At 39.0% G+C, this 144179-nt stretch overlaps 3 protein-coding genes across 6 annotated transcripts; 1 reads left to right on the top strand and 2 right to left on the bottom strand.

Annotated features, from left to right (window-relative positions):
- Positions 1-6520: 6520 nt before the first annotated feature.
- Positions 6521-21345, bottom strand: NOM1 (nucleolar protein with MIF4G domain 1). Its single transcript, XM_041490067.1, has 11 exons — positions 20250-21345; positions 19361-19485; positions 18234-18429; positions 15892-16215; positions 15303-15413; positions 14317-14484; positions 13595-13716; positions 9728-9860; positions 9236-9367; positions 8417-8526; positions 6521-7540 (listed from the first exon to the last, which is right to left on the bottom strand). Exons 1-11 carry the CDS (start codon positions 21192-21194, stop codon positions 7363-7365), a joined length of 2544 nt encoding a protein of 847 aa, XP_041346001.1. The 5' UTR covers positions 21195-21345; the 3' UTR covers positions 6521-7362.
- A 19918-nt stretch (positions 21346-41263) lies between these two features.
- LMBR1 (limb development membrane protein 1) lies at positions 41264-109128 on the top strand. Of its 4 annotated transcripts, none has more exons than XM_041486115.1 (17): positions 41264-41611; positions 56403-56475; positions 58611-58650; positions 60463-60602; positions 65528-65631; positions 82675-82801; positions 83015-83083; positions 85456-85520; positions 86598-86670; positions 92258-92338; positions 93146-93222; positions 93460-93537; positions 94019-94092; positions 94322-94412; positions 95872-95938; positions 100142-100303; positions 102309-109128. In XM_041486115.1, exons 1-17 carry the CDS (start codon positions 41549-41551, stop codon positions 102389-102391), a joined length of 1467 nt encoding a protein of 488 aa, XP_041342049.1. In that variant the 5' UTR covers positions 41264-41548; the 3' UTR covers positions 102392-109128. The 4 variants fall into 4 exon arrangements, with proteins under 4 accessions (XP_041342049.1, XP_041342067.1, XP_041342059.1 ...); XM_041486133.1 differs by lacking the exons at positions 41264-41611; positions 60463-60602 and adding exons at positions 41619-42007; positions 42136-42355; XM_041486125.1 differs by lacking the exons at positions 41264-41611; positions 60463-60602 and adding an exon at positions 41619-42355.
- Positions 109129-114212: 5084 nt separating this feature from the next.
- On the bottom strand, positions 114213-122035 carry RNF32 (ring finger protein 32). The gene is given in 9 exon segments (XM_041488923.1): positions 114213-114404; positions 114629-114680; positions 114682-114717; positions 116918-116995; positions 116997-117049; positions 120296-120300; positions 121290-121355; positions 121358-121553; positions 122024-122035. Coding segments are annotated over 9 exon segments (690 nt in total).
- Between the last annotated feature and the right edge of the window lie 22144 nt (positions 122036-144179).

The following is a 144179-nucleotide window of genomic DNA, read 5'->3' as shown; positions in this document are numbered from 1 at the left end:
GAGACTTTTTGCTTTATTTTTCTTGCCTTAAGGGTTGTGTAATGTCTCTTCCAAGCAGTTCTCTACTAGGGCAGTGGATCCAGGAGGTATTTACTGTCTTCTCCCTACTCTGAGGACAGAAGAACTTTAATTTAACTAACTCTTGGATGGAAATGGAAGTGCCTATATGGAAATGGGATCACCTGCAACATGTAGGAAATCAGAGTGGGTTTTCTCTGATCACAAGCTACTATAAAATTTGGTTTTCCTCTTCCTTTTCGAAAAAACCCTGCATTTTGCTGAATTAGTCTAACTGGGACTGGTCTCTAAAATGGGTAAGGAACAAAGATGTTTTCCTCTAGTAAAACTCAGCAGAGGCAGTGGCTTGCAATGGATTTTGTAGCTGCAAGGCTTAGCTCCATTTTACTACCTGCAGGATATTTGCAAGCAGATCACAATTTCCTCTAATTAATCCACTATTTTAAATTATTATTCATTGGACTTCTGTTAATGTTCTTGGCCAATGGCACCCTTTGGCAGGTGGGACTCCTGTCTGAAGAGGGAGTATGGATGCACAATGCAGAAGTTCCTAATTCAGCTGCCTCCTCTCTTCCCGCACAGAGGAGATGGGGACAGAGAATTCCTGTCCCCATCCAGCCCTGCTTGGCTGTGGGTACCATTTCCATAAATAATAACAAAAAAAAGAGCAGTCAGCATGGATTTTGATGTAAGGCTGGGGCAGGGGAGTGATCTCAATTTAGAACACCTCAGGGGATGGGGCAGGTTGTCCATTGCTTGGTATCCCTGGATGGCCTTTCTGGAAAGGACGTGGAAGCCAAGCAGAAGCTGCCGAGCTGCCTCCGGGGCTGATTTCTGCAGTGTAATAGTGGCTGGCACAGTGCTGGGGCCTGCCTAGACCATCTAATGATTCTTTCTGGACTTCAAAATGATAGATCTATAAAGCATGTATTGCTGTAGCAGCTAGGTGCAATTTTAGAAATGTTAATGAGTAATTACATAAAGGTTGTCCACAGTCATCGATGTTAATCACTGTTCTTTTGCCAGGGATAATTAAGATGACACTTCAGCAGCATCAGCCAGTGGCTCCCGCTGTCTGTGCAGTCTCCTCCCCTCCCAGCTCCTGCTGCAGCTCTCACCCTCCTTCAGGGATCTCTTCTCTCCCTTCATTCCTCCCTGGCTTTTCTGAAGGGCCCAGTTCACCACAGCCTGAGGATTTTTAAGCTGTTCAATAGCGTTTCACATGGTATTGTGAGGGTGAGCTGGGGGTGCTGGGAGAAGCAGATTTGGGTGATGTGAGGCAGTGATCTGCTGCCCCTACACCCCTGCTCAGAGCATCAGGGCACTCAGCTGTTCTGCAGGTGACTTGCTTAGACATTGTGTGCAAGCTACTTCACCCTTCTTGAGCCTCCACCTCAGGAAATGGCTGGTCTTCACACTTTGTTTTGCCTATTTGTGCGTTTTGGAAACCTCAATAAATGACAGTGGAGGAGATGGACTAATAGCTATCTAAGTGTGTTTGCTGTAATAAAACCTGTGAATTTTATCCACATTTTCACTCTTCAGCCTGTGCTCAGATTCCACTCAGTGTAACACAGGTTTCAGATGATGGAAAGCCCATGGTGGAGGTTTTAGCAGAGGTGTGATGCCCTGTCTGTGCCTCTGAAATGTGCCACCCCTGCAGTAACCCAAAACCTCATGGGTTTCTCTGGCTTTAGGGTGGGAGGAAGAAATTTCTTTCATCAGCTACGGATGGCAAGGTACCTGAACCCCTCGCTCTTTTATTCCTCCAAATCTTAATCTCTAGGACTGATAATTACATCTACAGGTTAGATTAGAGGGGAGATTTTGGTAGCAGACGAAAAAGGAATAATGTTGAAAAGTCATAAATGTGCTCTTCTGCAAAACCTGTTACTTCTGTGCCTCTGACAGCCCCACGTCAGCCCTGGCTGCTCCCTGGAGGAGGCAATTTCGGGGAAGGTGTTACTCAGCTTCAGACAGTGAGGGTGTCAAAAACCTGTCCAAAACCTTTGCTTCTCCAGTTCCTAGCAGTCTAAAGGCTCCTTAAACTCACAACCCGGTGTGAGGCTTCCCAAGAGCCAGGCAGCCCAGAAGCATGGGTGGGTCTAGGGTCTCTCCAGATCTGATACTCACACGGGCTTCAGACCAGAGATAAGACAATTCAACCGATTCAAAACTCACAGCAGCTTTTGAGTTGATCTATTGTCTTCTGCTCAAGCTCTGAAGTGCTGGTGAAGAGCTCCCTAGAGCCTCCCTCCACAGCTTTTACCGTCACAGGAACAGTTCAGGATCCTCAGGTGCTGTCCCTGCCTTTTTCCTCATCCCTGACACACAGTACCTGCATAATCCCTGGCATAATAAATATCCCCAAGGGACCAACACACAGTTTCAAACCATTTAGGTAGGGAAATTTGTAAAGTAAACGCCATCTAGCCAATATTTTAAGGGTGAACTGAACTACAGAGTAAGGGAAAAAAATTCCATTCAGAATCTAAGGCTTTGGCTGAGGAGGAAAGATAATTTTTTGAAGATGCAAGCCTAGAAAATGCAATCAAGGTGACTTATTTTTCCTCAAGGTGACACCAAGCTTAACTTGGGTTATTGTCTCTGTATTAGAAAAACATATTGTTCTGTTCCCTGGCTGTAAACAGTGGCTGCTCCCCAGTGAACTTCAGGGCTTCCAACAATATTCCCTGCTGTTCCTCACCAGAGCCATGAGGGCCTGTGCACCCAGGAGAGATTTGAGGGTACTCTTATCATCTGAACCGTAAAAGGTCCATAATGGAGTTTTTAATGAAAAATGTGCACCACTTGGAAATCTTTCACTTATGAAAATGAAACAACCATTTCACTGTAACTGATAAAAGACTATTAAGGAACAATTCAAAAATGGTCTCTGCTTTAATTTTGCTCTATACCTCTCATTCTAGTTCCATTACTCAGTCATTTTTAACTCACTTTGAAATGAATTCCACTCAATTCACACAAGGTGAGCTGCTTTTGGTGTGTTAACAGTTTTGTCCTAGGACACAAGTTTTAAGGAATTTCTGGTGCCAGCTGGCTCTTCCTAAGCTTACCCTTGATAGATGCTCATTCATTTCCTTAAAGTGTTATTAGGGAAACCACGTGGTATCCAGTTTGGAATTGTGCATGCATCTAAATTAGGGGAAGGCTACTGTAATTAGCTTTAAAGCAAGGCTGCAGGTCAAACCAGAATCTGGGGATGGATAGCACAGCTGTTTCACACAGGCAGCCTTGCTGTCCATGCCTGCAAGCCTCATGCTAAACTATGCTTTACTGGAGGGTGAAGGAAAGTTCCTTCAGGAGATGAAATCACAAAAAGTGTCATAAAGTGAAAGAGTCATATCTCTACCTACAATCCCTGAAATCAGTCCAACCCAAAAAGTCTTGCGTAAAACGTAAACTCAGCCTTTTAAACGTGACCCTACGGATCAAATTGTCTCCTGAAAACAAAATTGCTTTATCAACTGCAGGAAAAAACCACATATTGACTCACACACACGGGATGTAACTGGGCACTAAGCTGCAATTACGATCAGTGCAACAAAAATTGGAGCATTAGAGTTGCCACTCACATATTTATTAAGCTGAAATCACTGTGGTGCAGCGGCTGCTGCTGCCGGGCTGTAGCTTTTCATGTGCAAAGTTCACCAGCAGAACAATGGGAATGAAACGATCCCAGATGTGCTCTGAGCACAGGATTGGGTTGCACACCTTCGCTAGCAGCAGGCAGGGCAGCCCCTGGGAGCACGACTGACATCAGCCCCTCATCCCCGGCGTGCAGGACAATGGAAAAATGTCAAGTGAAAAAAAGCCCTGCAGATACTTGGCTCGTTCAGGTGTGGTGTTAAAACCCTGCCAAAAGGACTTGTGTGTGATTTATCAGCGTAACACTCTGGCCAAAGCTAAAAACCAGACTTCACTGCCCTGTTAATTTTGATACAGAAAACAGAGAAAGTTTAAAACATTGCTGTCCAGCTCAAAAGAAAACAAAAAGCGAAGTGGCCATAATGGCTGTGAGCGGATCGTGCTGTTTAAAGGGGGAATTGAAATTTTCTGCTACACAGCTAAAAAAATCCAACATCCGGCTTTTTGTTAAATGCATCTAAAGCAAATCACACTGGGTTTTCCACTGGTCTGGTGGGAGTAAGGATTAGTGTTGCAACTGTAGCTGCTTGGCTTTCCAGCATATTGTATTTTTACCAATCCAAAGCCCTTTTCTTCTCATTAAGCAGCAACTCTCCCAAACCTGCTGTATGGAAGAATTTGGGACATTTTAAGTGGCATCTCGATTACTGGAACGATCAGGGACCATTTCTCACAGGGGTTTGATGTGGGCTGCCAGACTAATACTCAACAGGAAGGAACCTCAATGGGCTCTATTTTGTGTATGTTACTGAACACTTATTCTGTGCAGACAAAGCAAAATGTGTCCCAGCCAGGTGTAACTTCCCCAGCAGCCTCTGCTGGCAGGCAGTGCTTAATGTGCAGTCCTGCAGGAAGACAACTGCCAGCATTTGGTCTTGCAGCTCTTACAGAGACCTTACAGCCCTGCTAGAAGGAGGAGAGACTCTGGCATGGCCAGCTCTGCTGGGACAAGTTTTTTCTCCTGGGTTAGAAGTATGATTCCTGCAAAAAATTATACATTGTGCATAATATACGTTTAGACATGGAAGCATACACGTAGAATACTTACAAAATACACTATGCATATATATTTTAATATAAATGCACATATAAATAAGTACAAAATCCTCTCTACTTTCCTTTTCACATGTGCTTTATATCCTTGGAATGTAATGACCACTGAAGCAACAGCTTGCAGATGCTTACATACATCAGCAGTCAGCCAGCCTTCACCTCTGTCAAGCTGTGGCAGTCTGGCCAGTAGGACCATGGAAAAAGTTGTTAAATATGACAAGATCCAAGACTCAGGAATTCACAAGTATTTGGAATTGTCAGATTTCTGTCAGTTATTCCCTCACTGCATCACAGTGAGAGGATGTGACTTGTGCAGAATCATCCACAAAACCCATCATTGATGTGACTACAGCACTCTGGGCTGACAGAGTATTTCTGCTTTCCTTGAAAAGTGTTTTGTGTTTTTTTTAAATGATGTTTATACATAAATTGCTGAATGCAAAATCCCAGACAGGTAAGATCTGTTTTCTTTAGAAATAAAACAATGGCTCTGATAACACTAATTTTGAACAAAGCATATGAGCGCTTTGGGAGAAATAATAATTCATGCAAGTCTCAGTATGGGGAAAAAAAAAAAAAAAAGCAATTGTAATTCTCAACTGTAAGGTTAAAACCATCTCCTCTAATTGCACAGCAACACCTGCATTGCACCACCTCAGGCAGCTGCAGCAAGTGAATGCTCACACCCATAAAACACTTGGCAGTGCTGCCCCAGCAGCAAAGCTGGTCAGCTCCCATCGCCAAGCAAAGCCCTCACACCGGGCAGGGACAGGCAGCCTGGCACCTTTGGGCTAAGGAAGATGATTCAAAATTTATCTCCAGCAGAGCAGTTGCCTCAACCTCCCTGCTAGAGCAATGTGCTTCCATTTGTGTGTTATTAAACCACGATGTTGACATGCTGGGTCTACATAAACTCCAGCAAAAAGGGCAATTAAGTGGCTGTTACAGTGTAGGTGGAACAATTTTTACTCACAGAGTCCCATGTGCACCACAGCAGCTAATTATAGGGGCTTGAAAAGATTTTCTCCTGAGTCCATACTCCAAACTTTGTTTGGCATGGTTTGTTCTAAGGGGAGATGTTTAACACACCCCCTAAAGTTGTGACTTTTGTAAACACCAAAATAGCATCAATTCTGTTGCTGCCCACACTTTGTTAATTGGTATGAATTCTAGAAAACATTGCAATTAATTTTATCACAATTAATGTTTAAGTTTTGTACACTTAAAAGCTGCCAGTGGTATGAAACAGGCTGAAAAAAAAACCCCAAAAATCCCAGGCAGAAAAAAACAGGCTGAAAAAAAGCATCTTGCTTTGTTATTTTGATAAAAACCTCTTCTGTTGTTACTTTGCTAGTGTAACCCAGGGTTTTGAAAGCAGGTCTCTCTATTCCCAGGACACCTTTTTCCCTAAAGGTTGCCCTATCCTCTCAGAAAGGTGAGGAAGAACAGCTCCCTGGCTGCTGGGGGAAGCACTTCTCCACCTGGAAACAGTACACCTGAGTAAGCGGAATATACTACATTTAACAATTTGATTAAAAAATAAATTTTGCCAACAGGGACAGATAATTGGTATCAAAGGCAAACTGGGAGACATCATAAGTAAATGGCCCATTCCACATCAGAGGCAAGTCTGGCCACAGAAACAGGGCTAACAACTCCAACACAGGTAGATCACAGATGCACATTCCAGACAAGAAAGTACCTCCCTTCTCTACCCAATTTAAGGTCATTCCCTTCCTGGCAGGCCAGCCAGAGTAAAGCTAACACAAACACCAAAGCATTTAGAAAAATGGCAGTTTAATGTGTAGTGGTAAGGTGACAAAAGAAACAAAGCATTTACAGAGTGTTACAGAAAGAAATGTGCCTATTTTTTTTTTAAGCATCCAAATGAAAAATGTGAGCAAACTCTTAAGGGACATATTCTCTTCTTAAGACTCATACTGATGATATTGTTTATGTCTAGAAAAATCTGATTAACACAAGTGATTTGGCAACTCCAAGTCTAAAGTTGTGAAAAACAGGCTAAAAAAGCCATAAAAGTATGCTGTGATCTCTAAACCCAATATAATTGGGCAAAGATAGATCTTCAAGTTGCTTTGCTACAGCTTTGAATCCAACTGAAGATCTTTTCCTGACCCACAGTCAGGGAATCAATTCACAGAATTAGCAAATAACTTCCAACACTTGAAGAAAAAAGTCCATTTCTTCCCCAACTGACTCACCAGTGCTTGTGCCATCTAGTGGCTCCTTTCTTCAGGTGAGTACCAGGGTTCCTTATCAAAAACTGCTTCTTTGATTACTTTAAATTAAAGGTTACTGGTGTTCTGAATGCAGAACACCACTGCTGACAAAGTATCACAGAAGAGAAATTCACCCTCTTCTCCAGATACCAACTGTCAACATGAAGCACTTGTACCAAAAAGGGACATGACAACACTACATTTTTCAATAAGGCCTTGTATCCCCTTCAATTAAGCCTCTAACTAGAACACAGAGTGAAGTAACTGTTTACATAAAGAAAATTGATCCTTTAGAGTAAAACAGTTCTCCTCATTCTCAATTATTTAGGTCTGAAAGACCCCAGCTTGGTTTTTCTGTATGTTTTATTAGAAAAAAATATAACTATAGCTTCAATTTGGGTTCTTTTGCCTCTAAAGCCTTGGTTGCTAGTTCCACTCTCTCTTTTAAGAAGCTAGCTTCTTCAGCACTCTTTTGGGCTTGGGCATGTTTCAGTAAGAAGTGGGTAAGGAAGAGTTTCAACCCTTCCCGCAGCATTCCGAGTTTGGGGTTGTCAGATATCCTGTAAAGATACAGATCAAAAATATAATTTAGTCTTCCCCTGTTTCAGAAGCTTCTTAATTTTATCATCTTCTTCAAACAGAGCTGCAGAAAAAAAAATCCAACCTATAAAAGAAGTTTTATTGAAGAAGCTTTCAAACTACCAAGTCTACCTTGGTTTGGCAAACAGCCCAAACACTTGACATACAACTGGCCTCAACAGTAAAATGGAATATTGCAGCCTAAGGCTTGCTTTATGTAAACAATTACATTACAGCAAAGAACAAGGCAAACTCCATGTTCAAGCCTCCTTGTGTTGCTGCATGACAGCTGAAACATCATCACCTAATTTTTTCAAACTTTATGTGATATTGCAAGTCTTACCCACTCAAGTCCTAAGCATCTCTAAAGATGGAAATTTTCCAGCCTCTCCAGGCAACCCTGTCCCATATCAAAAATAAGATTTTTCGGAGAACAATGATAACAAACCCATCAAAAAGACTCCACACATTTGCCTCTTGTATCACTTTCTTTTTCCTTTTTAAGATACATCCTAGCAATGACAGCTGGCAGAGTGAATCCCACTGCACACAGGTGGTACAGCAACAGGGGAAACAGGGAATTACAGAGCTCTGCTCATGAAAATCTTATGACCAAAATGATACATTGAATATGTGGAAGGCTTTTTCTGCATAACACAGTTGCATCTCTGTCAGAGCCTATACCAACACACACATGACACGCTGGCCCCACTCAGCCAGGAAAAGCTGACATTTTAAGGGATGGAGGGCTGATGTGTGGAAAAGGCACAGTGTAATTCCAAACAAAACAGGCAACCTTCTTATCTTCTTAATTACCACTCAGCAAGGGTTCTCTGGAGATGCCAGTGATCACTTACCTCATAAAAATGTCAGTAATTTCTTCCTCATCTGCTTTGGTTAACAGTGTGCTTAATACCTGTCGTAAGAAACGGACTTTGGGTTTGTCCAGTTCACTGAATTCAATTACCTGGCAGACAGAGAGGGAGAATTAGATTAATTCAAGTATTTCAAACAGCTGGTCTTCTCTCCTAAATGAAGAACTTTTAGCACACCAGCTGGCCACTGCATATACTGAGCCTTGAGTTTAGCATAGAATAATTACCTGAGAAGACTGCATCCAAAAGCCAATCAATAATGAAAGCAAAGAACCTTCTAAGGAATAGAAGTCTACTGGTACCAGAATACCAGATGTCCTTTCTCAATTAGATAAATACTTTGTAAGTACCTGGCACAATCCATTTAATTGCCTGTTTAATACATTCCAGTTACCCTTCTAATAGAATTCTATGGTCTACCCATTCTGAAATCCAAGAAATCTACTCAGCACTTTTTTGTCTAATAAAAACAACATCAGCTAAAAATATAGCACAAAAACCACTGGCAAAGCCTGTTAATGTAGGGGCCTCAGTTCCAACTCTGGATACACTAAAGGAAATAATCTCACAACTGCTCTAAATAAAGAAATGTAGACTTTCTCTATGCCTGGGTCACCACAAGTTCCCTTCCCCAGATGACAGCATTACCATAATCAACTGGAACAATTTGGTAATTTTAAAACAAGTTTGTCATAGCATAATCAGCTAAAGTACCAAATAAGTAACAGAGAAAATATGCCTTCCACAGAACTAGCAAATGCAGGGAAAACACAGAAGGATTTGAAAAGAAAACATACCAACCTTGAGAACTGAAAGTGGCAGTGATTTTGTCCTTATTAACTGAGCCAGCAGTGAAACCAAGTTGGAGATGGCAGCAGCTGACAGGTTTTCTAAGTCTCTGATTTTGTCCCAAATACTAAACTGAAATGTCACCTAGGGGTCAAAGGTAAAAAAATAATCCTGCAAATCAAGTGGCTGTTTAATTGAGTAACAACATAACAAACCTTTTGACCCTGTATTCTTTATAAGCCCGCCTTTAATTAACAGAAATGCTTGATCAGAGTGTTCCAATTACTTTAAAATGCATAAAACAGAACAAAGAAAACATTCAGCATTCATTTCCTATTCAGATCTGACCATGAGTATGCCTTACTGAATGCTTAGCCATACCAGCAGAATTTTTCCTTGGGATGAAGATCCTAACAGGCATGCACCCATTCTCAGGTATTCAGCAGATGTCTTCCTAACCACAGTCACGACACAAAACCAATGAAGCAACAGATTTGTCTTTACCTGAAATCGTCTTTCATGTCCACAAAACTTATTAGCCAAAAATGCATAGAAGGGGTTGAATGTCTTCTCCTGTAAGCAGCAGTAAAGGATGACATGAACTATTTCTCTCTCCTGCTGATCTTTCAGGCCAAGCCTAAAATTTAGCAAGAAATTGAGAATAATTTTGTAAGGAAAAAACTTGTTGACACAAAGTAAGAGCTACAGTCAACATCTGAGAGTACACTTTAAAATCTCTCCAAACATCACATTAAGTTTTACTTGTTACAAAGTACCTATGAAGTCTTTAAAACTCCTAGTGAACTCCAACCTTTAAGGGTGTTGGCTAAACAAGTATCCTGCTATGGCTCTATGGAAATGCTGAAGCACTATGGGTGCTAAAGGAGGAGATGCAAAAGTAAGACCTCAAGAAACAGAAGTGGAATGATAAAAGTGTTATCATTGCCCAGGGAAGGAAATATACCCCACTGCATGTTTGCAGCTCTCCATGAACAGAAGAGAGGGCACAGAGGTACCAGCAGTAGCACTGCACCCACACATACCACTACAAGGGTTAAACTGTGAAACAAAGGCTAAGTAGTGAAACAAGAACTGCAGGGTGCCATTGTGATAATCTCATGCTTGTACTTATGGTCATGGGAGGAAAACCAGCCTTTGGATAAGTGCAAGCCCATTTGGAGAAACATTTCCAGGGCCCTTGACTTCTGTGGTACTTAGTAGGGATAAGAAAATATTCTTAGATGTTTTTCTTACTTGGTGATATGAATTTTTAAATCTCTGGGTCAAATCCATGCCATGTGATAAATGAAATTAATTTCTGTTTGACAGTAGCCTAAGAGGATACAGTCAGTGATTACAAAGCACCTTTAAAAAAGAAAAGCTGGAGAAAACACCATCTATGTATCTATCTTATGTTGGCTGCTTCAGCATGAAGGCCAAGGACTGAGCAGCCTTCCCACTCCAACAGCTGACCAGAGTAAAGGAGGGCTGAGACACTGTGGCATGGAATGGTGACTAACTCACAATGCTCCTGGTCTGTGATTTAACTTCCTACTGCTGCCAACTACTTGGCAGCATTAAAACCAATTAAAATGAAAAATGCATCATATTAGAATCTGAAAAATATCAAACCAAATTATTTTCATTGCTTCAAGTTCAAGTTTCATAGGGCATTAGTGCAACTCAAGTGTACTTTCCAACCAAGTTTGACTCCACTGGATCTTGTCTTACTGTGTGTAGGGTAGTTAGTCATTACTTGATGCCAGTATCCCCCCTTTTGTACACACCTCCAGACATCTGCATTGCATGCGACAGAGAAAACACTGCTGTTGAGCTCAAACTCCCTAGAATTTAAATTTTACAGTAGGAAAATCTGGGATGATTTCTGGACTAATGAGCAGTAAAAATTGAGAAGTCTGCTCTTCCAAGAGGGGTCAGTACTGGAAGTGCCGTGTCTGTGTCATAACCCACCTGCTCTCCCATCAGCCATGTTCCATCTGATTTCAGAGCAACAAAAGTTTGTTTTTTTTTTTTTTTACAAATATACAGGTTTTCAGCCATCAGATTTGCATTTAATAGATGACTTGGGAAGTAACACTGCAATCCCTAGTTTGGCACAATCTCCTTTCACTTGTTCATCATCACTCCTATCATTACCTGCTTATTTAGGAAATACTCATGTTGCCAGAGTTGTAACCAAGTGACAACACTTGGATATTCAATTTTCTTCCTACATTCACTTCCTCACAGAAATAGAACTCCTAAACATCTAAAATTTAAGAGCCTGGACTGTCTTTCATTGCTGAGCTTCACCAGAAACCTGTGTAGATTTCATAAGCCTGATATTCTTTGATAAAGAATGTGAAACCACCTCACTCATTCAATTATTCATGAGTTACAATATTCCCATGGACTTGAATATCTGGCTCCTGCTGTAAATGGGATAACTGCCTCTGAAGCAGGTTCTTTGTCACCAGCAGAAGACTGCCTCCAAGTAGGTTAGTTATCATCAGCTGAAGCCCAAGACTATCATTGCCTTCAGATTAAAAACAGCAACTCTTAAATCCCCCTTTAAGACAGTTCAAATTATATTAGTAGATACACTCACTTTGGTAGTGAGTATTTAGCAAGAAATTGAGAATAATTTTGTAAGGAAAAACTTGCTGACACAAAGTTATCCTGAATTACACATCTCACTCCAATAGGATAGCTGAGCCTTTCATGAGTGGCTCAGTTTTTCTGAGATGTGAAGTTTTTCAAATTCTCTATGTTTACAAAATAACTTCAAAAATAACTCCATCAAACTTAAGCAGCATTCATTCCCTCTCCTGAGTGAAAGTGTGGTTTGTGAAGGTGTGGTCTTTCAGCTGATGAAGAGCATCCAGGCTCACTCTCTCCTCTTTGTCACCAGTGATGTTCCCAGCCCTCTCTCTTCACTGACACCTCTGCAATCACTGAGCCACTTCAAGGAGCTGTTCTGGCTTCAAACTAATACCTTCATCTGCAGTAAGGAGGAAAGGGACTATAAAAACTATAGCAGACTAGATTTCTAATAGTTTAAATTATCCTTTAACCACACCTCAAGTCTGCCACAGAATTAGCAGCAGATGAATCAACAAGAGCTGTTAAAATATTTCTTTATATGCTCTTCCTCATGAGACATCAAACATACAAATACAAATTCCCATACACTCTGGAACAGATGTTCACACTGAAGCTAATTCCTTCACTGACAATTATGTGTACTTTCCATTATACTCTGCCAGATGTGGGCAGATTTAAGAATTCCTCCCTTTGAGTTTGCTGTATAAACATCAGCACCAACACACACCAGGCAGCCTGCAGAGAGATTTTCTGCCAAGCCTGTATGTATTCAGATTTGTGTACTAGCTTAAATAGCACAGATGAGAGTCAAGTCCAATTTGCAAATTGAGCTGCCAGGTCTTGGCAAGAGCTGCAGCAGCAGCTAATTTCTTTTAATTGAACAGGCCATATTAAGATATTGGAATGACTCCATCACAGTCTCAAGGTCCAAGCTGTGTTTTGCAAAAGTGGCATTTAATCAAATATTAGTTGACTTTATTACAAAGTCTGTTTTGGTTGGGTAAGCAAATTAAATAATTGCATGCTATCCTGGTAAGACAATACCCTTGAGTTACAAGGCTGAGACAGAAAAGTTCAGGCCTGATCTCTCCCCTCCCAGTTCCTACAGACTTATTAAATAATATTATGATAAACACAAGGAATAGCTTTGTTTGAGCTCTTCCTTGATCACATCTTCTTCTGAAGAGCTGCTTGTCAAGGGGTAAGGGAACTGGTCTTCATGTGAAGCAAACCCAAAGCTAATAAATTCTGCAAGAGGGAAGTGGAGGTGCCAGAACACTATCAGGTCCTGCAAGCATGGGCAGAAATGGCTTAACAAAGTGGCAAGAAGTCAAAGAAGTGGCAGTAGTACAGAAATCACAGCAATCCAGCAAAAAACCCAAGAGATGTTCTGCAGGGGCTTCTGGTCTGCCTCTGCAAGGAAAAAAGCCTGCAGCAGTCTTCCATCCACTCTGCTGGGATACACAGCTCCAATGCAAAAAGACACAGGCTCCTCACATCAAAAGATGCTGCAAATCACAGTTACAGCCAGGAGTGACAACAGGGGCTCTTCCTTTCCTCTGACTGCCAGTCTGTTCTGCCTGCCCCCATTAATCCTTACACCAGGGTTCTGGTCCCTTCTCCTACCCTTTTACCCTATGTGGATCCCTGGCTATGCACTTCTTTTAATTGCATTATCATCTGAATGCTCTTAAGCCCAGACCAGAAATGCTGCATTTACAACCTATTTTTAGTTCTGGGCTGGTTTCTGTACTAGGCTGTACTTACTTGAGAAGTTTTTCAAAGGCATCCATGAAGTCTTCACTCGTCATCAAGACACAAAAAATACTTCTCCTGATATCCGTGTTCATTCTCAGCTTACGAGCAAGCTCCATTATTTTTGAACTCACCTGAAAATAAAGTTCTATGCTATTTTATTTCTGTTTGCCTTAAAAAAGCTATTTCTGTACAGCCTTAAATAACATCATCAGTGAAGCTCTCCAGTAAACCATGAATCACCAGTCCAGAGGTCCTGAGCTTTTGTCCAGAGGCACAGGCATCATCAAGAGCTTTTTAAACTATGGAAATACATTTTAATCTACTTTAATTGTGCCAATTAATTTTAAGACATGCTTCTTTAACATAAGTAATTCACCATGACCATCTCATCACATTACTTTTGGAATCAGTTTGGATATATGCCACAGACAGACACCACAAGCTGTCAGAATTCCTACTAGCAAATCCACTGTTGAATCAAGTATCTTCTTTCACCTCAGCAATTCCACAGGGTAAGAAAAACCAAGCTATACCATATTTGCAGTAACAGCTCTTATAAAGCACATGAGTACAATGTTTAAAAAAAACAAAGAGCAGAACTTACAGTCCAAAAGCTTGGTCTTATAAGAGCACGTGGAAGTTTTTTTTGGTGGGCACTGAAATGAACTTACTGACACGTATAAAAAATCTTCACGAGATCACTAACACTTAGACTTTTAATTTGGATTTACCTTTCCTACGTGCAGCTTTTGCTGAGCCTGGCTTTTTGTATCACTGATCATTGGTGCTCCACTCCAGGATGACCCCACGATCCACCAGCGACCGACCTGGTCAGCACTGAGGAGAGACTCCAGGGACACACGGAGCTGGGTGTCTTTTCCTGAACCACTGCTGTGAACCTTGAATAACAAAACAAAAATAGAAACCAACAAAGAAGTTTTTATTTGAAACTTTTTTCCCTCTCTTCTTACAGAAAACAACAAATACTTTAATTATTTAAAATTATTTGTAAACAAAAACTTTAAACATATAAATTCATATCTTCATAAAGATCTTCCTGTGTTTCCTCCCTAACCTTTATTTCAATCAGCAACCTGAAAAGAATTTACAATTTTCCCATATGATGTAATTTTTTAAATGCATAAAGTTGCATATATCTACATGTAGAAGCTCTTGGGTTTTTTATTTGAAAAAAGAGATACTCATCTAAAAAGTAGACATCTTCCAATCACAAAGTTTGATTACTATTCAGAGGATGCTGACACTGCAACATCCTACAATCTGGTCATGATTTTCCTTTTGAACACATAAAATGACACAACTAACTGCCTTATGCATTTTACAACTCAAATAACAAAAATTTTAAACTCTGAACAAAATGAGAATTTTCAAAAACAGAATCCAGAAGCATATCAGAAGGGCTGCAAAAATTTAAGAGGAAATCCTACAGTACTAGGTTACCTAGCTTGTTTTTGCCTGGCCTCTTAAGCTGATATGCACATCCTGCACTGATAAATTACTTTCATCCCTTTTATACTGGGTTGTTCTGGATAAACTGCCCATTCTGTCAAAAAAAGCCAAAAAACAAAACAAAACAAAACAACCCCCCCAAAAAAACCAACAACAACAAAAAATCCCCAAGAAAGCTGACATCCAATACAAATAATTACTCCTGGATTAAGAATAACAAGGCTACACCAGCCAAGAAAGTTCTCACCAGTGCTCTCTGCAATTTGCGGAGTCTTTCCACTGGCTCAGGATCGTAGCCAGGGATCTTACGCATGTCATTGTTCCTAAGTGCCAGCATAGTCTCCAGCATAAACCGAACCTATGGGAAAAGAAATAGTTCTGAACATTCTAAGCTGTGGGTTTATTATATAAAGTACCAGAGCGTACTTTGAAATTACTATTCTGTGAGAATAAGCAGCTCAGCTGCCAATATACAACAAAATTTAAATACAACATGTTTACTTTAATCCCTATTAAATTAATTTGTGTACAAGCTTCATCTGCTAAACACCTGACTATTTTTTGAAGTGTACAAAGCAACATGAAACAGAAAAACAGTCCATTGCATAAGACACAAACCAGTACTGCCCCACCCATCATGAGCATTTTGGCATCTGTGTTCTAAGAACTAATGCAGAAAGACAGACAAGAAGAATGCAAATAACTGAATGTCACACTAATGGTAATTTAGAACCTGAATAGAATGCAGCAGAAAATGTTTCTGTAAATTAAACTATGTATCCAAGTACTTATTACAGGCTGTTGAGAATATGAAAATCTTTAGAACAAACACATACCCTAGTCTGATCCTGGAATTTCTTCTCTGCTGAGCTTGCTTTCCTCTGGGCTTCAGTGATCAGTTCTTTCAAAGCCAATGCATCATCTTTTCTTAAGGAAAAGCCCACATTTTTCAGAAGAAACAAAATCAGCTCAATCTCTTTTTCAGTGAAAGTGCTAACAAGCTTTTTCAGAATATCAAAGATCAGCAGGCAATGAACCACATGGAAGTTATACAGATGAGCAATCAAGGCAAGGAGATTTTCACATTCCTTCCCTTCAGCATCACTTTTACAGAGTTCATCAAATTTCTTCACCACGGCTTCCAAAAAGTGAGCACCGACCTGGCAACAATTCCATTAAGAGGGGAAAAAAAAAAAAAATCCAGCAGTTAACTCTAAGTAGATTTTACAGACATCTGTAAAACTCATTTTTGGGTCACTGCCACTATTAATTTTAAAGAACTACTGTTGCTCCTTTCAACCAATAGGGATGTTCTACATTTACATACATAAATATTTAAATGGTGTGACATTTTTGTAGAAGTCTATGTTATTTACACCTCACATTTGACATCCAGTTGCTTTTCAAAGCCTGTGCAAGAAAAACAAGTATTATGAACCTACTGTACACATACACCAGCATTTATTTACATAATATTCATGGACACATATTAGCATCTTTCCAGCTGTCAGACTAGCATGCTGTTACTGCTAGTCATTCATCCAGGAAAAGCTGCATGTCAAAAAGCAAACACATTCCAGAGTTTGACATTCCAGAACAAAATCCTTAGCAGAAGGATAAAAAATAATATTGTGAAAAAATCCCCAAAATACCAAGTTTTCACAGTGGCTGAGCATAAGGTGAAGCTGCTTTTGAAGTGGGGATAATTCTTAGATGTTTGTCAGCAGTACAGCTGGGAAAAGAAATTTTGGAATAGATTTATTTCTGAAGAGAGAATTGATGCTAAAGGCTGGGATTAGAAAGCCTACAGGCTCTAAAACACAGGGAGGTAATGAATACATTGCTGCTAAGTAAGAGCCTCACCCATTATTATTGTGTTAAAATCTGCTGACCTTAAGAAAACCAGAAGTCCCAGCAGCAATACTGACTTGCATTACAAGCCTTGACCCAGCTTGGGTGTTAACTATCCAATGGCTGCACAAATTTATAAACACAGGGCAACTTCTGCATTGCTCAACCTAATCTTCAGTGCAGCTCTACTATCACACTTTCATGTAATTAATATTGTACATTTATTTTACAGAAATTGTATTGTATTTGCAGTCAGAACTGCCTTTCAAGCAGCAAAGAGGGACAAAATAAAAGTTTAATGCCAAGGCTTCAGGGACAAATCTGCTTAAATTGCATCCATCTGATATTTAATATGGTTTCAGAGCCAGCATTCAGGCCACAGTATGACTAACTGAAAAACTTGCATTAATACATCTTTTGCATTGAGATATGGGGGGAAGAAAAAAAGAGTAGTCTAATAGGAACATACTGCTGAAACAATTTTGTTTCCTGACAGACATTTAACTGAAATTAGCTAAAATATTCTGCATTCAGGCCACAGTATGACTAACTGAAAAACTTGCATTAATACATCTTTTGCATTGAGATATGGGGGGAAGAAAAAAAGAGTAATCTAAAGGAACATACTGCTGAAACAACTTTATTTCCTGACAGATATTTAACTGAAATTAGCTAAAATATTCCCTTTGACATCAGGAGCTTCAGCATCAGCTTGGGCAAGAGGGATTTTACCTCATTCATCAGTAAAAAACACAAAACAAAATCCCCTCCAAAGTTTTGAAGTTTTTAATATTCCATGTTATAACTACTTAATTCCACTGATGTATGATTTGCTTAGAAAACAAGTTTATCCGCCATTGTAAAAGGATTCCTGTAGTTGCAACACTTTTCTGATCTGCATATACATAGTTCAAAACAATACCCTTATGCATCCATGAGAACAGAAACAGATTAGTGTGACTAAAGGGAAGAGAAGCCGAAGGTTAGAAACTTTTGATTCCTGGTTGCAGAAAGATTGTGATGAAAAAATGATGGGTACTAGTGGTAACTCATAGAGGAGATAAAATCAGATAAAGCAATGGACTTAGACCCTTTCACTTGTGGAAGCTTTGCAGACACTGTCCTAAGAACTAACGCAGAAAGACAGACAAGAAGAATGCTTAGACCTTTTCACTTGTGGAAGCCACAAAATACTGATGAAACTCAATTAAAGATGCTTGTTAGTGCCACATAGTTAAAAATTACAAGGCAATTCAAACAAAATGTCAAGGAAAACACCCTACAATAGGTATTATTAAACAAAATTTGTCCCAAGCACAAGACTTACCTCAATTCCTACATTATGGTGAAGGATGCTGACCAGAAGGACGTGCTCCATCACGAGTCTTGCAGGCATGGCAACTGCAGTAACACAGGCATTCATCAGAATGTCTGTCAGGGTGTCATTCATGTCCTTTCTGCTGTTGGCCATGTAGAGCTCTTCCATCTGCCCACTGATGGAGGACAAATTTGGTTCACTCAACCTATGGAGAAACAAAATCCAATGTTCACTCTTTCTTCTCCTTACATGGTTCCACAATTTTGAGCTCACCCAACAAGCAGCTATTCTTTTTAGAGAAACTAGTTTGACTTAAGAAGAAGAGATTGATAAGATGACTGGAAGGAACCTTTTGTATTTTTCTGTGTTTACTAAACTAAAAAAGTATAGTACCTTTCATTCTAGTGTAGATAAAAAAAAAAAACCCATGTAAAAACGTGTTAACAACAGGATTTACAAAGCACTGTCAATCTGCTTACTGTCACACTAACAGATTTATTACAAAAAGAGACTGGTTTTAGCAGTTTTAACTGTGGCTCATCACAGTCTTTGAAGAAGTTAAGTATGAAAATAATTCATACTTTAACATATATGGTATATCAAATTTCAAATGACTGAACAAACTCTAGTCTATATTTTACAGGTAACAGATGAAAATTGCCAATAGATTTCTGATTTAAAAAATACTCTAAAATTGAAATGAACATTAATTACTTTTTCTATTCTGCAGTACTTTTACCTAGGAAGGCTTGCTCCTCCTTAATTGTAGTGTTGAAGAAATTTAATTTATTAAAAAAAAAACCCCAAAACAAACCAAAACCTGTTTTCTCCTGAGTGTTTTTTTTAATAAGCATACTCCAACTGACACTTACTGAATTATACCTAGCACTTGCAGGGAACTGCTGTGTGGAATCCAGCCCAATGTTAAATTTATTTTCTAGATTTTTCAACATCTATAATGACTAACTTTGAAGAATTTATACCAATAAAGATAATTATTCTTAACAATAGCAGACATGATTGCCAACTTAAAATCAGTTTGTGAAGAGAAAAGTCACATCCTTGCCACCTGGGCTTGAATGATGAGCATTGTCACATTGATCCAGAAAGATTAATGACTTTCCTCATTACACTACCTATTAATGAGGCCATTCACCATTTTCTTCAGTCTTCCCAATTCTTCTCTTTTCTTGTCATCTAGTGTCTCCTGTGCTTTCCTTATTTGAGGAGGAACATACTTTGCAGCACCGTGACTATCACTCTTAGGAGGAAAACAAGGTATCACATGAGATCAGTATCTTAAACACTTGAACACAAATATACATTTCTATTTAAGATTAAAGTGTCACACTTTTAATTAAGGATATATCTTATCATCTAATAATCAACACCAAAGGAACAACATGAAGAAAAGAAGCAGGCAAAAAATTACCCTTTATGACAAACTTGATGAGAGCAAAGCCCCTCTTCCCCAACTTTCTTTAAGTTATGGTCATTAAAACCTGGCATCTTAAGTCTTGGTTTTACTCAAGTTTTATTTAGGCCCATGAAGGCTAAATGCCCTGTGTGACCTCCTCTCCTCCACCCATTCAACAAGATCTAATACTGGCAGAACCCCTAAGATCGTTCAGAAAGTAACATTTCAGTGTAACCGCTGCTGATTTCAACACAAGCTCTCTGCAGAAGGGCTAGATCACATTCTTACACTCTAATGCCAAGGCAGCTCCTTTTATTTGTGGATTTCACACACAGCTCCCACACGCCTTGTGCTGTAGGGTATTATCTGCCACCAGCCTGACTCGGGAACTCTCCCTCCACATCTAACAAGTGTCTCCAGGAGCTCGAAAACCCCTCAAGTCAAGAGTGTATGGGCCCGGCTGTTTAGAACCAGGACAACACTCCACGTGGCCCGACTGGACAGCGAACACCTGGGCTTAACAGCGGCGATGCAACTCTGCTCTATGTTCAGGTTGTGGGATGTGCTTTGGGGAAGCAGGTCTGTGCTAGCTGAGGGGAACATCCTACCTCTGCCTCCTCCTCCTCCTCTTCCTCGCTCGAGGGCTCGCTGGCCTCCGGCACCCCGCCGTCCTCAGGGGACGAGCTCTCGCTCTCCCAATGTCCTTCCCCGTCATCCGCCTCGGAGGGGTCTGAGGCGTCTTCCTGAGCCTCCTCGTCCTCACCATCCTCCTCGTCCTCACCATCCTCCTCGTCCTCACTATCCTCCTCCTTCCCCGGCGGGCGCTCCCGCGGCCCCGGCTCGGTCTGCTGCTGCTCCTCCTCGTCGCTGCTCTCGCAGAGCCGGCTGAGCCCGGCCCGTGTGCCCAGCGCTCCCAGCACGTAGCCCAGCCCGTCCCGCAGGAAGCTCTGCGGCAGCCGCTCGGCCGCGGGCCCCTCCTGCTTCTTGCGCCGCTTCCCGAGCCCCAGCTGCCGCTCCAGACGCCGGATCTCCTTCTCCTCCTCCTCGTTGGCTTCCAGCAGGGCCCGTTTCCGCGCCGAGGTGGCTGCGGCGGCGGAGGGAGACTCGAGGGCTGTCGATGCCGGTGCCGACACCGACCTGGGCCGCTGCTTCCCAGCGGCGGGCGAAGCCGGGGCTCCGGGGCGGGCGGCAGGAGCCGGCCTGGCCTGGGCCGGCTTGGCCGGAGTGGGCTTGGCCGAAGCAGGTTTAGCCGGGGCTGGCTTGGCCGGGGCCGGCTTGGCCGGGGCGGTGGGAACCTCCACCAGCTCCCCGCGTTGGAGTCGGCGGCGGCGGCTCCGCTTTAATCTGCGCTTCTCCTTCCTGGCGTCCCGGCGGCTCCTGCGATTGTACTTCTCCGAGTCTTTGAGCAGGGCCAGCGGCGGCTGGCCGCCGGCCGCCTGCACGTATTCCTGCACCGCCTGCCGCAGCCGGTCCAGTTTCCCGCCGCGGCGGGCGCGGGCGGCCGCCCCCCGCTTCATCATGCCCGCAGCCACACCGCGCCTGGGCGCCGCCATCTTGGAGAGGGGCCGGGCTGCCGCTTCCGGCGCGCGGCAGCCATGCCGGGCACCGCGCCCCCTGCTGGGCGCGGGCGGCGGCAGCTCTGAGGGGACGGGACCCTGGAGCGCCGCTTCAGGGGCGCTCGGTCGGTAGGGATGCCCTCGTTTGTGCGTGTGTATTTAAGAATCGCAGAATCATAGAATAAATTAGGTTGGGAAAGACCTCTGAAATCATCGAGTCCAATCTATGACCGAACATCATCACGGCAACTAGACCGTGGCATTAAGTACAGTGCTTAAGAAAATCTCCAGGGACCGGGGCTCCACCACGTCCCTGGGCAGTCCATTCCAGTCACCCTTTCTGTGAAGAAATTTTTCCTAATGTCCAGCCTGAACATCCTCTGGTGCAGTTTGAGGCTGTGTCCCCTCGTCCTATCACTTGTCCTGGGAGAAGATCCCGACTCCCACCTGGCTACAGCCTCCTTTCAGGTGGTTGTAGAGAGTGATAAGGTCACTCCTAAACCTCCTTTCCTCCAGGCTAAACAACCCCAGCTCCCTCAGCCACTGCTTCAAGGATTTATGCTACAGACCCTTCACCAGCTTTGTTGCCCATTTTTAGACATGCTCCAGAAAGAAAATGCAAGGCTTGTCCCTCTGACACCAGGGACGGGAGCAATTTGTCCGTCACAGCCCTGGCTGTGATCACAAGGCTCCCATGGGGCACGAGGCTCTTGCTGATGCCTCTTGAGGAGCTGAGGGACACCAGCCCCTGGCCACTCCTCCACCTGCCAAGACCCACATTTTAAGTCCCTTCCAACAGTGCCAAAAGCTCAGGTACCAAAAGCTCAGATATCTGTTCCTGAGTGTGCCAGAGCCAACATCCATGTCCATGGTCTTCTACAGAGGAACTTGGGGGTGCTGATGGAAGACAAGCTGTTCATGAGTCACCAGTGTTTCCTTGTGGCCAAGAAAGCCATGGGATCCTCAAATGCATTCAGAAGAGCACTGTCAGCAGGTCAAGGAGGTGATGCTGACTCTCTACTCAGCTCTTGTGAGGCACATCTGGAATGCTGTGTGCAGCTCTGGGCTCCTCAGGACAAGAGAGACATGGAGCTCCTGGAGCAAGTCCAGTGGAGGGTACAAAGAGGATTGAGGGGCTGGAGCACCTCCCTTAGGAGAAAAGGATGACGAGCAGTGCCTGTTCGGCCTCTGAAAGAGATGGTTGAGAGGGGACCTCATTAATGTATATAAAGTCTATGGGAGGGTGCCAAGAGGATGGACCAGGCTCTTCTCAGTGGTACCAAGCAACAGCATGAGAAGCAATGTGCAGGAACTGATACACAGAAGTTCCACCTAAACATGATGAAGAACTGTTGTATGAGTAACCATGCACTGGAACAGATTGCCCAGAGAGGATGTGGAGGCTCCCTTACTGCAGGAATTCCAGAAGCATCTGAATGCAATCCTGTGCCATGTGCTCTGGGATGACCCTGCCTGAGCAGGGGTTGGATCGGATGACCCATTGTGGTCCCTTCCACCCTGATCCATTCTGGGATTCTGTGACTGGTGCCAACATCTCTTGGGGCATTTAGGATGGACCAGGCTCTTCTCAGTGGTACCAAGCAACAGCATGAGAAGCAATGTGCAGGAACTGATACACAGAAGTTCCACCTAAACATGATGAAGAACTGTTGTATGAGTGACCATGCACTGGAACAGATTGCCCAGAGAGGATGTGGAGGCTCCCTTACTGCAGGAATTCCAGAAGCATCTGAATGCAATCCTGTGCCATGTGCTCTGGGATGACCCTGCCTGAGCAGGGGTTGGATCGGATGACCCATTGTGGTCCCTTCCACCCTGATCCATTCTGGGATTCTGTGACTGGTGCCAACATCTCTTGGGGCATTTCCACCCTCACCAGTGTTCAGGACAAGCCCCCACTGCTGGGGCCTGTGTCCCTGCCAAAGGCATGCATCCTCCTGGCTCTGCACAGCTGGTGACAGCTTGTCTGTCATCCATGTGATCAGAGGAAATTAAATGTCCCATGGCAGTTTGCTGCTGTCAGCAGGAAAACCAATTGGTCAGTCTTATTTTTAGTCTCTGCTGTGCTCCAGGCTTATGGAACCTCCTGGGTTTGTGCCAGTTATGTCTGGCAGATGACTGGAGTTCCACAAAACACTGAATTTTCCCAAGTTTCATTGAAAACTGGGCAGAGGAAAGAATTTCTTGGCTGTACAAAGAGCCTCAAGATGAGCCTAGACATTAGCAGACATGAGAAAAACACAAATGAAAGCCAGCACACATGAGCCTGTTTCAGAAAAAGAGTTGGTCTTGAACCTGCTGTGGGGGCCAAATCCAGAGGAAGTCAGGTTTCATTTTGTTTGTCGTGGTACTCCTGACCACTTTTGGACAATGAAGTACTGCACAGGACTTACATTTTACCAGACAATTTAATATGGCTTTATTACTCAGAAGATTATTTTTGTCTTTCTATGCATGTTTTCATATTCTCTGATTACATCATATGTCCTAGGTGACCCATGCCTCAGAAATTCAGCTTTCTCAAGGCTGATGCATAATGAATCTTTCATCCTCACTGACAAAATATGTTGCATTGATTTGTCAAGGCATTCCTTTTGCTACATTTTAAACTATATATTATGTTGTAATTTATTGCCAGGCCACTCTTTATTCATGCACAGACAGCTCACATGCATTTTGCATCCTATTTATAGATTTATTGATAACAGTAATCCAGCAGCATGCCAGAATGCAAGATAAATATAGCTGAATATAATTTAAGAAAATATTAGGTGCTTTTAGAACCCTAAGATTTGCATCTTCCTTGTGTCTAATAATGTAATTTGTTAGTCAAGGAAAGAGAGCTTTCCAATAATGGCAAATTTCATGTATCTTCAAAGAGAGAAAATGCCATTATTTGCCTTCTTCAATAATTCATGTCACAAAGCAAAATGTGAAGAGCATGTATTTTACTAAACCACATAATCCCAAATTTGGGTCAAGATAGGCATGTTACTTTTGCAGAATGTGTAACTAGAATTATTATTACCTGTTTTTGAAGTAAAAATAATTTTGAAGAATTAAAACAATATTTCAGACAAAATATAAATATCATAGCCAAGAAAATTTAATATTTAAAGAAATACCAATCTGCTTAATAGACTAATCCAGCATTCAAATCTAGTTATGGCATATCAAAATAAATACATTACAGCAAGTATTTCAGATCCTATCCCAGAATATTGTGGTTTATTGTTTTATATTTACCAATTTGGCTTTGATTACCTGGTAAATACAGTCTTCATAAGGTCTAAAATGTGAATAAATTAGAAACTCCTGCCAAGGACTCTTCCAACATTCCTGTGTTGTCTAAATACCAGAAAAGGGAGGAAATCCAGTTTCCATTTCATGAATTTCACTTTTAGATCTCTGCATCATGTGAGCATCACTTACCAAACAGGAATTTGAAGCTGAGGGAACATTTTGTAATTGTTCTTTGTTTTGACAGTGATCCCACATCAGAGAACAAGCCACGAGGGCAGGCTTCACATTTGCAATGAAATTGAGCATAATGGCATGATTCACTGGAAATGAAAGTTCATATAGAATTGTTGCTTCCTGCTGAGATAATCTCTGTTAACAGGTTTCCTTTCCTATTACTTTATATTAATGGATTATTATTTCCCAGCCCTCAGCAGAATGAGCAGAATACAATTCCTTTAGCTGCTTGTCTGCTATTGTCTCCTGATCCCCTCCCACATGCCATGAAAATGTGCCCTAGTGACTACATAATGCACATAGGTAGATCCTGGCTCTTTTGTAATTTGCAGCTATTGAGAATATTTATCACCACAGGAAATATCAAAGCAGCACCAGAAAGACTTTTAGACTGAGCTCATAAGGGTGGCTCTTTGTTCTCATCAATGGAGAAAACAACCTGATTAATGTCAGAACATGGCTTGAAATACAAAGCCTTTTTTGACTCTTCAAAATAAAAACTTCTGGCCAGAATGAATTTATTCCAAGCACTGAGAGCCTCCAAACAGTGCAAGTGACTCTGCTCTGAGTATCCAGCATAGCATCCATCTACTGCCTCTCCCCATGCCATACTATCACCACTGGGGTCAGCAGAACTGGAATTTGGTCTATGGAAGGACACTTTTCTTCTGGAAAGCATTTTCCAGAGTCTCAAGGCAGTACAAAGTTCCTGGTTCTTCAGATGTGTTTCAGTCCCATCTATTGCAGAAGGTATTGGTAGGTGAAGAAAGTGGTTTCTGTGGTGCTTTAAAGATACATCCCTGTTGCTCAGAATCTTGGCGGGGTTTTTTTTTGGTTGTTGGTTTGTTAGGGGTTTGTTTGTTTGTTTGTTTTTGGGGTTTTTGTTTGTTTTTGTTTTTTTTTTTCCCCCCAGGGTGTATGTGCTAAGCAATTTTTGCAGTCTTGGTCTGTAGACAGCTTAGCCAGGCATGCTGAAAACTTACTACACAAAGAGTCTGGAAAAATATCTGTTCTGGCACTTTCTCCCACATTTCCATCATTTTTGTACCTGACCTTGGACTGGTCATTTATCTTCCCTCTGCTGCCTTTATACAAAATGAGCTTTCTTCCATCATTCTGAGACTAAATCCACACAAGTGGATCCTTCTGCGTCTCCAGGTTTGTCGGCTGAGGAAGTTCCACCCACAGCACCTCCCCTTGAGGTGTAATTCCTGCCTCTTCTCTGGGGCTGCCCCAACAGATGCGCTGACTGAAAGCTGTTTGCTGAGTTTTTAATGTAATTTCTCTCTTTTAGTCCCTGAAATCAATGTCATTTGAGTCAGTGCTCACTGGTGATACTCCTTATAAGAGATCTACCATTAGTTTGAGCTCATTTAGGCTGTTTGATTGAGACAAATTAGAAAGTAACCAGGAGTATTTCACATGAGGATGTCTGTAGCTTTCCCCCTCCCCTCCAAAAAAGCAGAAGATGAAAGTGGAAACCTCAGCTGGCAAAACTCAAGTAGGGAGAAGATGCATATTCACTGATTTTAATCATTAATATATTTTAGTTCATTGAAAGGAAGGAGTGGGTACTAAAGGTTATTATTTAGATAAATGATCCAAAAGACAAGCATAAAAAAGACAGATATGCTGAGTGAAAGCAGAAACCCATTTCCCCAATCCATTAGCATTTTTAGTTTTAAACTATAAGGAGATTATCTAATATGTTGCACAAGGATGACTGAAAAAATGCAATCAGATTACTTTCTTGCTATTAAAAGGAAGAGGTAAATTTCAATTAAAATGAACTTTTAAATTAGTGTTTTGTGCCCATCATAGTTCAAAAAAAACCAAAAAACAATTTCAAATCAGAATAGCACCATTGATCAAAGTCCCACATTATGGCGCTTTGCATTTTTCACACAAAATTTATATAATCAAAGCTTCTGTGCCAAGAATTGTCTCTGTGGGAGACTTAGTGCTAAACACCAACCTTATCTAATGAACACTTGTATTGTTATTTAGAAGGCAGTTTTCATCAAAAACCTGTACATGCATACCAAGGGATCCTTTTCCCTCTGTTCTTTCTCCTTTGTTGTTAATTACTTAGCTTTAGCATCCCAGTTGGAATTCCGTTCCCTGAAGATCAGTCTTTATTAGCTATTTCTTTAATTCTGACAAGGCAACTTCAGAAAAAGAACACTTAGAGTGACACTCCAGAACAAATACCTAGGAAGGCTTGAATTCAACAAATTCCCTAAACTTAACAGTTACCGTCACTTCGTTAAAGTCACCTTTTACCTGTTTGTTTGTTTGTTTGTTTACTTATAAGAGTGAAGACAGTGACAAGAGTACATGCTGTGCCACTGAGACAGAAGCAGTGGCAGCAGTAGCAGTGTGCAGTGCTCATGTTCATCCCCTGTCTCTGGTACATGGTGTAAGGTGATCATTTCCAGACTGCAGCAGCTTTTTCAGCTCAGTGAGGTGCTCCTAGATATTAACAAAAGTCTTACTGCATTTTTCCTGAGGCTTTGCAAAACATGCAAAATATGATGCGTGTCTGAGCCAAATACACTGAAGCATTTGGAGGTCTCTCCAGGGTGTACTGAAACAATGATATCAATTTATACATTTTGGCTGCCATTTTATATTTTAATCCCAGTTGTTATAAAGCATGATGTTATTATGTATAATACAGTATTGATTTAAGGTACAGTTCCTGATCAGGAACTCTACTTATATGACCATAAGCAGAGTGCAGCAGTGGACCGTGCCTGCTACATCTCTGGTTACAGACTCTCCTCTCAAAGTGCTTTAAATTGCTACACTGATCTAAGCCTGACAGACAACAGTTTATACAGACACCTACAGCTGAGCCAGTCTCCTTGCTCTCTGTTTGTAGTCAGAGAGAAAGAATGACTTTTAGAGAAAAAAAAACCTCATCTAATTCATCTTAGGCTTTTGCATCAGGACAAGATGATCAGTGCCTTAGACTCCCTTAGCCCCCGGTGAAAAGGCTGCCTTCCCTGACTGGCTTAGCTGCAGGCAGTGGCCTTGCAGGTACCTCATTAGGTGACTCATGCAAAGGTCATGGCAGCAAAACAAAAGCATACTCACAGGACCTTAAATAACCTCGTGTTTACACAGTTTGTGTCTGGCAGTATGTAAAACTAGATACCACCCTAATCTACTCTTTCACTTGATGACTTCCCTTTTAATGATTGCCATCTTTCAAACCTGCAGTTTTGCAGGTCAACCTCGACCATTAATTTGTCCAGGTAATGCATTTCCCCATGCTAACACCAGGAGTCACAGCATAATGCACCAAATTCAAGATTTGATCAGAATGAAACAATGTTTTTTAATTGAACTGGCTTAATTTTGTTTTTCAGCTACACAGAGAGGTGGGAAAGAGAAGAGAACTTCTTCCAGTAGCAGCACAGAGCAAGATCACTCATAATCAGTTATGAAATGACACTATTAGCAGATGACAGAAAATTCTGTGTCAGAGTTATTCCCCATGCTGCTTTAAGGAAGAATTCATTATTCAACAGCTACAGCTGGCCCTTGTGTTGTCCAGTCCGAAAAAGGTTTTGAAACACAGGTGAAAACAAGGAACAATTACAAAACCGTTTTTTTTTGGTGTGATTACATTGTCATGAAAGGGTTTGTCTTCTTTGCTTTCCTTAACAATTTTCTAAAAAGCAAAGCACATTAAGAAGTAAGTTAATGTTAAGAATAAAGCCTACACAACTGTATGTGTGTGCCTAGGGAATTGGCTGAGTCTGTACAGCTTGAATTTTTGTTTCCTCAGTGGAAATTTCCTCCTTGTTTACTGGTGGCAAAGGTAAGAAATCTATTTTTAGGACAACCCACATTTGTCTGGATGCACTTTCAGAATGTTAAGCTTACTGCATCCTATTCTTCTAAGTAGTCATGGGAAAACACACACTTAAAATGAGGCACATGTTAGTATCATTTAGAATTTTATGATTACAGAAATCAACTGAAGAGACAGTTTTAGTATTCATCTTATAATTGCAGTTGTAAATTCTTAACTGCAGGTGTGATATTTTCTTTAAGTGTTCAAATAAATCCTCACAATGTGGGACCCTCATCCCTGATGTGGGACTCCTGCAGCCCTGTAATGATGAAGAAACAACAAAAACAAGAATAAATAACTGTGCCCTTGCTTTTAAGGCATGTTAAGGTGTTGGTTTGAATTCTGAGCTCTTTAATTCGTCCTGAATTCTGCACATGAGTGGTTCCAGTTCTACGACCTGTTCCATTTGTGGTGACACTTCTACCTGGTTTTGAGCTCTGCAGATGAAAGAAGAAGCTTGAAAGGAAGAGAAGCATATTAGCAATTTGACCATATATATTTTTTCCTTTTTTCTTTTCCTAGTAGAGGAGATAGTTAATGCGCGGCACTAGTAGTGATGCTGATATCTGTCTATGGATGAGCTGCCCATATGCAGGACTTGTTTCCTTTGGCATTCACAGAAGGAGACAACACCAGCTATGTGATCTTAATGTTCCTTTTCTTGGTAAATTGATCATGGCTTCTTTCTGTTTCAATTTGGGTATTGAAAGAAACTTGATCTACACAGGACCAAAGACCAGATGTAACTGAGTTTCAGTCCTGATGTAGTAACATCCACTTTGTAGCCTTGGGCAGGTCACTTGATCTTTGAATTTTACAGCTTCATATTTTGTTATGCAAATTAATTATAAAGATGTTGTGGTATTAACCTGAGCCACATTAGTGGTGGGAGAACTGTTCAGATGTTCTTCATACAGGATGGTGAAGAGGAAATTGTGCTAGGCAAGAAGAGACATACATCTGAGTAGCAAAATTCAGATACTGAACCTAAAGATGAGAAAGCACCACAAGCTGGGGTTCAATATGACATTGACTATTTTTTAAGTCACAGGATCAAGCAGTTGACCTGTTTTGTTAAAGACTGGAATATCATATTTTCCATACCTTTCACATGCCTAATTTCAATTGCTTTTTCCCATCAGCAGGAAAGGTCATTCTCATTAGGAGACAAATAAGGCAAATTGGATGCATTCAATTTGCATGTTTGAATATGCGAATGAACACACTTGCCATTTTTCTTCCCAAGGACTGACCTCTCAATCAAACAGAATTTATTCTACTCTTAGCTGAAAGTGAACTTCTATACAATAAAGATGGCTGGGAGTCACAGGGCTTCTGACATATTTTAGCTAATTATGATTCAAGATATTTGATGGCAGACAGAAAACCTGTGGCCGGATTTCACAAGAATGAAAAATTAGAAGTCAGCCTAGATTCCAGTTTTTGTGTAGAAACAGAGGTGATTAAGTGAAATTACTAGACTTGTTCAAGGCCAACATCAAAAATAGTTTTAGAGACTCGTGTATAAGATTGATGTTATCAGCACCCTCTTGATGCAGACTGGGAACACAGCCATGGAACAATCCCAACCTCCAGCAATAAGGAAGCAGATTCAAGGTCACTTGCAAGCTGAGATGCTTTATATAGCACATCTTAATGCTTGCTTACATTCTGCACTGACCAGAGGTTCTTGCAGTACCAAGGATTGTCCTTTTATTAGGTAATCACTATGAGTGATTATCAGATGAGAAAAACCTTGCCATCATTATCTGTGATGGACAATACACCATTATTCTGCAATAGAATTTAAAAGTATCACCACACTTTATTCTTTAGTAACTAGATTGAATAAGGGTGTGATCCAGTATTACTCTCCAGTTCCTTCAAAAATAATTACGCACTAAAAATTGTAATACATCAAAAATTTAATTACACTAAAAGTGCTTACTAATGTTTTGTTATTACTCTGTTTAATCTTGGCATCTGCATGCCATCCGTTAATTTATTTCAGTAAAAACTATAGGTCACATTGTGGAATTATTATTATATTTCTATATAGTCAAAACTCCCATTTTTTTCCAGAGCACAGTTTAAGTGAAGACATTGATTTGACCTACATGACTTTGTGCATGCAGTGATGCATCTAACAGGGAAAGATAACAAAGATAATGCTTTAGTTTGTGTATATTTCAGATTTGTCTATAATAATTTTTTTCAGTTTATAACACTTTAGCTTATTAGTTCGTGTATTATATTAAGCAGCCATTTAAATATTTTGTCCATTTTTAAATAAAGAATTTATTTAGGGCACAAAATTCAATGCTCCTCTTAAGGAAATAAAATATAAACTGCAAAATAAAAAGATAAGCTGAAGAGGAACTGCATAACAAAATGATAAGCTAAAGAGGCACTGCATAACAAAATGATAAGCTAAAGAGACCTTCCAACAGTAATTAACCTATATTTTTCTTTCATATAAATACTCATGGAAACTCACATGAAAGAATAATATGAGCTGCTGCTTCACTGTAAAGGCAAAAATACCATTTTCAGAAAAGTCACTAGATCATGATTTTGTAAAGACACCAAAAAGCTCATACCATACCTTTCTTGATGTTAACTCAGCACACAAATTATGTAATTTGGCTCTGGTACAGAAATCTCTAGAGGACACTACCCAATGATCTCTTCTGTACAAGCTTATTTTCGTACTATAGCAGAATAACTATATTTTGGAGAATTTGAAATAAAAATAAGCACACATACCACACATAGACACATAAATACACAGACCCACACTATGTGTAAGTATGCATACAATATAAAAATTTATTCAATTATGTGAAAATGTACATTTTAAAAGCTACTGCATGAGTGAATCTTTGAAAAAACTCTTAAAAATGCAATAAACTTGTCCCTCTGGCATTTTGCATACATATTTCTTATTCCATAGCCCAGGGCAGGAAGAACTGTCCGAAAATTATTGGTCTGTAGTTATATCTGGACTCATAAATCCTTTATGAGGATTGTGACTGCAGAGCAAAAGGGCAATACAGTTTCTCACAATTTCTATTACTCCCAGTACTACAAACAGCATTAGCCAAACAGAAAACCATGTTTGTGATTGTTTTATATGTACACTGAAGCTCACAAGCCTTTCTCTCTGCAACAGGGATGGCTGGAGTAGCCCTCTGTGCTCAGTTTACATCACTCCTGTTGTGTGAATGCAGAATGAACTGGTTTGGAGAATTCATTCTGATTAATTTTTTATTTTTGCTCAGTTATTTTCCCCAGGTCTGATCAGCCATGTATGGCTGTGTCAGTGCTGCTGAGGGGTAGGGGGAATAAATTGAACAAGAACAGAGATGGACAGGGTCAGCGCTACAGCCCAGAAAGTACTTGCTTGAGTACTTTTACAAAGTGCTCAAATGAAATCCTCACTTGGGTTTTTCAGAGGCTCTATGGAGATTATTAGTCGGCAGTAATATAAAAATCAATTAGATGTAGGGAACTTGGAGTTGTACAGTGTCTGCAGCATTCATTCACATTGCCAAATTATGTGAAAATTTTAGAACTTGAATAGACAAAAGAGTTTTTGATTCAGAATTTCTATAAGGCGCTCTAGGCCACAGAGAAGGAATCTGAGACTTCCTGCAGAGCTGTTGACAGGAAAGCTAAAACCTCATGCCAGGCATGACTCAAGGTCTGTTGAGAAAATATGAAGGGATGCATCAGCAGATCCTGCTGCATGGTGATGGTGTTAAATATGGCAGTCATGGTGGGGCTGCAAGACAGAGGAAGGCAAGGGGCAGGGCTGGAATTTCATCTCAGCAGTGCTGCTGATGTTTTACTGTGGCCTGTGTGGTGAACCTGGAAAGATGATGAGCTCACTGAGGTGCTATCTCTGTCACTACAACAAAAAATCCAAATGTATGTCATAGCCCATAGTGTTATTTAGGACAAGAGCAATGTTCAATAATTAATTCCCTAACAGGTTTGCTAGCAGCCTGAATGCATTCAAGACTAAATACTACTTTGGTAACAGAGTTGAAATAGGGAGACCTGTCTGAGAGAGATGAGTTGTTTTCTTAATTTGTTGATGATATTCAGGTGTTAATACACAATGAGAAAGCAAATAGGCCTGAAAGTATATTCTAATTATGCTAATTTTGGGGCATGTGACTATAAATGGACCAAAGGGTGCTGCAGGCTAGGATTTAAAGGTGGGGATGATGTCAGGCTAGCATATGCCCAGGGTACTGGCACTTGGGTACCCCCAGTGAAGACAGGACATTGTGGGGTAGGGAGATGTGCTGTCGGGCTACAGAAACAGACATGACTGCATAAATAGCAAAGCTGTTTTAATGCTATGCAGCATTAATGGTACTGCAATGAAAACTACTTCCTCTGCAATGCTTCACCAATGACTACAAACTGCAGTTATTTCCCATGGTTTGTTGCTTTTAATATTCAGGATGAAGTGACCCTTTTGTATTCAGATTTTCCCATGTGCCTTATAGTGACTTCTAATGTACTCTTTTAATTTATGTTTAGCTATTGGCAAATTAAAAACCATGCCAAAAATATTGTTTCTGTAAAAGCAAGTAAGTTTTGAGGTATCAATACATATGATGTAAAACATTATGGATACATCCTATGAAACTTTGTTGACTTTGTACTACCTCTGCAATTTAAGTAATTACTTAATTAAGGTAATTACTAACAGATTAAGATGAAGTATGTGGACAGTAGTTTTTAGACAAACCTTGGATTCAGAGATTTTGTAGGACAGCCATATGCTTTTCTGTATGTTGTGTAGATTGACCTTTCCTCTTGCCCAGGCCAAGGGCTACAATTCAATAAAATGGGGGAAAAAAAAATCAAGGGCCACAGTGTGGTAGTGAATTTCAAAGGGATGCCTTATGGAACGGAATGAGTCTGTGTCAGGAGAAGTTCAGACTGGACTTGAGTTAGGAAAAGGTTCTCCACTGACAGGGTGGTCACTGGAGCAGGCTTCCCCGAGAAGTGGTCATGGCACTAATCTTGTCAGAGTTCAGAGAATATCTGGACATTGCTCTTAGTCACATGCTTTAATTCCAGGTAGTCCTGCAAGGAGCAGGGAGTTGGGCTTGACAATCCTTATGGGTGCTGTTCAACTCAAAAGATTCTGGGATTCTGGGTGAAATGTAAAATGTGGTCAAATATCACGTAAGTGCCTTGTAGCACAGACAGAGATGGAGTATCAGCATGCAGCACTTCTGCAGTTGCAATCACTGGCAGGGTGGGTGTCATTTGAGTTCAATGTATGGTGTACAGGGCCTAAAATTAGAAAGATGAAAATATTTCAAAGAGTTGGATGAATCACAACCTATTCCTTGTTCTGTCCTCCTACCATCAAGTGAAATGAAATTTCTGGAGTCCTCCATTCAAATACTTAGATATACCCAAGTGACTAGAGATGGATTTTGCTTTTATATGAGGGCCAGAGGACTATATATCATCCCAGGATCCTGCCATTTTTTCTTTTCTTACTTGCAGGTGTAATTACTGTAATGTAATGCCTACTTGAGAAAGGAAATTAAATTCTCAAGAACAAATTAGCTAATTTCACATTAATGGCTTGATTTTTGTTAAAAGGCCTGCTAGAGCTGAGTCCAGTTTCTGAAAATAAGTATTGTCTTATGTAATAAAATAACTTTCTCTCTTGATGTCAGCATTTTCTGTTAGACCCCTGGTGGAATGGATGAGTGTCATGTCTTCTATGGATCAATTACTGGACACTGGAGCTCTATGAGGAGTGTAGTCTTTGATGGGATAACTGCATAAAATTCTCCTAGTCAGGACATCACACCTGACAGACCTTTTTGGTTTTCCAGCCTTTGGTGGCTTTTACAATGGCAATAATCTTATACATCAACGAGCAACTGGCAGATGCTGTAAAAATGCATTTTATATATGCCCATTGCCGGAAGGAATACCTGCTGAAATTTATTTGCTGTGTCCTTGAACAACATTGAATTCCCTGGATTAGGTGGTGCCTGTGGAGCAAACCTATTCATTTTGCTAATGAGACAGAGAAGGAAGATAAAGATTTAAAAAATGCCTGGCATCATATTTTATTAGTCACCCAATATAATTATTGACAGGGATCGAGGATGTTAAGTTCCAGAAAAGGACTACTTATTATCTTAACACTCCTGAGATGCATTAAACACATTTGAATTTAATTAGAAAGGAGTATCCATGATTTAAGAATAAATCTTGCACCTATTAATTTAAGAAATTAAGATGATTAATTTCCTTTAAAATTTCTAGCATTTTGGATAAAAGTCCTTCATAAAAGGTGCATGGCTTACTTTCAAAGACTAAATTTATACGATGTGATTTTTGTCACCCAGACTGAAAAACGGTTGTAGTTAATACTGGATAGATTTTTGAAATGCCTTCCATGTGGTATTTAACAGTACAAGGATCTTAGTCATGGTGAGTCAGATGCTGAATTTAGAGAAAAAAATTATTTATCTAATACCAAATGTTTTTTTATTATTGTTTAGGGACTTCACAGTGCAACCTCTCTTCTCCAAAAATGGCAAAATTCCATTTCTCAAAACTATGTAACTAACAAAAAAATAGCTGAAGGATAGTTCAGAGTAATCACAGATGGCCCAGCAGATTAATGATTAAATTTTTTTTAAAGGACAATGATTACAGCCATGTTAAGTAGTCAGGAACTGATCATATGGGTGGATATTTGCAATTTCGTCATTTATAATACAGCTAATGCATGATCACATCTTTTGGAATCAATAGCAGATTGGCAGACTCAGATATCTAATGCAAGCTGTTGACTGGTCCACAAATCAAAGGAGAATACTCTGAAAGGACAGAGAAACACTGTAAGTAACAAGGTGAGTGATCAGCAAAGCTTGTGCAGAAAGCCCAGGGGCAGACTGCAGCCCGTGCTCTGAGCAGATGTAACGTGGTGCCATGTACACAACAAACCAAAGGGCAGCAGGGCCTGGGGTCATCTAAAACGGGACCACGTGGGCACTTCAAGAGTGGGAACTGAACTGAAAAGAAAGCACAGAGTGAAGAGAGCATCTCTTCTGAAAGAATAGAAGAATTGTTTGTGACACTTGGGTTTCAGAGACACATTTGGTGCTACAATTCAGCCAGTGGTAAAACAGCATTAAAGCTTCTGATGATTATTTGCTAACACAAATAATATTGACTTCACTCTTGGATAACTCTTTTAATCCCCTTATGGTGTTGCCATGGAATCAACCCATGATCTTGGCAAACTCCTATTACATATGGGCAAACATTAACACTTGCAACCAGTAAAATAATTATTTTATGTATGTAGTACATCAGGAACTTTCCAAAGATGAAGGAAAAAAAGTAAGAAAGACTTTAAAAAACCCCACAGAGATGGTAATGACATTTTTTTAAAGGATATATTTATTCTGGTTGACAAATCACTGCTACTGCTACTGGCAGACAGTACAAAAATGCTGGCAAATACTGGAAATAGGAAAGGTAAATTGCAAAGATGAGCTAATCATACAGAGCAATCTGAAATATTTGGGAAGCAGAAAACTAAAGAGGCTTGAATTCAGTCAACAGCCCATGAATGCACCAGGAACAAGGGACTGAGGTCCTTTCTACAGAACCAGGGCTGTATCTGCAGGGCAGTGATCCAGAATAGAAATTACAGATTGCTGCTGGTTGGTAGGAGTGAAGTTCAGAGAAAACCTCAAATTTCTATGTCAAGAGAATGATTGCTGTAGCATTTGGATTAAAATGTCCCTAAAATTTGCTTTAGTCTCTGTAAGGAAGTAAGTGGACATGGTAATCAAATCCACGAGGCTGCCTTTTACCTACAGCCAGGCCTCTGACAGCAGGAAGACAGGAGTAGATAAAAGTGTCTTCAAATGCACATTCCATTTACTTCTGGGAAGCAATCATGTTTTTCACTTCTGAATCTGTGTGCTGTTTTCCTCTGTCACGATTATATGGTCTGTAACAAAAGCATAAAATAAGGTGGTTTTACATCTCTTCATAGAATTGCTGAAACTGAGCCTAGAATACTGCTTTCAGTCCTCGTGTCTGCATTTTAATAAGAAGGTTAAAAGTTTGGAGACAATTGAGGGATGAAAGGAAAAAAAAGAGTTCACGGTTAAGAAAAATCTTCAAAGGGTAAATTTACTTAGAGTAAATCTTTTTAACTGACTGAAAAGGAGATTTTGAGGAGAATTGTGATTAGCAGGAATTAAATATTGAGCACACCATATGGAGAAGTAATGAATTTTCACTCTTTTCATCCATCTACTCTAGCTGAATGCCTTTTAGAGGCTGATTGAGTCTAACACTAATTTCTGAGCTAAAACCAGACATAGACTGGTGAAAGGGACACTTATTTTTTTTAAAGTTTAGTTCTTTGGTTCTTCTGTAACAACATTGACCCAGACAGCAGTTCCAGAATTTTACCAGTTAATACCTGTTAGAAGAATCAGCCCAAACAGCCATGGGCACACAGCATGGAACAGATGGCCCTGGCCTCGTTCACATCTACACAGCAGGTGAACTTTGGCTTGCAGGTGCAGCTGCATATCCTTGAATATTACCTTTCATTTTATTCCTAATCAAGTTGAAGCTGAAATGTGGTGGGAGTTGTGCTTTGTTTTGCTTTGAGGAGTGCTTTGAATGCTCCCAATGGGACATGAAAGACCCATTAAGGGTGAATGGAGGCAAAATGAGCTTTCAGTCACTTCATGTTGCCTAGATATGGAAGAGAAACTGTTCTAGCTTCATGATGTGACTTATGTTTCTTTTACCTGACAGCACTGAACTCCTGCCATAATAAACTCTGCAGGTTTTCTGACTCTAGGCTCCTGTCAGTGAAGGAAATTTAAGGTTTTGAAGGGGTTTTATTCATTACTAAATCCAGTTCCTTGTTATTGAAAGCAATCTCAATTTTTTACAAGTGAACCAACTTTAAGTTAGAAATAGTGTATATTTTTACTAAAATGTTCATTTTAAAAGCTTGTTCAAAATGGTAACACTTTGATTGTACTTTTTTCTTCTTTTTGGGGGAGTATATATTCATCAATACATTTATGACTATATATATATAAAATTCATCACATACTTATATGAGTCTATACTAAACTAGTTTATGTCCTCTTTTTTCATGCTGACATTGTAATTTTTAATTAAAATTTCTTTCCCTTGGCTGTTTCAAAAAGTTAAAGTATATATATTGTGCAATAATACAGCATTTAGCTGGGGAGTTATTGTTACTGGGTTGAGTCAATTAAAATACAGGCTGAAAGTATTTGGAACAAAAAAAAAAAAACCCTTCTTTTTCTAAAAAAAACAAGAAATAGAAAGTATAAGTTAGCAATATTTTAAGCTGAATCCAGATCCAAGACTGATTGAGTTGGATTTCTAAAGTTATAATGCAACTCTTGTTATGCTTTACCTTACAAAATATAAGACACTGAAAAAATCACCTAATAAATAAACTTAATGTACACAATTATGATAGCATTTTGTTTCTTTTATACCATGATCAAGATATTTTAACTTTTGAATCTTTCTTTTTCTCTTCCATAATTGGCTTTTGACTATAAAGTGATGGATCTCGCCTGTGGCATGAACTTTGGAACCCAAAGTTCTCTTAAAAGTCAGTGGTCATTCTTGGAACCATATTAAAGAGGGCTTGGGCTTCAGTCTGATCAATTCTTAGGTAATATCCTGAATATAAGTATGTAAGTAGTCATGCTAACTGGAAGAATAACTTCCTATTTTCTATTTAGTCCAAGCTTCATTTGTCTGAAGGATGATTTGAAAAGAAGGTATCACCTACTCAAATGCCGTGAGATAAATTTAGATTTAAAGGCATGGTGCCAATTTTGCATTCACAGTTAAAGAGTGCTTTAAAATCCATTGGCAAATTCTGATGGAACCTTCCTAGAGAAATAGTTCCAACTTTAGAAACTTCCATCTTTGACAATTTTAATGAATTTTATTAGCTTTAATATCCCAAGACTTTTTTTCTGGAAAATCTCAGAGGTAACCCTGTGCACATAAAACCCTCCTTGGGCATTCAGGGTTCCAGTTACTTACTGGGTCATTCTGGAGCTGAAAAATGGTGTTAAAACTATGCTTAAAAGCAATAAATGGAGCAAAATCTCATCAATTTTCTCATTTTTTATGCAGAGGGATTAGGGATCACCAAATGTAAGTTTAAAAGAAGTCTGGGTTTTATTTATTATTTATTGCTTTTGTGTGTGTGTATGTGCACATTACCAGTGTGAGAAAGTTTCCTGTTTACACCTAAATCATGTATAGCGTACACCAGGTCCCTTAGGGTTACTGAGGGGGTCCTAAGAATGGCTGAGGACAGCCCCTCCAGCATTGTCCCATTTTGTCTGGGATATGGATGAGGAACACCTAGAGGTCTTTTAACCACTCTGGTGTAAAGTACCACAGACTTGCTTTGCTAGTTTTACATCTAGTATGCTTCAAATTACTACTTTTGCACTCCCATCAGATCAATACATGCATAAGTTTGCAAGAGCTGCCTACTTTAGACTGAATTTCCTTTGGTATAAATAGATTTTGCTGTGGTGGCTACTCTGACCTTCCTTTGTGATGTAGATACCTCAGAACTGAGCAGTAACTTCTGCCCAAGAAAGGATCGAAGCTATTTCCACCCCTCCCCTGCCTTTTCAGCAAATATGAATGTGTATGTTGTTTCTGATGATTCATCTGCTAGAACTGGAAGAAAGAACTTGACAGGCCACAGTATGAGACAAACTATGTACTATATCTCCTCCTTAGGTTTACTTCAAATTCAGTAAATTAAAAAGAACACATATTGCCCACGTGGGAGTAGAATCTTCAGGCCTTCTAAATCTCAATTTCTATAAGCTACAAAAATACAATTAATTTTCCTTACAATCTTCCAGTGTTTAATATGTCTGCAGATAATGTTAGAAATGCTTGAATTGCTTTTTCTTGACAGTGGGTGAGTCATTTCCCAGGTAGCTCAGGAACTAACCCTCACCTCAGGCTTGGACTGCTGGCTGAATCTCTGGTTGTTCCTGTTCTTCCTCTTTGATTGGGCCATCTGGTCTCCCAGGTTCTTAGAGCAGGTTTGCTCTGGTGTCAGCATTTCTGTCTCCATCACAAATCCAGTGAAGGCCTAACACTCAGTTCCTAACAGCCTGGCTCCAGTACCATTGTCATTTATTGTGTGGTCTTTTATATAAGATGATGAGAGCTGGGATGCTGCCTCTTCTATTCCAATACTTCTATAGGCAGCTCTAAGAGAGTTTGGTTTCCCTGGGGTCAGGTTTGCCCATGCCAGTTGTCCCTTCTTGCCAGCTGTGTTTGTTATAATAAAAGATATTTTATCTACCTGTAACCTTGCCTTCACTAACACTGCTCAGTCTGGACCAGCTCCTGAGCAGAGAACAGCACTAGCCTAATTCTAGTCAAAATCAGAACTAGGCTTCAACTAAAATCCTAATTCTTTGTCAAATTCATCTTGGAAACTAGGGATCCTTTAATCACTTTCGGTATGTGAAGAAGAAAAGGAGATTGAAGATAAATGGGAATAGGTGAAGAAGAAAACCCCAGAGAAGTAATAATACCAAACAGAATCAAGTGCTGTGCAGAAAACAGCTGTAAAGTAGGACAGCTTTTCCCAAGAAGCAGCTCCAAGACTGTGCTCCCTGCTCCTTCAACTATGTTCTTAATGGTGTTCTGTTCCTACAGCCTCAGTGAACACCTAAAGTCTCCCTCCTTGAGCAGTGGGCTTCAAGAGGAGAGAGCACAGGAACATTTCTGGCCTGTCACATCCATGGTATGACTGTGCCTGCAAATACCTTGTCTGTGTCTTCACAAGAATCAAAAGAACAAGGGTGGAATTGTGGCCATACTGAAGCTGCAGGACCTTCCGCATCCGTTCAGGACTACAAGGAATACACCAGTCAAAGGTTACTTTTTCTGTCTCTAAAATTTCATAAATACTTTACCATCTGCTTTTAACTCAGAAAATGGGCCAGAGACTGGGGTATTAATATAATTGGAATTATAATTTGCATTGACAACATGTAAAATGTATCAACAGTTGTAAATAAGCAGAAAACTATGATCCTTATTTTTGAAACTTCTTTAGTCTAATGATATATACTTGGACTGAAATAAAAGTTTGATTTGCTAAACCACAATCTATAATTTATAGTGTGTCCTAGATTAATAGTCTTCTGTGTATATTTAGACAATTGATCTACTTGCAAACTCAGAAGAAAATAAGATTCCCGTGCATGTAGAGGGAACAGGGAATAATGAGATTACACATTGGAATGGGCTGCTCAGGGGGCTGGGGGAGTCACCATTCCCTGGAGTGTTGAAGGAAAGACATCGTGGTACTTAGTGCCACGGTCTAGTTGATGCGATGGTGTTGGGTCATAGACTGGATTCCATGATCCTGGGGGGCTTTCCTGCCCGCACAATTCCATGATTCTGGCACCCCGCCCTGCCGGTAAAGACAGCCCCGCCCCTGCCCCGCCCCTTAAGCCACGCCCCTTCCACGCCCCTCTCCGCTCTGGCCCCGCCCCTCCCGTCCCTTTAGCCCCGCCACTGAGCGTGACTTCGCCCGCCCTTCACTTCAGTTTAAGCCACGCCCCGCGCTCTGACCCCGCCCTCCCCTTCTCCCGCCCCCGCCGAGGTCGCTGCGCGGTGACGCAGCAGGAGGAGCTGAGGCGGCGCTTCCCGCCCTTCCTCCTCCTCCTCCTCCTCCGCGCCCGCCGGACGGGGACAGAGCAGCGGAGCCGGGGCTCCTCAGCCGCTGCCGGGGTCCGGGGGAGCAGCCGGGCTGCCTCCGGCCATGGTGGCCCGCTCGTCGCCGGCGGGGCAGGAGCAGGCGGGGCGGCGGCGGCCGCCATTGCTCGCGGGGGCCGCGGTACTATGAAGGATGGAAGCGGACGAGGTGACGATCCGGGAGCAGAACTTCCACAGCCAAGTGCGGGAGTACACGGTAGGTGCCGCCGCGGACCCTCCCTGAGCTGTCACTGCTCTGTGCCCCAGCCCCGTCCCCGGGCGGGTTGTCCCGCTCTCTCCCGCTGTCCTTGCCTGCCCCTCGCCCCGGTGTCCGGAGGGACCCGGGGGCCTGTCTCGGGTGGGCGGAGAGGCGAGTGCACCTTCGCTGAGGTGCCGCGGGAGCTGGAGGATCCCAGCGCTGACCCCCTGGAGGGTTTTCCTCCCGTGTGCCTTCAGCGAAAGATGGAGATGCGGTGAATGCACGCAGGGCAGCGGCGCGCTCCGTAGGAGTGCTCTCGGAGCAGGTACCGGTGCAAATACCTCGAGAGCCGTGCTCAGCTTCTATAAGGGATGACTGCGAGGGGACATCATTGATGTGCACAGGTATCTAAAGGTGAGGTGCCAAGAGGATGGATCAGGCTCTTCTCGGTGGTGCCAGCCACCAGGAGATGAGGCAGTGGGCAGAAACTGATGCACAGGAAGCTCCACCTGAGCACGAGGAAGAACTTCTTTACTGTGCAGGTGACCGTGCACTGGAACAGACTGCCCAGAGGAGCTGTGGAGTCTCCTTTCCTGGAGGTATTCAAGAACACCTGGATGCAATCCTGTGCCGTGTGCTTTGGGATGACCCTGTTTGATCAGGGAGGTTGGACCAGATGACACACTGTGGTCCCTTCCAACTGTGACCCATTCTGGGGTTCTGTGAACACCTCAGTCCTCAGGTGCACCTTGTTCCCATCAGGTGTGCATGAGATTTCATGGTATTGCTTGTCATACTGGGATTCTGCTGCCTTGCTGGGCTGTTAGCAGTGCTGTGTGTAACTTTGATGTTTTCCCTGGCTCCTCATGCCCCATGCTTTCCCAGTGGAGCACATGGCGGTGCCTGTGCTGTCCCATCTCCCTCAGCCCTCTGTAGGCACATACAGCACTACACCCTGTGTGCACACAGAGCAGTTACAGTTTCCTCTTTGACAGCCTCGTAATTGTTCTCGGGACTATTCAAATCTGATAGAGGTGTTTTGATGGGGCTCATGTCTCTCCTATTTCAATTCCAGGAAGGAAATACAGGCTGCACAAGGGAGACGTGCAGCACGGTGTCCTGTGAACTTGCTGTCCTGGCTCAGCAGGACAGGGAATCATGGGAAACATGTTTTCTTTGCCATCCCTGTTGTCTGGGGAAAAAACAGATTTCTTGAATTAAAATTTCACAATTTAGCTTTAAGTGTTTTTCAGCCTTGTCGGAGACTCTAAAATATCATGGTTAAATGATTTATGTAGCACTATGGCTGGGTCACTTGATAGCAGACTTGCATGGAATGTGTTAATTACTCTTCTATAGTATACAAATCCATGTTAAGACCTTTCTTGTGAAATAGTCTATTTCTGGGACTTATTTTTCTGAAGAGTGCAAAACAAGCCTGTATAGGAGAACAGCCACTTTTTTGGGATTTTTTTGGAATTCTCTTCTTTGGGCATGGATGTAGTGTATGTTCTGGTAGTCATGACTAGTGGAGGGCACTAAAAGTAAAATACGTCTTTGTAAAGAAGGCTGTAAGTATTATCTTAATCACCTTTGTGGTGTGGAAACATGAATGTATGTTCAAATCTTCTTTCTTTTCCCTCATGTCTGTTTTTCCATTTGTATTCCATTGTGTGCTAATTATCTCCTACTTACTTTCACCAGAGTCTTGTTCTGATAAATTGGATGCTGCATGTTGTGGTTTCATTCAGTAGGAAACAGACTTTTGAGTCTGAAGGAATGGCTGTGTGCAGCCTCTCTGGGTACTGTTACAGATAGTGAAGTCTATTAAATTCTTAAAGAACTAGTTCATCTGTACTGCAAGTACTCCTCCAAAGTCAGAGGGACTTTTTGAGTCCCTCCAGAGCAATTGGTCAATTTCCCTACTGTGAGACCATGTGAGAAATCACACAGGACGTCAGTAACTCATATTTTAGAGGTGCAGTGTTGTTTTGTTTGGACAGTGGACTCAGAATATTCTTGCTTTTGAAACTTCACTTTGATCTTAATATTGATCACAGGCCAGCTTTGTTATTGTTTAATCAGTAGGAATAATAATAACAATGTTGCCTTCTAAATCATACGTTGGTACAGTTGTGATCTTGTCTTTAATTTATGTTGGAGCGCCATAAGGTTTTAGGAGTGCATGGAGTGCTGCCACCCCCACCTGAGTGTGCAGCCTCCTGTGGCTCCCATGTGGCTGCAGGAGAATATTGCAGATGTAAATGCATTTGTGGTTAGCCTGAGCATGCTGGAGCGCACAGAGTATGTTGCTTACAAGTGCAATTATGTTAACATCCTCTCCTTACCAGTCCTGCCCTTGCTGCTCATGAAGTTATATGGTGAATAGAATTTCTTAAAATATGCAAACAGACAATTGTTGTGTGGGCAGTGGTGTATTCATCAGCCCCTCAGCTGGAGCAGGGAACATATTCCACTCTGACACATGCATTAACCTTGTTCCAGCTGCAGGTGGGCTGGGGGCAGCAGAGCACTTAAAAGAAGCACTTGACAGTACAAGATGCAGTGGCTTTAAATTGAAATAGGGTAGCTTTAGATTAGATATTAGGAAGAAATTCTCTAATGTGAGGGCAGTGAGGCCCTAGCACAGGTTGCCCAGAGAAGTTGTGGGTGCCCCATTCCCTGGCAGCGTTCCAGGCCAGTTTGGATGGGGCTTTGAGGTACCTGCTCTAGTGGAAGGTGTCCCTGCCCATGGTTGGGGGCTGGAAATAGATGTTATTTAAGGTCCCTTCTGACCCAAACCATTCCATTCCATGTTGTGGAATATTACAGCAGAGGAGACCTCTCTGTGCCTGTTAGAAGCAAGAGAAATTTATGTTGTCTGTTAGAAGTACCTTTGAAGAGCTAGTTGTGTGGCACAGTCTTTACTGGAAGCTAAAATGATACATTCATGATAGAAGATAAATCAAAGTGAGCTGATGTAGTTGAAAAGAAAATCCTTTTCACTTTTCTCTTACAAATTTTCTTTGAATACATACAGAATTTTTATATTGTGCTCTCTGATGGAATCAGAGTCCTAAGGGCACACTGAGTTTAGCTTCAGTGTAATGCTTTATTTCTGTTTCATGTATTCTCTGAACTGGCAAGCTACAAAGTTTTCCATAAAGTTGTGTAACATAAAAAAAATTCAAGGCTTGTTATGCTTTTGCTGGTGGTGCCTTTCTCTTTTTCTGCAGGTGCCAACTTCTGCTAATTCCACCTTCAAAAACCAAATATTTCTGAGACATGTTTATAGATTGACCGAGGGTAGTAAAAGATTATTTTTTAAAAAATACATCCTTCATCTGCTTTTGAGGTGACTCAGTGGTTTAATGCTTAATATAACTCAGGCCTGTTTGCTCTTGACCTCGTTTGGAGTGTCTGCATGGCACCCGTTTTTCAAGAGGGGGCTTGTTTGCAACAGAATCATCTGCCTTGGATTTTGTTGCTTCATGAGGATCATCTGTGCTACTAGAAGGTGGTTAACTCCCTAGTCAGGCATGGCTCTTCAAACGTGAATCTGCTCTGTAGAGGCTCTGGTGTTTTGAACAGTTCTGTTCTGGTGTTTTGAACAGTTGTTGAAAACACCAAGACTCAGACTTGGTCTGAATCTGAACTTCAAAATTCAAATGCAGTGAGGTAAATGTGGAGAGTGTGAACTGGTGACCCAGTGTAAGACACGTGGCACAGCCAGGAGTTTTCTTGGAGTCAGTGAGATCCTTGATTTGAACAAAGCCAAGGAGTCATCCTCAGTTCTGGCTAAAGGCAGCATCTTTCTGCAGAGCAGCTTTAGTTGATTGCAAAGTACAGAAAAGGGTTTGTGTTCTGTACTTGGTCACTATTTGTATGAAAGAGTTGAAAAGGCCAGACAATATTCTGTTAGTTTGTCCTTCTTGGTCCTTTAGATTAATTTATAATTTGGTGAGATCTTGCACATCCATGGAGGATATTTGAACTTCTAGGGAACTGCTTTTCCCTTGGGTCCTGTTATTATGCCTGTTTATAAAGTGTTCCATGTTCTGCTGGTATTGTTGTGAACTGTTTATTTCAAATGCAAATGGAGCAAGTGCAGTGCTTGAGGTCCCCTGGGTTTACTTTTTAGAATATTGACTTCCTTTTTTTCCAGTTTGAGTCTTCTATTCTGCAGTATTAGCTTATGTTTTTAAAACTACAAGCTAAATTTTTTGTTCTTTTTCCACTTAAAAAATATAGTCTTTTGAGCATGTAAAAATATACACATACACCTGGTGAAGAGGGTTCCTTGGCAAATTAAATACACTGTGCTTGCATTTGTAATGTGGGGAAAACTGTGGAAGAACACAACAGAACTACTAGGTTCTATTATCAGCACCATAGAACTATTAGTTAGGAATAAACATAGTATATTTGGAATTAAGTTTATTATATTAAATATGTAATGAAAAAAATCAGTCCTGGTAGAATAAGTTCAAATGCAGAAGTGCTATTATAACTTTTAAGTGTTCCATGCAAGTTCAGGCAGATACTGAAACTGGTGTAATATGGAGTTTTATGTTAGGTGTGATATGCTTCCATTTGAAGGACTAAATGTTTTCTGGGGTGCAGGCTGCAGATGCTAAATGTTCTGAGAAACTTCGTTGCTTTATTTCTTATGTTAATTCAGTGTGGCTACTGCTGGCATTTGTGCTCTGTAAAATGAGGGAGCTGGTTTGAGCACTTGATTTCTGTTGGTAGTGGGCTCTTGTCTGTGACCAGTTGTGCACCCTTAAAAACCTGAGTTTTCCACAGACTCTTTTTTCTGCCAGCAGTGATGATATTCTGATTAGAAGTGTGGGTGATTTGTAAGAACAAACTTATTACAAATACTGAAATGTTTTTGTTTGAATGCTTATGCAAGTTTATTTTTTATTAAAAAAAATTATGCCTTTCAATTTTTTTTCACCTGTACACTGAAAACTTGAGGACTACTTTATATCTTAAACGGCTTCTTGTATTTCAGAAAATAACTTTGTCTAGATTTCTCAGTATTGCTTTTTTTTCCCCCCCCTTAATATTTTGGGAAAGGTTTGTGACTGAATAAAGAGTAGCAGTGATGTGAGACATAAAGCTAAGATTGGTGCACGTTTAACATAATTAAATATGTAAAATGTTGGCATAATTCTGTCATCTTAAAAGTGTACTTTCACTTGTAAACATGGGTGCTGTACTGAACTTTACGAAGTGATGAATCATCTTCTGGCTGTTGGTCCTGGGGATCAGCACTGTGGATCCATCTGGAATCAATAGGCATCTCAAAATACTTGGCATGGACAAGTGCAGAGAGATACTTATTCCCAAAACAGAAACAGCTTTTGGAGAGGTCCACTATTTCTGTTTACATGAAATAAGTATGAAAGGCTGAAGTGTAAAAATTTGCAAATATTTACAGTCCAAAATCATTCCTTTTGAGTTACTGCTGTGTTTCTTTAGAGGAGCAATTGACCAAAAGGGCAACACACTTCATGGAGGGTACAGGCATATGTTTAAGAAAATTTTGTGTTAATGTATAATTAGACTTGAGAAAATCCAATGAAAAGAAGAAGAACTGACAGCAAACAAAACCAGCTTTTCCTAATGTGACCTAAACCAAGCATATCCATCTTGGGTTTTGTTTGAGTGGCTGGGCACGAGTAGAGGGACTGGGTAAGATGGGAGGGCTGTAATAACAACTCAGTCTTTGCTGTGAGGAGGTTGCTGGGTGTTCCTGAGTTTATTAGCACAAGATCCTCTGGAAGTAGGTATTTTCAGAGAGGTTATTGAGAGATGGGTGACCCGGTGACCAGAGTACCAGAGGAGATGGTGGTAAGATCAGAGAGAGAATCTGAAGCACGTTGCCAGTGACATTATGATGAATTCAGCGCTCAGTTCTGTAGACATGGATGGAATTTTGGGTTGAGGAACGCTAAAGAAAGCATTCCATTCACTATAAGTTTACTGGTTGTATTTGAAGATTATGCAAGTGTTTTTTTTTCTTTTCTTTCTTCTAAAGTGAAGTGCTTTCTCCTTTCCTGTCCTTCAGCCTTTCCTATTTAATTTGGTGTTTATCCTCATTTAGGAGGGCAGTGATAACTTTTGTTGAGAAAGTCTTAACTTCTGTATCACTCTCTACTCCCACACTCTCCCCCTTACCTTGAGAGCCACTGACTCTTTTGTGTGTGCTGTCAAATGACTTGGGGCCCTGCCTTCTTAAGAACAATCTTGCTCAAGAATTTAAATGACTTCTAACACAGGAAGAGGAGAGATTTTGAAAGTCATGACTGGAGTTTGTTTTTATGCATCCAGTGACAAAGAGCCTTGGTTGTTGTGTCACTCTGGAGGCTGAGCATAGAGCCAGGTAGGGGTGACCTGGAACAAGCTGCTGCTCTGACCCCCTGATCAGGTGTGACAGGTGAGATTGCTTCATGCTTTCAGCAGCTTTGACCTGTGCTCTTTGGGACCTAATTGAAAGATGGTTTCAAAACTCATGTTGCAGTTTTATCAGCTGGGTGTTGAATATTCATGTATAATATGTGTTGCTCCCCACACAGAGCTTTCTAGTTTTTGATTAACTGGATATGTTAAAAGTTGTTTCTAACTACCATCAACATAATTTCAAGAGAGAGCCATGGACTTTGTACTGTTCTAATATTTAAACACTTGAATAATTTTTGAAAATTTTGATTAACTGGAAAATACAGAACTATGTTTCAGTCTCTCTATTTCTGGATCATGTGTGCTCCTGCAGCAGGTAGTGTGTATTGATGGCATTGAAGTTGGCAGATGGCTGGGTTAATGTACAGAGGATTGAAGCAGTGTATTGTGTGTTATTTTTTCCCCTTTACCTTCTTGTGTGATATGCAGGATAGGCTTCACAATTGTCATCAAAACATGGTGCTTCAGTTCTGCTGTTGATTTTAAGTGTCTGTTTAGGCCTTGATTATCCATTTTTTTTTCCATTATCTAACTGTAATTTCTGTTTTTAATGTATTTGTAGGAAATATTTGTGCTGATGAGTTTTAGTTGAATTTGACAATAGGAACATATCTCAAATATTTGCTGAGTTTCAGACTGTGGTGACTTGTATCCAGTAGAGAGTCTGCATCATTGGTGAGAATTATGAAAACATACAGCTATTGCAGTTTAGGTATGTTTGTGTTTTGGGAGTGGGGTGCCACTTAAAAATGCTCCAGGACATATGTGTGAGGAGACAAGGAAGAATGTTTCTATGTGTTAGGATCAGAAAGTTTATTAGCTCTAAGGTCTTCTAAGGTCTTCTGCATCCTGCCCTGAAAATTAATATTATCAAAGAAGCTGTCTTAAATAAATTGTTTACCAAGTCTGTATTAATGAGGCTTTTGGGGTTGTTTTTTCAGATATGATTTTTAATGGTATGACTTGGGAGTTTTAATATAACTGATTGTTACAGCCTGACTTTCCAGTGTTGATTAATGCCTCATTCAGGGATGGAATGTTAGAATGATCTAGATTAGTGCTATTTTGTTAATTCTAGAGAGTGCTTTTAAATCTTGCACCTGTGCTGGGAAACATTTTTGACTGAAGGGCTGTAGAAGCTGGTTTTTGTCTTCGGCAGAATTTCTAGTACACAGAAATATGTATATTCATAATTTAATTTATTTATATTTGTAATATATTTATGTATACTTATAAAATATAATATATTTTTGAGTATTTCTTACTTTCTCTTGGATCCTGGGTGTTTATTCTAGATAAGCAAGTCTAGGCACCTGCCTCTGAACCATTTATAATTTCTTCATGACTTAGGAATCAAAAAAAGTGGGTCAACCTCTTGCAAATGTTTTAAGTCAGGGAGGAGTCCTGAGAAGAGACCATGGAGGGGAATCATAGGTATGGAGAGCAGTGTTAATGAGCAAAATTAATCTGTGGTCATAGACAGTCATAGGACATATTTTATATTTTCTCATAAGATTAACTTTAGTGTGTCATGCCAAGTGTATAAGACTGGTTAGTTTAGAGTGAACTTAATCTAACCACAGCAGAGTTAATGTCTCACTTGAGAAAAATGAGATTTCCAGAGCAGATGATAGAATGAATGCCAAGGTCAAACTGAGACCATAGATAAAGGTTTCAGGTTTTTTTAGTGTGCTTTTTGGTTTGTCACTTACTGTTGACACATCCAAAACAGGTGGAATGCCTTGTTTGCTTTTTAGGTGTCAGTGGGATAACTGAGTTATTAGAAATAGACCAAGCAGAGCTGCTTGTCTCCACCTGTATTTTCTTGCTGTTTATTCCTGCCATCTTTTCTATGAGTAAATAAAAGCAGTTGCCAAATGGGACAATAGGAGGAAGCTTTTTAGTTGCCTTGTGGTATTGTAATGCACATTAAAATACTTCAACAGCATTAGAGCAGTAAGAGATGGGTGTATAATGGTGTGTTTGTTGTTCTCTGTTACAGAAATTAAAACCCAGAAGGGCAACACTATTATTTTCTGTAGATAGTAATCACAAGCAAAACACTGATGGTTTCATTTTCAACACTTAAACATGTAAATAGACATATTCTACATAGGGATATTACCCAGAGTGATCTCAGCCTTCTCTTTTCTCTGTGCTGTTTTTTTTTTCTGTTTAGGGAAAGGACACATTCTATAAAGTAACAGCTAGAAGTGGAAGTGTTGTCATGTCTGTAGCCTTGTTTTGTGTATCATTTGCATAGAAATGCTTGTGGATGTAATAGCAGTAACTTTATTTTAATACTGACACAGCCACTTCATTTTAAAGTTATTTCCTTTCTTCCTTTATGTTTTGGAGCTACTTTTTGGAGCTTCTTGATCTTTCATTTCATACGTGGCATAGTAGAAAGTTGTTTGCTGCTTGTCCCTTGCTCCTCCAGATTTTCCCCATTCTACATGCTAGTATGCAATTAAATTGGAGGAAACACTTATTTGCTTTGATGCTTTTCAAGTGGAAATGAACCTGTGTTGAATCTGTGTTTCGTGCTTGGAAGCATGTTAGGTTAAAGAACATTAGTAAGGTGTGGGACATCTCTCTGTGAAGGAGTTCTGTGGTGGTTCCTTGCTGCTAAAAGTTGTTCTGCAAGATGTCTGGCTCTTTCACAGTGGGAGGACATCCCTGACACAGCCCTACAGGGCCTGTGCTTAGACTTAATAAACACATTCATGAATGACCTGGAGGAGGGCATAAGTAATGAAGTGACTAAGTTTGTAATGGTGCTTATTTAGTCAGGTTGAGTGGACTCTAGGCTCCTGCTCATAGGGTCAGCTGTGGTATCAGACTACTTAGGGCTTAAAAACCTCCAGAATGGAGATTTGTAGCCTTGCTGGGTAACTGGTTCCACTGCTTGGCTCTCCTCATAGAGGGGATTTCTTCTTACCTCCAGTCTCATCACCATGGTCAAGAGCTCAGCTCTGTCATTTTAATGACCTCCTCATAGGTACTGGCAAGCTGCTGTCAGGTCCTCCCTTCCTGTAATTACCAACTCCTGTGCTGGTGGCTCAAAACTAGACACAGCAGCTACATGTGACAGGGTGAAGGCTGCTTGGAGAGAGAGAATTACTTCCCATGGTTATTGGCTTTGCTTCAGGTAATACAGCCAGGGATGCTCTTTAAGGTGTGTGCTACCAGGGCACACTGACTGAGAGACAGTGAACAATTAGTGGACAAGGCACATATATGTTTTTTTGTAGTGTAAAATACAGCCCCCTCACAACAGTTGGGAATAATTCCATGCTATATAAATAGAATCCTCTACATAGAAATGCAGCTTTTAATGTGCGCACACACAAATTGCAGTTGTAAAAGATGGCTGAATCTTGTTTGTAAGAGGGGAGAAAAGAGAACCTTACACATTTTGAGCATAGTCTTTCTTAGCAGGAAAATGTAGCTCTTACACTTGCAACAGAAGACGATGCTTTCCCAATGTGAGGCATGAATTTCAGTGCCAGAGTTTTAAAGATAATCCACACGGACGAATTAGTGTCAGCTGATCTTCAGTAATTGTCAGTGGGATGACTAAAATGTGATTTGACCTGGTTCAGTCTGTTACTGCTCATGTAACCTTCAGTGCTGGCCCCTTAGAGGCACATAGTATGCATGTGATTCTCACAGGAGCTGGGAGATGTGTGGTACAGATCCAAAAGTATGGTGTGGATCATACTTGGATGCGTTTGGATAAGAGATCCAAGGGTATGACACTGTGCAAGAGTTGATTACAAGAGGCATAAGAATGTAGTGCGTTGTGTCTCTAGAAGCAGCCTCTCCTGGTGTGTAATCTCTTTCCCAAATAAAGATTAAGGGTTTCAGGGGAAGACAGATTTCTTTTTGCTTGTCATACCAGAAGTTGTGTTTAGTCCTTGGGAAGAAATGCAAATTAATTATGTGCTTGAGGTTTGAAGATTTCTTCATGTGGTGTCTGTTAAAAAGGAGCCCCGGGATGTGGCACAGAGTCCATGTGTCTTGTTTTCAATTACTGAGTGCTGTGGAGGGGACATGCACACAAAGACATAACAAGTTATTAAGAATTGCTTTGGATGACTGTTTGGGTATAACCATGTATAGGTCTTGGGCTCTTTGTAATTTCTTTTATATTTTGATCCACCTGGTTAAACATGGACAGTGTATTTCCCCTGTAAAGTCAGAATGTACCCTAGTTGTGTTTAAAGTAGCTGCCCTGTCTAATTATGGCAACAGATCCAGAACTACTTTGTCCCTTGAACGTGGAATGAATTTAAGGAAATAAACTTTAAGATTGAAAGGTATTATTTCTTGTGGAGTGGAGGATGTCAGAAATCCTTAGTCTTCACAGGTGGGTACATTGTCTGCACAGTGTGTTGACTGTCTCCCCAAGTAAAACCTGGAAAAGGTTCATTCATTTGAGCTCCAGTGAAAAACTTGCAGAGAACTTGGGGATCTGAGGAATACAGCTCATCCTAGATTTGTTGTATTTGCAGCATCCTTTTGTCAGCTGTTATTGTAGAGATGGGTGATGGCTTTAATGACTGCTTTTTGGTTGGAAACAACTTGCAATATAATTTGGATTTAACATTGTATTCCAGTGTTGCCTGTAATACTGACACACACAGTTTCTGTGGGAAAGATGGAATTAACAGAATATAGGCTCTTTTAAGTTTTTGTTTTTACTGAAGGTATCGTTGTAGTTTTGTGTATTGTGTTCTTTTGTGACTATTTTATATATGTGACTACTTAATAGTGCCCTATTTCAGTATGACTACCTGTGCTTTTTAATAAGTGGTTAGAAATGGAATTGATAGATGATTATATGCAGTGTGACATTAAGGTGTGGTTAAAAAAAAAAAAAGAAAAGACATGGTGACGAACTTGAACCCTAAAACCAAGTTTCTACTGAAACCTGAGAGCTACTCTGCTGTAAGCAACTGGGGAGGACAGTGCTGATGGATCCAGTGGCAGGAGGTTAATGCTGAGTTCCAGTGTGGTCCTCAGGTTGATGCCTGAAGCAGCTGGAACAGAGGCTAGACAGAGTTAAGGGGGATGAAGTGGATATTTACTGAAGAGCCTTCAGAGGCCACACCCTGGCAGCACCAGAGCCACAGCCATGGCTCTGCCTGGATGGCTCCAAGGTGGAAGCAGAAGAGGGCTTGGTCACAAGAGCTCACATTTTTATAAATTTTGGTCCATTAGCATATTGGACAAATTGTCCAATTACAGCTTTAGCCCATGAAGTCCCATCCTTCTTGTTTTTCTCTCTTCAGTCCACATTGTTTATACTCTTGGACCTAAGATCCGGATCGGCTGTCCTTGGGTCCAGGCTGGAGAAGGAATTGTTGTGTCTACCTGCTCTGTGAAGAGAGCTTGCTATCCCCTCATATAAAACCCAGACCTACACCTTACCATCCCCTAATATGAAACCCAGACCCACCCACCAAAACAGCACAAAATCAGAAAAAAAAGAAAAAATAAAAAGCTAAAACCCAAGGTATGAAGGTGAGTGTGGAGAAGCATTTTCAGTGCAGCAAGAAGGATTTACTGCTGTTACCTACAGCTGTAAAATCTTACCTGGAGTGCTGCATACAAGCCCAGCCACTCATAGTTGAGAAACATGAACTGAAACTACAGCAAATACAAACAAGGCTGGATGGTTTCTTTTCGTAATATAAAAATATCCTGAAACAAACAGCAGTATGAGGAATAGGAGCCCAGGGCTGCAGTGCTGACAGGACAGTGGAGCCTATTCTTCAGCTATCATAGGCAACACATTCCTTTTCCCCAGCTTAACTGAGTTCTACTCTAAAAATAGTTGGGATGCTGATTTGAGCTGTTTCCTTTAGAAAGCTATTCAGAATGCATGGTTAGAAACAGTTCAGGATCAGAGGTTTCACTGAGTGTAAATTGAGACTGCAGTGATGTTTCTGAGTTTGCTGTTTAACTTGTTTTGGTCAGTAATGAAGGACTTAATCTGAGTTCTTTTTTGAGATCATAAAGCTTTCACTTAATAGAATTTATTTATTTTCTTGCCAACAATTTCAAAATTTTGTGAATTTTCAGTAATAAACACTTTTATAAAACATTTACAAAGTTGTTCTCAAATCTGACAGAAGTAGAGGGGGAATTACACCAGGATGTAGAGTTACCCCTTATTGCTGGGTTGCAAAGTAGCTGTTATCTAAAACCAGAAATCCACCCACCATTTGACAGTTTGTGTTACTGGACAGCTTTCGTCTGCTCTGCCCTCAAAATACCTCAGTTATCTCAGTGGTACCTTGTAAGTACAGATGCACATTTTCATTGTAACCTTGCTATCACAGATAGAATAAAGGTCAGCTCTTCTATTTGAAGGTGTAAACAAGACTGCAGTAATTTTTATTCTTGTTTTAAATAGAATTAAACAAAAAATGAGCTTAACTCTATTTTTCTTTTACACAGGTTACACTGTGTTATTTGCCTCTGACAGATTTATAAAGAATTCACTTACCCTGTATATGTGATACCTGATTTTCAAAAGTGGGTGCCTAAAATTAGATGTCTCTGGCTGTAGCCTTGGTCTAGTTTTCAGAGGAACTGGAAGCTTAGAGAAGGATTCTCTTTCAGCACTGGCAATGCGTTTTCCAATACTGACAGGATGAGCTGTGTCAGTGTACTCTGAAAAACCAAGGCTGTTCTCAGTTTGTTTTGTTCTTCCTGTTTCAAAAATATACAACCTTTTTTTTTTTCTATTAAATCTTAATAACGTTCTTTAGAATTACTTACTTAAAGGACTGAATTCTTTATCAAAACCATTTCTTCTTTGAGGCATCCTTAAGAAAGTTGGAGTAGTAAGCTCTATTCAGAGTAAAGACTGGAATTCAGAGATCTAGTTATGAAACCTCGTTTTTACAGTGCCTGTATTTTGGGTGTTGCTGCTGTGTTTCCTGCACAGAGAATGAGCTGGGTTGCCACTTTCAGACTTACAGCACTGTTGTCCCAGGGAGGGACCTGGAAGTCACCCAAATGTCATACTCAGATACTTGGCTCTGCTTGGTTTTTTAAAATGTGAAATGTGTGACTACACCAGAAAAATAACACTTTCAGTTTATATTTATCAGTATTTATTAGAAAGTCTATCTTTCATGCATAATACATTATTCTCCACTTGATTTGCTGTTTTGGATGCAGTATTGTTATTTAGATGCAGATTTATCAGAGCTATGATCACTACCTTCACTTTCATTTTCCCTTTCTCATAGGGTAGCCTTTCTGCTCTTGATCTTTTTAAGACAGTGAGTCTTAAAAGCAACAAATCTACAAATAATAGCTTAAAGAAATAAGTCAGTTTTGCCCAGTGGAGTAAATTTCCAGAACAGAATGGCATACTTGATTCTTGTTGCATTTCTGACTGACTCATGTGTTTAATAGGCATAGGCATCCAGGATTAAGGAAGCAGTGTTGAGCCACTGATGCCTCATTCAGGAGCAAGTAAAATGTGTGGGGTTTGTTTTTGTGTTTTGGTTTTTTTTTTTTTTTGTTTTTTTTTTACCCCACAAAGGCTTGGAGGGTTAAAACTTTCCTGCTGTTCATTTCCTTTCCTATAATATTTCCAGCATGTTTTTAGGTGTTTTGGTCTTATTGTATTGTAATGGTAGTGCTAAATCTTATAAACAATTTGGTCCAAGGCAGTGTGGGCTGAAGGTGCATCTGGCCTAAATAAACCACCAACCTGTGAGAAGGGAAGTTGTGCCCTTGGCTTCTGACTGTGAAGGAAACATCATGTTTGATGAGCTCATGCTTGGACATCCACTGTAGGCACGAGTCTTTGTGTTGTCACCTGGAATTTGATTCTAGACAGGATGCAAATAGTAAACATGTTTGTTTCTTTCCACATGTGCTGACAGCATAGTCCAAAATAGATCCTCAAGAGCCCATTATATAAAATACAATTTACCCTTAGGGTAGGTTTGAAGGGGATACAAAGCCTGATAACTTACAAATCAAGTGGGGATTCAAACTTCAAAAATCAGCCCATCCCATCCTACTCCACTCACCCCTTCCTCAAACAAAAAAATCACACTGTGAATAAGTGTTTTCTCATAATTTTAGAGTAAAACTTGCTGACCATATAGTTGATACAGTACCTATTGCTCTAATCACGCTGTTTCAATGGGTTTAACTTTTGTTAATAAGATATAAAGCATAACAGTCTTGAAATTTACATAAAATATGCTGATATTGATCTGAATTCAATTTTAAATTGTTTAGACTAGATTTACTGATTATTATAATCCAGGCATTTCTTCATGACCTAATGCAATTTCTTTTGCAGATCTGTTTTCTCCTGTTTGCTGTTCTCTACATCGTTTCCTACTTTATAATCACAAGATACAAAAGGAAAGCAGGTAAGAATAGAATTTTTAATATGTAAAAAAAAAAATGTTTTTCAAATAAATAATTATTCTTTTCCTGTCCATCTCCACAAGGAAAGTGGAAGAAACAGAACTTTTTGTTAGGCTCCTGGTCTATGGCAGCCTGGATTGACCTGGTTGTGTATGGCAGCCTACATGTTAATTGTTTTGAGATGGAAGAAAGGGGTTAATGTCGAAGTAGGTGCTTCTGCCTGCCTTGCCTTGAGATCCTGTTGTTCTCCTTTCACATCAGCTTTTCTAGAATAAGTAACTTCTGCTGTGTTTTAGCAGCAAAATCAGGTTCTGAGCTTTTGCTAGTAAAGTGAAAGGTTGCCAGTGCTACAGAAGGGAAGTAGCATTATTTCTTCAAAAAGTTCTGCTCTGATCAGGTACAATTATTATTTCAGTTGTATTAAGCTCTTTGACTTCACCACTGAAGTTTATAAAATACCTTGAGATAATATTCTAGTTTTTTTCCCTTTGGGAACACTGTCTAGTTTCCATTCTAAAACTAGTCTGTAGGAAGCCCTGTCTTGACTTTTGACAGCTTATCTGGAACCTTGGTGCTTGATAATAGTCAGGCTTTAGAAACATTGTTGTGCATGGTGATCTTGGTGCTTTGAACTTTATTGGAAACTGTTTATTGAGTGACCTGTGTTGTGATAGAGCTGCTGTCATGGATGGATTTGTGTTTTAAAAAGTAAACTTCTTGTGGAATTTAATTCTTTGGAAAAAAGGTACATCTCTGTAAACATACGAAAGAAGACAGACACTGTCTTCTGATCCTGATATGTATTTTGGATATCAAAACGCTGCTGCCATTTGGAGATGGAAAGAACAGGAAGGGGAAGCTGGTTTGGCAAACACTGTTGGATGCAAAGACACTTTTATTACCTTTTGTTGGCAGTTATCTCCTCAGCTGGGAAGAGGAACTGCTCTGCAGCTGCCCTGACTTTATGAAAGCTTTGTGTGTGCTTAGGCACACTTTGTAGCCTGCTATGATCTCCCTGATGAGAAACACTTGAAGTGTTAACACAACTGCAACTCTTTCAGGACAAATTGTTCACTGCTTTTGCAAGAAGCTTTTTAGCCAAAATGATTCATAAGAGACCTTTACTTAGTGTTTCAAAACACCATGAGGTATCCATCAAAAAACCAACAACTCCAGGTTCTTTCACAGAAGAATTTCAAAATAGCATGAGGTTATTGGCTGTGTGTTTATTTCAACTGTGTGCATGACTCTTAAGAACTTAAATTTATTTTAAAATTTAAGAATAAATAAAGTCAGGTGTTCTCCTATGGAAAATAGGAAGACTTTTAGAATGCTGAGTGTAAAATTATTTCAAATTCAGAAATTTTATTTCAAAATGCCTGCATTATTTCAAATTTAGACATGCTTACATTTGTGTACTGATGGGCATAGTAAAGAATAAGTGAAGGATGTGTTAGTGATTCATCTGAGTTAAAAGTTGATATTGTTTGAAAAAGATTGTTTTAGTGAAGTATTAAATGAGTAAGTGAATAAAAATGGTCTAAAGTGTGAAGTATCAGAAGGAAGTAATGGCATCTTAAATGCAAAACAAATAACAAGAATATAACCACCTCTCCTTCCTCCCCTCCCCCAAATCCCCAGGAGCTGGGAAGAGGGGTAAGTAAAGGGAAGCAACTGAGTAGTCATCAATATGGTTCTGGGTGTGCTTTCTTGTTTTTAAAAGACTGCAAATGATTTCTAACAGCAGTTGGAATGGACTGTTAGGCTTTCCTGTAGCTTGTCTCCTCTCTGTGGATGAGGAGATGCCCAAAGGGGCAGCTTCTAGCAGTAGCTGTGGCTGTAGTAGTCTGAAAGCATGTTTGCCTCTGGAAGAGGTCTTCAAGAGGTTTTGATCTGCATATTTAAGTACAGTGAAATAACTTTGTTGTTACATTGATTAAAAAGAGTTTGACTAGTGAAAAAACGGGGTGAGAGTATTCATTTTTGGAAGGAACCTTCTTAAAATATTGATGCTCATGAATAGTATTAGTACATCTGAATTTTAATTGTAAATTAAAATGATTCCTATCTATGTACATTTCAGCCTGAAGAAAAACAAATGAGTGTTGAATATAACCTGATGTAATTTAATTTTCAGATGAGCAAGAGGATGAAGATGCCATCGTTAACAGAATATCGTATGTATAGCTCTTCTTGGCAGAACTTCTTCTCCTGAATGTATTGTTATGATAGGAATCTTCTGTGCTTCCAAATAAATAACAATCCCTTTGAAATATTTAGATGTATTTTAAATAGACTGGTAGAGGTTCAGGGAAAAAGATTTGGTGTAGTGGCACCTTGAGTTATGAAAAGTGTTGTGGAAGTTTGGTCTAGGCTTTTTTCACCTGTAGTTCTGCTGGTAAGTATGATGTTGGCCAGAACATTGCAAGAGGTGGAATTGAGTGCAAGACCTGCATTTAGGTCTCCAAATGTTGGTGTTTGGATGGGGAGGTGTTTTAAGTGGCCACAGCAGTCGATGGAAGGGAGGCAGTGGATCCTGTGAAGCAAGTTAGCTCTCTCTGAAGAAGGTATCTTTGATCAGTGTACAAAAGCTGCAGGAAGGTGACAAGTGGAAGACAAGCACTTGCCAGACATACTGGACTGCCAGCAGCTCTCTCCTTATCCTCTTGCTGTGTGAAGTTAGATATGAGTATCTCCTATTTGAGTATGCCTCAGGATGTGCAGAGCTGCCGTGGCTGTTGCTGCCCTCTCAATTACATCATTGGCTGAGCCATGCATTGGCTCCTTCTCTGTTCCAGTGCTCTTGGCTTCCCTGGTGCTGCTGGCATCCCCTTGGAAGGAGAGCTTGGAGAAAAGTGTTGTTGTAAATAGAAAATGTTCTTTTTTCCTTTCAGCCTAAGCTTCTTTAAATGTGCATGCTATTTTCCTAAAAGCAATAACTCTCAAACAGATGTAAATAGATTTTTCTTCACATGGCATAATTGTCAGGATTTGAGGTGTGGAGGGATGAGAAAACAAGGGCAAAGGGCTGTAGCACTTTGCTGTAGTTTGTTAGGTTTCCCACTTCTGGCTTAGAGTACTTAAACATCCTTAAATGGAAGAAAAAAATCTCAGAAGCCAACAACAACAACATAACAATATTTTTAATGTTAAAGTTACTTACTCATACTTTCTTTTCAAAGTATTGTATGAATGAAAAATGGATTTGTAGACTATTAAGGAAAAGCTTACAGATGCTGCTGTTGTAGGGATGTTCTGTTTATTTTGTCATGCAGTTTTGCATTGAGAATTATTTCTAGTTTTGTTATAGCATTAGATGAGTTCTATAAGAAAGTTTTGTTGATCTTACTTTTTTTAAGGACACAGTTCTTTTTAATGCCACAAGATGGCATTTGGTGTAAGTTGTATTTGGGATCTAAAAAGAATAAGCTTAAATATTTGAAACATTTGTGACAATTTCTGTATATTGACTTTACATCTATGAGATGAGAACTTGAATAACTCCTTTTTGGAAAAAAACTTTTTATTTTAGTTTGGTGTTCAAATATTTATGTATGATTGTAGTGACTCTTTAGTTGTTAGAATGTTGCTCTGCTTTTAAAAATTGTGCTAAGAATGTAGAAACTGAATATTTTTTTATTGTGTATGTGTCTGTGTGGGAAATTAAAACTGACAGAGGAAACTTGTGAAAAGATATTTAATGAACTCCAGTAGTTTAACCTTTGTATTAGATGGAATTGAATGCATGCACGTGCCAAATGAGTAATCACGGTAGTTGGTAAAAAGAAATTATTTGTATTGGGTTCTGTAAGCTATTTTAAATTTGCTTTTTAAAAGTCAAATGTTTTGGAAATCCCAGTTTCTCCTGCCCATTTATAATATAAGAATGTATTGCCTTTAGACACTGATTACCAGGTAGTTTAATTACTTTTTTCTCTGCTGTTCAGAGCATGTTGGTGGTAACAGTGGTACATTTCTTTAAATTTCAGGCTGTTCTTGAGCACCTTCACTCTAGCAGTTTCAGCTGGTGCAGTCCTGCTTCTACCTTTCTCAATAATCAGCAATGAGATCCTGCTTTCTTTTCCACAAAACTACTATATTCAGTGGTTAAATGGCTCACTAATTCATGGTTAGTACTCAGCATAATTTAATTAAAATCAATGTCTTCGTTATATGTGCACAGATATGTCCTTATTTTCAAACTGATAACTCATTTTCATTTAATATGCTAATTGTTAATGTGCTGTTGGCTAGTTGGTTTTGCTGCTGTGTGAAATATCACAAAAGTCTGTCTTAACTGTTCTGTTCTTTTTTTAAAGAATTATGCAGGCTTGACGGAATTAAACCGAATTCACTGCTTTGAATATTAATGTAAATAAGAGCTACTAGAAGCTAACTTGAAACATGCTGTTCACACTTCTTCATGTTAATGCAAGATTCATATGCCTTTCTCTTTATGGTGATTCCTATAAATTTATTCTCAAAATAAAAACATGTTTTATGAAACTTGCTAGCTGTGGGCAGCTCAGACGAGATAGTTAACATCAGCTGTTGGTGATTTATGTGCAAACAAGGAAAATTGTGGAATATAAGTATCGTGATAAAGATGTGCAATAAAATAACTGATGAAAACAGAACATTCTTTTCTAGGTTTGTCTCCAGAAAGTATGTTCACTGTATGAAAATATTTAATCTGGTACAAGTAATTTACAGGTTAACTGTGGTGTTCTCTTCAGTCTTGTGAAGAGAGAGCAATTTGGCTTTGGCTTTGGAGGCTTTTGCTCTGAGAAGTGCATGCTTTTTGCTAAATGTCTAATAATATTCACACATAGCAAATTCATGAATTTCTGGATCCCTGACTTGAAAGGATTTTTTCTTTTTTAGTTTGGGTTTTTGTTTTGTTCGTTTTGTTTTGTGAAGTGAGAGGTGCGAAGTGATGTTTGTAGGACATAATGGAACAATTCTTCACAGCAGGGATGGTTGAACAGTGAAAAAGGCTGTCCAAAGACACTGGGAGATCTTGAAAGTTTTCCAAAACTCAGGTGGCCAAAGCCCTGATGGCACCTGCAGTTTGGCTCTTTAAGGGAAGGTCAGACCAGGTGACTTTACAGGCTCTTTCTAGTTGAGTTATTTTATGATGTGTTTTGTGACATCGTGGAGAATTGCTAATTTGGTATGTCTCCTACATGGGAGAAAAAACCCAAGCTAAATAAATGTTTTTACATGGATTTAGCTGCGCAGACATTTATATTCTTTATTCCCAAACATGAGAAAAAAATTATTGGAAGATAATCCTTTCTTCTGTGTCTGAATCATCTTTGGAAAAAGAGCAGTAAAATCCACCAGAGACTGAAAATTATATGATAACCATTTCAGAAATTTTTACTGTCACTTGTTGCTCCAGAAAATTTGGTATAGTAAGAAATCTGGAATCGTTGCTGTTAAATAGGAAAGCCTTTGAATTTGCCAGCGACCATCTTTTAGTGTGACGATGTTTGAAAATACCGCTTTATGGATACACAGTATAATTTCTATTTGGCAAGTCCAGCAGCAGAGGCTGACAAGGAGGGAAACTGAGCATTTTGGCGTTTCCAGGTGTGTGCATTGCGGAGGGGAGGGTGCGATCGCGGGGAATGAATTTGGGGCGAGTTGGGGCGGGTTCGGGTCGGAGCTGGCCCGGGGCCGCTCCCTGGGGCTCGGGCTCCCCCGCGTGGCCGTGGCCGGGATCGGCGCGCCCGGCGGGGAAAGCCGCGGCTCGGAGCTCCGCGCAGCCTTCGCCTGTGGTTTGTGCGCTGCTTTCAAAATGCTGGCACATCGGAGCGCGTGCGTTGCTTTAAAACACTTCAGTTTTTCGAGATTTGTGGTTTACAGCTATCATCTGATGTACTTGAAGCTGACACTGAGGGGTTTTATGCTGTAGGTTGTTGCATTACGTCCGGCAAATAAAAAAGAAGAAAATATATGTCTGAAACTTTGGAAGCTAGGCAGAAAGGCCACACCTGGATCCAGTGTAAACACACTTAGCTAATTAATGTGCTGAACTAACTAGTTCTAACTAACTGCCCAGAACTAGTTCTGACAGCAGTGTTCCCTTGTGCTGCTTTTGGGTACAACCACCAGGTGGGGGTAAAACGTAATGAAACTGCCATGAATAAGAAAAATGGGAAATTGCTTAGGGTCTAATCTGTTTGCCGAAGACTAAGAAATTTTTAATTTCTGTGTTTTATTATTTTATGGGGGATAGTCTTAGGTCACTACAAATGCAAATGAAAAAAAATTCTAATTGACTGCTTAAAGCTTTTCTATATGTTGATGTCAAGTGTCTTATGAAATTTTATGATGCAGTCAGTATAGTAGAAAATAATTATTTTTCTGTGTCTATTTTATTTTGACTTCTGAACTATCAAATTAGGATGAGAAATAGAGAAGATCCTTACTTTGAGGGAAATGCATGTGTCTGTCAGCAGCAGAACAGCACTGCCTTTGTCTTTCCTGATTTTATGTGCATATTGTAACGCTGTAGTTTAATATTCTGTAAATGTGTTTCCTGTATGCAACTAATGTGTAAATTTATGGATTTTAACTTTTTAAAAATCACCCTGAATGTGCACCAGTCTCCTCTCCCTTAAAATGCTCAATATTCTCTGCAGCTCCTAAGCAATGTTTTCTGTTGTAAAATACTCATGTAACAGAGCTGCTGAAATTAGGATAAGCAGGTATTCAGCTTTGCATTAGGTAACTGTAACTGAATGCACTCTGTCTTCAGTTAGAGAAAACTGCTGAAATAAGACTCCTACCCCCATCAAGTTGTATTTCTACTCTTCCTCTGGTGTGTTTTCTAGGGGGGGAAAGAAAAAAAAAGTGCAGACTGCTGGAGTTAATGTCCCCTTGTAAGGGCTGTTAATGACATTCCTGCTGATGTTGCTATGCCTGAATGTTTCTCGAATGGTAACAGGAGCTTCCTGGCAAAGCAAATTCAAAAGGAAAAATCCCCCTCTTTGTTAACTGGAGTTTAGCCACCTTTAGGCACTCTGTTTTCTTTAGCAAATGAGTGTTATATTTCATGCATCTTTTGGAATTTTCTTGTTTTGTTTTCTGTAGCCTGTTTGGCTGAGTTTGGTTGCTGGTGTCCTGCTGCTGTCAATTGCTGGAGTTCACTTGGCCTCCTGTTCCCCTCCAACTTTTATTTCTCCTTCAAGTTTGAATGCTGTCATTTGAGAAAAAAGGAACTATATGGTAGAAGCATTTTTTGAGAGGGTATAGGCAAAAATCACTGCTAAGTTTTTAACACTTGCATCTAATGAAGAAATTTCTCTTGATAATGAATATCCCTGACATCCAGTAAATGTCTTTTTCCTTCCCTATTCTTTACAAAATGGCAAGTTTCAAAGAGGAAAAGGAATAAGCCTGTACATGGGAAGAAGGAAACAAACAAGGCTGTTAATTTTTTTTTTTTTATCATGGGGAAATAGTAGTTTTTGAGTGATATTCAGGTGATACAACACGGTCCTGCAGAATTGTGAAAATGTGTGGTGTGGGGAAGGAAAGCTGTTTTTCTCTACAGACTTTTTTTTTTTTTAAGGATGCAGAACACGTGACAGTAGTTAGACCTGTTAGCTACTAAATTGCAGATAAGCTTCTGCTTTTATAAAGCATAAACACTGCATCCTCCACAACTTTTGATAGGATGATTGATGATGGATTCATGTTTAGGCACCAGAAACTGGCTGTTCAGAGTGTTCAACTTAGAAAAATCTTAATAGAGCAGATAGTCTAACAGAGATTAGTTATCACTTTAGCTTGTTTTCTAAACCCTTTCTCTTCCTGCAGATGTCACATGTGTCTTACAGATGTCCTTGTTGTAGTGAGTTGTTGATTTTTCACATAGGTCACAGAATGGTTGAGTTTGGAAGGGCCTCTGGAAATAACCTGCTCCAGGCAGGGTCAGTCAGAGAAGCTGCTCAAGGCACTCCACTTTCAGGTTTGAGTGTGTTGAAGGATGGAGATCACAAAACCTGTGGTCAATCTGTTGCACTGCTTGAGTACAGTGGCAGTGGAAAATGTTTGGGATTTTTAGTTTATTTGGTATTTTCTTTTCTTTTATGAGTAAGTAGATTTTCCAGTTTTTCAGTTCATGCTCATGCCCTCTCCTCAGTTTAGTGGATACCACTGTGAAGATCTGACCCTGCTTTCCTTCCTTCCTCCCTCATCAGATATTTATATACGTGGATAAAATCTCCCTAAGTCCTCTCTTCTCTGCTCTCTGTTCATTTGCCTGTTGAGGTTCATCAGAGTTGCAGGACACTGTTCCCCATTCTGTCCCTTGAGCAGGTTTGCTGGGGATGTGCCCTCTCCCATCACCCAGCTCAGTGGTGAAGGTGTTTAACCCACATCAGCCCCCTAGGGTGTCCATAGCATTGGTGACACAACCCTGGGAGCCCAGAAGCTCAGCCACTGTTCAGTCCACCTCAGAGTCCACTTACCTTGCCCATACCTCATTAATTAAGCTATGAGGGGGTTCATGAGAGATGATGTTGAAAGCCTTACAAAATTGAGATGAAAATATTTGCTGCTCTTGTTTTGCCTACTGAGCCAGTCATCCCATTGTGGAAGGCTGCTGTTACCATGATTTCTTCTGATTTGGAGGTGATGATGGCATTTGTACTCCACATGTTGAAATCCATGGTTTGCTTGGAGAAATATGGGAGAAAGGGAGTATACAGAGCTGGATTTTGTGAGGTTCTCTGAGAGTAGTAAAATACCTTTGTCCTGAGAACTTCTGCAGTGCTTCTCTAAAGAGCCTTCAATGAGTACACCTGAGCTTGCAGTCTGTCTCCCAAGGTTTCAGACATTTGCTGTTGAAAGGTAAGTTGTATCCAGCTTTTGTTTGAAGATCATGATGCAGGGAAATGGATATTTTCAGCAGTGACCTGTAAATAACTATATCCATAATCCGCTGGCACTTGTACCTACATTACATTGTTATATGTGAAAGAGGAAAATGTAATATACTTAACTGTGGAACTTATAAGGTAAACTTTTTGTTTCTTGCAGGTTTGTGGAATCTTGCCTCTCTTTTTTCAAATCTATGTTTATTTGTGTTGATGCCCTTCGCATTTTTCTTCCTGGAATCAGAAGGATTTGCTGGCTTAAAAAAGGTAGGAAAACACTATTAAATACAGAGTAATTGCAGTGTACACTTCATTTTCAGCCCTTGCTTCTGATGAAACTGAAATTGCAGATGGGGAGAATTTGGTGCTGGCATGTGTGTGCTGATGTGAAGGTTGTATACAGCTGCACACTCTGGCATGGGCCAGGTATGCAGGGGGAAAAAGGACTCCTTAAAAGCCTTGTGTACTGAAATGAAGAAAATTACATTAAAAAAAAAAAAAGAAGTTATTCAATCAAGATTTTGTTTTTTGAAGATGTTTCTGTGGGGATGTTAAAAGGGAGAGAAGGTTCAAGAATTGCACTAGAAATAAAATAATAAGGAAAAGGACAGTTTTTTTTGCTAATGGGAAGAGTGGTTAAATAACAGATGACCATGTGAATACAAGCCTGATTTGTGAATTTTAAAGATTACAGACATCTCAAAAAAGGTTCAAATATGGTCAATATTAACAATAATATAGTAAAAAACATGTCTTAAAATATTCATCTTAGTTCAATATATTCAGGATGAGAGGGCTGAATATTTCTGTGAAGCAGGGAACTTGGCAAAGCAATTTTTGAACAATAAGATGATAATGATTATAATAATATGTGAACTAAAGAAATACAGTGAAAAATTACTATAGTGGGAGGCACATCAAAATTAATTTCAAATCATAAATATCAAAGAGATTAAACTGGAATGAGTGTCTGGGGACCAATTGTAGCAGTTTTCCATTAATCTTTATCATCCACATGATTACACTTTTGTTTTTAATGATACTACACTTGAGGGAATTCTGCTCCCTTTGGATGACAATTGTCAGAAAGCAAAGGGTCTTGGAAAGTGATCTTGAAATCTGGAGAATTAAAATCAATTAAAGATGGATGCAAAAGACTATGAGTCACTGAAGTATGGCATGTCATGTAAAGCCATTAAGGAGTAATTGTGTTTGGAAGGAAAACATCATTCCTGCTTGCATTGGCAGGAGCTGGCATGAAGGCAATGAAGTTACCATTTTGGTTCTTGGTGGGATTAGGGAAAACTCAACGGAAGTGTTGCATTCCAGTTGGGATTTTTGGACTCACTTGAAAAGAAACAGAGGACAGCAAAACAAATGAAAAACAACTTAGGAACTAATGTGTGAAGGAAAATTTTAATTCAGAGAGAGTAATGTGGAGAAACAGACTTTATTCCCCAGCAGAAGGTACTGGTGGATTACAGCCATGCAGCTGTGTTGGAAAACACCTGCAGGGCCTGGCCCAGGTGGTGTGTGAATGTTGTCTGGTGTCACCTGGGCTGAGCTGATGCTGCTGCAGCATTGCTGTGCACTGACCAAGCTGCAGAAGTAGCCAGGTCACTTCAGTTACGAGTTTGAGTGACCAGACTAATGCATTCAGCTTCCAGGGAGTTTGGTGGTGGGCTGCTGTGTTTAACTGATCCATCTTGGCTGGAAAACACTTTCTGTTCTTCTTCATTCACTTCGGGTATCTACAGGGCTGAGAGGTTTTAGCAACTCCGCCTTTCCAGTTTTCGTGTGGAGGCCACTCCACTTTCCTTTTGACACTTGAGTATCTAGCCACAGCTAATATTTATCTTTTCTTCTTAAAAATATGTTAACTGATTTCATTGGGGTTTGTGTTTCCTGCAATCCAACAAAACCAAGGATTCTCTCCATTAGCATATACTGGGTAAGGTCCTTCTGCTGGTAGAGTTCTGTTGGCTCCAACAGATGCTTTGTGTATCCCAGCTACATGAAACTTGCACTTTACAGGAAACTTTTAATAGTTCATGTGCTGCTTTCTTATGGGAGTGGCTATCAATAAACCCCATTCAAGATCAATAAGATCACCATTGCACATTTATGCTTGAAAGCATTTGTGAGATAAGATGGGTAAGACAGAACCATAATCTTCTGCAGATGCCAGGGAAAAGATGACTTTTGGTGCTTTGAGGTTTGCTTCTTCATGGGGGCAGATGACATCAGATTTTAGTATCAAAACCCACGTATTGGAGGGGAGGAAATTCCATTTTGTATTTTTTTATTTTTTATTTTTTTACTTTGAGTTCTGGATGTTTTTGGAACATCCCAGAAGCCAAGTGTGGTTCCTGGTACAAATACTCCAGGATTTCATGCAATGTCTGTTCTATCTCACTGCTCTGTTTAAATTTATCCAAAATGGATGGAATTGTTTTGCCATTTTGAAGTGAGCCTTGAAGCTGCTGGTCAAGATTGAGGCGTTGTTGGATGTTGTAATATGAACATACCTTGTCTTTGATTGCTTTTCTTGGAGAGTAAGTGGCAGATGGCACTCTGGACTAAGGCGGTAGTTAAATTTAATGTGCTGTTCTTTTCAGATGCTGATGTAGATAAAAGGGTTCTTCTTGTGATTGTTGCTAGATATGTTTTAAAGAATTACATCACATAATTGGGTGATTAGAATCTGGAAAAATTCATTATTAATCAAACTCATGATTGCATGTAAGGTTTTCAGTTCTGGCATCTGTGAAGGAAAGGTATTTCCCATCAAGTTTTACTTTCAGTAGATTTTTGTCATGTTTGTTACCTCTTTTCCAAGAAGATTTTGAGACCATGATTGCTTTATAGAAAGTTGGTATTTGAACAAATTTTTTTGTGTGTTAATTAAAAAAAAAAAAAAAAAAGTCGTATTTTGTCATTCATTGCATCAAAGTAATGGACCAGGGAGATAAAACATTGTTCAAATGCTATTACTGTTCATGGGAAAAAATCAGATTTTGGTGATCTCAGTTTAAAAGAACATTTCATACATTTGGCAAAACTTAGAGCATTTAAGAGAAGAATGATCTACTGTAAATGTGAAGACATTCAGTAAAGAGGTTTGGCATGGATCTTTAATCTTTCAGTTGGGAGTTGGGAAAGCAGTTGGTTCTAGATACCCAGCTCAGATCCAGTGGAAGCTTTTATGCAGGTCATTTTGTTATTGAATTGCTTCATCATAATGATTAAATAGGTCACTTGGGATATAGGTGTGTGCACTGAAGATGTCTATTTGAAGGTCTTAATATATCAATTACTTGTTGGACTTCCATAAAAGTTTTCCAAGTGCATAATTAAAAGAGGTTCATTCCTGAAATGGAAATGACTTTTTCATTTTTTAATGGATGTCTTTGCTCAGATTAAATAGCAACAGTAATTTTAGTCATTATCACGTGTGGGTCTGACTCCTGAAGATTTTAGCCATCTGTTTATCACAGACTGTGCTATAAAAGTTGATTGTATGTATTGACTGTAATGTGATTTATTTCTTTTTTTTCAAGCTCTGATATTTGAGATAGTTCATAAATTACTGTTGTGAGCTTTGTACAACTTTTCATTCCATGTTCCTGAGTGGTAGCATTGCTCCCTTAACTGTTCTGAGTCAGAATGGGCTTGATTAACCATCTTCCAATTTGCCATGGCCGTTTTCCTTGGCTGCTGGTTTACTTTCTAGATGGCACATGGCCCCTTTTAGAGGCTCTCTTGGCTTCCCCAGGGCAGCAGTTTAAAACAACCAAGGGCTTGCATATTGTGCAGAAGAGAGAAATAGGGAAATGAGTCACTGGCCATGGATGGATGCAGTGCTGCACTCGAGCTCAGACTGATTCTCTGCTAGTTTTTCATGAAATCCATTGTGAGAATTCAGAAGGGGCATTTTGGGCCTGAGGGGGCTGACCAGGCCCTTCTAAAGAGCTTAAATGCTGGTCTTTGCTCTTGTTCATTTCCATTGAATGGCACTTGAACAATTCTGATGTCAGAACAATAATAATATTATTATATATAAAAATATATTAGTAATAATCTAGCCAATACTGGGGCTGTATAATATACATGTGTATATATCTTTATATATATGTGTATATGTATTTGTATGTCTTTGTGTATCTGCCATGTGTGTGTGTGCACACACATTTTTGTGTGCACGTGTGGATTGGAATTTTCAAGACTTTGAATCGTAATACATTGCAGCTTAGCCAGTGCTGTTAACTGAGCTGTTGGTGTACCTGATACCACTTTAATCTCTTGCATCAGTATTAAAAAACTGTTTTACATCTTTCTCTGTTCTTGTCTTCTTTTGTAGAGACTGTGCATAAAGTTATGCTTCTTGTTTAGATAATCTTTTAGTTCTTTGTTACTGATGTGCTCAGATTGTAGTTATGAAACAAAGTTGCCAACAGTGTTTCTTAATGCAGAATTAACTTCATTCTTTATCATTCCCTCCAAAAAAGAAAAATTGTGCTATTTGCATTTGAGTAGGTTACAGTGCTGATGTTTCGATGTGCACAGACTGCACAGAAAATTACATGTGTGCTGCTGTGTGAAGGAGGCAAACATTTTTGAGGAGATAATTGCCATACCTTTTCTTGACCTTTAAAATATTGACCTTTCTCTTGATGTAACTTCAATGGAAATTTGTATTTATTTGAAGTTGACAAAGAGAAGGATGTTTTGGAGTAATTTCCTTTTAAGAAAATACAAATAGTGCAATTTACTACTGCAAGAAAACTGGAAAAACTAGGTATTGCATAATCACAAGTGTAGTTTTAAAAAGGCTTTATGAAGTATATTACCTTAATACTGATCTTTGAACTTGTAGTCATAGCATAAAGTTTAACATGAGCGACAGCAACATCCTGACCAATTATCCAAATTATCCAGACATCCCAAAATGTTCAGAACACAACACACAGAGTCTGTGGATTAAGAGGTTAACTCCTGGAACATCAAAAGAAGTGCATGATAATAAAAACAAATAGTACAAAAATTTGAGGTAACTTCCTTGCTTAATTAATTAGGTGGACCAGGTGGAAGCGAAGAGGCCAGAGCTGGTGCTCAGAATGTCTATAAAGCTGAGCAACATGACAGCACAATGGAGGAGGAACAAAGATTTTTTTAATATACTTCTATCCTGTGTCACAGTTTGAAATTGTCCTGGTTTATGTCCCTTTTGGCAAACTTACATAAAAGTGACCCTGTACTGTATTTTATGACCAGATGACTTTTTTCCCAGTGGCTAATTTGTATCAGACCCCCATCTTAAAGAGACACAGAAATGAGTAGGAAGTCCAAGCCGGTTTGTCTCAATGAGCTTTCATTGCATGCTTTCATTATTTTTGCTCGTTTTTGCCACTGATCATCCATAAATTGTTGGAAATGAGTGATTAAGGAAGTGCTGCTTAGTGTTAGTGGCACATGCACATTCTTGGTATGTTTTTTGTGGGTGAGAGGAAATCGTGTACTGCACAAACAAAAAGGAAAACTCCTGCTGGGAACCTTTCAAGGAAATTTAACTTGCGTAATGTTTTGATCTTGGTGTTTATTACAGAAAATAAGAGTAATATTTCACCAGCTATTGTTATGTGTCAGCTAGTCTCTCCATCTGCTTGCCGTTCCTTGATGGCTCTTCCCAAATTCTCAGATTATTTTTATAAAAACACCGCTTAAAAATGTAGCAGTTTGTTCATAAGCTGAAGGCAGGTGAGCCGGACCAGTGGTCAGAACATTTATTGTGTTGTGCTTGCTACTGTATAAAGATTTGGCTGTTGTGGCTGCAAAGCCCTGCCTGTGTTAGCAGCTGCAGCTTAACCCGTGCAAGTAAAACATGGGGTGCAGGTTCCTCACAAAATAATGAAATGCAGGGGTTTTTGCTTTTAGAGGCAGATTTCTGCTCTTTATCTGTTTTAAAAATATGTTTTGTAAGTAAAATTACTTATTTGGGGAGAGGGTGATAGTTGAAGCTTTGCAAAAATACTATTATTAACAATTTTAAACTGCTTTTTTTTGCTGTACTCTGTTGTTAGCTTGCTGAACAACCATAAGCTATATGTCTTCCATCTCCTCAGTATTTTATTTGATCCACTTTATTAATATAATGGTTTTTCCTAGTCATTGCACTATGAAATAGGACTGAATTAAGCTTGGGTTTATGATGTATTGTGTTGCAGTACGTTGTGTTTGCAAATTCCAAGTAACTAAACATAGTAATGAATACAGTGGAAAGTGAACCTGTTGTTTTTTTATTTCTTGGTGAGTATGGAAATTTTAATTTCTGTGTTTTTCTTTATAGAAAATCTATACTCCCAGCTTTGCTGTTTGTACCAGTAGAACTCTGGTACATCTATAGGTGTAGACTACTGTAAAAGACATATTACAGTGTGTGATGACAATGTAGGAAGTATATTCAAGGTTATCTTTGAAGTATTTACATTTAGAAACTTTTTCACTTATCTCAAGCACATTTCCGTGGAAAGAAATTGTTCCTGTATTGCAAAACTGGGAAATAAGTGGCTTGGAAATATTTTCCAATATGAAATGATCTCTAATTAAAATTAGTTTTTAAATTTGCCTTGATTTTTCTGTAAAATGGATTTAGAGAGTTCAAGAATCTTGAATGTTGTTTGCAAACAGAATTTTGCTGTGCTTTGTTTACTTCTACCCCTGACTGCAGTACCCACAGGCCACTGTGTGTATGGCTCACCAAATAGTCTTGAGGTGCCCTGATGACAGTGGATGTTTAATTGGCATTTAAGCTCATATTTAATTGTCTATAAAATCATTTAGCATGAACTGAGACTTTAGTGCTCTGAACTCTATGAAATGTTTACTAGTATGCAACTGAATTATTGTACATTATATTACAACCCATTTAGTCATTCCATTAGTAATACCAGAGACAAAAGTTGTTTAATCAGTCACATCAAAGGCAGCTGTTTGGGTTTGTATTTTTGACATAAACTAACTTGTTAAGTTCAGATATGAAGTCCAGTTTTTAAACTGGAGTCCCTTAAAATGACACCACCAAAAATTTATTAGAGTTTAGAAGCAGATCCTGATGATTCTGGAATTTTGATTTGGCAAATAGCTTGATTATGGTTTTTCCTTCTTCTATTTAAAATAAAAGTATATTTGGCTGACCAGTTGTACAAACCCCATAATATAATCTGTAGGATGTAAGGTGCAGAGTTAAGGACTGTATTTAACTGTAAGATCTTGTATTAAGGATGGTTCCTGTGCTGTACCTTTGTGTGGTTGCTGCTTCCACCAAAGTCTCAGAAACAGCTTGTGCATGGCTAAATGTTAAATGTGTTTGTAATTTGTAATGTAGAGGGTAACCCCATCTAATACTAACAATGAGAAGAGCTTATAGAACAGCTGGGAAGGGAAGAGGAGAAGGTTTAGTATAACTTGTTAGCATGTAACGTTGACAAGTGTTACACTAAACTCTGAAAACATATTAAAATTACAGCTTTATACTACCAAGTCCTTCACTTGCATTTCTGCAGAGGAAAAAAAAATAATTCTTACCTTACCAGTATATGTATTAGCAAATTCAAGTTTGGTGAGTGTTTGGCCTGCTTTTGTGAATCTGTAACTCTACTGTGGATTAGTGTGAAAATGAAAATACTTCGTAAAAGTCATGGCTGTTTGCAGTGATGTCTGCTGTCCTTTCACTATGGCTGTAAGAGCATGAAAATTACTACAGGTAAGTCAAAAGAGGTTGGGAATCCTGGTTGTGTTATTTTTTTGTATTTCAAAATCTTGACTTCAAAATATCCCCCCCCCCCCCCCCCCCCCCCCAATGTCTGTATTTAGACACTTAGGATCAAAGGCTGTGCAGGACAGGTAAATACCATCCGTGTATTTGTCAGCTTAAGGCCATACCATGTTTCACTGAGAGTGAGATAAAAAGAAATTCAAGAATCAGTGGCCAGGAGAGAGAAACTTGCTAGGTGAGGAATTATGGTTTAATGTGAATTTGGTTTTGTTTATATTTAAAATATTTTATCAGGTTTTTATTAGACTTCTTGCTTAAGGCAGTTGGGGACATTGACATTATATGCAAAAATCTGCCTATTTTATATTAGCATAGGAAATCTGTGATTTGTCGAATATAAGTAACAGTTCTGTATCTGGGGACAGCTGAGGGGGAAATAAGGGAATGTTGATTGTTGCACACATTGGATCAAGATGTGATGAGATGTGATCTGTGCTCCGTTTCATTGAAGTAGTTAAATGTCAGTTGGTTGCTTCCATAAATTAGATGGTACTTCGTTTAAAGAGGCCTCAGTGTAAGGTACAAAAAGTAGGCTACCAGGAGATAAGCTGATGGTAAAGTTTATTTGGTACAGCTTTTCTGCACTGGCTGCCTCACTGCCACTTCATTATCTGGGCAGGGGTTCAGCCTTTCTGCAGCTGTGAATGGAGTTGAAATTAGAATTACTTTTTGTGATCAATTCTGTAATGTAGATAGAAAATCAAAATGTGTCAGGTTAGTTTGTGTACTGGCAGTGTTTTAATGTATTTGAGCTATGGAAATTCATAGTTGAGCTGATGTAGTATTTTTATCCCAATTATTACTAGCAGCAAGATGAACCTAGTGTTGTTAGTAATATTGGGGTAAAAATACTGCACAAAGAAAATGGTGTTATTTTGAAATGTGGTTTTCTGACTGACACATTATGAGTAGGTAGAAGCATCTGTAAAACTACTCACTTTTGGAAGCTAGCACTGGAGCATTAGTTACTGCACCTCACCCCAGGCAGGAATGGGCTGCATTGCTGAACTTTTGTGCTTTCCCCACGCCTACGTTGCCCTGAACTTACACGTTTGTGCTGTATGTAGCATGCTTATGCTTTGTAGAATTTCCACAGTTTCTGCTAAGAGCCTTAACACGTAGCTGGAAGCCTGCAAATGGAATAAGAGGAGAATATTTTCCTCTGCTGCTCTCTTAGTGGGTAAATTGAGGGATTTTTAATGGTTTTTATTTGGTTTTAGGGTAGCTTACAGAGCTCTGCATGAGAAAAAGTGTTAAAACATGTTTAAACATGTTAAATACTTCTACTTACTACTTGTGGTAAAGTGGTACAGCTACCAATGCTAAGCTTGAATCTCTTATTTTATCGCTGATGTAAACTGAAGCACTGGCTTCTAAAATATTTCTTCTTCCTAACACACTTACTTTTAGGCAGAAATAAGTAGCTTTTAAATTTTGTATGTATGGAGCATTCTTAATGTCCTCTATAGACACTTCTGTTTGTGGAAGATGATAGCTGTATATCCAAAAACCCAGAGATGTATTTTTATTTTTTTTTTTTTATTTTGCTTGCCATTTTATAATAGACTTCATGTAACAATTTCATTTAAAACTGAAATGTTTCATGGAAAAATTTGCCATCCTTTGGGAAGGAAGTATTTACACATGCAAGATCCCTGAAATAGCTGTGATTCAGATCTCTTTCTTAGTCAGTGGAAACAGGCAAAGAATTTGGCATATCTGAGTTTGGCATATCTGAGTTAGAGCCTTCAAGAGGCAGTGTGAGCATCTTCCCATCTCAGTGTGTTTGGATTTGCTGTTAGTTTTAGTTGGAGGATGTGATTTGTTTTATAAAAGTGGCTGGCTTGTGCATGAGGACTGTCTTATTAACATTTGAATATTTAAATGTTTCCACATTAGTCAGTGTCTTCATTTGAGTCTCCATTGACATCAAGTAGTGACTGTTCAGAACAAAAACTGTCTCTATTTTAAGTATATTTATGCACTTTTGTTGCTTTATAATAAAATTTAAAAATATTTTACAGATTTACTATAATTGTAATTTAAATTCACAGAAGAAAAAATCCATGGAATTTTATATTAGTAGTTGAAAGGTTTAATATAATTGTCTGAATCATAGAGAGGTATTTTCTAATGGGTTTTCATTTATTAAATGAAACTTTACCAGGCAAACACCACTTTTCATTCCTTCTCTGAAAGCAGTGGGTTTTTGATACTGATAACCATGTGATATTTAGACTTGTAGTCCATATTACTTATTTCGTATTACTAAAATTACTTCACATTATGGATTGCTCTGTATTAGGAATCACTTATTCTGAACTGACAAGGAGCTTACAGATCTGTAGTGAAAATTTGTGAGGCAGACAACAATTTTGTTTACAAAGGAGGGGAGGAGGGAGAACCAAAGACTTTCACCCATCCCTGTCCATTTCTTTTTGGTACCTTTTTCAAGAGTTTCCCAGCTTCTTAATAGGAAATTCCAGCATTCTGATTCTTTGGCCAGTTCCTAGAAGTGTGCTTTCTTCTTAGGCTTATTCACCCTATCAGGGCATTAGTAATAGACATGACTTCAGGGGATTTACTTTTGTTTTCTTTACTTATTTCAGAACATTAAAAGTGACCTTTGTGCTTGTACATGTCATTTGCTTTTGGTAACTGTCTTCAGGGTTTCATTCTGCCAGAAACACAATCACAAATTCCAAGTCTTTCTTTATAGTTGATGTTACTTATCTTAATGCTCTGCCAAGCTACAAAGAAGTTGGAAAACATCTATTTATCTTCCTATCAGGCCAGTCTAGCAGGAAAGATTCTTTCTGATCCAAAAGTAAATGATTAGAGGGAGACACTCATAGTGTCAGAAATCCCACAGCTCCCATGTTGTTGCAGGTGGCATTGGAAAGTCTGGGAAACTTGGTAGGTGGAGGGAGTGGATCATCTGAGAGCTAATTAGTGAGAGCTGGGCTAGTGAATGGAACAACAGAGCAAACTTGTGGGGGGAAGTGACCATTTTACTGTGATCATCCTTTCATTTCTCATTTCCCTTCTCCCCAGAAGGTTAGGGTTGGATGTCCCCAGATCTGCGTCCATCCCTTTTAGGGTGAGCTGCAGCAGGGTAGTCAAGTGGATCTGACAGCTGTGGACTGTAATTAGTTTATTCCAGTTAGTGCCTGCTTGCATTTTGGCTGCTATTCTGTCTAGCTTTTCCTTATTTTAAGAAATTGGTATGTATTCTTTATTCTGGTATGTATTCAGATACAAAATTTGTAAGCAATAATACTTCAAATGTACTATTTCTCTGTTGAATTTTCAAGAGTGATGCCTAATGTGGAAGAGCCAGCTCTTTGCTTGAGTAATTTCAATTCATGTGTTTGAAACAGTGCCTTAACTGCTAGGCAGTAAATGAATCCCACCTTATTATTCTAATTTGAGTCCATCTTGCAGTGGATAATTAAATAGATCCTAGGGAAAAAAGTGAGGACTGTTTTTTATTCTGGTCACAAGGACTCAAGTCTGCAAGGAGTCTGCCTTGGTTCTTAGGTTATTTCACCGAGTTATTTGTGTGCAGTAGCGTCAACAGGAACGTTTGATGGGTATGGACCCCAAACTATGCTAGAACATTGTGGTTTGGGTGCTTGTCTGGGACACTGAAGAAAGGAGCATAAGTTTTCTTTGGCACAGGACTCACTGCAGTGAGTGTACTGGATCCTGAATAGGTGGCCTCCTCCCCAGGCTATTAAGTAAAGACATCTTTTTCTTGAGCTCTGCTTGAGGGGTTTTTGGTCCTTCACTTCCAGCTTGGCAGGCATAACTCTAATGCTTATTGTTACATGTCTTTAGCCAGTACCCAAAGAAATAATTTTGGGTTTTTCCAACAAAACTTAATTTTTCTGGATTTTCAGATTTTTCTGGATTTTGTTACTTATCCTGTGTGGCTGTTAAGTTTGATACAGTTCAGTATTTTGGCTGCCTACTCTTGCTCCATTGATAGCGTGGTAACAACTGTGAAACCATTTGAGAAAAGACACTAACAGAAAAATCAGCTGGTAGTTGCTGGGAATGTTTTATGACTGACTTTTTCATGTTTGTATTTTGTGGAAAATAAATACAAACTTTAAAATACACTTGTGATGTAAAGTGCTCATTTTAATCTTAAAATCCCTATAGACTGTGAAGTTTCTGTGAGGGAAGAGGCGGTGTGGGGGAAGACACAGTCAGTGCTAGTTATAGTCTGAAGTATTTGATTCTTGTATGAGCAAGGAATTGTTGGTTTTCTTTTTCCTCTACTTACTTGAATCTGATGCCTGAATCTATTATAACAATCTTCTTGATTAAAATTTCTTAGCTTGCTTCATGAAAGTTCTGAATCATTAGCAGCTACATTTTTAAAATGAACTGAGTTTTCCTAAAACTACAGCATCTGTTTTTGACTTAGTAGTTTGTGTAGTCTCAAGAGGTAATGACCCCTTGACTAAATATCAGTGTGCTAAATGTAGTATGTGTTTAATGTTGCCTGAGGCAAAATTGTTCTCCTTTACTTATTAGAAACTTGTTTGTGGACTGCCTTGAATAGGTCACAGCAAGGATTGCTCTGGTTCTGGTGTCAAACCATAGAAAGGGGTGAAATGCTTGACACATCTCTTCACTAATGCTAACAAATTGAGAAAGAGGGGGTGTCACATGCTAAAAAACATAATTGGGGTTAATATATAACATCCCCAACCTCATACCCAGTGTAATTTTCCCTTTTTTGGTGCCTCCACTTCTCCTGCAGATGTTATCATGTGTGTTTGTTGCCATCAGCCCCTCGCTGAACAAATCCTGAGGTTACTAAGGCTCCTTTCTGTCACGTGAGAACAATGGGTGTCGTGTGTACTTTAAATGTGCCATGATTGCAGAAATGTTTCCCAGGCTTTCCCCATGGGTCAGGGCATGGTGTAAAAAGTGGTGTTTACCTACCTTGCAAGAGGTCAAGATGTCCAAGCAGGGCTGTGTTCACATATTCAGCACCATAGAAACTTAGTTAGCACTCTCTGGTTTTGTGTGTAACATGTAATTTTTATTTCATTGATGATAGGGTGTTTTATTGTTTTTTTTTTCCTGCACAATTTGCAACCAGATTAAAATGTTGAATTAATAAAAGCCATTCCATGTCCTGCATTAGCAATGTAGATCCAAAAATGTCCATTTTATAGGAGTTAATAATATGTTCATCAAAATCTCTATAGTCAGGTAATGGTCCAACAAAGAAATGCTTTTTCTTAGGGTAAGGATGGAGCTGTAGTTCTTTCACTTTACCAGGAATTTTGCCTCTTGCAAAAAGAGACAATAACATACTGAAAGGTTTTCTGATCATTCATCAGCATTAAAACGAGAGAACTCCTGGTAAATATCTTGATGTACGTGTTAAAATCCACATAGCATTAGACAACATTAAAAACTATGCTTAAATTTCTGAAGAATAATGATTGTGTTTCTCCTCACAACTGACAGAGCAAAAAATTGGCAACAAATGGCTTGATTGCTTTCATTTATTTAATAATTCTTTCCCAAAAAATAACCACATGTGATTGTCTGGCCCAGGTTGTGCCACATTACTTTGCACAGTGTCTCTCCTGGAATATGGTGCATGTCTTACCTTAGCATTGTTAGAATAGCATTTCCTTTTAAACTTTCCAGAGTTTTCATGCGGCTCTTAATGGAGAGAGGAGCAGGCAGGAGGTTTTTTGCACTGTCCTTGTGAGTCAGGAGAGATCTCTGTGCAACTGCTGGTTGTGTGAGAGGCCTGAAACCTGGTGGACAGCCAGTGTGCCAGGCAAGGTCTTCACTTGTTACTGGTGCCAGATTAATGGCAAAGCATGTTGTGTTGTTACATTTCTATAATTCAAAGTAGTTACAGAATTTTAAATGGGGGAAAAAAAACTCCAACACTTTTGCCTCCATTATCAAGAAATTTTCTTTTTCCTTATTGAAAAGCTGTAAGGACCTATCATCACATGTTACCTTCTAAAGTAAAACCAATCTCTAGGTGTTATGTGTGAACACCTAAAACAGGAAAAGTCTGAATGTGTTTCAAGTGGCATAATAGTCATCCTTCAACACAAATATATTGCAGAGGAGAGGTGCTTTCCTTGGTAATTATGCTGAGTTTCTTGTATGACATCTGTTATTCCTTCAGGACTATTGCTGCCATTTGTACTTCATTGGGTTTTTCAGATGAAGAATTACCTTTTTTGGCCATGTGTTGTTTTTTAATATCTTTTGGCTATTTGTCATCTGGGATGACTTATCTGTGTTAATCATAATAGCAAAGAAACATGGTAAGATTTTGGTGATACAGAGCAGCAATTAAAAATTTGTCAGAACACTTCTAAAATAATTAAAACCTTTCCTGCTGAAATTAGGCTTTTCTGGAAACATGAACCCTTAGGCCTGGTGCTCCAGGCAACATAAGTAGCTCAGGATTAAGCTATAAAAACTTCTGATTGTCTTGACAATTGAATTTTAAAGAATTAGAAGTCTGAGAGTCAGATATCTCTAAGGCTGTACAAACCACAAGATCCTTAGAATGTGTTTGTAGGACAGCTTTTATTTGTAGGCAGGCCTTGAGAGCTTCAAATGCTCTTTTTTTTTTTCCACTTCCCCCATTAGTGCAGAGAGAAGATGACAGATATTACTGAGCTCCTGACAAGTTGCAGTCTGCTGGGATTGATGTGTTACATATCTTTCCTTTAATAAAATACTTCACTTGGTTAAGTGCTTGTGTTAAAGAACTAGGTGGATTTCGAAAATATGCTGTGAGTGTAAGTGTAGGTGAGCTATGGACTTAGAAGCTGTGAAACTTTGAAGTTTAAAAAAAAGAAGTTGGGGGTTTGAACATATAATCTGTCAGTTTTTTCCCCCAATTTTCTTGATAAACAGCTAAATTACAGTTTCTATTGGATTATAGTAATTTGCTTCCAAAAGTTTTTGTTTATAATTTTTTTTTTTCATCTTCCACAAGAGACTCCTTTAATGTGTCAGTCAGCCTGTCAGGTGTTGGACTTCAGCTTAGGGACAGTAGGGAACCACGCAGGGCATTGACTTTCAGGAGTGGCTTTTGCTTTATGGATAATCTAAAACTCAGCTGGAAGAATTTGTAAGGAACAATGTTTTGTTTTCCTGTTCAGCTGTTACCAGAGATATTGATTTGGGCTTGTAGTGCAATGACAGTTGCTGCTTTATTCTAGATACCTTCATGGAAAAAGACATTAAAGTGGAGAGCTACTAAAACCAAAATCACTGTTAAGAAAGAGAAGTACTGCCTTCCTTCAAACTGGTGGATGTTTCCTAAACACCGATCCTGAGTCCATTCTGGGAACATGTGCCTCTCCTTACTGACATGCAGAGAAGTTGATGTATGAAGACCAAAGATCAGACTGTAATCAACACTTCTGCCTTTCTTTTTAGTTTTTAGCATGCATTAGTTTTATCATTTTGCTCTTTGTGGTCCAATTCATCTCTTTGTCCCTCTTGGTGTACACAGCTTTCCCTCTTCTCTGCATGTCCCTGGAGAGGAGGAATAACCCCAGTGTATACAAAAGTGAGGGTGCTTTCTGAGCCCCTTCTCTCTGTTCGTGTCACTCTTCATTTTTTTTTTTTTTTTCACTCCTCGAACTTAATCCGGATCCCAGCATTATTTGGCCAATGAAAAGTAAATGTCAAATGAAAATTTGACTGCCTTAAAATAGAAGTACTCCAGGGGGCAGCTTGTTTTACTGAAAATGAAGTCAGAGGTTGTCTTGAGAGATTTTGGAGTCTCCAAGCTTGGAGGTGCTAAAAAGATTCCTGGGCAACCAGCTTTAGGTGTCTGCTTGAGCTGGGGGTGGATCAGGTGACCTCTGAAGGTCCTTGCCAATCTCAATCATTCCATGATTCTCCAGAGGTTTTCTCCATGTGCCCAGGGGGGAAAATTCTGTGCCTTTCATTCCTTTCAAATAGCAGCTATTTGGCAAGTACTCTAATGTATGTAAGTATGAACTAATGTGCCTGGAACATCAATGTTTTCACAGGGCACAGTCTTATGGGTGCCTAATTGAGATTAAGTATTTACCTATATGCTTTAAATGTCTTAATTTCTTTTTTATCCTGGACCATTACCAAATATTCATTAGTGTCTATGACAGAATATTTCTATTTATCACTTCACCAAAGTTCTTTAAAGCATTATGATTTCACTATATTTAAATGAGTGTGAATCCTAGTCTGTGTGTGCTATGCAACATAAAAATTCTTCTGCCCTGAGCAGAATGGAGAGAGTTGTCAGTGGTGATCTTCCTGTTCTGCAGAGGACTGGTGGAGGAGAGGAACTGGTGTGCTGCAAGAGCTCAGTGCTCATGGTTAGAATGCCTGGGGTCCTCGTTCCTGCTTGGATGCAGTGATTATGTAGAGACTGTAATTTTTAGGGTAAATGTCATATGAAGATTAGCCTTAAGTAACCCCCTCGTTAAGCAGTGAGGGAAGATGTGATAAAAATAGAAAAAATAATAAAATAAATGTTGTGCTTTTAACTATCAAGTAGTCTTTGCAATGAAATATCCCCAAGCTGGGGTGAACCTGTATGAAAAACAAGTTAGATTTGTTCGTGGAGATGTATACTGCAAACAAAGGAAAAAAAAAAGTAAAATGTTAGTTAAATATCAGTCTGATGGTTCCTTAATGGCGTGAATGCCTGAAGAAAGCATCCCAATCACTCTATTGTTCAAAATTAGTTAAATTAGTGACAACGGTAAATCTGATTTATACCAGTAAAAAGTAAATAAAAAGTAAATGTGATTTTTTTTTTTTGTTATTTGCTGTCTATATATTAGCGAATGGAGCATCAGCTGTCGGATTGTTGTTCCGTTTTGCAGAGGTGTGCCCGGCGGGGCGGGAGCCGGGAGCGGCAGTCCCGCAGCCGAGCGCTGGAGGGCTCCGCAGACTGACGGCTGCCGAGCGGATCGAAGCCAATCGCTGCATTGTACCTGCGCAGCGTTTAATGCTTGCCGGGCCGTTTGGCTATTTGCCATAATTGGCTTTCCATTCCCTTGATTGGAATCATAGATAAAAATTTGCTAATCCACTTTCTTTGCTGAAAGTATTAGAAAAGTAATCCATCTTTTAAAAATGCTCGAACAAAATCATACGGTATAAAGAGTACTTTATGGAATAATGAGATTAATGAGAACTGTAAGGCATATGCAATTTAAAACGTTTTTCTATGGGTTTAAGGGGAAAAATGCAATATGGGCACTATAAAGCCATAAGTACTTCCTTTTTTTATGCACTGCCTTTTAAATGTGCATTACATGTTATGCTTTTGTCTACATGATAAAATGTAAGTATGTATTTAGGGAGAAGGATCTGCTATTTACTTGTAATTTTGCAAACATTTGAAAATACCTGATTCAAACTTTTTGGCTGTGTTTTTTTTCCTCCCTCCCCTCTTCTGCCCATAGGGCATCAGAGCACGGATTTTGGAAACCCTTGTAATGCTCATTCTTCTTGCACTGCTTATCCTTGGAATCGTATGGGTGGCTTCAGCACTCATAGACAATGATGCTGCCAGTATGGAGTCTTTATATGGTATGGAATGCAAAAGAACCTTCACCCAGTCTCATTGTAAATACAGAAAAGCAGGTTTCCAGTTAAATGTATTTCTAGTACATGCTATGTGAGTATTGCACAGGTTGTGAAGAATGTATCTTAATTCAATCAGCACCATTTTGATGTTAAATTCTGTGACGTAAGTAGCCTCTTGGTAATTAGCTAAAGTTGTGCTCAATGTTTTCTTTACAGACCTCTGGGAATTCTACCTCCCATATTTATATTCCTGTATATCACTGATGGGATGCTTGTTACTGCTGTGTAAGTATTTTTCTCGTTATTCCAAAAGATGAATGATAGTATGGTGGGGGATTTTTTTGTGTATTGTGTTCAATTTTTTTTAATGGTTAAAGGAAACTTTTTGATTGTCAAAGTTGAGTGGGATTTTCTTTTTCTGATTAAATTTAAATTTAGATGTGAATTTGTTAGGTTTGGGTTCTGAAGTTTAAATAAATGATACCTTAGATTTTCAATTTTTCAGAAACTTTCCAACTCACCCATTTTTGACTAATAACTTGTTAAAGCAGGTAGTTGAAAAATAGGGACTCCATTCTGCAAAGAAAAGCACAATTTTTAAATGGAATGTCTGCAGGAGGCCGGTAATATGGTGAGAAAATGATTTTGGAACATTTTGTCCTATATTCATTATAACTACCATTCTTCCTTTTGTAATTGAAAATGTTGCAGTATAGGCAGGAGTTGGAAGGCAGTGCAGCCAGCTTTCATAACCACACAGCTGGTCTCTGGCCAGTCTGCAGGTCAGTTACACAATTGCATTTGAAGCAAATGCAGTAAAAACCCAAACTTACACCAGCTGCTCCTAACCAGAATTCAGTCATCCATGTTCAGGGGAATAAGAAACATGGAAGGCTCCAAATCCCACTTACAGTCTCAGCCCCCTCCTTGAATAATTTCTAGAAAGTGGCTGAGAGGGACAGAACATCTACTTTTCTAGATTACTGTGGTTTCGTCTCTTCTCTAAGCTTGACAGGTTCAAAGCTTACATGGGGCTGTCACTGTGGAGAAAGAGTGGGGAATGATAATTTTGATGTCCTTTAAACAGATCTATGAAAGAGACCTCAGTTAGTCTCCTTGGGTTCTCTGTATGTGCAGATTCTCAAATCCCCTTTGGAGGAAGGTGGGAGGATTAACAGTGGGCTTCTCAACATCTTGTGCAGGCTGTTCCAGAGTGGCATTGACAGAGGTGCTGAACACTTTAATGGGAAGTTGGTTTACAAAACTTGAAGTCTGCCCTGCAGTTTGCTCCAGCAGAGCTGAAAACTCAGCCTCTGTTCTGGGGCTGTTGTAAACCAGTTCACTGAAATTATTGTGACTAAATGCCAGGTTTTGGAAATGTGTGACTTAAGCAAATCACTGAGGTGAAGGCCTCCAAAGCTGTTAGATCTGTATAGCTGAAAGGGCAGTAGGGGCAGCTGCTGGGGCAGAGCTTTAGATCTTCAGCTGGTTTAATTGCTGAAGCAGTGATTGGATAAAGCCTATTGCAGTGATGATTTGAAGCATCACTTTGTTTGTCTTTTCTCCTTTTCCTGCAGGATTCTTCTGCACTAAAGGCAGACTAGCTTAAGTTAGATTTTTGAATACTCCTGTATTTTTCCTGTAATATGCAGTAGCTGTAGTGAAACACTAGTTAATAAAAATAAATGCAATCCTCATAATAAAATCTTGTCTTGTTTTTTTTTTTTTGGCAACAATGTTTTATTATAATGGAAACTATAGGTGTACATGCTCATCTATATTGTTATAAATTCTTTCATCTCTGACATATTTCAGTATTTGAAGGCTGTTTTCTCTAAACTGTTGTTTTCTGCTAATAATTTTCTATTATCATGGTTGAGCCTTTCTCCCAAGAAGCATACATGCATCATTCCTGAAAACTATCACAGACTAGGATCAGAAAGGGCCTGTTGTTATTTCACAGAAAATAATCTAATGTCTGGTAGCTGAGTCTACTCTCAGTGGAAGCTGAAGGATAACTTTGAGACCAAAGCAGCTTCAGGATCTCTTGGCCTTGCAGCTACACCTGTGCTAAAACATGAAACGTGCCCGAGATGTTCTCCAGTGCTGTGGCCAGCCAGTGTCACTCCATCCAGGATATTGCAATCTGTGCAGCTTTGGCTCATGATAATGGTCCCTGGGCTGCCTGAACTCCAGATGAGCACTGAGAATTATTTGGGAAAATGTTAACTGACCCAGGGCAAATCATACCAGGAACAGTTCTAACCATTTACTGGTGTAGGCAATCCAATCTTAAAGCCCAGGAATCCAGTGCATCCTGGCACTGCTGAATTTACTAGTGAAGACATAGCTTTTGGTGCCACATGCTTTGAATAAATAATTAATTGAGCAAGTTTAAGATCTCTGATCATGTGGTGTTCCTTGTTGCCAAAAAAAAAAAAATCACATTAAGGTCTTGGACGGGGGAGAAGCTTGTCTTGTTCAAAATTAATGTGATTGCAATGGGCTTGAAAGTTCATGTTGAGCTTTAAGCTCTTGCACTTCTTTTCAAAAGAAGAAAATGGTTGTATGAGGAATAGCACATTAAGCATCCAAATAAAAACACCTGGTCTTTGACTTAGAAGTGACTGTTCTGCATGCTCTTCCTTCCCCCGCAGTGTGCACGCCAGTGGGGCTCTCACGGATGTTTACAGTAATGGGTCAGTTGCTGGTGAAGCCGACAGTAAGTGCTCCACAGTTCTGTGCTCCCGTGCTACATGTTTCTGTCCTCCTGTGTCCTCCTGTCCTACCTGTGAGAAGGTGGAATGGTATTTGGGTACTTTCATCTGGAATGCTTACACTTCTACAGAACTCTGCAGTTCATTGGTTTCTAGAACCACTACTTACGTACTCATTTCATGTTTTTCATACAGCACAAAAGCCTGTTTTTTTCCAAAGTTTTTCTTATAATAATACAGACTTCCTCTGATTTTTCGGTCTGTGTCAATGCTACTAATATTATTTATTATCAGTATTTCCTGCTATGTTTTACCAGTGCCTGAAAAGCGTGGGCATATTCTGAGTTCAGTAGCAAAGAATACAAGAGCAAACAAAGTCTGGATAACAAGAGCGGTACCTGGGATATACACAGATGGGTGAAATGTGGGTAGTCATCTTTAAGAGCTTGTTGTTACACACAGATGCTCTTTGGTTCATGTTCTGAATGCTGCGAGGGAAGGGAGGAGTTTGTACCACATACAAGTGCTCTAGTGACTTGGGTGTCAACATGTCCTGGTTTGTATTTACTAATATTTGGGTGCACTTAGATCTTGCTTTCCTTTTCATTAGTCAGTTCAACCCTGGAAATTCAAAGAAAATACCTACTATTTTTATCTTTAGTCTCAAAGCACCTGGTAGCTGAGATAGACTGACTTCATTTATTTGGTTTTATATTTGCAGGAAATACTTGCTTATATGAAAAGTTGCTTTTTAATGCAGTTTTTCAAAATCTTTAGTTATTTTTGTTTAAATTGGGTGTGAAGGGTGATACAATTTGAATGTAGGTCAGACATACTGTTCTGTCTCTTTAGATTGAAACTAAATATAAAAGCCTTAACTTGAAATAAAAACTTTAAAGTAACTTTTCTTACAGTAAAGACATAATTGTGTGACAGAATGGAATAATCTTCTGTGAAGTTCTTACTTGTGTCACTATTGTAAAGTTGTAGACTGTATATTTAAAGTACAGGTTACAGGAGCAAAGTGAATCTGATTATGTAAGTTCATTCAGGACAACAAGTGTTTCTGTTTGCAAATACAGATCTTGGAAGACCTAGATGAGCAGATGTATATCATCACTTTAGAGGAAGAAGCAATTCAGAGGAAGCTTAATGGTATGTATGTTACACCTGTAATGGTACTGCTTCAGATGCAGTATTTAGAGCAGAGTGATTCTGGTCAGGAGTCTCACTGTTGTGCAGCGTCTTCTGTCAAAACAGAAAATTCCACCATCTTAGCCTGTAACAAATGTTACAGGTGTACATTTCCTCACTGGGTTTTCCAAGATTGGCTCTTATGCATGGTTTGCTTTGGTTTTGTTTTTGAATTGTTCGTCAGCTCTCTAATGTGGGAATGTTCTGAGCCTGAGAGAGCAATTGAGTAGTTGTCCAGACTCACCACCCTTACTGCAAAATAGCTTGGATTGTAAATGACTCTATTTCAGCCTTGTTTGAAGGACAGTGAACTTACATTAGCAAGAGATTTGACTTCCTGCAATATGAGTTTTTGTTTTTAATTTGAAGGATTTTTTGGTGTTTTAGTTGACTTGTTTGAAGGACAGTGAACTTACATTAGCAAGAGATTTGACTTCCTGCAATATGAGTTTTTATTTTTAATTGGAAGGATTTTTTGGTGTTTTAGTTGATTGTTATTTAAAATCTTAGGTAGTAATCCATTAAAAATCAGAGCACTTCTTTGTATTCTAGGAGTTATTTGTTGAATTTAATAAATAAAAACATGCTGTTAATAGGTAATGAAAATTAATAATTACAAGAATGTCTTTAGACTTAATGTATTAAGTCTTAAAATTTTGCATTTATTGATAAGGTGTTTCTGTTATCAAGTGTTTAAAAAACATGAAGTATGAAGTAAAGTATGAAGTTTTGACTTAGAATAGAGAGAAGTGTTGCAACAGGCAGGCACTACTTACGGAAAATTTATTGGTTCTGTAAACCTGGAAATCATGTTGTACAAATCTTTTGACTTGATTTTAACTGCGTGCATAAGCCATCCATCTGTAATTTATGCAACTACTGCAGTTTTGAAAACCAAGGAATTTTCATGTAAGGTAGTACCACAGTGTATGTGACATGATGACTTATTTTAGCCTTAATTTTTAAAGTTTCCTGTTTTTTCTCTCCTGCTTTTCAGTCTTCTGTCATATATCTTAAGCTTTCCTTCTCTGAGGTCTTATTAAGTCTCATTTCGAACTTGCTTGGTCAGGGGAAGTACCTTTGATAGCAGAGATCATGGTGGTCATCTTTATTCCAGTGCTTAAAATTTGTGGAGGAGTAGTGACTTCTTTGTGCTTAAATCAGCCATCACTTCAGTTTACAAGTAACATTCACCTTTTCAGATGTTTATAGTGACACACTATGTGTGCATTTACACACAGGCACACAAAAAGATGCAGCAGTGAGTGTCTTTGAAGCTGTGATGGGGTAATGATAATCATTCTGTGTGTTTGATGTTAGCTGGGAACTGTAAAATATTTGTTATTGAATATTTTATGTTGTCATGGTGATTCTGCTTGTGTACAACACAGAGCAATGACCCAGTAGTTATTCAGGAATCTATTGGAGGTAGTGTTCAGATGGGGAATGTGATTATTTAGGTGATGCTTGGCTGCTCTTTTTCTTGCAGAAGTCTCTCAACAGTTGCTTATGTTGCAGTTTGATATCACTTGTGGAGTGGACCTAGGCTGTTTGTAGGTGCCCACTAACTGGGTATGGATTTAGAATGTGTGCCAGGAGCTCCCCTAACACCAGCCAAGAGACTGGATTTGCTTTCAGCACGTGGCTTGGTATTCAGTGAGAAGTGGAACTGCAGCCCACCCATATTCCATGGAGCACTCACCAGCCTGCGCTTGGGCAGTGAAAGACATGGGGCTTAAATATCCTGAGACAGGAGAGGAACTGGATTCCCTCTGTTTCCAGTGCTGAGGGAATGGCATTGACAGCCCCAAAAGGAATGCTTGAAAACCCCTAGATTGGTGTACAGAAAAAAATAATGGAGTTAAGCTGAAAAATAAATGAAAATCTAAATTTTCATCTAGCATGTAGTTGGGGCAAGATGCTATATGTGCAGGAAAAAGCTTTGCAGGATTTTTGTAGTAGTTACTTCAGTAAATTTAAGCACAATTCTCGTTATGGTGAACATGGAAACCTTAATCTCTGCCAGAAGGCTTTCTAATACATACAAATTATGTCAAAAACAATGATATCGTTATTGCCAGAACTATGAAAGGTCATGCTTGCCATGGTTATTGCTTTTTAAAAACTGTGTATAAATGGGGGTGGTGCTAATTACATCAGTAAATGTCATGCTGTGATGTTAGAGTCCATAACCTGTGTTTTAGTATGCAGATTGTCACTCTGTTGCTGCATCACAGTGGATATATTCAGCTACACACTTCCTCTGCCATGGCTGTTGCAACTCTTCCACGGTGTTGGTGGTGGAAATCCAGTGGTGCTTAAGTAACCCTACTGGGCAGGTTTCCAGTGAAGTCCTCTGAAATTATATACTTTATTTATATGTATAACTAAAGAGTTGAATTTTGATTAAAATGAAGAGGACCAGAGCAGAGGCTTAAGTGATACTTGATGATTGTAAAGCTTTTCATATTTGAAAATAAATCTATCTGTGAAACTGTAGATCTTCTTTGTGGGAACTAATTTTCTTCCTCCTCAGGTGTCTGCAGTGTCTAACTGAAAATCAGAGGAGGAGGGAGGGGAAAGTTTGATTGTGTTATCTACCCTAGTATTTTTATCTATTGAAGAGATACTGGGCTTTGGGAAAATGTTTGTTTCCAGTGTATTATATTTCAGTACCCACATCACTCCTACAGTTGAAAAATAAAGCTGGGACTTTTTTATATTAAAAGAAAAAAGTTGCCTTCAGCTATTAGTTTTCCTGAATCCAAAGAGACGGGTGGGGTAGGATCAAAAATACTTACTTGATCAAAGTTATTGGCTCTGAAGGTATCCTTACCTATGTAAGAAAGATGAAAGGTGTTTTTTTTATTGCACACTAGTAACAGTGTAATTTTGAACTAATTGGTGGTGAACTGCCAATCACCTTGGGGGAATGCAAATAGATACTCTTACAATTTCCTTTGAGGTACTGAAATCTTATGTCGGAGCTGGAAGAAAAACAGAATAATACCGTTAAATTGACCTTAAATGAGCTGCTTTGTGGCTTTCTTGGAGAATCCCTTCTAACTTTTCATTGCTAGTCCAAACAAGTCTCGTCTACCAATTTGATTTATTGGCTAGACAGCGCTGACATTGAACTTTGTGCGTGTTTGAAATAAAGCTAATGTTAAAGAGCTTTTAGGAATTTAGCCGCATCCTTTCCAAATACTCTTTTGACTGATCTGAAACCTTGCCTCTCTCATAAAATATCCTTTTGTATAGCAACCTGTTGTTTGCAACTATTTTTAAGGAGGAACTACAACAGCACTTAGATATGATTCAGAATTTCTACTGACCTCTGTCTTAGGGGCCTTCTGTGATGATGCTGATTTGTTGGATAGACTCCCATGAAATCAGTGTTTTGAACTCTGGATTTTTATTTTGAGAGGAGAGAAAAACATATATTGAGCTGAGCTTTTCCTCAGAGACTCCTAAATCAGTTGCAGCAAAGAAGAAGACATCAGATGCTGACTTGAGTTTTCCTTCTTGTTCAACTGCTTCCATGAAAGTTCTTTTCCCACTGAGCTCTATTGCTATCCTTTTTCCCACCTAATGGTAATTAGTCATTCCATAAAACAGATGTTTTAGACTTTTCTGAGGGGATATGCATCATCGCAAAAGCTTATTTTTATAGTGATAATTAGCTTGGGTTTTTAAAAGACTTTTTCTGAAAACCTGTGTATTATGATTAATTTTTTTAAAAAACACTGAGAAGTGGAACTGACATTTGATTTCAGGCACTTCAAGTGCTAAGATGTTCCAATTGAACAGTATCTGTAGGTCTTACTGGGTAAACCTGAGTCCAATTTATATATTTGAAGCTCTATCAAATATATATTATCCCATATTCATTATTTAACTGATGTCCAAGATAAATGCTTAGACAAATCACAGAAATTGTGTTGTATGCAAAAATGTGTTTGAAAGAAACATTCAGTTGTTAGATTAAACATTTAAAATTTTAAACAGTTGGATGTTTCATTGATGATTTGACTGCATTGAACAAGTCAGTATTTAATAGTCTGCAATAAGAAGAGTCACCTTTTTTTTGTATTGTGGTTGCTGGATGGATGAGGAGACAACAGAAAATAAGGAAATAATGAGACTGGACTACAAAGTAATGTTGCTGTGCCAGCAGCTGAAGTGCTATTTAGATTTTGTAGGCAAGTGATCAAGATATCAGATAAAAGCCTGGACAAGAATATTAATCTCATATAAATTTATTAGAGACTGTTTAAAAAAAGTCCATGGAGCATGGTGCTCCTACAGGTTAGTCCAGGGCCAAAGGTAGGGCTGAGGGTAGGGAATGGCCAGCAGGTGAAAGGTGTGAATGTAAATCAGCAAAACAACCACAGAGAGGACTTGGACTTTGAGACCTTGAACTGTCACTGCCATGTTGTGTTATTGCAGAGTGAGATTGGCCTGGAATACACAGGGAAAATATGAGCCCTTAAGTTATTTTCAGGTGAGATTGCCCCACTTTCATCCCTTTTACTTCTGAACAAATGTGAGTGGAGAGTTTCTAACTTATCCCAGGCAGAATATTTCCAGGTTGTGATTGCAGAGTGTGAAAGCTAAAGCAGAAACAATGGGATGGGAACTGAAATAGCAGATTTCTAGTCAGCATTGCAGAGCTGTGTCAGTGCCTGAACACTGTGCAGGGTTTGTAGAGGAACTGGCATGAAGGAGGGAAACTCCAGTGTGCTTGCACTGGAAAAGAGGAGTGGTTGGAAGAGAATGGAAAGTTGAAGAGGAAAAGGATGAAGAGAGGAAATGGGCTGGGTTTCCTTGAGGCTGCATAAGGATAGGAAGAAAAGTTGATGAGCAACTTTTAGGCAGAAAATTAGTAGGAAGAAAGGGATTAATATTATGGTTGTCAGGACTAAGCTGTACAGGAGAAAGTATGAGGAGTTGCACAACAGTGACACATGCATGTTGTAAACTGGAAAGTGGAAGAGGTTGGTCTCGTGGGTGGTTGTGGGAATATCTGTGGCAAGGAGGGACAGAGCAGGCAAACTGGTATGAGCAGAAGATGCATCAGCAAGCAGGTCAGCAGTGTGGAAACAGCTTGCTGAGGAAAGGGAGGGAGGGGCAGAAGCTGAATCTGGAGCTCTGGCCACTTTAAAGGCAAAAGTCCACTTTTGCTAAATAATAATTCTCCTGAAGGGCATCCAGGGATTCTTTACATCTTGGTACCAGAATGATATAGGGATTAAAGAATGAGGTATTTGACACATCTGTGTGTCACACTATGGCTGGTCATTGGACTTGTGTGAAATTCAGCATCACAGAGAGGCTGGGATCACAGGAGATGATGCTGAAACCTCTGTGCTGAACTCTTCTGGGTAGACTGTGTTTTTGAAAAGTATTTCAAAAGTATTGAAGAGTCTCCAAGAAACACCTGCAGTTTAAAGTAACAAGTGCTTAATGTGCTGCTTCCTAAATCCAGATTGTCATTGTGTGCCTTGCAGTCACCTCCAAAAGAAAATAATGTATTTTGTTTTAAAAGGTGTATCTTCCACAGTGGAATACCAGACAGTAGAGTTGGAACGTGAGCTTGAAAAAGTGAGAAGCAAGAAAACAAATCTAGGTAATGGGCTTTCTAGTGTTTCATGTAGATTGTAGTTTACTAAGTGACCTTAAGGTGCTGTGTTTACTTTGGAGCAGTCGCTTGATTGATTCCAGTTTGTTCTTAATTAAATTTGTGCATTTGCAAATACGTTACATAAAATCATTGCGCCTCTCCAACAAAAAAAAAAAAAAATTAAGTAAGGAGTCTGATTTGGATCTTATTTTTAACATTCTTTTAGAGGAATTGATTGTAACACTTCTGTGCATGGAGCTTTTAATGTATAATTTGCTTATGAATATTTGGGCTAATTGATGCTGTTACTTTCCTTTTTGTGTTTGAACTAGTTCTGTAAAATTTAAACAGTCTTTTCTTTTCTTGCACATGCTAATGATGTCCAGTGAAGTTAGTTCTGTCTTTCCTGTGTTACAAGAGAAAAATATTATTTAAACATCTGAAATTCTGTTCTGTCCCTTTAGGTCATGCTAAAATATACATGTAAACAATGTATTTGTAAATTCAGCAGATTTTAAACTTTGTGGAACTGCTGTGTGCTAGGGGAAGAAAAAGGCTAAGGGCAAACATACATCTAAGAAAAATCTGCTTGTCTCTATCTCCCCAGCCTTTCTCTAGAGAGGTTTGATATTTTTGCCATTGCTTTGTAGATCTGTACAGGGTGGATGTTCTTATGAACTGGTTGATGTTTGTTCCACATCAGGATACTGTTGTTACTAATATTTATAGTGAGGTTATGGGTAGTTGAATGATTCTTGTTTTATTCTAAGGTGATCTATGGTTTTAGGCTTATGTTTTTTCTCTTCTGAACAGAACGGAGGAAAAAAGCTTCTGCTTGGGAAAGGAATTTAGTTTATCCAGCTGTCATGATATTACTCCTGATTGAGACAGTAAGAATTTTCTTTTTTTTTTTGTTTTTCCCATCAAAAAGTATGAAGAGTTCTTTGACTATTTGAGGGAATAGTTTTAAATTTTTTGAGTGAAGATTGTTTAAGCAACAATCTTGATGTTCTTTTCTTGACCAGTTAACAAAAACTTGACATTATGGAGTCTGGTGAGGATAAATGTGTAGATTTTAAAAATGTGGAATACTTTTCAATAACAAGACTGTTTCTACTTTTTTATAGTCTTTTTCAGTTCTTTTAGTCGCTCTCAACATTCTTTACCTGTTGGTTGATGAGACTGCAATGCCAAAGGGATCAGGGGTAAAGTAATCTTCTCTTACACTTTTTATAATTTTAGTAAAGCTTTGGAGGCCTTGCAGAAGTGCAAGTGAAGGCTTCTGCTTTAATATAATGGAAACCATGAGCCTGGACCTTGACTTTGCTTCTAGGTTTCATTGCTGTGCCCACACAAACATTTATTACATGTCATGTTGTAGTGAGTGCTTATTAAAATAGTGCAGAAGCTTTATGTAGGTACAGTGATGCAATAAAGCAGATCAGTAATCTGGAGTTTGCAGTTCTGTCTTTGCAGTACATTTCACTGCAGTTTGAAAGCTGCTGGTGCCATTGAATGGGGTGGGGGGACTTGGAGGGTGGGACATCAGAACCCCCCTGAAACACTGAATTGAGGGAATATTGTATTACATATAAGATGTTACATGTTTTGTTCTTGGTAGAAGTTAGCTTTGTGAACTGTTGCATGTTATTTACTGAATTATGCAAAGTATCTTTTTCCTTGTAGGGACCTGGAATAGGAAATGCTTCCTTATCCACCTTTGGCTTCGTGGGAGCAGCACTTGAAATCATTTTGATTTTGTATCCTTTCTGAAAGAATTCTGTCTGTTAACAAGTATTCTGTCTAGTTTTCTGGGACACTGGTAATACACTAAGACACTAGCCTGGAAAGAAGAAAGATACGTCAGTCCTTCTCAAACACTTGTTTTTGTTTCTTTTTTCTTTAGTTCTTAAGACTTTTAGGAGACTGTTGAGAACTTGAGTGAAACTTGCATTCCTTGGAGGTTCCTTTTTTCCTTGATTCTCAAAGCTATCTTATGGTATCTTCTGTCGTCGGCTTCTACAGTCTTCGGTTTTTTGAGAATTTCACTCCCAGGAAGGATGACACAACAATGACAAAGGTAAGGTACAATCTGGGATGGGCATGGCCCCCTCCTGTCTTTCTTGCCACCCAAGACAAACTGACTCTCTTAGTAATTGCCCTGAATGGCTCATTTGCAGTGATCAGTATTTGTTTGTAAGCTGCGTAAACACAAACTGGAAGATTGTCAAAATGCTGAATGAGTGGGAAAAAGGATGTGCTCTGTTTAGTTTGGATGGCATCCATTCACTTGTAAAAAGCCAGGAATGGCAGAGCTTGTTAACTGGCTATAGAAAAGCAAGTGAAAGAACTTCCTTCAAAGGGAACTTATTGCTAATGAGTAACTTTGATTGTGTTAACTGTACTTCAGGGAGCTTGTTTGAGGTCTGAACAACGTGGATGCTAGAAGTAATACAGACAAAGTAATTCAAATTTGAATAATGAAACTAAGACTGAGGACAGCTATTCAGCAACATTTTGCAATCTGAAGCTAATTTGACTTTCTCCAATTTAGCACTGGCTTTAGAATAACCAGTGATGTTACCTAATTGGGAGGAACATGCCTAGGCTTTTGGCAAAGTATTCCTACAGCTGACATGGGGAAGTCATCAGTAACCAAGGAACAGATATTGAATTTAATTATTTTTTCAATATGTTTCATTGTTTGTTTTTAATTTTTTAATTTTTTATTTAAGTAATGGCTTAAGATACTTTTACTACAAATTGTTGGAAGTGTGAAAGTGGGTATCACACAGAATGATTAGAGTAATAAATAGTAGAGAGTTGGAATGTTCTTAATATTTCGTATTGATTGTTTACAGTACACCAGGAATAGTGTGGAAATAGTGAATGTAGAAATGTCTACCTACTTTCAAGTGTTATTTTTTTTTCTTTTGGCTTCTGGTGGAGCTAGACCTGAAGCAAATGATCCCTTGTGAAAGAAAGTTTCAATTACTCTTTCTAAAGGCTTTACAAGAACAAGAGTAAAATCTAACAGCTGTGAATTTTTTCGTATTATTTAAAGTAGACAACAGGCATTGAATTGAAAGGAAGCTCTTTGTTGTAATTTTTTAAATAGTGCTAATCCTGCAAGCAGTTACATCCAAGGCTTAAGCTGATGTATCAGTCATCCATTCTAAGCCCATGGAATTGTTCTTTTATAAAACATTCACAGGAAGTAAGCAAGCAGTTGATGCTTTGCAGCATGGTTGTTTTGAATAATTTTGAATCGGAGCATACATAACATTTTGACTAAAAGCATGTGAATACATATTTGATATTTTTTCTTGGATCATCTTTGTCTTGTGTAACACCATGTGGAGAGGAGTGACAAGAGAAGTCAGCAAGACTAACAGTATGCTACTGTAAATTGCTTTAGGTTCAATTTGAAGAATGTGCCTTTTAAGAATTATTCTGTTTCATCTTGACCGCTGTTTTTCTTTGTGTTCCCTTCAGCAATCTCATTTATCATTTAAATGCTGTTTGTCATTTTCAAACAGATAATTGGAAACTGTGTCTCAATCTTGGTGCTGAGCTCTGCTTTGCCAGTGATGTCAAGGACGCTGGGTAAGTGAAATAAAAGTAACATCGTAATAAAGGATGTTTAATTGAATTAAAAAAAAATACAAGAAAAAAGAGCCTGTTGCTGTATTTTTCATTGTAGGTATGTAATTTGCCATCACTTTCAGGTGAAAGAGCTTGTATCTGTGGCCTTCATTTCTACATGAACTGTTGAACATATATCTAAGTACATGAACTGCAGAACATATTTTCTAAAAAGAAAAAGATGCTAAACATTTTTTAGAGAATATGTTATTGTAAAAAGTCAGATGTCAGACTTCTTAAAACAGGAGATTGTGAGATGAAAAGATAGGAAACTGATTGTCCAGAGCAGTCTGAAATAGTTTCATGTTCACTGTGAAATTAGTGCTTAGTTCCTGTCTATAAATACATTTGGGATTTGGTGTCTGAAATTTGAGGTAACATTGAGTGCAAATGGCTTTTTAAAAACAGTTAATGACTCTTCATTTATTAAGTTTTTTAATCAGCAGTGATACCAGGCTACCTTCATTTTCCCTACAATAATATGCCTGTATTTTTTGTTAACTTCATTTTTCAAATTTGAAGTTAATTTGAGTCTACCATAGCAGAACTGAAGAACTCCTGATTTTATTGCTAAGGATTGGCAGTAGCATTTGAAGTAGTTAAGCTGTTTTAACCAGTTGGAAAGACATGTTGTATCTTCACTTTAATTAGGTAATCTTCAGCTTGAATTCTTGAAGTTAAATTGCAAAGCTATTACATGTTTTAAGTAGTGCAGAATCCTTGTAACTAATGTGAATTTCATTGGGAACATTAAATAGAACAAAACAAAAATCTTCACCTCAGGCTGTACAAGTCTTAAGTACAAGCTTAGAAGTTTGAGCTCAGGCCCACAGACCAGCAGTGTGTGCTCAGTAGTTCTCTAGCTGGTCTTCATTTCAGGGAGAATACTCTTGAATCAAGAGTAGTTCATGGTTTTCTAGTATTATACTAGAATATTCTCATGCTGTGTGTATCAACAGAGGGGACCTTTTAATAAATTATTTATAATTTCTGTAGCAAATGAAAATCCCTCTGTAATGCATTTTGGAGTGTTGAATCTTAAAATAAGCATTCTAGGACTTGCTTATAAAAATCTGTAGTAAAACTCCACAAAAATGCAAAAGGGTGATTCAAGTACTTAAAGCAGTGCAGTTTTAAAATATAACCAGTATGGTAAAGGTCTAAGAAGTGAAATGGTTCTAGCATGTGGAGCCAGATGTTACATAGAAAAATCACTGTTTTAGAATAGTATTGTAACATAAGTTTGTGTCCACTAAGTTACTGCATTCAAGACTTGTTTAAAAGAAAATAAAATTAATTGTTAATGATCCATGAGATTACCAGTTGATAATAACCAGATTCTGTGGGAGTAAGTGTACACGCTGGGTCCATTGTTGTCTCATAGGAAACAGATTAATGGTAGAACTCACTTAAAAACCAGACTAACAAGTGAAATTCCTGAATAGTTTGCCATAGAGATAAATAAAAGAAGAAAAAAGATGGAACAATTAACACACAGCTAACAAATGCACAGTCACAGCTGTCCAAACAGGATTAATAGAGTGTATTAGAGTACAGTGAGTCATGTGGTGCTTTTGCAGAAATATCAATGTGTGTTGCACTACATGCCACCACCCTGTGGCACTGAATAGATGAAAAGAAATAAATATGTTAAGCAGATTCATAGTCTTTTCACTTTATTAAAAAAGTGAGTTTCTAGGCTATACAGAAAAGACTAGACTTTATCCTTATGGGAAAGGTGAAAAAGCAAAAGTTATCTAATACATGCACTGACCTTTTTCAACTTTTAAAAATGGAAATAGTTTCTTCTTACGTGTTTCGTAGCATTCTAATTAGACATGTAGGTGGTGGATATGTCTAATCTGTCATTCTTCTAGAACTCCAGGAAAGTTTTAAACTAAAATAAGTTAACTCATATTTCCCCAGAACTTTTAAAAGCCTTTTAGTAGCCCTTGAGAAATGTTTCCCACCAACGCCATATTGCTAATCACAGAGAAACAAATTAGAAACAAGGCACTCAAAGTCAAGAATGCAAAAAACAAAGAAAACAGAGAAAATTGAACTTTCTAGTATATGGAAGTTTTCCTAGAATTCTACACTTGAGTATTATGTACAAGTAAATGGGGATTTTAAATTTATTTGTGTGCCTGTCTAAAACCTACCATTTGTTTTTTGTTTAATAGTTTATTTGGTAAAATTTCATCAGCTTTTGTGTTTATATAGTTGTGCCACTAGATATGCAAGTTTTTCTTCAATTACTGAAGAGTTATTAAAAGTCTTGGTTTTTTTTCTCTGAGGGCTGAGTAGATACTGCTTCTGTAAGAAAGACATCAAAACTTTTTTAACCTTTTTCTCCCATGAGTTTACAGACTGTTACTGTGTCACTTTTCTGATGAGCAGTGACTTTTTCTCTTTGTAAGAAGAAATTGAATGTAATTTATGGACAATAATTTTCCCACCTACTCTAACAGAAGTGTCAGGGTTCATTTCTGTTTGTCCTGGTAACACTGCTCCATGGCTTGCTGTTCTTCTGGACCTCTATGTGTCAAGGAATGTTATTCCTTTTCCAGGGAATTCCAGTGCTCTGCCTGTTTTGTTCCTTTTCCTTTAAAGTTTTGGGAGCCTGTGCATTCAAACCTGACTTCCTTAATTTTCCTGTGGCTTCACAATCTGGCTAAAACACTGCTGCTTTGGAAATGCTAAGGACACTGTTTGCCTTCAAGTGAGAAAGCAGCTCTGTGTTTATCATCCTTCATCTCTTTACCAGTTAATTCAGTCAGTTTTTTCTTTCTGTGCTAAGACCTTCTCTGCTTTTTTAGTATTTCTCCCTCCCTCTTTTGCTGTTTTGATCAGTGATTGTTTTGTTTCATCCTTTGAAACAACTTCTTTTAATATCAGTATTTTTTTCCTTAGATATCAAATTAAATCCCCATGTTTTAATATAAATGACTGATGCTGAGTATAAGAAGTGTGTATATCTTTTAACATTGTGATAACTGGCTTGCAAGTCTTGGATATGCAGATACAGTGAGATTCTTAAGTGTCAGGTTTACTCTTGGAAGAAGTGCAGCTGACTCTTAATTCTGTCTCTTCATTTATTATCACTTTTGAAGTCAGTTTTTAAAAGCCCCAAAACACTTTCAAAATAAGATGATAGAAAATCAGAAGCTTTCAAGAATTTCAGAGCCAGGGCTACTTTGTGATTGCCTCATTTGCTGCTGCCATTTTAGTTTTGGGACAGGGTCAGCTTCCTGCTTTTGCACTGTTGGGAGGGCACTCTTCCCTCTGACGTCATCTGTGCCAAAGGTTTTTTGGGAATACAACAGCCTTTGCATCCTAGATAGTGATCATGTGGCTGGTATCTCAATGTTCTGCTGTGTTCCATGACAGTATTCCATGACACCTGACAAAGGAACAACCTGTGGTTCTTCCTGTTCTGCCTTCTGCCATGGGCCCTACTGCTTGCAGATGTTTCCATGTTTCAGAAAGATGTTGTTCATTTAATTAGTGATAGATCAGCACAAAGCCCAAGTGTCAGGGTTGGGGGTACCCTGTGAAGGAGACCTGTCAGCACCATCTTTCAGCCTCTTTTCCTTCTGTGCAAGTGCTGCATGGCTGTAGTGGTGGGTGTGTCCAGGAGAAAAACTGCAGTCGGAAGCATGTCTTTAAACTTTGGTTTCAAAAGCAGTGCTCTGGAAGAACACTTTAAAGGCTTAATGTTTACCATAAGATGTTGTGGCTCTCATAGAAAGGCTGTTTGCTACCTGTGTTTATTAAAATAAAAGCTCAAGGTGCATTTCATTTTCTGGAATCATTAAGGATTTTATAGAAACTGAGGTTTCAAGCAGTTTTTATACTAAAGCTGATTTTTTCCTAGTTACATTTACTGATGTTATAAAAAGAGTTCTTACCTAGAATAGACAATTGATTTAAACTCCCATTATTCAAGCATTTTACTATGAAATTTAAAAAACATTCTGATAAAGGTGTCTTACAGTTTATAGTGACCAGCAAACATTGTCTTGTGTGTTTAACCATGTGTCTTCTGGTGTGCTGTCTATAAGAATTTTGCCTCCAAATGTAAATGTAATATAAGGAAATGTTTGTGGTTCTTAAAAAAATGTTATGATTGTTTTGATCTAAATCTTGCATGCAATTTAACAGGAATCACCAGATTTGATCTTCTTGGAGACTTTGGAAGATTCAACTGGCTGGGGAACTTCTATATTGTGTTGTCTTACAACTTGCTCTTTGCTATCATGACAACGTTGTGTCTGGTCAGAAAGTTCACTTCTGCTGTGAGAGAAGAGCTCCTGAAGGCATTAGGTAACAGAGCCCTGAAAATTCACTGTGTGCTTGACCACTCTCTTTCTCCACCATTGACACTTTGTTGTGCTACTGGTAAACTTCTGTCACAGCTCACAGAATACTTTTTTTTTGGTGGGAATTTCTCTTAAGTTAAAGTATGAGGATAAATAATCTGTTTATTGAAGAGTCCAGAGCTAAGGTACAAAGTTGATTTCAATGATATGCCTGTGGTACTTATTGGTCTCCAGCTGAATTTTCAGTCTTTGGAGAGCACAGAGGCACTTTCATTGCTATGAACAATTATTCCACATGAAAACTTCAGCTTGTGTATGAGTTGTCTTTCTGTTTTGTCTAAAGCAACTTATTAGTTCCGTATAAATAGTTAGCAGAGATCTCAATTTTGTCACACTTTTTTTGAACATATAATCAGAAAATCATTGTACAGAATGTACAGAACCTTAGTAACTGGCTGAGTAAAACCTGTACCTGATATAATCAAAAAATCTGACCAAATCTTGCATTGATATTTCTTGACCATAGAAGAAAGGATTGAAACACATTTGTTACTAAGAACATAAAATGTTTTTTAGTTTTTATTGTTGTCACCGCATCTTATATTTGCTAATTAACAAAGCTCCTCTCTATTTAGATTCCTAGAATAATATTTGCTTAAATTGAGAGGATTAATGGTGAAACTTTAGTGTTTCTTTGTAACTGAGGATTTAGTTAGTGTCATCTAGAAATTACTCATGTTAGTTTTCACTGCTTTGGGTTGTGGTGCTGAAATAAAATCCAAGCACTTCCCAGAGTGCTGGTGTAAGATTAACTTAAAATTGTTGTAAAATAATTAGAAATAAAGTGTTTAATAAAAAAATTACAGATGTTGAAGGCAGATTAAGAAACATGAAAAGGCAGGCATAGTAGGATCATGGTCACTGGATTTGACACGAGTAGGGAGTCACAAACCCTGAAATTTGCAGGTTCCTGGCACAAACTGGGTTTGTTTTCAGTGCTGCACATCACAAACAGTGTCTGTTAAAAACTGTCCCATGGAATTCAAAGAATGAGAACTAAAACTAAAATTGGCCTGTGACCAAAAAATTCACGTATTAGGACTACAAATAAGGCAATATTAAGGAGATTTTGGTTTTTAGTAGTGCAGTCAATTTTGGAATTCCAATTCCAACAATGCAAGATGTTTGACTTTGTACATCATGGCACTTCAGTAAAACGTTCAGTGTAGAACATGAAATGAATAAGAAACTCTTCCCAGGTTTGATTCTTTGCTTTAGAGACTTAATAGAGGCTTCAGAGAGAAACTGTACCAAGCAAGGAAGGACTGACATCATGCCTCTTTTGAATAAAATATGGCTAAATTTGTCATCTTTCCTCATCTCCCTCCCTCCCTCCCTCCCTCCCTCCCAAAAAGAGTAATTTAACTGCTTGCCTGGGGCAGCATGTGAGACTTGAATTAGCACTCACCATAGAGAATTGTGCAATAAGAACTAATGGCTGGAAACAGAGATAAATCAGTAATAGTGTAGTCCTAAAAATGGAATTAGACATATAAATAGCTTAGAGAAGTGATCTGGTCATCACCAATGACATTAAGATCAGCAGTGGGTGATTTACAAAAAGATGTTTTAGTTTAAAATAAACAATTAATTAATAATTATCAAATTAATAAAATTAATAATTTTAGGTAATAATTTAGGTCTTTGTAGGTGACAGGGTAAATTATTGCAAGTATTTCTTGGTTCCTAGCATCTGAGTCTGTGATTTAAGCAGTGGGAAGTTAGGGTTCTCTGCCTTCCATGCTTGTCCACTGTAATGGAATTTCTCACTTAAACACTGAGGCAGTTTCCCAGTAGCAATTCTTACAGGAGGTAGAAAATCAATTCTGGTCTTCAGCAAATGTGAAGTCTGCAATCATGAAGTAGGATTTGGGTTGTGTTCTTTTGAATACCTGTGTGCATGAAACAAGGGAGAGTCTAAGTTTTTCTTATTCTGTAATGTTTTGCAGGGTTAGATAAACTTCATCTATCAAACAATCCAAGAGACTCGGAGACAAAGCCTTCTGCAAATGGCCATCAAAAAACACTGTGATAACAATCACCTGCAATCAGCAGAGCTGAAAACATCAACCTCATGGCATTCCTGTCATCTCATCAGCATTTTTATATTGCTTTTAGTTGTTAGTTTGGGTCAAGCCGTGTCTCACTTTGATGCTGTGTGCTTCTGAGGAAGTTAGGTGTGTCAGATTCTTCTCTTTCCAGTGAACTTTTGGTCTGCTTGTTTATTTCCCAGGAAGTTAATGCAGGAGGTGCCTTGAAGACTGGAAGCTGAAGAGAAAAATGCATTCCTTTTTATTTGTTGAAAGTCTCACATCTTTATTTTGAAACTTGCTACCATTTGAATGCACAGTACCTCCTGTGTTATACACACACAGCTATAAAGAATAACTTCGGGACTTGATTAAAAAAAAAGAAAAAGAAGAAAACACACTTGAAGGCCAATACGACCCTTACTGGAAATGTAAAGTAGCTGGAGTAAGTACCTGTGACAGGAGATAAACAGCTCTACTCAGAGTGAGTTAAAAAGGGCAGGAGAGATCACAGTGCTGGATGCAGTAGGATGTGTCATGGTGCTTTCTCAGAAGGCCAGTGTTTTCAGCTCTCTGTCCTTAGCTCCAAATGTCAGCTTGCTTTACTGGTGGTCAAACGGTGTCTTATGGAAGTCCAAGATGAAGATTAACTTCAGTGTTAAATCTGAGCCTAGTATGCTTTGTAAAAAGCTGAGTAGACCCCGCTGTCACAGCTCTCAGTTCTGTGAGCTGTTGTGCCCTGGATGTCCCTTCCCCTACCCAAGACCCCCTGTGAAATTTTTGATGAACTACTGTGTGTAAGCAGTACCTGGAATCAATGCAAGGAGCACAGGCCTAGGAGGCTGCAGTTGCAGTTTTCTACAGTCTTTAATTTGAAGTAAATTTCTCTGAATTTATACTTCAGTTACCAGGATTTCTGTTCAGTGGCATAACCCAGTTATCTGTCACTAGCCTGTTTTTTAATGTACACATGAACATGTATATAGGCCTATATGTGTAGATATCATAAATTAAATTCTAAGGTTGTAGAGATGACAGTAGGTGGTTTGGTAAGTAAAACGTGTGCAGTCTTGGTAGTTTGAATTTCTGAAGTGTTTAACTGCTCAGAGGCCTTAGATTCAAGATGGCATCAGTGGGTGATAATGTCCTTTCTTGTAGCATTTCCTTGCAGCCTTAGGAATCCTTTAAGCAGTTTATAGTAAAGAAAAATACCAAGTAAGTATTCAAAATCTGGTTGCACTTTTGTCCTGCTCAGCCTCAAGTAATCTCCAAACAGACTGGAATGGGGATGCCTTCAGTGAGTGCCCCTTCATGTAGGGAGCCAGAAAATTTTCCTGTTCATTTCCTATTTCTGTAAAACAAGTCTGCCTGTCTGTGGTTTGAGGTCTTATATTAATTGGTGACAACTTGATTTCCAGTGTGGTTCCAAAATAAGGTAAATCTTGTGTCAGAAACTCTTTGGCTGTTCTCTTGAGATGGCTGCTCTGGGCTGTAGACCTTACTGCTGTGTGTGTGAATGTCTGCTTGTTTTTTTCCCCTGAAGTGCTTCAAAAACCAAGCTCCAGTACAAATGAGGATTTATCTTTTTTGCAGCTGCCTTTTCTGACTTGAACTGGGGCATAATGTAAATATTTCTGTAGTGAATATGATGCTAGAGAATGACTTCTTTTGTGTGTGTGTGATTAGTGTAAATTCAAGGTTTATTGAACTGACTATTGATGTGTTATATCAAGTCTTGGAAGAAAAAGTAAAACTACTTGATTTCACTAAGATTTACAAGCATCTTTTCTCTTGTTTAGTGCTGACACTTCAGTGAGAAATCTTTATCTGAGTCAAAGTTTTGCCACCAATAACAGAGAGCTATAAGTAAAAGTTGTTCTAAAATGAGTTTATATTTAAAATATTAGGAGATATATTATTAGGGGCATCAGTCCGGTATTCTCAGAGCTTGTAGCCTTATGTATTGGCATTATAGTTAAAACCTGCTGAAGTATGTCGGCTTTTTCATGCAAGTTATTGTATGACCAAAATTGTCCTCATGTCTTAATGGGGCTGGTGAACTGTGGTGTGTGAGGCCAGTTAGCTTTATAGAGATATTTCTGTTACAATGGTAATACAGTTAATACACTCTGAAGAAATTAATATTGGGAATAAACCTAGGTGTATGAACCAACAAAGGTCTTGCTCCTCATGCCTTTGGAGAGATGTTTGTCATGGCATCAGTGACCCAAGAACACAGAAAAAGGTGGATTGTAGTGTGTGTGTGGCTTCTGCAATTACTTCAACTGAGCAGGGGCAGTTCCTGCTGAGAAGCACCCAAGCTTCAGGCAAGACTTTAAAACTCTTTTTCAAAACAAATGTTAGGGCCTCGACCGTCCCCACCCCTTCTGCATTCTGCAGGCAGATGTGTAGGTCAAAGCTACATTAGGGAAGACTTTACACTGGACTCTCTGGGATGGTTGAGGTGCTGTGTGGTTTCCAAGATGGATGAGAAATTCAGAACTACCCTGTGCAACTACTGACAGTGTTCTGTTTTAAAATCAACTGCTGATATTGTGACACTGTCAACATTAAAATACGCCTTTGGCCTTGAAAATGACGTGCTTATGCAAAGCTTTGTCACTGCATGCAAGATACAGGTCACTGAATACTTTTCACAGAATCATATGGTCACTTAATTACGAGCAACTGATAATTCATTAATGGATATTGACAATGCATTCCTAGTATTTTGACTCATGTAGAGTCAGGTGGTCTATACCTTCAAGGTATATACAGCTGATCTTAGTAACATTAACATCTGCCTCACTTCTTACGAGGCAAAAAGCACATCAATGCTTCCATCTTCAACTAGATACCACACAAGACCAAAAAAATAGATGTAAACTGAGTGTTTTAAGTTAGCTGTTTTTTGGCTTTTTTTCTGTGTTGGTAGCACAATATTAAATGCAATTGCAGAACTGTAATATTTGTGGGGTTTCTAAGCATAAAGCACATGTGCTTATCACTTTAAGCAACAGTAGTATTGGTTACTGTACAAGTAACAGTTTTGCATTCATAGGGAGCTTTGTTTACTGTCTGTAATGTGCTGTTTATCTTTGGCCCTGTTCCTGTGATACCTTTGACCCTGTTGGCTGTTCTGGTGTCATAGAAATTAAAAGATTTGACAAATTGTTTTCCTTGTCCGGTTCCCAAGTACCACCTGGAGCACCAGTGGAGGGAGGGCTGGGCTGCCCACGCAGGCAGGGAGGAGCTGCTGCAGCAGGTGCTTGGCAGGAGGGACACGGGAGCAGATCCTGGGGACACGTCCTCCCCCTGTGTCACCAGGAGTGTCACATCTCCCCTGTGTCACCAGGAGTGTCACATCTCCCCTGTGTCACCAGGAGTGACAGGTGCCAAGGGGCTGCAGCCCCTGTCCATCCCACCATGTTTCTCATGAGTCTGTGCAGCAGCTGATGCTACTTGAGGTGCTCACTTGTGCCCAGTGCTGTGTACTGAAGACATGATGGCCCTTTTCTTAAAGAATTTGCAGTCTAAATTAGAAAGGAATAAAGTAGAAACAGAAAGCAGTGGGCCTCTTCCTGCATGTGGCTTTCCTTGAGTTCTTGAAGCATGCGCTGCGTTATTTCCCATCTCTTCTTCTCCCAGAAGTGTGGTGGTGGTGTATGTATAGCAGCTGAGCCTTACCCTTAGTGGACTGGCATCTAAAATTTTGAAATAATAAATACAGGAAAACCGCTAAATTCTGTTTAACATATTCTCTGATCTTGAAAATAGCATTTTTTTTAAATCAGGGTGAAATAATCTAAGCAGAGACAGGACATTAAGGCCACATAAATAACCTCTTCAAAAAGAAATGTGCTTAGTTTTGTTTTAAAAAGTGTTGATGTGAACTGTGAAGCTTTAATTGCTTTAATGACATAAGATTCCCTACCTCCTAGTATTAGGATTTTTGTTGTTATTTCAGTGCTGAGTTGAGACAATATTGCCTACACTGACTTCCCTCCCCAATCCATGAACACTGAATTTACTGTTGATAAGCTGGAAGGTTATTTCAGTCACATTGTCAGATTTGAACTTTAAAATTGCTACATTTGAATTTATCCCATTCAGCAAGAGCGAACTAAGGCCACAGCCACCAGCCACACAGTGATACAACTTATGCCCTCTTTTCTGCCTTGCCCCCTTGAGGCAGACAAAACATAAAATAGCAGAAGAATCCAGATAGATTTGATTTATGCACTGTTGAAAACCATACCAGAAGGCAACTTTAATGGAAGGCTTTTGAAATATTTCACAATTGAAGCACCTAGAACTCTTCTTTCAAAGAGAAAGAAATGTGTATCATTAATATACAAATGTCAATTGTATGTTCTCCAAATAAGCCAGTAATTCACTGATGCTGAAAAAAATTTCATCACTTCTTAAAATCTCTTTTGTGATTCACAGTGAAACAGTATCTTGGGCTTTTATAGAGCATGTGAACTTCTGAAGGTATCTCTATCTTGGCAGCAGAAACCTTAGGATGCTTGCTAGTTTTGTGTTAACTACCATATTTTATCAGTAACTTTTTGGTTTCATTTGTTGCTCAAGAATTTTTTTTAATATACATAGCATTAAATGTTTTAACAAATACAGAAGGTGATTCCAAACAGTCAAAGAGATAGTTTCTAAATAGCTTGGCATTCAGTATGTCAAGAATATCAGCATTTATGGGATATTTCTCACACTATCTGTATGAAGGCTGTATGAAGGCCTTACATCAAATAGAAATTAGGAAATCCTATTTCTTAGAGGTTTTTAGGTGTCTGAATGTTGATACGTACCTACTTGAGCACTTTGGAATGCTGCTTCTAGATGTTTGTTGATCACTAACCCCAAGGCTGCTGTTGCTTTTCTCCCCACCCCCATTACATTAAATTTTATAGTCAGCATCACTGGATGAAACTCCTTTCCTGAAAAGGGCTTTATTTTGCATTCCTCCTCTATTCCCTGCTTCCATAGATACCAGCTATTGAAATATTGGGGCACCTGCTTTGATTTTGATGTATTTCTTTTTCCACATAGCTTGTAGAGAGATATGCCCTAGTTAGAACTCTTCCACTACAAAAATGTTCACATTTATGAATTTGTTTTTTACCATTAGATACCATTTAAGCAATCTTGTCACTAGAGAGTCCTCTAACAAACTACCAAGAGCTCAAGTCAGTTTGAATCATGAGTGAGAGGGTTTAGTCATTGCATATATGTGTGCTTTTAGCTTCCAGTGGAATGCGAGTACAGCCCCACTTCCCAGTGAGGGGAACGAGCTGGTTTGGCCGCTGGGGTGGCTGTCACTGCAGGGTGGCTCCTGTTGTGGACCTGCTCTGTAGCTCATCTGCTGTGGGATGCACAGGGAGATCTTCCTCAGTGGGAGGTGGACACACTCTGTGTCAGCTCCCAGCAGGGTCAGGCTGTGCGAGGTGCCGAGTGAGGCTCTTCACCTGTTCTCTGGATTTTTGTATTTCATGTGTATGAGCGTATTTTGGGCCTTCTTGCCCCATGTGAATTGATCGTTCAGAGAAGTGGCATGGTAGTGATACCTGTGCAGTGGATTCAGTGGGTGTGTTTACATGTTTAAAAAGAAAATTAGCTGGTGCATGATTTCCCGTTTCCCCCTAACCGTGAGGTTTTTTCAGTCTGGACCAAAATTCTTAAGAGTCACAAAATCCCTGTGAGTACTTTCTCCTCCTTGGCTTTATATAACAAAGCTCAGTCACTTTTACTTTCTTAAAGGTAGCTTTCAAACTATTTTTGCCTTATTTGTTGTGATTTCTGTTGCTTTAAGGAGAAGTGGATAGAAAAAGAAGATACATCTAGGTCATGGGAATTGAAATCTTGGTGTGTGTGTGTATGAAACACACATACACACAAAAAAGGGTGTATTTCCTTTCCTGTGGGGTTTGGCACCCAACCCCACATTACCTAAATAGAAATCATGTGTTGCTTTTGTCTCCACTAAATATTGTCTTTAAAATTCCCAGTGAGAAGACTGAGGATGTTCTCAGGGTGCTGCTGGCACCCTGATCCCTGTCACACGGAATTGGCTTCATGTGTGTTTGGGTGGCATGACCATAAAAACACAATTCTGAGCTGGCCTGTCCGTGGCTGTTGGTGCTGCTGGCTGGGCTGGGCTGGGCTGTGATGATGGCAGCAGGTCCCTTCACTGTGCACATTCAGGGTTTCACTGCAGTGTTACTGGTTAATATCACAGTTTACAAAAACAATTATGAATTGCGCACAATCTCTAAACTGTGTGAGGCTGGGAGGTGCTGAATGGAACTGGTGGTCCCCTCTTGGTCTGATTTGTGCTTTAGGTTTTGTAAACTCCACAGTCTTGAGCAGCTGACTTTTCTTTCACATGGATGTATCTGACCAAGGTATAACACAGCTGAAAAATTGTGCTTTGAGTGTTACTTTAATCCCAACAGTTTTTGGTGTAGATACCTTCTCCCCATCAACCCTTCCTGGTTCATTTTAGGTTATCCAGAATTATGATTTATAATGTTCTCTGTTGTGGGTATTTTGTTGTGTTACAAAAAAAAAAAAAAAATCTGCTGCCTTAGCTAGGCTGGTTTTTGTTTTGTTTTGTGGAAAGCAGTGGTAATATGTTTTTTTCCTTTGTTTGAGATGTTACACTGAATGTTTTGTAGGAAAATTTTTTTTTACTGTGTTTTCAATAAAGGTAAAGTGTGATTTATAGCAGAGTTTTGTCCCTTTTTTATTACAAGCAATGAAAAAATAATCTGTGTTATTCTAAGTTATCCTGTCTGTAGTTGGTATGAATAGTTGTGTTCCTCTCTCTTCTTCCTTCTCCTTATTTAACCTGCTTTTCAGATTTTCAAGTGGTTGCATTTCTAAAATAGCTGAGGTAGGGAATGTGATGGAGATTCCTCTACACTGAGGCATCACAGCCCTGTGTTTAAGACAGGTGTGCAATTAATTGGAACTCTCTGCTTTAGGCCAGTGGGGATTGTTTATAGCAAAGTATGCTCATTATGTAATTTGTAAGTAATTTGCAATTCCTTAATAGTTTGACTGAAGGGCAATTTTTACATGTTAAACCCCTGACCACCGTGCTTCCTAAACTGTCTGTAACTTAAACAGCTTCAGACTTTAAATTCCATTTCACAGGAGAGTTTAGGCTGTTTTTAAAGTTCAAGGATCACGTTCTGGAAGGGACCTGGAGATGTTTGATCCATCCAGCTGCACAGGATCAAACACAGCTGCATTGTCCCTGGTATTTAACCAGCCTGGCAGGGGCTATCTGTGATGGGATTGCTGTGCTGTCTCGCAGTATATTCCAGTGTTTGATTGTCCAAGATTTCATAAATGTCAAATGTGAAGGGCCCTTGCCATGCTTTAAGCTTTAATTTTGTTCTCAAACATCCGTAGTAAAACAAGTCTTTCTGCTTGCACCAGCTTTTTCCACACCTGAAAGCTTACATTTCCCTTTCTTTTCCACACCTGAAAGATTACATTTCCCTCTATTTTCTATATGAGAGTGACCCCTAATTCCCTCAATGGTTTTATGGAGGCCTCTTGTCATCCTTTTTGCTGTCTGTGGGGATGCTTATGTATTTTTGGAAATGCAGAACTCAAGTGGACACAGAAACCTCCAAGCTTGAGCTCTGGCACTACATCATGTCTTCAGTGCTTTTTTCTTTTTTTTTTTTTTTTTTTTTTTTGACAGACAGGGGGAGAAGAGGCATCTCAGGTGTTGTCCTCAGTCTAGATTTTTGTGCCTTTTTATTGCCTTGAGTATGTTTCTGGATATTGCAGTTTCTGCATATTACATATAGGTCTGGACAATCTCATCTTCATATCTGAAGATGCTCCCACAGGGGCTCAACAAAATAAATACATAAAAGGATTGCTTTTCTTGAATTTAATCATCTTGAGTGCAATCCCAGCTCACTGTGGCCACTACCTCCTAATGTACCCCTGTGTCTGAAAGCTCTGCAGGGATTCACACAAGTCTTAGACTTGTCCGTGTGTCTGCCCATAATGTGTGCAGTTTTAAGGGACATTTGACATCTGTATCATGACCAGGCAACGTGAGCCTTTTTCTCCATGCATTTCCTGTGAGAGAAAACCTGCTAGGAAAAGAAGGAGCCATTTTTTCAGGGAGTGTGGGTTGGGCAGTGGGAGGTGAGGTGGCAAAAGGGTTGAGCTCAAGGTCAGACAGTCTCATGGCACCTGAACACTTTCCTATTGTTTCATTTCAATTTTTTTTTTCTTTTCTAACTTTTCTCTACCAGCACATCTGCTCCCTTCCAGCTGTGAAAGTGGCCCTTCATAGCATATGTGAGATTATTTAAAATGAACTTTTCTGGACCCAAAGAAATTGAGAGCTCAAATATCACAAAAACCTATCAGAAATTATGTGGAAACCTCACTAAGAATTTATGTAGACTTTGAATTTCCTAAATTTTCTGCTAACATGACCTCATAAATTTTTTTATTCTGTGGGCTGATTCACTGCTAACTGAGAACTGTTATGACTTACTGTGTTCCCAGATGATCCCTCACATAACAGGATGTTGAAAGGATGTATCCGTCTGTCAGTAGAAATCAGACACGTTTCCTTGTTAGTAAATGCTGATTTAGCCATGTAGCATAAAAGAAAGAAGTTCCCTGAGAGTCTTTGTATTGTGGATGTATTTAAATCCCAAAGCGATGGAAAAGCAGCAGCCTGTACTCTGTGAGAGAATTCTGCATATTCTGTGAGAGAAGCAGCCTGTACTCTGTGAGAGAATTCTGTGTAGCACAGAGCAGGTGGGGAACCTGGTGCTTCTCCTCTCAACTGCTCAGTGTCAGGAAAGAAACATCCCAGTCTCGTTCACGCTGACCTTCAGAGGTATGTGGAAAACAAAAAACAAACAAACAACAGTCCCACCACAGGCCTCCTCCAATATTTACACTTTGTGGTCTCCAAACAATCCCGACTGGTGACACCATGTGCTCTCTGAATGGCTCGTGAAACTCTGCTTATATCTTTAATATTTTAATGTGACTATGTGTTTAATCAATAGCAACCCTGGTAAATTGTACCAGACTTTTGCTAGCTGGGTTCTAGAACTGAATCTCTGCATTGCAATTTTAACTGCTCTTACTGATTTCATATTAAAATCTGGTTTCAGCAAGAGCAAGGTAAGATTACACCTAACTCTTACATAATTTGGGGTTTCTGTTCATCATCAGATAAAGGTTGATCCATTTGAAAGCCCTTCTGGCCCTGAGTTATGCTTGGTCTTCATTTATAGTGGTATCAGACTTGACTAGACCTGACCTGGTGTTGTAAGCAAGTGAGCATCCTTGAGCTGGAACTGTAAGAAAAAAAAAAAAAAAACCAAACAAAAAACCCCCTAAAAACAAAAACAAAACCAAACAAAAAAAAAAAAATCCAAAAAAAACCCCCCCAAAATGAGGAAAATTCTTTTCCTGCATGAGACAGGGATCTATGAAGTTCCTCTGCTGCTAAGATACTATCTTTGAGCTGCTCCTGGATTTTCTCTAGTATGATCTGACCCAACTTATATCCATCAATCAGTAAATAAAGTCTAAGGTCTTTCTTTTTGCGAAGAAAAAGAAATGTAACTGAAATTTAGCCGAGAATTTTCGCTAACTGGTAAATCAGCATGAACTATCAATGTGAATGGAAAGGAAATCAGCATTTTAAATAATTGTTATTGTCATGTTCTAGGATGTAAAAATGAAATTTTAATTTGTAATACCGAATAACTTTTCTTAAATCCTAGAATAACTGACACAGAGCAATTGAATTTATTTCTGAAAACACCATATCCTGTCCATTTTACGTCTGAGACTTCCTAAAGCTTGGACAGAGTGGCATAAAGTGACTCTGCAATCCCCCATCGGTATGCAAAGCTGCATCAGTCATCTGTACAGCAGCACAGGACTATGATAAAATGAAACCATGAAACAAAGCACCGAGGTGAACTTTGTCCGTGGGGAAGCCTTTTTAAGTGATCCAATGTCAGCAAATTGCTTACTAATGTGTTGACTTATGGCAACCCTCAAAAGTAAAATGAAAAGGCTGGAATTTACAGCATATCAATGAATCAGTTGATAAGCTTTTACTGGTTTAATATCCTCCTAGTTTTGCTGCTTGGAGCCACTTCAGGTTAGCAACAGAATGTTTACCATCTCTGTGTGATAAAGGAAGTCAAACGACTAAACAAATTCCAGGACCATTATACTGTTTGGTGAGATTTAAATTAAAATCGTTGGGAGAAATCATGTGGAGGGGGGAGCAAGAAACTAAAGTCAACTGCATCATTTCACAATGACTTACCTCGCTTCCTAAACAATGGCAGGATTTTTAGCCGAGCAGGAGATAATGTAATGCATTAGAAAAGATTTAATTGCACCAATAAAAGGCTACACCACAATTAAATGACATACAGAGTGACATTTATAGGTAGGATCAAAGAAATTCACTACCTAACATGCTGAAGCAACACCCTGCTCTCTGTGTGTAGGAGTGCTAAAAAGTAGCCTACTTTGGTTTCAGTGACCTTTCTTATCTCCTTTGATCTAGATTATTAAAAATTTTAATGCCAGGTGTAATAAGGGCTACTGTAGCACCCTGAAACAAGCAATATGTGTCTTTCCTAGTACTAATATTTCAGACCTTGTTTTCTATTTTGTGATATTTATTTAAGCATATGAGACTTGACATTTTACCTTTGTGATTCTTCCAAAGATGGCAGGGTTATTAAAAAAAAAAAAATTTTTTTTTTTTTTTTTTTTTTTTTTTTTGCTATTGTGATGCCATTTGATTATGCTAATGTTTAGGGAGTGACATTTTAAAAGCACAGTTCAATTTTGAGAAGCAAATTCTATTTTAGAAGAGCTTTTTAGTGTCTGGAAATGGATGGCTCCTTGTGAAAACTTTAATGTTTTAATTAACCAATTATAAACTTAATTTTAAAGTATAAGATTGAACAGCAGGAAAACTCATCTACAATTCCCACTTGAAAGCCACTAAGAAAAATAAGTGCAGGTCCTTTAATCACGACTTGCACTGAATTTATTCAAACCTGACTAATCATTATGAGAAGACTTCTTAAATTTATTCTTAATAGAAGGTGGAAAAGCAGTGCCCATTTTGTTCCCTGTAAAATCCTGAAGTGTTTAATGTGAGAGGAAGTTCCTACTGCTGAGTCCTCTCTGTGGACACTGCTGGATGAAGATCTCCCTATGGCTTTTGGAGTGTGGGCAGTCAGGTGCCAAAGGCAGGGACCCCAAAGCCCAGGGCAGGTATCTTGGAGGGTTGCTGCTGTAGCCATCTAAAGTTTAGTGAGAGAAATTTCGACCAATGATGTTCAGCTGCAGCTTTCAGCACATTTAGGAGCCTTCTCCAGCCTCCTGTTGCTGAGACCTTGTTTCATGGCTTTGCATGGTATCCTGTGCCCATGGGAAACTGGCAGCCTTCTTGGAAAGAAGCCTACATCTGCTTCCCCAGACTTTCACACAGCAGGAAAATCCAGGGATTGTCTGTTCCAGTCATGCTTCTTGAGGACAGTCACAAACCACTGACAGGTTAATTTATTCCAAACTTAAGGGCTTGAGCACTTTTGAGTGGAACACCAGCGTTCTTCAGTCACCTTCATATTCTTTTTCTCTGCTGCAGGGAAGGATTTTGCATGGATTCTAAAGAGGATGGAATGAACTGACTGACAAACCAACTGGGTGGCTCCAGTGCTGCCTGTTTCGTGTGACTGAGAAGGAATGAGTGAAAAGGGAGGGAGCTGATATTCAGGAGTTCTGGTTTAAGGAAGCTGAATCACCCCAAGGAAAAAGACCAAGGAAGCAAATACAGCAAAACGTTTTATCAAATAGTTGCTTTCTTAATTTTCTGTCCTTAGGAGGCACTGCTTCCCTTAAGTCTTTAGACTTTTTTCTAACCGTATATCCCTTCAGGAAGCTTAAATTCTCTAAGACACAATTCTGCTCAAGAAGAGGAAACTTGAATTCTTATAATGCAGTTATTTATATGAAACAATGATTTATTACATTTTTTAAACTTTAACTTTTCTAGTGCATGCATTCTTTCTAGTGTCTTACTAAAAGTATAATGCATTTGGAACATTATTAAGAAATAAATATTGTCTGGTGACACACCTGTAGCAGAAGTAAGGCTTACCTAATTAATTCAATTTAACTAAGCATGCCCCATCATGTATTACTCCGGTCTGATACTGCTCTTTTCTATACATAGGACAACTTTTTACCTGTAAATTTTTCAAAGGTTTTCAGGCATCACTGAAAATAATTATAATTACAATTATTTACAATATATTTGATCTTGTTGGTACAGATAAAAGAGGATAAATTACAGAATGTAAAAACACTTAATCAATCAATCCATGAACACTCTACAACATGCAAGTTTTTAAAAGTAAAGTGTTAAGGGAATTTTTTAAGTCTCCACATATTCACATGAAATTTTATGGGTTAAATTGTTCCAGTTTAGTGTACTCCTGTTCAGCTCAGTTACAAACTATGTTTTCCCATATGCTTTAAAAAAAGGTTATAAAAAAGAATAAAGTGCTTCATCATAAAATAGCTTTAAATTATATTTCTTACCATAAAAATCTAGAATCAAAATTACTTTTCACGATAATTACATTTAATTCATTAAGATATTCACTTAGGTAGTTTAATTAAAAGACTCATGTATTATGTGCTTGAATAGTTATATAAAAATGTACTCCCTTAATGGACTACATGGGAACATGAATGCAGCACCTGTTTTTTCAAAGGAAAGAAAACAACCCCAGAACCAAACCTGACTTTAAAGCATTCTAACAGCTGAAAAGGAAAAAAATGCTGACAAGAAAAATTCTGAAAGGTCATCAGTTTCCTTCTGTGATTGCTGCACTCTTTTGAGTGAAAACAAAATTACTTTGTGAAATGGTGAATTTTGTGTTAACAACACATGGGGTGGCAGAAAGCAAGAAATGGCAACTGCTACTGGCTGGAGGAAAAAATTCTAAACAAAACATTTAAAATGAAATCTGATTTTCTCCCTTTTCCCTCAGAGACATTATGTTTCAAGAGGTGATGCACATCAAATTACAAACAATTGTATCGTTTCTCACATACAATAAAACAAAAGAGAAAGTAAGTTGACAGGCTACAGCAGCGTTTCTCACATACAATAAAACAAAAGAGAAAGTAAGTTGACAGGCTACAAGAAAACTTCACCTTTATCTCACCTAGATTCCCACCGAATGCTGATGATCTCTGTCCTGACAAAAGATACAGAGTTGGACCAAAAAAAAGCAGTTGGCTCTTAGAGGAAGGGGAAACTGGGGAAGGAGAGAAGCCCAGAAGAAGCAGTGAGCGCTCGAGCTGGCGAGCACAGGAGGATTAATGGCCAGCAGCCAGCTGGAGGGAGAGCTTTCAGATACAGTGGCTTTTTCCCTTCAGGGAGAAAAGCTAAGGAAACACCGAGGAGAAAAGGAATTCCAGAGGCATTTGCCTTTTTGTGCCAAATCTGAAGTAACTTTTTAATGAGTGCTGTCTTTTGCTCCTTCTTGTGAAGTTTCAGACTTTCAGGATTGCCAGAAATTGGCAGATCTTTCCAGACCTCTCCCACCTGTCTGTGGGCAGTCGTTCACCTCCAGGTAATGTTGATGTAAAAAGAAGCAACAGCCCTGTATCTAAGGGTATTCAAAGACTTTGATTCACAACACACACTTGGCTGTGAAAAGTCTTCTAAAAAAATTTAAAAGGGGAAGAGGCAGAAAAACTACCCTAAAATGCACTGTGGAAAGGAACTTTTAAACAATTGGGATAATTCCTCTAATTACCATCATCACCTCTCTGAAGGAGCTCTCTCTTCCGTCACTCATTTGTCTCTTTTGCTTCATATTTTCAAGATGATAGATTGGAGAATGTAATAAAGCAGGATGCATTTATGCCCATGCTACAGGTGGGCATTGAGGAAGCCATCAAGGTAAAATGCAGGCATTTCATCAAATAACCTGAGGAAGTGACTGTCTGGCATTGGGTGTACACCTGCTTTGTTTCCCAAGTAGAAATAACTGTTGTACTCATCTGAAATTAATGAAGCTTTCCAGGAGACGAAAATATCTTGAATTGTACAAACAGCAAATGTTTCCCTGATGAATGAAGGCCAGAGTCATATCTAACAGGAGTTTATTTGAAGCAGAAATTAGCCTATACGTGCTTTGCAAGAACAGATACAAAGGCTTCTCTGCTGCCATAACATCAGAAGTGCACAAATACTACCAATCTTCCTCTACCATGTCACGTTCAAAATAATATCAGAGTTGGCCACTGAGTTGGTCCACTTACTAAAAGCTAAATGGTGCCTAAAAGTAGAATCTTTCCTTCATTTCTTCCTCCAGCTGATGATTTTCAGCAGTACCTCAGGGCAATAAAGTAAGTAAATACAGTTGTGAATCCACACAATTATTCAGTTATATTTGTACCCTGTACCAATTGGAAATTGCTTCCTGAATATTGGACAACACTGTATGGATTTTCCATGCTCTGTGGACCTCTCTTTTTACCCATTCTTCAGCAGGAAATGACAAGGTAGGGTGCTCAACTACTCCTGATTTCTGAGCAACAATAACAACAAATCTCTGAATAAACCCCATTGGCCTTTACAGACAATGGATTTTCTTCATATGTAATTCATTAATAATGCATTTGCTTGGAAATTCTTTATACAGATACTTTATATAAATCTATCATGAGACAAAGCATCATCAGGCAACACATTTCTTACTATTAAGTAGCTGAAGGGGTCACAAGAGAGCTGGGGAGGGGCTTCTGACAAGGGTAGGGGGAGATAGGACAAGGGAGGAATGGCTTCAGATTCTGAGAGGGTAGGTTTGGACTAGATATTGGGAAGAAACTCTTCCCTGGTAGGGTGGTGAGACACTGGCACAGGCTGCCCAGAGAAGCTGTGGCTGCTCCATCCCTGGAAGTGTTCAAGGCAAGGTTGGATGGGGCTCTGGGCAATGTGGGGTAGTGGAAGGTGTCCCTGTCCATTTCTGGGAGTTGGAACTGGATGATCTTTAAGATCCCTTCCAACCTAAACCATTAATGGATTAGCTATTCACTAATTATCAGAACCTCTTTTACATACAGGATTTTTTAATGCATATTTTTATTTGCTGAGTAATTTGAATTTGATACTTCTCAGAGCCTTTAAAAGGGCATTAACTAAAGAATATAACAACACATAATTTCAAATAATCAGTATAAATAAAATCTCAGAATTGTGATGTTTTCCTCAGCATTGCATTTATGCATTCTTAAAAATAAAAATTAATCAAGTAGAATAATAAAGAACCATGGCTGCTGCTGCAAAATTCTGAAGTTTAATGAGGCTGTGACATAACAAAGAGGAATAAAGAGCATGAAGAGAAAAAGAGATGGTCACGAGAGGCCAATGACACTGACACTGCTACAGCTGAGCTTGTCCATCTCCAGCAATAAATGTGAGGTGCCTGCTGCACGTAGATGTGAAATCTCTGCTTTCTTAAAGAAGGAATCAGTGAAATTCCTCACATGTGAAATACTTACAATGTTCCTGCCTGCCCCCACCAGTGCCAGATAAAGTCCGGTGTCAGTGCCTCAGCAGTACAAACCAAGTGCTAGCAGAATACAGAAATTTATCATCTTTGAGGACCAGAAGAAGCTGCTTGTGTTGATTGACCAGAATCCATAGAGAAATGTCCAAGGTTTGTGTAACAAGGCAGTAACTTGAGTCCATGGTGAGTAACTTGTGTAACTTGAGTCCACAGTGAGGCTTTAATGGTGTTTGACAAAACAAGAAAGGAAGAGTGGCATAAAATAATTATAATAATTGCAATAATTACGATGCAAGCTGATGAGAATTCCAATCCTAGATGGCAAGGAAAGGGTAAACTCCTTCATTCATACCAGAATCTGCATAAATCTGACAGTACTATGCAGCACATATTTGTTCTGTGTAAGCTTTCAAAACCCCATCAGGCAGTCTGTGCATCCAAACACATTTCTCATGAAGAAAAAAGGAATCCTAGCAAGTCATGGGGTTTTGGTGATCCCCTTGCTCAAGTATCTCATTATTCTAGGGCAGGATTTGTTAATTTTTGAGGCTAAAATTCTCCTTCTGAGCTCATCCATCTACAGATGTATATCGTTAATCATCTAAAATTTGCACAAACTGCCTTTGATCTTTTAAAAGAACTTTTGAGAGGTACTAAAGGATCTATCAGGAATACTGTCTTCCCTTTAGCTGAACTATCTGCCTAACCCACTTCCTTGTGAGGTCATGACATCCTTCAAACATAAATCAATTTGAATCCATGTTTTAGAGCAACAGCTTTGAGGTTTCAACTGGGTCAGTTTATGCTTTTGGAACAGTGTGGGGAGTGATTTCCCTGCATGTGGTTTGGTTCACCTAGACCCCACCTGGTTACTTTTGTTATCCCATTTTGGTGGCCCGATCTATCAAGTGATGAGAAAATCTGGGTACAGGGGCAGTGAACAAGAAAGCAAAGCAGTGACAGCATGAAGGACACTGTCACAACCTAAAAAATGCCTGATCTTGATTTCTTTCCAAGCACTGTGGTCAGAGACTGTTTTATGGAAGAAAATGAGATGGCTTTGTGGAAAGCCTTCTGTATACCCCCAGGGTAAGAGAAAATTCTTATTCAAAGCCCTCACAAATGGATTATTTGGACTGCCAAACAAGAAGAGATTGGCAGCAAAGCTGAACTTCTAAATAATACAAACCAGATGGGACACTTGTGAGAGACAGGTTGTACAGCTGTTTTGAAGGAAAACTTTTCTACAGCAGAGTTTCTGAGGGAAAACTGGCAGCAGGACACACAAGGAGGGATGTGTGGTCAAAGCAAAAGGCTCTGTGGAGATGTTCTCAAAGCAGCACTTTGAGAAAATACAAGCAATGCAAACCCACATTTATCACAGCTCAAGACATCCAAGAATTTTCATCCTTATGCATCAAGTTTAAAAGCACAACCCATTTACTGACACACCCAGTTACAGCCAAGTTATTTATCCTAAAATAAACCCACCGAAGTGTCTACATACATTAACCTTTAAACTGTTACTGCTGGATTTTAGGGATCAAACCCCTATGGAAAAAAATGAATGACACACCTCTGAAACTTGGTTTGATTAGCCATAAACTCAAGAAGAAAATGTTTCATTAAATTACCTTTTCAAAGTTTTTTTTTTTGCAGTTTTAATATTTAAACCACACAATCCTTATTAAGGAATAGAAAGTTTGAGAGATGAATTTTGAAATAATATGAGAATATTGGTGAAAATACTACAAAGTAAAACCCAGGAACAACTGAAATTTCAAAAAGTATTTCAGCACAGCCTTTTGAATCCCTTTCACCAATATTTGTGTGGAAAGATTCAGTCAGTGCTGTGATTTAAAGAGAAAATACTTAGTCTTTCTAATAACAGCAGAAAACATGCTCACACCTGGGCTGCATTTTTTCACCTCAGCCTTTAGCTTCCATAATCACTCATTATTGATGTTCATTTTAACCCCAATACCTCTTTTCTGTTTTCCCCCCTGCTATCCTCTCTTCAGAATGAACCAAAGGAAAAAACCCTGCCCTCTTTAGAACTATAACCATGAAAACATAGTGCTAATTACCTCATCTTATTACCTTTGTCCTGTCACTGCTTACACTCCCTTGTTGTGCACTATCTGAAGTTTCCCTCTGAATCTTCAGCTGATTCCAAAGGCAGATGTGCTCGGATGGAGCATCCCTGCTTTAATGGGTTCCCTCTGGAGCTGGGACTACTGGGACAGTTCCTGTGGCAAAACCAACCTGATCTTCAGGGAGGCCAAAGGGAGTTTGCATGAAAAAGAATAAATAAACCAGCTATTAACGATAATGAAAGTTTACTGTACTCAAAACTGCAAATTTTGGAGCCAGAAGGTTCTTTGAGTAGTGCCCAATCAAGGCAACAGAAAGGATGGGCGCAAGAAGATGTTCATGGCAAAAATAGTGTTGAAATCTTTAGAAAAAGGAAATACAGAGAGGCAAGAAGGACATTTGATCTCCTGGTCTGTTAAGATGCTCCCTGGCTTTGTTTTTCTAAGCAATATCGTCTGTCGCTGCTCCACAACTCTATTATTATAACACGATTTTAAAGTGAATTTTCTCACCAGGCATCATTCCAAGCCCTCACATCTGTGACTTTTATCTTGCTGCATGTTTGCTTCTAAATTTGAAAAAGGTATTTAGCTACAGGTGTTAATTCTTCCCTGGTTTAGCCCCAGGACCATTGTATAAACAAACCTTTTTAACTTTGAGCAAAGCTGGGTATATATTAACAAAGAATACATTTCATGCAGCATTATTAAATGTCTTTTTACAGAATAAGGAATAAACCAGACCATTTCCAATACACTTAAAAAAAAGCATAATGCTAGAACCTGTCCCCAAGTAAATACAGTAAGAAAATCACTGTTTTCTTAAAAATAAAATGTAAAGAAAGTTATGACATTCAATAGACATTAAAAGTACTTATTCCTTCTAATGAAGAATATGTCTTCATCAAGATGCCCTAGTTTCACCTTTTTACATTCATTGTCACAAGAATAATGTTTTAAATGCATTTCAGACATGAAAAGACACATTTAAGCCACTGATGGCAATCCCATTTTTTACCTAATGGCTTCAACTGCTGAATTTTGATAAGTTTTAAAACAGGATACCATGCTGTTTAGCACTTAATCATCTTCTGAACAAAAAGCTTAGCTTCCACATTTTAGTTTATTTTAAATAAAAACAAAAATTACAAATCAGAATAGTTTACCTAATGTCAGCTGTGGAGCACTGGGGTCAGGAAGATTCTCCTTTTTTGCATCTTCTTTGCTTTTTGTGCTTTTTCTCTTAGTCTACTATCTACTATTTTTCCTGATTATTTCTTTTATTCATGGGATTTGTAAAAGTTCTTGGTATTCCTTGTCCTTGACTTAGAAGAATATGTTAAAACATCCTGCAGCTGATGATTGTGCATTATATGATCCTGCAGAGCAACTGCAGAAACTGCTCTTGTCTCTTGTTTGAAAGAGCAGCCCTAAAAAGCAAAAAAACCCCAACCAATCTTGAATAATTATTGTTATAAATTATTTAAAACAATACATATTATAGTAAATTAAATGAAACTCTGCACTTAGCCAATATTTTGAATTGTTAAATGCTTTTATACATACAACTCCAGTAGCTGAAGCCTAACATGCAATTACTGTAATATGAAATTTAAGATTGATGTTTCAGACACATCCTGGTTTTAACTTATAAAAAGTCAAATGAAATCTTTGATTTATCATTTATATTAAATAAAATAACAGTAATTTTAAAGTTTTAATTACTGAGATCATAATTATTATGTTCAATAAACTCATTATGAACCATAAAAGTTTGGCATGCCCAAACACATTTTAATTTCATATAATTAAAAACAATCCCAAAGGCTAATTTTGCCTTCCAGAGCACTGAATATAAACAAGAATCTATTATTTTTATACAGGGAATGGGCTTATCTACCTGTTCCTCCATTTCTCCCCATGCTTGTGCTTTATTTTAGGCGATGTGAAATAGTACCCTGTAAAATAATGATGTTCCATTGCTAATCTTTAGCTGATTTGACAAGAATGGTGTTCCTTTACAAGCAGATATTTTCAAGGACTTCAATAATATTTCTCAGGAGAAGGAGTCTCATCAATAGCAGCTAAGAAACATACAATTTCTGTTTTCTCCTCAGGATCCCTTGGGAAAGAGCTTAACATCTGTTGCAGGCACAGAAGTTAACTTTGGATCCATAAATCACCAAGTCTGTTTCCCTCCTGCCAACCTCATCTCGCCCTCAGTGGGCTGCCTGCAGTGTGCAGGGAGTGGACTCCAAACAAATGGCAGGAAGCACAGATTTCAGGCTGAGCTGATGAAAAGATTGGCTGCAGCAGCAAACCCAGAACTGTTCTGCAAGACTGGCTGGTTGTGGAGAGGGAAGCCTGTGACACACAGGGCAGGGATGATGCTGGCAGCCCCTCGGGCTGAAGCTGCTCCTCTGTGGTCCCAACATCCCCACTGGTACAGCACGGGGACGCGACGGGGGACGCGACCTGGGACTGCAGGGGATGAAGTGACATTCCTCAGCTGTGACAAACAGGAGCCACTGCTTACAGGGCTGCTCTGATTCACACCCACAGCAAGGTTTGGTTTGGAGGGGGCCTTGAAGATCACCTTGTTCTACCTCCCCTGCTGTGGCTGGGGACACTTTCCACTATCCCAGGGGGCTCAGAGCCCCATCTAACCTGTCCTTGGACATTTCCAGGGATGGGGCAGCCACAGCTTCTCTGGGCAACCTGTGCCAGTGTCTCACCACCCTCCCAGGGAAGAATTTTTTCCTAATGTCTAAACAAAATCTACCCTTTTAAAGCCATTCCTCCTTCTCCTATCACTCTGTTCCCAGTCCCGCTATCCCTCAAGGCACTTGAAGCTCCTCTCAGGTGTCCCTGGAGCCTTCCCTTCTCTAGGCTGAACAGCTCCAGCCTCCTGATCATCTCTGTGGCATCCTCTGGACTCACTCCTCCGGGCCCATGTCCCTCCTACACTTGGGACTGAAGATCTGGATGTTTCAGTGTGTGGTTGCTCCACACCAGCCCTGCTCTTCTCCTCTCACAGCTCAAGACAGGATGACCAGAGGGGCTGTGCCTGTGCTGCAGGGAAGCTGTAGATGTGGCACTTGGGGACAAGCTGTAGATTGGGCACTTGTGGCAGTGTTAATGGGTTAATGGTTGGATTCATTGGTCCAACAGGTCTTTTCCAGCCATGATGATCCTTTTTAACCTCTTGTCCATTTTCCCCCGCACAGCCCCAGCCCCACAGCCCTGCACAGGCTCTGATGAAAGGGTGGCAGTGGGAGATGTTGCTCCCTTCAGAGAGTGGAGTAGAGCCTCTCCTGGCTTGATACCAGCCACTATCCATAGGAAGCCCATGGGAATGATTCCCTCTGGTTTTCCCTACCACTTCCTTCATCCCACTGTCCCTTGGCAGCATTTTCCCCTTTAGCTCTATGTCTGTGTGGTAACATGGGTGGGGGTTAGTGAGCACTAGTTTTGTCCCTCCATGTGCATTTGAAGATTTTTTTGCTGTGTTTGTCAATTTTTAATGTATTTTAATGTAATGTATTTTTAACCTGGCAGGTAGTAAGGCAGGCCCTGTGATTATCATAGGTTTATAGAATGGTTTAGGTTTGAAACAACTTGAAAAGTCCAGCCATTAACCCAGCAATCCACCACTAAACTGTGTCTCTAAATGCCACATCTACACATGTTTCAAAACACTTCCAGGGATGGTGATTCCACTACTTCCCTGGGAAGCCTTTTCCAGCGCTTGACAACCCTTTCAGTAAAGACATTTCTCCTAATTTCCAGTCTAAACCTCCCTTGACCCACCTTGAGGCTGTTTTCTCTCATCCATACTGCTTGTTACCTGGAAGGAGAGACTGACCCTCACCTGGCTACAACCTCCTTTCAGGTACTTGTGGAGAGCAGCAAGGTCCCCCGAGCCTCCTCTTCTCCAGGCTCTCCATCCCCAGCTCCCTCAGCTGCTCCTCACACGACTTGTTCTCCAGAGCCCTCACCAGCTTCCTCACTGCCATTTTGGGTGACCTCTGTCTTTGGCAACTCTGTAATAGAATCACCACTGAATAAAAAGAAATCTTTGTAAAGAGGACAGATGAACAGTATCCATATGGATAAAGCAAATATCTTTGTCCCCTAGTATCCTATTTTTGTCTGAGGCAAGAAAGAAAATGGCTCAGGGGTGTGGTAAGGATGTGTTTAGTGCAGCATCAGCTGCTTCAGGGACTTCCCACATTTTAAAATGTGGCTTCCTGAGCCAGAAGCACTGCCCATGTCTTTGATTAGCACTGATGTGTTTCTTTCAGATGCAGAATTGTGTGGAAGTCCTTCTGGAAGGAGTGTGGGCTTCCTCTGGTCATTTTCCTGGTTATTCTCACTTGGTGGCCCTTTATTTTTCACGAGGAGGACAGGCACAGATGGTGCCTCAAATCCAGGTGTGCAATTTCTTTGATTTTTTGGGTTTAAATACTTGTCAGAGTCCTTCTCAGCTGCTGCTGACTTGAGAGATTTGTTTTCCTGTGGATGTGACATTTTCTGAGCAAAAGCAGTTAGGCTGTCCTGAGAGTAATCCTTTGAGCAGCATATAAATGGAGTGATTAATCCACTGGATGCACTTCTCTGTAATTACAAGTAATTACTTTAAAGTCAAATCTGCAAATGAGAATACCTCTCTGTACGGTAGGGGAAGATGTAAAAAGCAGCTGAAGTGGCTATCTTTAAAATGACATTAAATCACTGATTGTTTCCGAAGGCAGGGATAAAAAGCTAAAATAGCGGTTTTTAAAGCGAACTTGCACGTTATCCTGACACCAAATATGATGAAGGGATATTTTACAGTATAAACTTTTAAAGATTTTCAGTAATAAATTTTAATTAGGAAAAAAAAGTAGAAAGCTTGATTTTGTGCTGTATAAAATTTAAATGAAAGGGTAAATGCTGAAATATTTTCAAAACCCAACTCACTGATGTGTAGAAAAATCACTGACGTATCATTATGGATATAAAGATACTGAAAATTACCTCTCTTGTGCCTATTTCAGTTTCAGTGTTATGCCTGAACATGATTCAGCATTCTTGTGTCTTTTCAGTATTACATTCAATTTTTTTAGAATCTATGACTGACTTTCCTAAAGTTGCTAATAAGCTTCTTTTCAAATAATGCTTGCCTACTCTTCTATTTCTGTCATACCTCATTAAGGTGATCCTATACACATGTATGCTTAATTAAGGCTTTTTATTAAAATAAGCCTTTAATCCAGAGGTGCTGGGCCTTAATTGAAACTCAGAGAAGATTAGTGTCCTCTCTTATTTTGGTTTTCACTTTTACTGTACTTCCTACTGCTTCTAAACTAAAATGCCTGTGTTAGCCTTAGCTGATACATGGCCAGGAAGAAATTAAAATTCATATTGCAGTCTTCTGGAGAGTAACCTGCCTTAGTAATTGCCATTTCTTATTAAGTGCCACCTTTTACCAAGAGCCTCCACTTCAAATGCAAAAGGTTGCTTTAAACACTCCAAGGACATTAACATAATGAACACGCTGCCTGTTTGGAAGGTGACTAATAAGTGACTAATGATACCTGGTTTTATCCATGTGTATAATTTTTAAATGTTAATTGTATGTTTAAATAGTGCTGAAATCTCAGATCTGTCTCGAATGACTGACTTTTACAGAATCCTTTTTAAGAAGACTTAGGAAAAATGAGGATTTTTACCACAGGTTAGCTGCACTCATCTGAGGTACTGTGCATTACAGTAAATTTTAAAAACTTTTTGGAGTAGTAAGACACAGATTCAACAGCTTCTGGTCTTCTAGAATGAAATGCATCAGCCAAAGAGCCAATCTATTTTCTTCTTGTGGAGTTGCAACTGGGCATGGTACTGCTAATTAGCAGAGGCAGGTGGCCTGCTGTCATCAATGTCAGGAGAGCAACTTTTCAGGAAGAGCTATTAAATTGTGTGGGCTGAATAAATCTGATACAGAAACAGCAATGCTGGGACAAAGGTTTGAAGCAAACTTTTTAGTACAGCAGCTGCAATGGGCTTCACTGATATAGTGTCTTTACATCATGAAATTGCTGCCCGTAATGTGTTTTTACACTTAGTTGTGTTAAAAAAGCGTGATAAAAATATGAATGTAAGTGAAAGGAAAGCAGTGCTGTTGTGCAGGTTGGTTCAGACTGAATGGTGCTTTCTAAAAGGATGTATTGGCACAATAAGTAAAGCCTGTGTGGAGAGCAGTGAGCGTGGTGAGGCTCTACCTGCCCTGAGCTTATCCCTTAAAGGCTTTTGTTAGGTAGGATGGTCCAGGGATGCTCCCAGGGATTCTGGGCTGTCCCTGCCTCCCAGCCAGGCTCCAGGGTGTAGGCATTGAGTAGGATGGGTAAACATTTGCCTGTGTGAACTTACAGATTTTTTTCTCCCACTGGAAATCAGGACATTTATGCTCCTGGAAGGCTCCAAGCCAGTATTTCTTCTGAGAACCAAGTGCACTGCTGTCATAAACAATGAGAGCCGAGTCTGAACGCATTAAGGAGGAATTCCAGCTTGAAATACTTCTGCTGGCTGAGGAGGGCAGGTTTTGGCAAATCTGCACATGTGAGCCCTGCCTTTGACTCAGCAAGGAACACCATGTCACAGACCTTTGTAGTTGCCCTGTTAAAGGCTGTTTTAAGAGATCTGAGTCAGACATCCTTAATTACAAAAATACAGTGTCTGCCCTTTCTTCTCAGGAGTTTGGAAATGTTTTGCCTCATTTGCTCTTTGTTCACATGTATTAAATATCTGTTTGTACACAGGCGTACTATGTGTTTGTCATTGTTGTGTTATTTTCTTATTGTTTGCATTTTCTGTGAATTTCTGTTAACTTTCAGGCATGTGCTTCCAACTCAGTAGGAAAGCTGAGCAATTTTAGTTTGTAAGGGTAGTAGACATGTTATTAGGTCTCATTTAAAGCCCTTACAAGCCAGTGAAAAAGTTGTCACTTGTTCGTAGTTGAATTAAAAATCTGCTCTGTTAAGTAAATATTACTTCCTCCTCAGGAAGAAAAAGCTTAATTTAAGCTTAAATTTGTATATATAAAATATTTGATCAAATTAGATTCCAACCAAAATGTGATTTCACCTACTACCATTGATTTTTATTGAGCATATGTCTTAGTGAAAATATTTTTTACTCCAATAGTGCACATTTAGTGAGGATTTATAGATCTAATATGCTTTATATTTTTGAAAATGTTAAAATATTTTATAAGAATGCATTGGCAATTGCTTAGGTAATGTTGCTATTAAAAGAACGAAACACCTTGTTTGCAATATTTCTGCTGCCTGTGCGTTAACCGTGTGTGGCAGGAGGTTGTGTAATGTGGGAGATGTAGGAATGTTTAGTTTTGGATCTGTTTATGAAGTGCAGAGAATGTTCTAATATCTAATTTCCAGTCAGATGAATATTTGCTTAATAGAGACATTTTTCACTTTGTCGGATATCTGTTGAATTGTGTAAAGGGGGAATTTTCTGCAAATGTGTTCCGTAGAGCACAAGCCTCAAATTCATACCATTGTCAGCATTTAATGCACTGAAATTGTTTCTTCCTTTCTGTTTGTCTTTGGAGAGGTCCTCATTCCTTGGGGATGAAGTAAAGCTCTGGTTCCATCACTGCAGCCTTCAGAATGAGCACTGAAAACACAGGATTCTTTCCCTGGATTGATGAAAGTAATTTCTTGTTTGCTGTGTCAAACAAAGCATGCTATTTGTCACATTGTGGTTTGTGTATCTTTTAAGAAGCTTTCAACTTTGATCTGAGCCAAGGTACACTCAGTAGCACAGATGACAGAAGTAACAAACCAGTGATGTGCATTGTCATTCATACAAACTCTTTAAGTCAACAAATACTGAGACTTAGATGTAGAAAACCATACTGCTTTTGAGAGGGCTTGTGCATTCTTGTGAGAAAATGAAGACCTTTGCTTTTCTTGTTTCAGACAAAGGTGTGGAACAATTTATTAGTTAAGGATTCAGTTCAGTGTCTGCAATCAAAAGGTGCCTCATCTAGTCCAGATTCTGGCCCTTGCTGATATTTTCTAGGTAAACAGTTGCATTTAAAAGACATTGTGGAGATGGGCTCAGTAGCACATAAAAGCTGCTTTCTTCAAACTGTCATCACAGAGGTTTTCAGAGCATGCTTTTAATACTTCCAGAGCTGGTGTTTGTGTCTTTTTCTCCCTCTTCCTCCTCTCTCTCTTTATGTTAAATGCTATTTGAAACAGGAGTGGTTTTTTTAATACAACTTTCACCTGCTTTTTACCTGATATGTCTGAAGGGAAATTAACCTTTTGTGTAACAAGACTGAGGGCTAGAAAACTGTTTCACTGTTCCACAGCCCTAGCATTTTAGGAAAATTCAAAAAAGAGAAAATGATAAAAAGCCAGCAATAGTTATGAATGATTGTGTGGTTCTGGAAGATGCCACATATTAAAACTTTCAGGTTTGAGGCACTGTTTGATCACCCACTTTGGCCTCCTGAGATTGTGCAAGGAATTTTATGCAGTTGTTTAGAACTTAAACCGTTTGTTTAAATATGTATTTCAGAAAGACATCCAGTTTTCATCTAAAAATTTCATAATGTGGAGGAGGTTGTTTGTTCAAGTGATTAATCATCATGACTGTTACTCTTTATTATATCTCATTTGAATTTGTCTGGCATCAGCTTCTCACCATTTGCTCTTTTTATGCCTCTCTCATCTAGGCTGAAGAGCTCTTTATTAACTGGTATTATTTTCTCCTTGAAAAGATACATTAACGATGTCATCAAGTCATCCCTCAATTTCTGTTGTTAATCTGAATAGATTGGGTTTGTCAGACCACTTGAGACATTTGCCTAGGCCTAGAATATTTTCCTGTCTTTTTTGCACCCTGTGCATGACACAAATTTTCAACTTAATAAAATTAAGATATTTGAAAAATACAGTATTCTGTTCTTTGTTTCATGAGCTTATATAAAGCAAAAATATTTCTTATTCTTGCTTAGCGTTACACCTTTCTTCATAGAGCAAAAGTGTATGCACCAAAAAGTCTTTACAAGAAAGGGTGTTTTCCTATAATTTCACTTGTCTCCTCTTGTATTTGCAGATTAAAATGTTCCATTTCTTAAAAGCTTCTCAGACTTCTCATCTCTGCAAAATACACCCAAGAACAGAAGACATGATAAACAACTGCATCTGTGATGCAACAAGGAGGAAAAACACCTCTAAAGAGGAACATTTCTGTGAATAATAAAACTTGCAAATACTGGTATAAGGAGCTTAAAGGAAACTCTGAGTAGGGCTTAATGTCTGGCATCAGGATAATGTAGGTATAATTTATCTCTTGTGAAATATGGTGCTGAGTTAAAAAATCAATGAGGTACAATAATTCATTTCTCTGTACTGTGTAGGAAAGAGATTGGGATGTGGAAGTGGGAGGCTGCTCTATAAATCCCATAGGTTTTTTTAGACAAGAAAAGTGAAAAGTTAATAGGACCAGGAGAAAATACATGGGCTAAATCCTGCCTTGAATAGGTTATGAGTGACAGTAAAGAGCACAAAGCAAAGACTGTTTTCTTCTCTGATGGGGTTTTAAGGCAAATAAGAGTAAAGATGACAACATTGGTGTGTATTGTTAAAAAATAGGGGTTTATTATTATTTCGGAGCCATTTGCTTGTAATACAAGTGTAATTAAACTCAAATACTTCAGAGGAAATTTGAAGAATGTTTCTAGTGATAATGTGCTGAAAATACATGAGGAGTCACGAAGGCACAGGGGGAACAAACTGAAAAGACAAAGGGCTTACGCAGAAACAAAGTGTTTTGGTGGCTTAGAACTTCAGCAGAGCAGATCATAAGGAACCACTTGCCTTAGAATTTGCTATTTACAAAGAGCAAGTGTTGCCAAAAGCAGTGATGTATATACAGGGTTTGCAACAACCCATGGAATTAAATGACAGTGAAAGTCAGAACTTGTGGCATTCGTCCAAGGAATCTGAAGGAGCTAAAGAATTGCTAACTGAATTCCTATTAAAACTTAGGTAATTAATCAGGAAAATGTGATACAATAGAGGAACACTGGAGGTAGCCAGCTTCATACAAAACCCTGTTGGGATAAGTGGTTCTGAGAATGCTTCCAGGAATTACAACGGTGAACTTTTTTGGTGTCAGGAAACTTAATTGATAAAGTCATTAAAGATAAAAGACCCAAATCTACAAAGAGCCTGGATGGAGTACAATTCTAAGGAAAAATAACCTTGATTGTTGCAGCAGTGTATCTTGTTATAGTATATTTCAAAGATTAACAAATTAATGGAAAAGTTTACAAGTACATATATAGTTTTATCAAAAAGACATGAGTTCCACAAAAAACACTAGACAAAGATTTTCCAGAGAAGCTAGTAGCACAGCTCAGCACAAAAATAAAAACTTAATAGTTAAGGGGAGATAAAAATAAAGCAAATGAGGGGGAAAACTAAGTTGATGACAGAAAATAAAAGATTTCCTTAGAAAAATACATCAGTGGGATATCCAAGGATCATTGTAGACGTGTTTAAACTGCCACAGGGACAGAGCACGTGCAGGTCTAACTCCCTGAGCTGCACTGTGTGTGTCCATTCCTGCACCTTCCCAAACCATGGAGGTGTCACAGACCTTTCTGTGCTGCACCCTATTGTGAATCTGATTTTGGAGGAGAGGCTAGAAGTGGTGACTAACAACATCCCAATTTGCTGATGAAACAAAATAAAGCATTTTCTCACCATGTTTCTAGGATAAAAACCCAACCTCAAACACAGGAAGGGTCAAGGGGGAAAATGGAAATGATTAGAGGCATGTGGGGAGCTTCTTTACAAGTAAATTAGCAAGAATGGTCCAGATTTGCAGCTGATGAAAATTGGCACATTTCCATGAGAATCAGGGCACGTTGCCAGTTTGCACCAGCAGAGAACCTACCCCAATATGTTTTTAATATAAAAACCAGGGTGATTATAGCAGAGACCTAGAGCAGTAGACTGACATAATTATGAAAGCAAGGCTGTGCAAAGGCTACAGGGTGTGTATTTAGAGGTGTGGGGTTTTTTGAGTGCTGGTTAGGGTCAGTTTTTACAGTCAATGCAAAGTTGCTTTCTAATTTTTGCTGTAGGATGCAGATTTCTTCTGTCATATCCGAGTCTGTTCCAGTCTAGTCCTTTCTCCTACCTTTTCCCAGTTCCAGTTCTGGCACCAGGGAGGGTTTTTTAACTCTGCTACGTAGGCACCACAGAGCAAAAAGGGAGCACTGGGAATGCAGTAGGCAGTTCAAAAGCCCATAGAGCTGTCAGGGCATTTCTGCTCCTCTGCCATCTGCCCAAATTACCTTCAAGGTGGGGGACTCGCCTTCTGCCTCTAACTCTGCATCACACAGGTGTCGTGGGAGCCAGAAAATCTTTCTGGAAAACCAAGTTGATACTTGTGTGGATGGCCCACACTGAGCTCAAGGCAGGCTTGGTGATGTGGATAAACTGCCCAGGGTGTTCCACCAAGATGTGGATCCACAGATCTCAGGCTGTGTAAAAGCCACAGCTTTTCTGACCTAGGTGCTTATGATTTCCTACACTGGTGCAGAAAATATTCTGTGTAGGCTTCTAGGACAAGAATGGAGGCTGGTCAACTTCTGGGGGTAAAATATGGTCAAAGTGGTTCCATTTTCAGAGCTCTGGGAAGATGGAACATATTATCCAAAGACAGAGGCTTTATATCTGCCAACTCCAACAAGACTCCCTTGTGCCCCAGTTTTATCTCTTTTTCTGCAATTACCACACCAGCAATATCTGAGAAAGGAGTGTGTGTCTTGAATGCAGACAAAACAGTTTTTCCACTCACGTAGAAGGTTTTCCACAGAAATTTTCCAGAAAAGTTTCTTCCCAAGACAGAAACCTGGCATGGAAAACAACTCAAGTTTGGCAAGGTTGTGAGCAACTGAAAATATGTAATAAAGTGGTGTTAAACCACTTAATTATAAACACAGTTACCAGCTAAATAATTTGTGTAGTGAAGATGTGCTTGATGCAGCTAATTGCACTTCCTGATACTACCTGAAATAAAAGGTGAATTAATGAGAGGGAAACACAAAGTTAATGAGAGTAATTTAATGAAGCAAAAAACCCCATGCAAATAGTTCCATTTACATGGGGGAGAGGGAGAACCAACCCCTGTTGGTTCTGTAGGGCAAGCCACTGCGTGGAACAGTAATACCTTCTACAATTTTGGGATAGGTGTTACTGAAGAACAATTTCAGATGACATCATTAATATCCAAAATTATTTGTTCCAAGTCATAGTGATTACAGTTCCATCCAACTTCAAATAAACCCAAGGTTTTCTCCTAACACTGTATTGCACAACAATAGATCTTTAAAGGGAATATTTCTTCTTCTAAACCAGAAGTCACTTAATATTTTAGATACCGGTCACTGGGCTATTTGTGCATGTTGATGCTCCACTATTTCTCATTTAAAATTAATTTCCGTCCCTATTTTTTTTATTTTAAATGCCCATGAAATGCCTGTTTACATGTGTATGTATTTTCTAGTTTAATTTTTTATTAACAGAGAGTAAAATTTCCTGATAAACCTCATATTTTTAATTAGAATTCATCTCAGAGGTGAAAGAACCAGCTTAATATTTGTTGAATAGGAGGCACGAATGCTGTTGCTAATGTGATGTAGCTATTGTGCCTGTGTGAGGCTTATGTGCACAAGAGAAAATAAATATTTATTCCAAGTATATCTCTTAATTTGACAAATATTATTAAATCTCTTTACATACATAATCTCTCCAAAGTAGAGTTTTGCATTTTTTTTTTCTAAAATTATACTTTGAATTTGGAAGAATAAGTAAAATCAGACATTCTGTCAAAAATATGCTAACTTTTATGGCAGTCCATACAATTAAAAAAGTAAATTGCCATTCAGGTTTAGTGTTGTCAATACTGATGGAAAGGTTGCTGAGTAGTTCTTGTTGAATGAGATTTTCTCTAATGTTTAAGCCACCAATAAAACCTCCAGTTAAGCCCTTCACAGGAAACTTAAGAATTGACTGATGGGAGTCACATGGTTAAATCAGTGCTTGTTATTCATAATTTATTCAATGGTTGATGGAAAAAAATTGTCCAATTATTTGACAAATACTGCTTGGCAAGATGATTTACAGAGAATAATGCAAGTATTTGTTGAAGAATTTAAAGTGACAAAAACTGCTAAAATTACGGCCTTTATTCTCAATGCAGTGATTAGAGCTGATTGAATGATATTCAGACAGTTTGACTAATTTTGAATAGTCCTTACACAGGCAATATTCCCATTGACTTCAGCTGGAATTTTGCCAGAGTAAGGACTGCAGGATTGGACCTTTGAGTGTAATGTCTTGAAAGGGTCCCTTTATAAAGCAGCAGCTTAAATTCTGAACTGCAGTGAAAACCCATTTTCACTTTCCTCTGTTACTTTGCCTGTTCTGTGGAATTGCTCTGTATGAATGTTAATCCCATTCCCTCTTTATCAGCAGAGGGTGCTATGGGAGTTTTGTGCTCTCCAGCAGCCTTTTGTTTATGCACAGTTCAATCTAATTTAAGTTGAACTGACCATTTCAATGGGAGTCAAGTGTGTATTTAAATGGTGTGTGGGAGAGCCATAGTTTAATGGCAAACCATTTCCCTAATTGATCCAAGGTAAAGAAGGGAGACATTTTAAAGTGGATATTTTCAGATTCCTGGCCTCTACCCCCATACCCTCCTAAATGGGTCACTGAACATGGTCTTACACCTTTGCTTGATAAATGATAGCATTTGCATGTGTTTTTGAAAGTCAGGTTCAGCATTCCAAATTACTAGAAATGCATAATAAACTAATATTTTTGAATATAATATTTTGTGACTTTTAAAAGTTCCTGATTTTTCTAAATGTTAGTAGGACTTCAATACAAAAAACCCCAGTGTTTACAAATCTCTGATATGGAAGTGCCCCAAAGTGGGGAAATGGCTTTTGCTAAGTCAGTATATCATATGCTTTGTTACAAGAGTGTTAAGGTTGTAAAGTCAAGTGTAGAGAAAACAGAAAATACATAGACAATCTTCATTCTGGTTATTTTTTCAATCATTCACCATCATCCTGACAGGGATATTAAATTACATGATTGCATAGCTACTTTTTTCTATGAGATGTCTGTGCCTTTAACATACACAAAAGAGATGACTGAATAGGAGCTTTATGAAATGTTTCTTTTTATCTGAATTGCTCAGTGAATGCCACTGAGTTATTTGGTGCACACCATTCTGTCCAGCATTGAATGTATGATTCTCAACTTCCTCAAGTCTCTTTCTATATAGTGCTACCATAAGAGGGTAGTTTATTAATCCTTTGGTTAATCACTGTTTACATGGTTTTTTGCTATTTAATGCACAGGGAGAGAAAAAATGTTGAAATGCAAGGTAAAAGTGATCAATTTTATGAATTCGAGATGCCTTAAACCTCTTGCATTTCAGAATACACTTCTTGTAGGGAAAGCAGGTTTGTGGCCAACTTCTGCAGTTCTGGATTCCCAGCTCTTTCATAAATCAGACCTGTGATTTCAGGCAATCTGGATTTTCAGAAAGTTAGGCCAGAGTTCAGCAGTGAAAAGTTCGGGGCGATCTTTTCAGCGTTGTATGGGTTGTGGCCAAAACTGACCTGACTGCAACACTTGAGGATTATATTCTTTTATTTAATGACCTCATTTTTAACCTTCTTCGTGCACTGCCCATCTTTCAATTCCTGCTGTAAGTGAGAGAGGGTCCTAAAGATGGCATTCTCATTTCCAGCTCTGGTGGGCTCCCAGCCTGCTGGCCTCTTGGTGCATGGAATCAAATGCCTTAATGTAGATTAAAGGTCCAAAACTACTGAGGTGCTGGAGCAATGTTATGGAGAGATTCCAGACTGCTGGGTTTTTCCCAGCCTTATTTTTCATAACGCTGTCCTGTAGAAGGAAGTGAGACTTCAAATTTGTTGGGAAGGTGGTTGTAAAACTGCACATGTTGATTGCTTGAGACACTGGTAAAGACAAAATCCTTGGATGCACTGGACAATCTGCTGCCATTTTTTGTTCATCATTACGTGGCCCAGTTTCCACTCTGAACTTTGTAATTGAACTTCCTTATCCAATCATGCTTAAACTTTTCTGCCTGATTCTCATTCTACTGGGATAATTTGCAGTGTTCCTTTCTAACCATGACTGAGGAGAGGGGGAATAGCAGACAGAGGAAATAAAAGGTGGAAGAAGGAAAAAATGTACAGCTTTCAATTTATCCAATCATGCTTAAACTTTTCTCATTCTCATTCTACTGGGATAATTTGCAGTGTTCCTTTCTAACCATGACTGAGGAGAGGGGGAATAGCAGACAGAGGAAATAAAAGGTGGAAGAAGGAAAAAATGTACAGCTTTCATTGCTGGTGGGTGCACACAGACAGAAAGGCTCACCAAACCCTGCAAGGGGATGGACCTGTGATTCAGGAGGATGAGGCACAGACACACTCTGCCCCAACAGGATTCAATGGGTCCAGATGTGCTTCTTATTTTCTCTACAGTCAAATTTTCCGCTCAGTCTGTGTGGGCTGATGTGCAGAAACTCATCACTTGGCTGAATTTGTGGACATTTTCACAAGAACAACAGAATATTGATGCTATGGCAACTGCTGTGCCATGTTTCCAGATCCTGATCTGAGTCATGGAGGGAGCAGTAGCATCTCCACCAAGCAGCTGTAAAAGGTATTTTTTACTTAAAATGTAAAAGGTGGGGGAAGGAGGGAATAGGGAAAGTAATGCATTCATCCTTCCAGCCCTGAGAAAGAGCAGAATACTCCTAGGTCAACATTTCCCAAAAATTTCAGCCTTAGTAATTTTCAAGTCTCTCAGCCCAAATCATTACAGTTTGGGGAAGATGTGAACTCCTGTAAAGATGGTATTTTAGTGGGAAGTCTGAGACAGCCTTGTCTAAGAGCACTGCCCTCTGTAAATAATATCTCCTCTGCCATAAACCATGGCCTTCTGCTGGTGAGGAAGCTTTGTTCATTGTTTTTGTAGTGCCTCCTAACCACCTTAGAAATACCTATTTTTATTAACTCCAGTTCTTGCACATATTAATTCTGTTTCCTCTGGCATCATCAAAAGCATTTTTATTTATTTATTTTTTTTTTAATTTTATTTTAAATAGTGCTTTGAAATCCAAATGTGATGCCTGGATTGTTTGAGGCTATTGCTAGAATAGGTGTAAGATGATGAGTTCCCTGAAAATGGTTGCAATAATAGAAACAAAGATTGAATTTCTAAATTGAAGACTGCCCATTTTGCTTTTTGTTCTTGTTTGACACTGTAACTAACCAGTGTGCTTCACTTCCAAATGTATTTACCTGGAAATTTTGCTTACTGCCCATATTCACAGCTGTGCTCTTAGCACTTCCAGTGGTAGAATTTTCTTGTAGATAATTAATGTAATTCTTCCTTACTGATCTCTAAAAGGTGGTCTTGCTCTTTAACTGCTAAGGAATAAGGATTTTATTGTTAAGGATATTTTTACTGTGGCATGTCTCTTAAGTAAAAAAAGTATTTTTTTTTATATTTAGGTGGCTATTTAAGAAGTGATATAATACTCTTAAGAAGTGATATAATACTCTTAAACCTAGTGCTAGAGGAAAATATTTGACTTGCTGTTAATTTGTTAATTCTGTCATTGAAAGAGTATTTTAAGTAGAGGTCTGTACTAGAACAAAACAGATGCAGAAAAAGTTTTTCTTATGCCCACTGAGAAGGTTAAGTGTAGCTGGAGATTTTTCTTTGTATGTAAATATTAGGATGTGTATGTGTTTTTTCTACCGCTCTGACTCTCTTAAAGGGAATGTTGGTGAGCTCTGAGACCTAAGCAGCCAGGAGAGACCAAACAGATGAAACTGTACTTCTCCATCAGGAGGAGCTTTCTTGCCAAGTTTTCCAGCGCATAATGTGTTTTGTTTTATTAGTTTTTACTGCTGTAAAAGTCTCTGTAACCTGCTATTATGCTGGTTACAATAAGGAAGCTAAATGCTTTCCTAGTTTGTTCAGATCACTTGTAAAAGTATTGGTGCCAAAGTTAATATGGCTCTATTTTTATTTTAATTACTGCTAAGCTCTTCTGCCATGCTCTTATTTTATGTTAGATCCAGTTTGAGTGAATCTGTCCCTGTATTGATTCTTGTGGTGACCTGCCAATCACTTCACTGCCTACACTTCTCCATATGCAAGGACCTCCTCTCTTTGATATCCTCCCTGTTCAATCACCAGCTCTTCCCAGTTCCTGGGATGTTCAACTTTTAGATTAGGCTATCAAAAGGCTTTAAATCTCAGGCAAATTACATGCAAGTATGTTTAGTATAGATGTTTATCAAATCCACACTCTTTTCTATTCTGTCTCAATTATTTCTGATTGCATCCCATTGATTTTGTTTCTTCTTCAGCCCCAGCAGTAAAGATCTCCTATTTTCAAGGATTTTCATTATTTTTATATGTTGAAAGCATTTGAACATTCCTTCCAAGAGGGGTGAAAAAGGGGGCATTACAGAAGGAAATACTTACATAGGAGAAGGAACCTAAAGAATGAAAGGAGAAAGCAGAGAATTCTATTGATCTCCAACAGAAATATGATTTATAATTAAAGCTCCATGTGGAAGGAGTCTTTGGTCCTTCATTACATGCTAAATGCAGTGTAATATCCTTTTCCCAGGGCAGGATACAATATCTAAATTAGACATGTGAAGTATTTATCAGGTATCAATGCATTTGGATTCAGGCTTAATCACCAAAGTGACCCAGAATATTTTCTTCATGATGATCCAAAAACCTGAAGGAGGGCAAATCTTCCCAGTCTGAGTCACTTAGATAACACAAGAAAATCAAAAGCCTGGGGTGTTCAGAGGGCAGAGCACCAACAGTGAGAATTGGAACAGTGCAAAAGTGAGCATTTCCCTTCTGATAGATCTTTATGAAGAAACACTTTGCAAATGAAACAAAACAATTTGGAAAAATATTTTGGAGAAATCAAATTGGAAAACTTGTGTTTCTCATAAACCATATGGTGTTCATTAGTTACCTTGCCATGTTCAGTCAGGAGGAAACAGGAGACATATGCAAATGTTATTGGTCCTTATTTGCAATAAAGCCCTATAAGAAGCAGGACTCAAAATGTGGTTTTCAGATTTCACTGATCTGTTGTTTCTTTGATGCTAAAGGCAGACTGACTGGGAGCTACTAAAATATGCCCCATTCAGTAAACAGTATAGGAAATTCCAGTTTCTCCTGCTTATGGAAGCTTAGTCCTGGTCTAAAGACCACTTGAAGTCATTATATATTGCATTATCTCTCAGTGCCTTTATCCAGGGAATTCCAGGAAGTCATTTATCTCATGGGACAATAGCCTTTGGTCAACAGCTTCTACCTTTTGTGCAAAAAGTAGATAATGGCCAGTACTAATGATATTGTCCTGGGAGTATGGGCTGTAAATCCCTTCCAGGAAGTCTGGCAAATACTTGGGTATTTGGCATGAAGAGTATCTGAGCAAACTTCATTCAGGACAGGTTTTGGGTGGCTTGGGGCATGGCAGTGACTGTGTGGAGATACTGTAGCAATGCACATTATTTTGAGCAGCAAGCTCCATCACTTTGCCAGAATAAACTCCACTCATTTTGGTTACTCCATTCATGTTTCTCTAGTGTGCAGAAGTGTGGTGGAGAAAATTTTCATGGTACATTAGCAATTCCATCACTATTCTTGAATGGTCATCAAGGACAGCTGACACCTTGTCATTGTGAATAGTATTTCATAATGCTGATGTTATCAGGTGGCTGCTTAATTCCTCATCTGTCACCTTCAGCCTTATCCTACTGCTGGCAGAGTAAATACACACCCTCTTAGGAAGCATTTTTGGAGCAGTCCAAGAATTTTCTTATTTTCCATTTTTATTTGCTCACTATCCTTCTTTAAAGAGCCTGTTGATGTCATGGTAGTATCATCCACGTACGTGAAAGAACACAGCTGAGATTTTGTCCAAAAGTATGCAGTGCATTTATGCTCACTTTTCCTTGTTCTTACTTTGTCTAAAACCCCAAACCAATTCCGTTTCTCTTAATTTTTATTTATGCTTGTAGACCCGTTGGGAATGACTTTCCTGGAGGTGTCAGTGTCAGCTGAAGGAGCTGAGGAGGAAAATGCTGTGTGCTGCACTGCGCTCTCCCTTCCCTCTTCCTCCAAGGCTTTATGTTAAAAAAGCCCTGGAGAGACACAGTATGGGTCTGGACATGGAGAACCTTGATTCACACAGTCTAATCTCCACTTATTTGATGCTTTCTGATGCTTGAGAGTCCTTGAAAGCCTCAGGAGCTGAGGAATGACCACCAGAGTGTTTCCTACAGATGTTGGTATGAAGAGTTGGGAGTACAGAAGCTGTTTTTTTTTTTTGATTTTTTTTTTTTTTTTTTTTTTTTTTGTTAATAACTCGAGGCATGTAAAATACTTGAATAGTAAGATAGTAACAGCACTTGACAGCATCTTGTGACTTACTTTAGATTGGAATGGCCACCTTAGAAGAAAAGATCTGTATTCCTTCAGACTTGGGGATGCTACAGGTATATCCTACTAACACAGTCTGCTCTTTATCAGATCTTTGCCAGTATGTTCCTGTTTATCTGCTGTAATGAAACTCTTAAGTGAATTGGATGAACTGGAAGCCACCTCTGAATAACATATCAATTTTTCTTGAGCATCAAAATCTAAGACTCCGTGGGTGGGAAAATGCTTTTTTATGTTGTCATTAGGAAGTGGTAAAAATCTGTGCAGTAGAAGGACTAGGGTGCAGTGTTTCATGGTAGCTACATTCTTTAATGAAATACAAAACATTTTTGATGTCTTTGCAACATACTCAGCATCTTTAGATAGACTTTTTGGAATATTTTATACATCCAACCTTTAAGAAATGACATGATATTACATAATATTGCATTTTATTGGCAGCCCTAAAACTTTTCTGTTCTGGGAAGAAACTTCCCAGACCAAATTCCCACAAGAAGTAAGTTTTAATATGTATCTCCCTGATCCTTTTTTTTTTTTTTCTGTTCAAAGAAAATGTCAGCTCTCTTTACAATTGGCCAGGAAGCATTTGCAAGAGGTTAAGTGATACTACAAATATTCCTTAATTGAGTTTAGATGCATTCCATGCATTTTTACACCAGCATCAAAGAAAACATCTTTCCAAAGATAGGCAGCTTCTTCTCATATTTCAAAAAATCATCGCGTATTTTCATCAAGCTTTCAGGAATGAAAGCTGCTGGACTGCAATGTTGTCATAATAAAAAAGAAAGGTGCACACAGAGGTTCTGTGATCCAGAGGTGACAAGTGCTGAGCAAACAGCCCGTGAAGACATCTTCCTACCTGACAGCATCCGTCTCCATCCCTTCTTGCCCTTGTACAGGCTCAGATATGTTTGATCAACTTTCAGATGATTATCCTGGCAGCAGCAGGTGAAAGCAGTCATGATACTTTGATTCAGAGTAAAGTACAAGGCAGTCTGAAGGAACCTTTCATTAGCAGTTGATACTCTGTTGACAGTGAGATTCATATGAGGAAGCTGGGATGAAAACAGTTTTCCATTTCCCTCCTTTCTGAGAGAGGCTTGCTTAGGGTAATGTGTGTAAGGAATTTCTGCTCTCTGACTTAGATATTAACACATTTGGTATTCAGATTTATTGCTGCAAGATATGAGTCTGGTTTGTCTGCACCTGATATTTCCAATTAAGTGACTGGGTTATTCTTTTACTTGGGTTTAGGTTTTTAAAAGCTGTTTTGAAACACACCCATTCCTGTGGCAGAACCAATGCAATTCTCTGTGAGAAATTTGAAATCACTCCAATTTGAAGCAGCTCAAACTAAAACCTGACCTGAACTTGTCCAACAAGGAATTGATTATATTTGTAGTATATATTGGTACTTTGGGATTGGTTACCTGATGATGGTTTTGCTCTCTGAAAAGACTACGTTGAAATGTTCATGCACATCCCAGGGTGTTCACATCAAGAAAGACTCTTTGAAACATTCTCTATTCATGCAAACTGGAAATGAGTTCAGGTAAATATGCATTAATGAAGAATAAAAAATTAGAAATCTATTAGTCTGAATAGATTTTGGAATATGAATGCTACCTTTTTTTTTTCTTTTTCTTTTTTTTCCTTTTCTGCATTTAACCAGTTCTAGTGTTAAATAATTTAATTTTATTGAAGAATAAGATTTAAATTCTCATCAGCACTAAGCAGATGAAGTCATGCTAGTAAGTCCAGTGGGGTTATGGATTTTTAATTTTCTTTCATTCAAAGCCACATTAAACAAACAGAGAGGCATAAAGACTCCATAATGCAAATGAGAATCAAGGCCAGTGGTGCATTTTCATATTCCTAATATCTTGTGCCTCTTTTCAGCATTCTTGTACCTCACATCCTACCATTTTTGTCTTTTAATCTATATCTTTGTCTTCGTCACCTCTGATAATTTATAACATTATTTGACCTTAAACTTTGAGTACCATGACCTGGCTTAATCAGACATTAATTAAACATTAGCTACTAATGTTATCTACTGACAGTTTTTATCCTGTACACATTTGATAAAAGAAATGCCTTTTGGATTATAGGTGTTTGCATTTCACTTTAGCATTTCATCAAATACTCATTTTTTGTCACTAATACAACCTATTAAAATTCTCTCTGCTACAAGGAACTGCAATTTTAAAAAGTAAATTGATGCTTATGCAGGCTTTAGTGATTGCAATCTTTGCATTTCTTCCTCCCAGTTTCCTCCATGAGAAAAACTCTCCAGTTAATCTTCCCTGAGCCATGAATTTTCCAGGGTGAGGTAAGATGGAACCATGCTGGTGCATCATGAGAGGTGAAGGTTGGTTGGAGAAATTGAGCTGTGAAACAGAGGAGGAAGGGTACAAATGGCAACAAAAATGGTTGAATGGATTTTTTTCCTGTGCCAGATTTCCAGAGTTGCATCAAAATAAGATTAGATCCTCACATGAATAAAAGATGAGGAGATAATGAAATAAGATTCTGCATGTCTAGATTCTATAGGTCCTCTTCTGCATTTTTATAATAAAAGCAGGAACTCATGTGAATAATTTACCTTTTCTGCAATACCTTCTCAGCTCTTATTGCAATTGAACAAAACTTACCATAAATCAATGTTTAATTACTTATAAAATTGTAAAAGGATTCCATACCTTATTCTGGATGCCTTGGCATCACATTCTTTGATAGACATGTGAAAGTGGAGTTCTCTCTGCCTTCAACAGATAGTTTCAGTGAGCACAATTAACTAAAATGTTCTCCTGCACACAACACCTTCAACCAAACATTCCCTGAGAGACAGAATCAGGAGCTGAAAGGTCTCAGTATCCTTGGGACTGTTTTGGTCTTGCACACCCAGCTTCATGGTGAATGTCTGACTGTGAGCCCTGATGCGTTCAAAATTTATTTTCTTTGTTATCCATTTTTATGGTCTTTGTTCAGTGCACTTGCAAATACCCTCCTATGTCCTGACAGACTCCTTTAGCAAAAAGAGAAGTGTACAAGAAAATGTCGTAAGCACTTTGTCTTTTATTTGCTGTAATAACAAGCTGCATTTTTGACTTTCCTTCGGTTTTCAATGGAGAGACTTTGTTCTTACATTGCCTGGTTCTGCTGTGGTGCTCAGGCCAGCTGCTGTAAATTGAGCATACAGCATTTGCCTCATAGGGGATACCTGGCTCTTGATGCAAAGGACATGAATAAATGAATAATCTTTACCCTAACTCTTGATACTTATGATTTCTGACTACACTGACAACAATTTTGAAAATAATGAAAAGCGTCTTAAAAATAAGAACAATGTGTGAGACACATTTTGTATGGATATTTTGAATGTGAAATGGATTTAGACACAAGAATGTATGCACTGAAAGTGGAAATTTTCAAATTCCAACCCAGACAATCCCACCAAATGCCTAATCCTTTTTACATGTCAGGGTTGGGTTGGTTAATTTTTCTTACATGGACACATTAGAGCAAAATTGAAAGTCTTTGATCCATAAATTGTCCATATTCACTCTCAATACTAAATAAAGAAATAATATAAAGTCCAAAGGCAAGGAAAAATGCTCCCATAAAACTTCCACCCATAAAAAGGCTGAAGAAGATGGGGTGTTCTCAAAGAAGCAGAATTTTTCATTCCCACAATGGATTTACTGGTTGTCTTGCATGTTGTATCATTTCAGATGAAACTGAAGCATCACACAGCAGAATGATCACAGATTTGGGGACCCTGGCTGTAAGGGGATTTTCCTTATGGTGACATCCCCTGCCATGCAGAAACCTGTCCAGTTTCGACTGATTTTGGGTAATGGTGAGACATTACAGTGGGAGTGCAGGCACAGAAGATTCTTGCACCAAAAATTTGTAGCAAAAAGCTGTTTTCTTTCACCTGCACTTGCTTCTGGCATATTCTTTTGCCTGCACAGCTGAAGTGATTATTCTCAATTAAAACCCAATAAAACATGTCCCATTTCTCAGTTTGACATCCAGCACTGCACTGGCTTTGGCAGAGGTCGTGTTTGGAAAATGCCTGCTTGCTCTCATGCCTTTAGGATAGTTAAATACTGTAGAATTCTTCATGTTTAACTTCATTTTTTTCTTTATTTTATTATGTCTATTATTATGTCTATTTTCCTTAACTAAGTTTGCATCCAAGGAACTTTTTTGGCCTTCCTCTGAAAAAGGAGGACACCCAAGACTTTTTTTGCTGTCTATATGCATGAAAGTGTGATAAGAGATAAGGCAGAAAATTTAAATGCCACCACTTGCATAGTCTAAAACTGTAAATCCCCACAAAGTAAGGTTAATTAAAGTCCCTGTCTTCACCAACAGACTATTCATACTCTGTTTTACTCCAAAAATGCCATGTATGTGGGGGAT

Source organism: Pyrgilauda ruficollis, unplaced genomic scaffold, assembly GCF_017590135.1.
Source record: "Pyrgilauda ruficollis isolate IOZ18807 unplaced genomic scaffold, ASM1759013v1 scaffold12, whole genome shotgun sequence".
NCBI lineage: Eukaryota > Metazoa > Chordata > Aves > Passeriformes > Passeridae > Pyrgilauda > Pyrgilauda ruficollis.
Note: the sequence above shows the minus strand (reverse complement) of the source record. Positions and strands in the feature narration are given on the sequence as shown.

What these genes read in the sequence shown, in the direction of transcription:
- NOM1 (XM_041490067.1), bottom strand. Translation starts at nt 21,194, where the DNA reads ATGGCGGCGCCCAGGCGCGGTGTGGCTGCGGGCATGATGAAGCGGGGG. An exon ending in AGGAGGAGGAGGAGGCAGAG is followed by an intron (nt 19,486 to 20,249) that starts GTAGGATGTTCC and finishes TTTCCTCCTAAG; the next exon opens with AGTGATAGTCACGGTGCTGC. An exon ending in TGCCACTTTCAGTTCTCAAG is followed by an intron (nt 8,527 to 9,235) that starts GTTGGTATGTTT and finishes TCTGTCTGCCAG; the next exon opens with GTAATTGAATTCAGTGAACT.
- LMBR1 (XM_041486115.1), top strand. Translation starts at nt 41,549, where the DNA reads ATGGAAGCGGACGAGGTGACGATCCGGGAGCAGAACTTCCACAGCCAA. An exon ending in GCCAAGTGCGGGAGTACACG is followed by an intron (nt 41,612 to 56,402) that starts GTAGGTGCCGCC and finishes TTTCTTTTGCAG; the next exon opens with ATCTGTTTTCTCCTGTTTGC. An exon ending in AAATGGCTCACTAATTCATG is followed by an intron (nt 60,603 to 65,527) that starts GTTAGTACTCAG and finishes TGTTTCTTGCAG; the next exon opens with GTTTGTGGAATCTTGCCTCT.